Source organism: Pygocentrus nattereri, chromosome 22 (assembly GCF_015220715.1).
Source record: "Pygocentrus nattereri isolate fPygNat1 chromosome 22, fPygNat1.pri, whole genome shotgun sequence".
NCBI lineage: Eukaryota > Metazoa > Chordata > Actinopteri > Characiformes > Serrasalmidae > Pygocentrus > Pygocentrus nattereri.
In genome coordinates, this window is record NC_051232.1 from 20549536 (window position 1) to 20680879 (window position 131344).

Below are 131344 nucleotides of genomic sequence, written 5' to 3' on the forward strand. Positions count from 1 at the left end.
TTCCTAGGCCCTGTGTATTTATCTTATTTGCTAAACTTTATATGAAAACCTTCCATTTTTTACATATGAATTTTAAAAGATTGTCCCAGGAGGTTCTACATCATCCTGAAGGCACAGAACTGCATTGCTCCTTATTTTTCTATATTTTATACTGTCAGGAAGAAATGAGCTTGATTAGGGATTGACTGGGATTGATTAGGGCTTGCTGACCAGGGAAAGTCAGGGACTGCTCAAAAAGCAGGGGTCAAGTAATGCCCAGAGCAAGACTCAAACCACCAACCTCACTAATAATCAAACTCATCTTAAGAGCCCAGGAGTCAGGATGAGCTTCCCTCTATTAAGGGGAGGAACAGGTGCTGCTAATTACCCCAATCATGGCAGAGTAAAAGTAGTTCACAGGTCCGTCTCTATTAAAGATTCCTGAGAAGCTGGTCAAACACAATCATCCCAGAATCTTCACACTGTGTTACTGGAGTCGGATGATCCTCATTAAAAAACCAAAACACACACAAACTTGTAGCTTAGTAAAGGCTGCAGTTCTTACGCACATCTTCACATTCTAAGCAGTGAGATTCAGGAACTCTGACAACCACCATCTAGTTCTGAAAGTGCACCAGAATCTGATCATTTCACAGTTCAACTGGAAAACTCAGACACCACATGCTAAAAGACACAAAACCACAGAAAGTGGCTGTGATGTTACACTGATACCATCTAAACGTACACAACCTCATTAAAAATCATCTTCATGATCTTCTGAGTTGTGGGTTTTGCATCATGAGATTTGGAAATTCTACTTACTAAAAAACAAACAGACCACTGAGAGGAAAACAGTCGCTACGCCGAGCACAAACCACCAAAACAACATACGACACAGAAGCTGCAGCGTTTTAGTGATTATAGTTTAATATGCGAGAACAAGTTTTATATTTCTATGAGGTTTAAAGTCCAATAGTATCTTAATAATAATAACATTATCATGCATGAAGGACTCCATAATGAAGTGATTCATCTTTTAATACATTTTATACTTTGAGAGGTCAACTAACTAAAACATACAAGGCCAAACTTATAAAATGCAAGTTTTATTTATATGGTTTTATTTTATTTTATATATATTTATATTTAAAGCCAAATGGTCTTAATCACATTATCATGCATGACAGTTATCATCACATCGTTTACAGAGAACACAGTAAAATATAACATTTTATAGAAAATTTTAGTGCACAAGTTCTATTTATTTGCTGAGTTTAACATAATGGAGAAAAGTAACACAGTATAAAATGTGCTATGAGCTCTACACAGGGCTGATTTTAGGTCTTATGTTGTGCAGAAGTGCTGCCAGTGGACAGACAACTCATCATTAATGAAGCTTTTCTTAAAGGGCCATGACTGGCTTTGTTGTTTACTGTTACTAAGCTCAGAGTTATGTTTACTAACAGATTATCTGACATATTATATTATATTTCTTTAATAAGAAAATCATTTAATAAAGCAACAACTATCATGACGTAAAAACCTGCTAACAACCTGGCATAATGATGGAACGATGCTAGCTAAGCTAATGCCAATAACACCAAAAGTGACTAAAAACAAGGTAACCTGCATTATCTCCTCTGACCACTGAGACTGACCAACCCCTAACCCAGCGGCCGAGCTACACTAAACCACCCAACGGTGTCCAAATAACCCAACACAACTCCAATAGTCACCGAGTGCTTGGACAGAAAAAAATGACTCAGCAGTTTATGGAGTTTATTTGCTCTGAAATCCACCAAACAAACAGTTCAGAAAATAAGGATTGAGAAAGAAACTTCACCTGATTTCTAGATCAAATACAAACAGATCAGAAATGAATAAAACAGCCTGCAGTAGTGAAAATGAGCCGTGTGCAGGTCTCATACTGGCTTTTCCTGTTTGTGTGTTTGTGCTGATCTTGAGAGCAGATTCAGCTTTTATTCCGTTACTCAGATACTCTGTCCAGGTCAAACTGATTGTTGGTCAGTAAAGAGGGCAGTGTGTGTTTAGAGTATCTGAACCCCGACCTGCACACAGCGGAGAGGATTCAGAGACTGGTCTCTACTGACTCTTCATATGGATTAGAGAAGATAATAACAGTGAAAATCTCAACACTGAAAGAAAAATTAAGCTAAAAATCTCACAAGACACAAAGGAATGTAATGATTCTGGGTTTGTCCTCGGATTAAACTTTAGTCTAATAAAGACAGTCGAAAAGAATCTTTACCAACTTTATGCTCCATTTTCAATAAAATCCTAAAAATGTAATTTTAATAAATATTAGTTACACCTGTAATTCTATAGGTAATCAAGCCTGAATTGGTAGACGTGCTCCTCCTCTTTTATTTTCTCTCTGTTCTTCTCAGATTTTTCCAAACGCATTTCTAACAAAAATAATGACTGATTATCAAGTTTTAGGGGAAACAAATAAAAATAACCAGATGATGTTCAAACGTGGTCTGTATTTCTCTTCACTCTTATACTGATAAACTGATATCTGATTACTGAGAGCTGAGCACAAACAAACTACACTGACTGTTTAGCCTGAACGGATGACTGGTCAGTTTAGGGGTCTGTGTGTGTTGGAGTGATTGTCTCTCTGCAGACCAGCACACACAGCAGGGGGTCTATGATCAGCCTCAAACTCAGAAAACACACCACCCACTGGCTCCAACTACTCCGAGAAACATATGCAATGAGAAAAAGCAAATACAGGATCATAGTGAACAGTGCAAAAGTTAACACCACGTATTCACGCCTCTTGTTTCTATCAGCACTGTGGATTTTAATGGGTGACTTTCCACAGGTGACTGAACATGAGGAGACTGTCACAGCTAACGGTGGTAACAGACTGAAAAGGTGAAACGGTGGTGCTGCGGAAAAGATGGACAGACAAAACAACATGAATCCAACAGCAGAGATTATAACAGAGCAGGGAAAGAAAACATGAGCACAGCAGAGCACAGACCTTAGAGCAAGATCAGCCTCTAACACCAACATCTGCTGCAGGAAAACACCACAGACTCTTAACCCCCACCAGAAAGAGGACAATATCCTGCACATCGTGTCCTCACACCTGTCTCCTAGCAGTAGTTTTACTATAATATACGCACTCAGAAGTAGCTCCAGTAAATCATTGATGAGGAGGAGGAGGATGATAAAAGCTGAAGCCCTGAGTTTGTTTTTATGACAGTATTGTAGAAAAAAAAAAGCCCAAAAAAAAGCCGAAACACTACCACAGAGACTAAACAACATAAAGACGGACAGGATGCTGTTTGATCCAGGATGAAGGGGAAGCGTGAAGAACGGGACGTCTTCCATAGTGCGATCACTCTGTCCTATGATGGAGTGAAAATGATGAGTGAGACTCCATTTCTGCTGTAATAATAATGACTTTCCATCATAAAATCAACTGAGATTTAAGAACCTACTGAAGCTTCACACCAGATACAGAGATATGAACTGCGACCAGCACAAACCACCACCTGAACGCACTGAAAAAAGGATGGAAAAAATATAAACCAAACAGATTCATTAGAGTTCTACACCTTTACTACACCAGCTAAGACACACATCTCCCAAGCCGCTTTTCCTTCCGCGTCTGGGGTTAGACACTAAACTGAAATTGGAAAAATAAATAAATAATAAAACGGTAATAGTGACATACCAACTCCCATGTACTGTAACATATTTCTAATCATATTTAACAATATATTCAAAACTATAATAAAAACCCAAATCAGAATATAAATGCTCAGGAAAGCAGGATAAAATTAGGGTATTGTGATCTTACCTTGGCAGATGACAACGCTATTCTGAAAGAGTAAAATGCTGTTCTGACAGATCAGAAAATAAGACCACCTCCCCGCCCCCTTTATACTGAAAATATGCTATTCGCTTAAGTGAGACTTTCCTGATGAGAATACAATTGAACTAAAACACGCAGACGAGCTGAAACACTATGACGACTCATGGATGAAGAGAATAATGTTAACCGTCTCGTAACAACAGCGCATGACACTTCTCAACTCACAGATGCACTGATAGTCTATCCCCAGACTTCCATTACCACCTACATACCAGTCTATTCCCAGACTCCATTACCAGCTACTGTGCAATACTCTGCATACGGAAATGTGCAATCATACTGTACATGTATGTACATTATACTGGAATATGTGCAATACTTAGCAATGTGCAATATTTAGTGTACATACAATACAGCTGTAAATATCTCCATATTTATATCTTGTAAAAACATAGTTTTTTATTTTGTTTCTATATTTATTTCATATACATATATATACAAAACGCATAGAACTGTGCACAACCCCTCCCCATTCTATTCCGTGTCATTTGTTTACATTGTGTGTTTGCACTGAGATGGAGTTGCTCTTAATCTCATTGTACTGTGTATAGTGACAATAAAGGCATTCTATTCTATTCTATTCTATTCTATTCTATTCTATGTCAAGGTCTGGGAGACATTAGACGGTAAGTGAACAGTCTGTTCTTGTAGTTGACGTGTTGGATGCAGGAGAAATCGGCAGGTATGAAATCCTGAGTGAATCTCACTTTAATGCATCTCTCCAATCCTCAGTTGAAGTCAAGTAATGGTTAGAAAATGTAACCATCATTGAATGAGGAACAATAGGATACATGAGAACTACATGTGGTATCATGATCCAGAGCACAGAGCCTGTGGTGGATGCAGGAGCAGTAACACAACACAGAACCTGGAGAGGACCTGACTGGGATCAAAGTCAGGGAGAGTAACTCTACCAGGGTCAGGGAAAACAACAGACATGCAGTCTAATACTAGAGCAGGTGATGTGTCTGAAAATGAGGAAAGAGATGAAACTGATGCAGGGACAGGACACAAAGGCGAGTGTGAGTCCAGAAGCAGAACCAGGCAAGAATCTGGAATCTGTGAATGTACAAAGCAATGAACAGCTGGAGCAGATAAAAGATGATGTAATATAGCAGAGCTCTGTGATCATACTGTAATCATGTGATGCAGTGCTGTGAAAAAGTGATTTCTTCTTTTTTTCATAATTTGTTGCAATTTGTCTCGTTTCAGATCATCCAACTAATTTTAAGATAGACAACATGAGTACACACAGCAGCTTTTAAAGTACTAGTCCACTGAATAAAACCTCCTTGGCAGTAACAACTGCGCTCAAACATTTGCGATAACTTGTGATGCGTCTCATAGGAAAGTCCTTCAAGGCCTTTTTGGGCAACTCTTCTCATAGAACTGTTTTACTGGCTACATTGGAGAGTATTCGAGCATGAACTGCCCATTTCAGGTCCTGCCACAGCATCTCAAGGGGATTCAAGTCAGGACTTTTGACCACTTCAAAACCTTAATTTTGATTCTTTTGAGGCATTCACAGGTGAACTGTCCTGCTGTGTAACCCAACTGGACTTGAGCTTGAGGTCATGAACAGACATTCTCCTTCAGGATAGAATTCATGGTTCAATCCATTATGACAAGTCATCCATGTCCTACAGGAGCAAAGCAGCGCCAAACCATCACATTACCATCACTGTGATCCACCTTTGGATCATCAGTCCACAGAACATTATCGCAAGACCTTGGGGGTCATTTAGATGTGTTTTGGCGAATGCGAGGCAAGCCATTGTGTTCTATTTGGTCAAAAGTGGTTTGCACCTTGAAGCTCCTCCCATGGATACTGTTTTTGCCCAGTGTGTTTCTTATGGTGGAATCACATAAACTGACTTCATCTGAGGCAAATGCTGCCTGCAATTCTTTAGATGTTCATCTGGGTTCTGTGTTCTTGTAAAATTGTAGTATTTATGCACAAAAATGAGTGTTTGCAGTCATCTTGTAAACCATGCTTTGTGTCGGGGCTGAGAGTCCAGATCACGTTACCTTTGTTTCTGTTGAAATGCTCCAACACAGATGTACTTTGCTCTGCTTTAAGCTTTAGCTCAGCTATAGCCACTTTTCTCACATTTCTGGCAGGAAACTTTTCCTCCAAAATTGTATAGTTTCTTGTAAAATGTCTCTCAACACTAAATGTTTATGAAGCTGAAGTCGCCTTTTCATTCTCCAGCTTCTCATTTGAATTTTCCCATTCCACTTTAAATGGGGCCAAACACGCCAGAATGTAACTGCTGCACCACTTAAAGTAGAACAAGAACATTTAAAAGAGAAGCTGACTTCATCTTCATGTCTTCTTAGTGTTTAACAGTCACTTGTTGCAGATTAAACGTATCGGAACAGCTACAGCAATTCCGATTATCGGAGAAATGCTGAACTTTGGCTCTATCTATGTTGTTGGTCAGGCTAATCAGTTCATGTTTCCTGGGCATCAGGATTATACCTAGGTGGGGATTAACCACATAAAAACATGGATATAAATGTATTTATCACTTCAACAGCTTCAGGAGGTGATCTGAGCTGCATTCTGGGCAGATGTTATCCAGTGGAACTCAGTTATTCACCAGCTCTACAAGACATTATATTTCAGCACACGTGGCCCATGACTGCAGTGACTAAAGCCACGAGGCTAATTCTTCTAAACAGTCATCTTGTACATTTCTGTTTAAAGCTGGTGTGAGGAAATAATGACGGGGTAATGCCATGATTTTTGAGGTGCAAACCTTTTCTTAAAAATAGAGCAGGTAAAACAAGGAAGAACACTGGCGTTTGGTTGTTGTATATGAGCTGATTTGCATGTTGTGCACCACATAGCACCAAAGTCCCATTTTATTTTGAAAATGAATTGTAAAAAATCCAAAAATAACAAATGAATGAATGAACAACAATGAAAATGTACTAAATACAAAATACCAGTGTTCTTTAACTTGGTATGCAGTTTATAACATTATGATCTACTGATCCCCTGATATAAAGCATGAAATGTGTGACAAGATGCCCCCGGTCTCCCCTACAGCCCCTTCCAGCCAAGCTCTGAATGACTGTGCAGCTCATCCAGCCCAGAAGTACAAAATGAGGAGAAGAAAGAGTGTGTGTGTGTGTGTGTGTGTGTGTGTGTGTGTGTGTGGATTACTGACCTTCAGACTGAAGGCTTTTTGAAGCCGTGTTGAAACTGAGAGCAGCACTAACAGTAATAACTGCAGGATTGTGGGGAAACTAAATCCACACATGTGAGGTTAGAAATTAATGCTTAATGTGTGAACTTGTGTGTAATAATAACAATAATAATAATAGTAGTAATAATAATAATAATAATAATAATACACTGAAAGCACCTTTCATATATTTGGATATATGTGTGTCTAATTGGCCTGACTGCATGTCTGTGGACTGTGGGAGGAAACCCACGCAGGCCCGGGGAGGGCATGAGGGCTCCCCACAGGGGGAACGCTGGTCGCCAGGGTTCGAACTCAGGCCCTTCTCGCTGTGGGGCGACAGCACTACCCACTGCATCACCACCAATTCATAGAGTCCAAACTAGCCTTGAGCTCAGACTGTCAGAAACTAAAGCCAGAGCTGATTCCTGAAAAAGAAAGCTACAGAATTAAGACAGCGTAACTGCAGTACAGTGTATCTCAGTAAGGGCTAGATTAGTGCTCACTGAAGCGCTTCACAGAGATATGGACATTCAGTTTTCACTTGAAGACCATGAGGGTCTCTGCTGTTCAGACAGTCAGTGGAAGGTCATTTCACCACCTTCAGGTTCCAGGACAGAGAAAAGTCTCGATTCTTGTCTTCTGTGCGTCCTGAAGGATGGCAGGTCAAGCTGAGCTCTACTTAAAGCTCAAAGAGCTGAAGGTATGGAGTGAGTTTTGACCACTGCCGCATGTCAGAGGTCAATATCTGGCTTTGTAGACAAACATCAGGGTTTTAATCTGAGTGCAGCTATAGGAAGCCAGTGAAGTGGACGCAGCCATGGAGTGACATGAGTGGACTTAGCGAGATTGAAGAAAAGCGGTGCTGCTGTGTTCTGGATCAGCTGCAGTGGCCTGATGGCCTGTTTAGGAGGACCTTGATCTTATTTGACTCTCGTCATCGTGGCTCAGGTCTTCATTCCGGCCCATTTCTCCTGTGTCCAACAAGCCAACTGAACTGACTGTCCACTCACTGTCTAACATCCCAAACCTTCACATGCGCTACCGTTAACAAAATAATCAAGGTTTTTATCTGTAAGTGGTCAGAATGTTTTGACTCGTCTGTGTAGTTTAGTTATATTACATTCTCAGCCGGAAACTGTCACTTAAGCTAATGACATGTTTTCAGCATGAAGGGGGCGGGAGGTGGTCTTCTTTTATGATCTGACAGAACAACATTGTATTCTTTTAGAGCAGCATTGACGTCTGTGGAGGTAAGAGCACAGTTTATTTAACATAATGTAAATATATTGATTGAGGATTTATTTTGTCCTGCCTGAGTCTTTATTTCTCTAAGTGTTTATATTCCAGTGTTAAATCTAATTAACAGTATATTAGTTAGAGCATAGAGAGAGTCGGTGTGTCACCACTGTCTTTCTGTGTTTTTACTATCTATTTTCCAAATATTCACTTTTCACTTTTGCCCATCATTCCTTTTCTGAACACAGTGGTATTAAAACTCTTAGCTGGTGTAGTAAAGGTGTAGAACTCTAATGAATCTGTTTGGTTTATATTTTTTCAATCCTTTTTTCAGTGCGTTCAGGTGGTGGTTTGTGCTGGTTGCAGTTCATATCTCTGTATCTGGTGTGAAGCTTCAGTAGGTTCTTAAATCTCAGTTGATTTTATGATGGAAAGTCATTATTATTACAGCAGAAATGGAGTCTCACTCATCATTTTCACTCCATCATAGGACAGAGTGATCGCACTATGGAAGACGTCCCGTTCTTCACGCTTCCCCTTTATCCTGGAACAAACAACATCCTGCACATTTTTATGTTATTTAGTCTGTCAGCTTTTTTTGGGGATTTTTTTTTTCTACAATACTGTCATAAAAACAAACTCAGGACTTCAGCTTTTGTCATCCTCCTCCTCACCAATGATTTACTGGAGCTACTTCTGAATGTATATATTATAGTAAAACTACTGCCAGAAGACAGGTGTGAGGACACGACATGCAGGATATTGTCCTCTTTCTGGTGGGGGTTAAGAGTCTGTGGTGTTTTCCTGCAGCAGATGATGGTGTTAGAGGCTGATCTTGCTCTAAGGTCTGTGCTCTGCTGTGCTCATGTTTTCTTTCCCTGCTCTGTTATAATCTCTGCTGTTGGATTCATGTTGTTTTGTCTGTCCATCTTTTCCGCAGCACCACCGTTTCACCTTTTCAGTCTGTTACCACCGTTAGCTGTGACAGTCTCCTCATGTTCAGTCACCTGTGGAAAGTCACCCATTAAAATCCACAGTGCTGATAGAAACAAGAGGCGTGAATACGTGGTGTTAACTTTTGCACTGTTCACTATGATCCTGTATTTGCTTTTTCTCATTGCATATGTTTCTCAGAGTAGTTGGAGCCAGTGGGTGATGTGTTTTCTGAGTTTCAGGCTGATCATAGACCCCCTGTTGTGTGTGCTGGTCTGCAGAGGGAAAATCATTCAGACATGCACAAACCCTGAAACTGATCAACATCAGTTTGATGAGCCTGATTTATCTGTATTCAACCTTTAGTGATCATAAATCAGTTAATCAGTATAAACGTGAAGAGAAACAGAGAGAAGTTTGAACGTCAGTGTCAGTTCCTGTAATCTGAACTCAGGTCTAGCAGTGTTTAGACAGTGAGAATAGGGCTTTATTAACTGTGTTATTAACTTACATTAATAAAAAGAAGTTAAATATGTTTACGGTTTGTTTTGACAGACAGAGTATCTGAGTAACGGAATAAAAGCTGAATCTGCTCTCAAGATCAGCACAAACACACAAACAGGAAAAGCCAGTATGAGACCTGCACATGGCTCATTTTCACTACTGCAGGCTGTTTTATTCATTTCTGATTCTCTGTTTTATATTTGATCATCTATAAATCTGGTTTATTTAGTCTGTCTTAGTGTTTCGTCTTGTGACTCTGAAAGTCTGATATTTTAGAAATACGTCTTAATGTAAAATGGCTTTATGTTCCTCCATCAAAACATTTAACTCAGATTTACAGTCAGATCGTCTGATTCTCTGTCAGTAAACTGTGTTACATACAGAAAAAGTAGAAAGGCCTCTTTTTATGCCTCTAATCTCATCACCTCTCACAGTCCGGCACTCATGTTCAGTGCATCACTTTAATAAACATTTGAAAACATATTTTTAAACCGTTGAGTCATTATTTACACAGACATTTTACTTTCTTTAGTATTTTTCTCTATTGTCCTGTGCTTAATGGTGCTTAGCTGTATTTATTGTATATTGTACAGAAGAGTTTATTAAATAGTTCTTATGTTATTTTTAATGCTCTGTATTATATTTTAAGTCCTGTAGTTTTTCAGCCTTATCAGTACTAATAACATCATAAAGGGTTAATAAGTGACCTCAAATACAGGGACGTTACTGACCGTTTATATTTTAGGTGAGACTCTATGAATATTATTACAAGATCAAAAACTCTGTAAATGTGAAAAGCCTTTTTCATTAAATATGTTTCTCTGTGGTTCCAACAGTGTGTTGAATGGTCAAATATTAACATGGTCGAGCGTCACATGCAGGACATCCCGGTGTCCTCACTCCTCCCAGCCTCCCAGAGATCTTCACTACATATTATATTATCTTATTTATGTCTTTTGCTCCCTTGAGAGAAACATTTGTAAATCTACACATGATTGTGTGATTATGGCACCAACAGTTTAGAGACCATTAGGCTTTAAACTCCATGTAAATATTAAAGTCTCATTCTTTCACATTTTAAAGGGTGAAAACTGAACATGTTGCAGCTCCTCAAGGTTCTTGTATCGTGCATTTTGTGGTTTGTGCTCTCTTGCTGTCTCTCAGTGGTCTGTTTGTTTTTTCAGTAAACAAAGTTTAGAAAAACTTTCCAGACTTCATGCTACAAAACCACAACTCAGAAGATCATGAGGGTGATTTTAATCAAGTGATGCACGTTTAGATGGTGTCACTGTAACAGACACATTTTGTGGTGAGAATCTTTTAGCAGTCAAACTTCATGTGACGCATAACTGCAGTTTATTAGCTGATTAGTAACATCAGGCTTCTAAATTCTGCTACAGCTGAAACATCCTGGTCCACTTTCGGACACTGTGGTGTCCAGATATAAACATGTTTTCTCTTGGCTGACAATCCGACTGACCTTCACTGCTCAGAGTGTGAAGACGTGCACAGGAACTGCAGCATTTCTAGGTTACAGGTTTTTACACTGTTTGAACTGCAGCTAAAGTGACAGAAAGCAGCCATTAAGTTCTTATTGGGTTACATATATGACGCCTCAACAGAGCTGCATCTACATTTTATATTCATTCATTAAACACTTTCATGACTTTTGGTACATCTTACATTTACCATAAATATTTGCACGGTAAAATCAATGCAGGGTCTAAGACAGGAGCGTCAAACTCGACCATCAAAAGGGCCAAATTTAACTCTCAGTAACCAAGCTGAGCGTAGTTTATTCAAAATATGCCAAAACTGCATCAGAAAAACAGGCACTGAATACCTGAACCATCCAAAAATAATATTCAATACAAACAAACTGTTTTATATTAAACACAAGGCTCCACAATCTTCAGATGAGTGTTAAACCTCTTTAAATGTTCCTAATATGAAGGTTTATTAAACTGCCTGTTTACTTGATCGAGACACCAGGCATATTTTATTTTTGTGTAACTGACGGCCCATAAATAGTTGTAGCTGGGGTCTGAGTGCACGTTATGTCACACTGCATGCTGGGAACTGTAGTGCAGCTCACAGTGAAAAGGGCTAATAAATCATTTTGCAGGCAGAGCATTAGAGGCCTGACTCGGCCTGAGGGCCTTGTGTTTGACACATGGTGTCTAAGACCTCAAACCTTCTTCACTACAAAAAAGAAATCAGCTGCTGCAAAATGTGATCTTGAGCTGAAGCCTCAGTGAACTTCTACTCAATAGCCTGTTGCTGTAAAAGGGACAGGGCAGAAGGTCTACCACTAGGTGGCACCCTCTACTAGTTTAAAGGGGCAATCGTAGGAATGATGAGGTGGAAACTCTGTGGCTTAGAACTTGTTAAGAACTTTGGAGAGTTTGTGAATCTGGACAGGGACAGTGGCTGATTCCTCAGTGACGGGGCTTTCAGCTGAACTAGATTTAAAGACTAATAAGGAGCTCCAGGAAAGGATCCTTACAGAAACTGCTAAGGTTTTTTTGTGGATCCATTTGCAGATTCCAGAACAAAAAGGTTGATCTGTTCCACAAGAACTGAACAGTGAGAGAAGAGGGGTGGGTTTGGTGGTATGGGTAATGGTGCCTGTTCTCAACTCCTCATGAAGGTAGGAGTTCCACAGATACACTTAGAGCTGTTGTTGGTATTGGCCTACACGTCTGCCCTGGTCAGCTACTGCCTACAAATCCTCCAATCCAGCTCTCTCTGTGTGGTGGTAAAGTCTACTGTCAGGCTTGGTGAACGACACAGTGACGTATGCAGAGCTAAAAGGGTGAATTTGCCAGGTTTTATTTGGAGGTCATGTCTAAAAAGAGTCATTCAGAGGCACAGAGTCTAAACCAAAAACAGGCAAACTAGCAACGTAGACAAAACTGAGAATGGGAGACAAAAAGGGACACTAGGTAACCAAATAGTTCAAACCCATAGTAGACACAAGATACAAATGACTCAGAAACAGAGATAAACATACAGAACTTTCCAATGAATGAAAACCAGGAGTTTCTGTACTGTGAGTCCAAGTGTGACACCAACAAAGTGTGATGAGTCACATTTGTGATAAAATACTTCATTTTATTTTACTTTATTTTTTTAAGTTACTTGCTGAAACACAAGTCCTGTGGGTGGCTGTTACTGTGAGTGTCCAGTAGGCGGCGGTGCAGCGCTGAGCTCAGGTTGGTTCTGCAGCCTGTGGCTCTGCCCGTCAGGTTTGAGAGGCGTTAGTAAACTAAAGCAGTGACTCCTCTTTTCTCATCTATTTCCCCTGTTTACAGGCCAGAAATGTGATAAAAGAACACAGAACCTCCATCAGCCCCGCTGGTAAATTGTACGGGTCCTTGTTTTCTCCGGTTTGTTGAGGTTGAGGCGGAAGAAGTTTGTAATTACGGTTATAATTGAGTTTGTGCAGAACCGAAGTCGTAAAATGGCGGATATATTAACTCACAGCGCCACTGTTTTCGAGCTAAACCGAGTTTAGGGCTCTAAATATGTGTTTTAGCACTTTCTACATTTTAATTCTTGTAAAATCGGCACGTATTGTGTTGTTTTTTCCACCTGGTGACAGTTAAAGGGAGTATTAGCATCAGTTAGCGCTGTTAGCATTTTCGGCTGCCGGTCTAATGACGTCAGTTCCGGGCTCAATAACATTAAGTAGCTTACATGAGACAAAATTCACCTTTCAGCTGTTTAACGACCTCATAACTCAGAGGATCCAGTGATATTCGAGGGAAGATCATTCATAGAACAAAACACATCAGCTTTGGGACATTTGTGACTATCAGAGGACGTGACAGTCAGTTTTCAAAATCTCAGTTCATTCTTCTCCGAGAAATTTCTTTTAGACCCGGAGCTCCTTTTACATAATAAGAGGAGGACAAAATGACCACAGTGGTCTGTTGTGGTGGTAGAAACAGCAGAAACCAGAGGAGGGAAAAGTGAGACCCACAGAACAACGACAGAAAGTGTCTTGTTGTGTTGTTGAATGATTGAATAGGAAATGGACGAACAAATGACCTTCATTTTTATAGAAAACTGTCCTCAAAGACGCCCTTTGATGTGCTTGCTCTGTCTGTCCTTCCCGTCCTGACCATAGATGTACACACACAGATGCCGTACTGGGTTCAGCCGGACACGTCAGCATCACTGCTGGACTGATTAGCCATTACAGAGCGGCAGGTTAAGAAAGGTACTGTTGGAGTGATTGTTCCTCTGGTTTGATATTAAGCTCATTTCATTTAATTTCCTATACAGGATCTTAACTTGATGTGGTGTTTATGTTCATTTATTAACAGTGATTGTTAATTCTGAGTGAGACGTGTTGGTATCGGCGTTCCCTAATCCGTGTAGATCACAGTGGCTAAGCAGCTTCTTACAAGAAGCCGAGGTCAACTTCTTATTCTCCAGCTTCTTGTTCAGATTTTCCTGTTCCACCTTAAATGAAATGTAACTGATACAGCATTTAAGGAGGAACAGGAAAATATGAACAGGAGGCTGGCGAATAGGCCGACCTATATAATAAGCCAACTTTATCCAATTTCAATGAGCTGGTGTGAAGTGTGTGTGTGTGTGTGTGTGTGTGTGTGTGTGTGTGTGTGTGTATGTGTGTATATATATATATATATATATATATATATATATATATATATATATATATATATATATATTACATGCTGTAGCGCTGTGGTATGACACTACATGTCTTTAATGAAGTCCAACTTTGTGTCATTTATTTTTGTTTGTGCAGGACTGTGAAGTCCTATAGGCTGTGACTGAATACAACTGAATACAACAACAGAAATGCTGTGTGGTAAGACTGAGATCGCTGCGGAGGTTCTAATGTAACTAATGTAACTGCCCCAAACAAGCATCCTTTCATTAGAGATACAACATCAGCCAGTTATACATTTATATAATTCAGACAGCTTGTGTTAGTCAGTGTGTTTAGTTAGCCTCTAATTTTACAGTCAGAGCTAGCAAGATGAGGAGCCCCCAGAAAATCTTGCTTAGGGCCGCCAAATGGCTGGAGCTGGTTCTGGACTATGAGATCATGTGACGACCACCTCCTCCCTCCTTCCCAATTTTAAGGTAATATAATGTCAGGGCTTCCCCGGTGTTTATGATGACTCTGGTGTGTTTAGTTGCTGTATTAGAGCAGGTGTAAGAGAGCTTTCAGCATCTAGTCTTGATTCTAGGCCTTTGGTCACAGTCTGATTTTGCTGATTGTCAACATGTGGACCAGCGTTGGGCCAATAAAAGTCAAGGAAACATGTATAAGGCTGGGAAACAAGGCTATAACAGAAAAGAGATGTCAGTCAAACCTGAGCTGGTTTATGCTAGTCTAGTGCTGGTTTCCTTGATCACCCAGTGTGGTCCAGCAGAAATACAGAAGAGAAATACAGCTAAAATAGTTGGGTTATTATATAATAGCCAGACATAGTATGCACTGATGCAGATACTGGTATCGAATATTGGCCTGACGGTGTGTTCATTTAGTCACTTTAATAAAAATACACCAATACCAGAATTGGATGCCATGTGTCGTAAGCCCAGTGTACACTGCCGCACTAATGAACAAACGACTCCAGCTGGCAGTGGAAGAGAGTCTGCTCACACAGTGACGTGTTGCTGACATTATGGCAGTCAGACACAAATTTGGTCTCTTAAAACATGCTGCCTCTGCAGATTCCCACCATGCACTCACTATGATTTTAGCCTGTTTTAACACAAATTACGTCAGGGGATTGGGGGGTCTGACTCCCCTAGTTAAGACTTGGACTCCCCCAAAACAGGTTAAAACAACAGTTTTGGAGGGTTAAAACATTTATTTATCCTTGTTACCTGTAAATATTACAGTGTACTTCCCAGATTCATTCCGGGAATGCGTATCGTGATCTCAGTCGGCCCTACACTGGGCCTTCTTCTTAACCTTGACGTTAGTTTTACGTCTCGTCTGCACCATCTCCCAGTCTTGATACAGCACAGATTAAACCATTTTACCTGTAGTTTACCCACTTTTGAGTAGCTACAGATTACAGTGATATAATGAAACTCCATCTTATTTTACATAATGAGGGGAAACTCACAGTGATGTACTGAGAAAACCTCTACTGTGGTCAGAATTCTTGGAAAAGAAGCCATTTTCAAATTCTTCTTCAATTCAAAGGTTTTTCAGGGTGTAACTTCTTGAAAAGCATAAGTTGGCTTCGTATTTGCAAGTTCTTATTTTACTTTTCTGGTCCATCTCAAGTGATGCAGAAGGTACCTTAACGGTGCGCTGGTGCCAGAATGGAGCTGAACTGCTGTGCCATTTAAGGTAGAGCAGAAATTTGAATAAGGAACTGACAAAAATGGAGCAAATCTCAGCTTCATCCACAACATTGTGTGATGTTTTTGTTCCTTTACTGTTTATAATAATGGTTTATTGCATCCCAAATCATGAATAAAACAAAGAGTTGCGGTGCAAGACGTGTAGAACGTTTTTGTGAGTAGAGTCTGTGGTCACAGTGTCCGGTGAGCAGCACTGGCGTTGTTTTAGAGCTGGTAATTAAACAAACTCACACTAATCGAACTAAGACTCTTTACTGCTCTACACTCGCCTCCGTGAGAACAAAGACTCAACTCCAAGCATTTCCACTCTTAGAGCCACTGGCCAAGAATTGACTCCCCATCAGTACTGCAAGCCAGTAGAGACACTGTAGGTTAATGTAAGTAGCTACCAATCTAACTTGTTTTATAGACTTGGACTTTCTTACCTTTCTTACCAATGTTAGCTAGTAACTTTTGCCTGAATTTACAGTTTAGCTAAGGTTAGCTAGCTAAAGCTAAACTTTGGTTTACATACATTAGCTAAGTTATGGTAATGCGGCCTTTGTTTTTGTGGTTGTCTTGCAGATTTAATATTGAGCAGGACAGGATGGATGATGGTGTTTCTGTGATTGTGATGGTGAGTTTTACATTTATGTCCTGTTGCATTAAGGAAGCAAAGGGAGGTCAGAATGACAGTGAACAGGCAGGAGGAGATCAGGAGGACAGTCAGCAGGCAGGAGGAGATCAGGAGGACAGTGAACAGGCAGGAGGAGATCAGGAGGACAGTCAGCAGGCAGGAGGAGATCAGGAGGACAGTCAGCAGGCAGAACCTACTAGCAAAGAGGTGAGTTAGAAAGGACACTGCACTTAAAGATGTGTGTCATCATACCAGATATTTACGCACATTGTGCATCCCATCAATTTCTGAAAGTACAATCATACCCCACTGTTATTAAATATATGCTAGGACTTTTAATGAAGTGTTGGCTACTGATAGTAAAGAAAGCTCAAAAGCCTCAGCTTTACTGACTACAGTGACAATCTTCTCTATTAATTCAGAAGTGAGAAACAAATGGTTCTTGTGGAAAAAGGACATTTCATTTTAATGTTAGTCAAGCTCAGCCCTGTCTGCAACATGTGGTCCAGATACACCTTTAGGGGGGGTGTTGGCACTGAAAACCACAAAAAAAAATCAGTGAAAATGCTATTACAAGGTTATTACAAAGTTACAAATAAACAACTGGTGCCATTTGATTCAGTTCATTGAACTGAATAACTTTGTAATCGCATGTTATGTCAGAAATTGCACTTATTCTTTTGGTATTTTGGCATATTCTTTCAAAGACTACAGTTTATTATACACAGGTCAAAAGGTCAATCTGAACAAAACTCAGTAAACCTCTTCATTGATGGTCCATGATTAATAATCATATACTCCTTTATGTGAGGAACATTCTTATTGGTACATTAGGACTCATTATGGCAAGGCTTAAACTTTGGGAACAAAACTACTTTGCAAACTCAACTATGTCAGAAAATGTAACATGTCCCTATACAACTACACCAATTTCATAAAGCAGATCCACAGCTAAGTGCATTTTGCCTTGTAACTTCTAAACCAACATTTTTAAAGGCAAAGTCTTTAGTTCAAACTAGTGTGCAATTTGGACCATTTAGCTGTACCTTCTTGGATTTTTTTACTAATTTGCATCTCACAATTTGAAGCGGTCGTATGAATAGAGACTCTGTGTGTGAATTAAGGTCCAGATTAGTCTTATGGGGGAGCTACACTACTCAAAAACTATTATAAGTAATTATAAAAATCTATTACAATGATATTTTGAAGTCTATTGATAAAAAATTGGTGCCATTTGATTCAGTTCTTTGTTCTTAATACCTTTTTACTTATTATGTCAGAGACTGAACTCCGTGTTTGGCATTTTGACTTTATTCAAAGACTACAGCTTATTACGCCCAGGTGAAAATGGCAATCTGAATATAACTCGGTGGACATCTTTGCTGTCCTACCCACCAGGGCCATTTCAGCGTCTGAAGTGGACGCTGAGTCATGGTTTCTTTTGCATATGTGAACACGATTAATTTGTGCATTGTGAAAACAAAACGGCCCCAGTCCGCTTTAGCTTTGCCATGATGTACTTGAATATCAAAATCTTGCCCAAGACCTTATAAAACAAACAATCAACGTTGGTGCAAGTTTGTATTTCCGCAATTATAAAACTTACTTCACACTTTACTTAGGGTATTAATTTAAATGACTTACCTGAAGTTTTCCTGACGTTGTTCAGCCCAACAGGTGTACAGGTGTACGCCGCACGCTCAAACTGCCTGTGCTTATCAGCTGTGAAGACCACCCCTCGATGGTACTGATCCCTGCTCACTTGAAAGATGACATTGAAATACTTGTTGTTTCTTGCTGAGATTTTTACGGGGCTCACACTGTGGACGAAACCCTGCGGTTCTCCTGGACTGGAGCATCCACTCTAGGTATTTTGGACGGATTTGCCATGTTGCCGTTCACTTGCACTCTCTGGAGTTGCCTCAGTGCCTCGCCTGTAACGATAAGCCGCTTGAGTGTTTCTACAGGTCACCTCTGCTTCCCAACGTTCACCTCAGTTTCCCACTGTGATGTATTTCATAAGTCATTGACACTTTAATGGTATTGGCACTTTAAGAATGCACTGATTCGTGGGATATGCAGTGCTGTTTGTTGGTTCTAATAAAGAAGAAAGAGCGCTAGCCTCACACGAACGCGGAGGTCTGTTTCGGTCTCGTCATTAGGGGGTATCCCCTTATCCCCTAACCAGATACCCGGACCACCTCAACTGGCTCCTCTCGACGTAAAGAAGCAGTGGCTCTACTCCGAGTCCCTCCTGGATGACCGAACTTCTCACCCTGTCTCTAAGGGAGAGTCCAGACACCCTGCGGAGGAAACTCATTTCGGCCGCTTGTATTCGCGATCTTATTCTTTCGGCCATTACCCAAAGCTCATGACCATAGGTGAGGGTGGGAACGTAGATCAACCGGTAAATCGAGAGCTTTGCCTTGTGGCTCAGCTCTTTCTTTACCACAACAGACCGATAAAGAACCCACATCACTGCTGACCCAGCACCAATCCAGCTGTCAATCTCCCGCTCCCTTGTACCATCACTCGTGAACAAGACCCCGAGATACTTGAACTCCTCCACTTGAGGCAAGAGCTTTTTCCTGACCCAGAGAGGGCTCTCCACCCTTTTCTGCCTGAGAACCATCTTCTCGGATTTAGAGGTACTGATTCTCATCCCGGCCGCTTCACACTCTGCTGCAAAGTTTGATGATTTGAAACATTCACGTGTGACAAATATGAAAAAAAGGACATTGGGAAGGGGGCAAATACTTCTTCACAGTACTGTATTTAAAGCCTAATCAGTGCTGTGGCAAGGTTTTAATTTTGTTCATTAACTAATTTAATGATTTTTGTTACATTTGGAGCGAAATTATTTTGGTATACATCAGATGAAACTTCTGCCCACCTGGGACCCGTCTGGTCACATCAGGAAAAACATTCAAGCAAAATCTTGTGTTGAACTCATGCAGCCACAATTTCAAAGCTGTGCTCTAGTTTGTTGTTATGAAACCCAACAGGTTCTAAATTGCATCTAAATATTGAGTTTAACTGCTCACAGAATGACTGACCTCAGCTGAAGTATTACCTACATATCAATATAACACTGATAATAATGTTTCAGTGTAAAGCAGGTTTAATGTTAAATTTCCATAAGATGTTTTATTGAAGTAGTTTGTGTCAAATTTAATAGATATAACGTCAGTGCAGAATTGACGTTTAATGGTGCTTCAAGGGTTCTTTAGTAAAGAAAATGGTTCTATGTAGAACCATGAACATTAAAAGAATCCATTACATGATTGCATCATGTAAGAGTTGTAAGAGTTCTTTTGATCGAAGGAGAAAGAACCATCTAGAACACAATGTGGAAACTCTTTAACTTGTATGATGATTGATTTCTCACACAAATCTGGTGTTAAGTAGTGAGGAATTAACTGTGGTTTAGAACTTTAGAAGATTCCTCAGTGTCAGGACTTTCAGCTGAAATAGACGTAAAGGACAGTTTAGAACTCAGAACAAGTGAGTTTAGAGAGTCTTTCTTACAGAGTTCAGCTCATGCTGATAGATTCTCAGCTACTTAATGGTATTTGTGGTCAGAGGTTAACAATGTTAAAATATACTGCTTTAATATATTTAACTCTTCTCGTTTTCTTCACTCTGCCACTTCTTTTAATTATAACACTGACATCATGTATAGTCTCTTGTAGAGCTCCACCCCAAATCAGCGACTTCCCTTACAGAACCAAGAAGCCGAGTTAGTGTTGGCTTTAGTCACAACCACAATGATCCTGTATGGGACGTTTACCAGCACATGTGCCATCATGTATATTTCTTTTTCCCAGAGTCTTGAGAAGTTTTCCTGGCATGTGTTTGTGATGGATGTTTGTCTGATGAGTCTGAATGTAGCTGTAGACCCCCTGCTGTGTGTGATTGTCTGCAAAAGTCACACAGAGCTCAAGAAGTCTGAGGTGAATATCTAGTGTCACCCTCATGTCCACAGCAGTCTAGAAGAATCTGTACTCAGCATCTATATTTTAACGTGTGCAGTGTTTCTCTACGTTTCTCTGTTCTTCCTGATCAGCGCTGAATGTGTCCGTCTGAGAGATCAGAACAAATTCATGAGGCCAATTTTTAAAACCCAAATTATAACCTGCTTATGACGCCTCTCACTGTGTAAACATGTTTTAGATGTTTGTAAAATTAAAGGGAAAGTCACGTTTGGCTATTTTTGTGACCTCTTTAGCCGTGTTTGAGGACTTGGCTGAGGTGAGAGGAACATTTAGTAATGTTGTCATCTGAGCTCTGTTTCCAGCAGCTAAAGCAGCGTTAGCTTCATTATTACAGTCTGCTGACCTTAACTCAGGTCTTCTGCTTCTGCTGAGTGTCCACTGAAAGTCTGGATTTGATGCTGGTCAGAAGTCCAAACCTAAAATCTGTCACACTCAGTAGAAATGCAGTTTGTTTTATTCACAGCAGCAGCAACTTTTTAACTGTTATTTATGGCCACATCCACACAAGCTTCATAGGTTCTAGAACAAAAAGGCTTCACATTTTTTTAAAGAGACACAAAAAATCATGATTTTGTTCTGAATGTTAGACAGTTAGTAAATTGGTCAAGGCTGTTTGACAACGTCACTGTTCCTCTTTTAGCACCTGCTTTACAACGTCCAGCTCGTTCAACCACAGCCGTTTTATTTATTTGCAGCACGTGAAATAATAAAATGGTTGCGGAGTTCTTTAGCTCTCTTTTCACATGGGTAAGATCAGATTTTGGTGCGCAGGGGTCAGTTTATGGGCACACACCATATGTTCTGGTAGTCACCTGCTTCTGTGATTATTATGCCTGTAATGATTGTGTGTTTATACCCATATTAACTACGTGTCTTCAGCTCTTTGTATTTTGTGATATGAGCTGTAATGTGTGTGATGTCCTGCTGTTGGGAGGTCCTTTCTGGTTTTGAGAGTCATGAATTTTAAAATAAAATGGCTTTATACCCGAATAAACACCATAAAAATCGCCACTGTACCTTCTTGATGTTACATTTGTTTTTTGTTTGTCCAGAGCACCGCTTTGTCCAGCTCCCAGCCAGTCATGTGGGGTGGTCTAGTGACTGGGGTGGGAACTATTGATTGATGCTAACTTTTAGTAAGTTCCTTACATGGTAATGTGGGCATATGCTAATTTCCTGAGTTACCATAAACAAGATGTCTGGAGCCCCAAATGATTTTTAACCACCAGAAGTTTAACAGATTAACTAGGAGTTTAACCGTTTGAGTCACAGCCTGTGTTTCAGATTAAAGTGCCCCTCTGGCGCTGCTGCTGTCCTCTCAGGAGCTGCTGTCCGGCCTGTTTTTAGAGCGACCAGTTCCTGCTGCCGGATCCAAACACAAGTCAGAATAAATGAATCTATTTAGATCAGGACTTTGTGATTGAACTCAGTTATGAGAGCGAACGTTTATTTACGCAACATTTTCAATATCAACTTTATGACTCAAAGTCTTTAAAACTGCTACAGCGTTTACACCAAGATAACTGTTGACATTAATAATCACCAATCAGGCAGTGAAATGTTAGCTGATCAGCCAATGAGGTGTCGTGTTAGAAGGACAGTGACTCTAAATGAAGCAGAGCGGCTCCACAGTCAAGCAGGCTGATCAGACATGAATATGAACTGATGCTGTTGTTTTAGTGAACAGCAGGAAAACAGAAGCAAGACCAGCTCAGAGCTCTGTTTACAAACCTCAGGAGGGCCTAACTGTTAATGTTGTCAACGTTAAAGAGGAGAATAGTAACAAAGCACTCTCTAGCTGCTAGCTCACATGCTAACAGTGTTAGCGTCAGCCTTTGTGAAGTGTTTACAAAGTGCTAACTGTAGAAATGCCGATGGTGCCGTTCTAGTTTCCGTCCTGGTGCTCTTAGTGCTCTGTAATAGTGATCATAGTGAGTTTCTCCTCACCTGAGCGATAGTTTCTGACTGTTGGAGAGAGACTGAGATCCACACAGTGCACTCTGATCAAACAGAGAGATCAGAGATAAACTCCTGATCTGCAGTGGAAGAACTGAGCAGAAAATTAGCTTTTAAAAAGGATTTTCTAATGTTACGCTGTAATTTGTTTCTGAAATACTTGAACAGTAAAATTTAGTTGCATTTATAATAAAATATGTGTTTATGTTGGTGAGTGAGGGAGAGCACTTCATTACAGACCCGCAGCAGGGTTAGCAAGGCAGCTAGCTGTCAGTGTTTATCCCCAAAGCTACTAATCTGAGTCTTAACTGATCACTGAGTGTCTTAGGTCTTTCACCAGATCACAGTGAGTTAAATATAATACTGTTCAGTTCCTTTTTTGGAGCTTTAACCATTTTCTGACGTGTTTAAAATCTCAGCTGTTGTTTTTGGTTGACTGGTTTTGAGCAGCTCTGCTTTTCTTCATGGTACTAATGTAGCCTAGTGTGTTGGATGGTGTCAGTTTTTGGAGGGCGGCTCTTTGTCCTGTTTGTTCTGTCCTGATGTTTACCTGCTTAAGATGTTTGAGTGTCATAGTTTTCCTCTTTCTCAGACTTTGAGATCGTAATTCATGCATTTATTTCCACAGGGCTCGATTATTGTAATTCACTATACATTGGTGCTGGGCATTCTTTGGTTGCTAAGCTACAGTTGGTGCAAAATGCTGCAACGATGCTTTTAACACGTACATCCCGGAAAGAACATGTTACTCCGGTTTTGGCTTCACTCCATTGGCCCCCAGTTGTTTTTAGAATACAGTATAAACTTTTGCTTTTAGTGTAGAAGTCTCTGCATGGGTTAGCTCCCAGCTACTTGGCTGAATTGCTTGTGCCCTATGTTCCGGCACGGGCCCTAAGATCTGCCGATCAGCTTTGGCTGGTGGTCCCCAAGTCGAGGCTGAAACAGAGGGGGGGACCGAGCGTTTGCTGTGGCTGCCCCGAAACTGTGGAATGAGCTGCCGCTGCAGATTCGATTGGCACCCACTCTGTCACGTTTTAAATCTAGTCTTAAAGCTCATTACTGCTCCATGGCTCTTATGTAATTTGTTTTATCTCTTTTAAATTGTTTTTACTAGTACTGTAGTTTAAGGTTTGTATTTGTGCAGCACTTTGGTAAACTAACGTTGAGTAAAATGTGCTCTATAAATAAAGTGACATTGACATTGACAACACTTAAAGCTGTGTGTCGTGGCTTGACACTTGTTGGACCACCAAGCCTAAGTTCTATCTATGGTTTGTAAAATAAAACAAATTCAATTTGTTTGTTGGAAGAAAATAAAAAGAATCTAACAAACTAAGAAATACGAGAAGACTCTTCAGAATTCAGAAGTGCAGGTCCTTTATTTCTTGAGCATGGAGAATGTTTTCCAAAGGCCGTTGGATGACACTCCCGAATATACAGAGTTTGTACACATGTTTTATACCCTCTGTGAAGGTGGGATGACATCGCCCCACCTCTTTTTTTGTCATCTCCTGATTTCACAAAACCACCATTATATCCAAATTGACCTTCATATGTCTATCAAATAGGGTCTTGTGTGAACCATTATCTCCAAGTCTAGTCTGAATCCTTTTTTTTTAAAAATATTGTGCCAAGCGCATGCTGGTACTTTTCCGTCTCGGTTTTTGGCCTTGAAAGGTTCACAAGTTCACTCACTCCCTATAAAGTATCTGTCTTCTCTCTTACACCCTACTGAGGAAGCTTGATTTAGGGCACTTACTCCAAAGTGCTAGGCCTTCATTTATGGTTTATCCTGCATAATACATGGCATTTTAATTTTGAGAATCTTTAATTTACATCAGATGTTTGCAAGGAACTGGGTGAAAAATCCAGTTTGAGCTTCTGGATCTTCATTCCATCCTGAGAAGTTCCTGGTTCTTCTTCTGCTTCAGAGAACAAGTCCAGTGTAGAAGATCAGTGTGAAGCATCGTTTAACTGGATTTCCTGCACTGCAGTTACCCTTCCCACAATGCAGCACACTGCAAATCTCCTTAACTTCCTCATTCTCCATACAATTTTTGCATAAATTTGCATGTTAATGAGCAGCCAGCCAATCAGAAAGTTGAAAATGAGAGAATTAATAAAGCATAAAGCCAAAATGGAAATGTAGTGTAATAAAATGGTGAATTACAGTGAACAACTAGCTGGATTGCAGAATTCAGGTTTGACCCACAGACACAATAAACAACACTCCGAACAACTCGGAAACCAGGCTAACATACATACAGAGAGCAAAACAAGACAGAAACTCCCCTCTATCCACGATCACCACACACACACACACACACACACACACACACACACACGAGGGGAGTTTCTGTCTTGTTTTGCTCTCTGTATGTATGTTAGCCTGGTTTCCGAGTTGTTCGGAATGCACTGCCTGTCCAAACAATACTTGAAATTTTGAACTTAAAATTTCATTTAAAACACACACACACACACACACACACACACACACACACACACACACACATATATATATATATATATATATATATATATATATATATATATATATATATATATATATATAATCATCATCATTGTCATTAACCACTTAGTCCAGATACGGTTACAGTGTGTGTGTGTATATATACACACTGCTCAAAAAAATAAAGGGAACACTTAAACAACACAATATAACTCCAAGTAAATCAAACTTCTGTGAAATCAAACTGTCCACTTAGGAAGCAACACTGACTGACAATCAGTTTCACAGCTGTTGTGCAAATGGAATAGACAGCAGGTGGAAATCATTGGCAATTAGCAAGACACACTTATTTGGAAAGAAGAAGAGAATAAAGTCATATTACTTACTGCACGTTTTAAGTTTTTGTACACAGTCACTCCGAAACATGACAGAGGACACCAAGTACCAGCTCCTTAAGCCAGAGTGATGCACCGATAGACAGGTGTTGAAATCTTGATGATAAATTTCTTAAAGAGGAAAAAACAAACAAACATTCTTAACACACTGTACAAAATACCCACATGAGGTGTGTAGAGTAACCTGAACTCTTACTCATGTCAAAGTATTACTGTAGCGTACAAAGCTGCTTAAATGAAGTGATGACTCAGCAAAAAGCCCAGCATAGCAAATCATCCCCTGAATAGCAGGATACTCAATACAAGTACAGCTCAATACGAACCTCCAACAGTGTAATTCAGCGTTAACAGCATGGATCAGCTTGTGTATTACTTTTATTATATAGCAGATTTAAATAAACTAACTGGAAGATGTTTTTAAGATGAATGAATATGGTTAGAAAAATACTGATTCCATAGTTAATCACACTACAGGTGTTGGCTCTCTCTCTCTCTCTCTCTCTCTCTCTCTCTCTCTCTCTCTCTCTCTCTCTCTCTCTCTCTCTCTCTCTCTCTCTCTCTCTCTCTCTCTCTCTCTCTCTCTCCCTCCCTCCCCATGCAGGCTTCTTTTGTCCCAGAGTGCTGTGCTTCAACCAGGCCTCAGAAGCTCTAGGACTCTTGGCCTGCACACACACATACAGACCTAGTTTTGACTTTATATAACTTTATTTTTCATCCATTTCATTGACAAAGTAAATATTTATCACTTTCTTATTTAGTCACTATTACCAATAACATGTTTAGTCAAAATTAGGGATAATCAGTAGATTCTAACTGCTCTGTTGTAACGAAGTGACAGAAACCCAGACGCTCGCTGATGAGAGGTGTGAAGGTTTAATAGTAAACCAAGCAACCAAAGCCAAAAAGGGACAAAACACAAAAGAGCAGTCAGAGTTCAGGCCAAATGTCAAAACACGAGTCAAAACAACCAGCAGAAGTACCAAAAAGGGAAAGGCAAAAGACGCAGTCAAAACACAAAGTAAGAAGGTCACTAACACGGTCAAACATATAATCACAGGGAGAGACCGCTCAGTACATTCTGGAGAAACAACACCTCACACTGACCGTTTCTAAAGCCCGGGCGTTTGTACTCTGAGCTACAGCGAGACACAGGGGATAACAGTTAGAGTGCAAGCTGGAGTCCAGAGTCACATGATCTCCCAGCGCATTCTGGGAGTTGGAGTCCGATCGAGGAGGCCAATGCGTGACATCTGTACTCTCGTGTTGACTGAAGGAATGGAAAAGGGGGTGTTAATTGATGTGATATGATGTGACCAACAGCCCCATCTTCTTAAAGTGTGTTTAGGTTTGTGGGTAATAGTGTAATCAAATGCTTACAGCTTCTAAACACAGCTGGGCATCTTTGATTAGCACTTGTATTTGTTAAGTCTTAATCTTTAATGAAATATTGTACCTTTTCTGTTATTCTTGGTGTTAAACTGTTTTCTGTTCCATATTAGGTTTTATTTTTGAATTAGAAACATGGCATTTTTCATCATCTCAGACATACTGCCAAACTACGCCCTACACTCACTGCTCCAGATGCGGAAAAGCTGGTTCAGCCATTTGTTTCCTCCGGACTGGATTATTGCAAATGACTTTTTATTGGGATTCCTAACAAGAGTCTTCAAAACTACAGTACATTCAGAAGAGTGCTGCTCGGATCCTGATGAGAGTACAGAAACATGAACACATCACACCTATCCTTCACTCTCCACTGGCTTCCCATCTCTGTTAGGGTTGAATACAAGGTCTCCCTACTCACTTACCAGTGCATCCATGGAAATGCTCCTCCCTACCTGAAAGAACTTCTCACTCCACAAACCTCATCATGATCTCTCTGCTCTACAAACTCAAATCGCCTTCCTGTTCCAAGGACTAAGCTCAGCACCATGGGTGATCGGGCTTTTGCTGTGCCGCACCTCATTTATGGAACGCCCTACCTGACCATTTGAGGGCACCACAGACAATTGAGAGTTTTAAAAAAGGATTTAAAACGTTTCTTTTTAGCAGAACTAATGATTCTTAATTACTCTGATTGGTTTTATGCTGTTTTAAACTGGTGATTTTACTTTGTTGCACTTTGAGATTTGTTTCGAATGTGAAGTGCATTATAAATAAAATGTATTATTATTATTATTATTATTATTATTTTCCACGACCCCGTGTCTGACTTTGTGCTAGCCAGCTAACAAAATGAGCTTACTTTGAGCTGGGAGGTTTAAAAGCAGCTGTAAAAAAGCTTCAGCGTCTGCCCATTGACTTCTGCTACAGAGTTTCGTGCCAGTGGGTTCCTGTTCTTTTCTAGGTTCTAGCAATCTAACGGATCTTTCAGTGGGAAAAAGTCTTTAAAATAATCTACACTACGCAATAAATAATTCTACACTGTTTATTTTTAATGCTGCTAACAGACTTTTCTCCTGTAGTGTTTCTGGTGTAGTGATGCTGGAAAAGGCCACTGATCTCTGAGAGAGAACACAGAGTCCTGGGTTAATCCAGAAGGGTTCATTCACTCCATTACATTGTATTTTAACTGCTTTTATATATTATAATTATGATATGATGTGTTATACATGAAGTTTTGATGAATTGATCTCTTTATATTCTCACTCTGTTGTACAGACTGTAATGAGGGTTATAATGAGAAAATAGCAGAACAGAATCAGCAGCTTTCAGTGTTCTACAAAACCCAGAATTACTGGGTTACAATATTGAACATGTTATTTTTGTGTTATTATTGTTTTCACTGTTTCTGAAAGAAGTGGTTTCCTATGGGAGCTGGCTGGGAAAGTCAGGCCAACAGTAAATTAATGCACTATGACACTCAGTGTTCCGTTATGATGTCACGTGTGTTCTTTATGACATCATTTAGAACTGCAAGAAAACGGAGCGCCTCATTCTGAATGTGCGAGTCTCTTCAACAGGTGATGGTAAGTAAGTCTCTTGCTCCTGATTTCCTGCAGTATTATGAAAATATTTCAGTTAATAGGGATGTATTACGTACAATTAGTGAAATCTTTCATTTTTAAACAGATTTCAACTACATTTAAGTGGTCATGGAGAGCATTGCGTGTGTTTATTATTAATATTTTACTCCATCTTTGTTAGTTAGTTAAATCTTGTGTTACATTATGAGTTATTTTAATTGTATACAGTGTAAAGCATGTTGGAGCTGGAAAACATTGAACTGTACAGAAAAAAATAAACCGTTAGTGAAACACTGAAACAGCAAGACCATCAACGGTAAGTACAAATATAATTACAGTGGGGTTTAAATTACAGTTATTTACTTATTTTTACAAACACTTAGTAATACTAATTTTTATAACACGTCTATTGGCCTACAGCCCTCTAATGTACCGACTGATTAAAACCAAATGCAAGTTTATTAATATACTGCACAATTAAACTGGACAGTGAGCTCATTTAGGTAAGATAACTTTAGCTATAAATCATGTATTTAGATCTTTTTACTCCAGTCTCTAGACTTCAGATAAGAAAGCCTAACCAGAGGAAGCTGAAGCATTCCTGAGCAGGCCCTCCTTAGGCCAACTATCTACAACTGTATCAGAATCAATAGATACATCTACAGATACAAGAAATCACCAAAGCTGTGAATCATAAAACAACAGGACTAATAAATAAATACATACATACATAAAAGCAGAAAAACAAGAAAAAAGTGGATACAAATTTGGGCAGTGAGTGTTCTCTGGCAACATTCATGTGTCCAGTCATTTCATGTACCACTGTCACTGTAACAAGAAAAAGAAAAACCTTGAGAAATATAATGTCCTCAATACTGGGGCGGTGATGTGGCCAAGTCTATTGGCCTGGGATAATTAATATAAATAAACAAATAGTTAAATATCTAAGCTAAAAGGTCAGGAAATGAAGCACAGATAACACAAAACATTTATAAAAATATAAATTTATATATATATATATTATATAAAGTTCATATAACTAAGTAAATAAAGAAAAGAATAAATAAAAAAACAACAGAAAAACACAAGAAAAGCACTTGTAAAATTTAAGTGTCCTGTGATTTCGTTCACCACTGTCAATGAAACAAGACAAAAAAATAATAAATTCACTGTCCCTAAACTAAAACTAATGTCCCTAAAGGGGGGGTGGTGGAGTGGCCAAGTCACATGGCCCGGGATTTAAAAAAAGAAAGTAATTGAAAAAAGACAAAAAAAAGTGGATACAATGTTGGAAACTGAGTGTTTTCCTCTGACAACATTCAGCTGTCCAGCGATGTCATGTACCACTGTCATAGCAACAGGAAATGACAACAGTGGCTACAGTGTTGGGCAGTGAGTTTTTTCCTCTGACAACATTCAGCTGTCCAGCTATTTCACGTACCACAATCGCGTCAACAGGAAATGACAAAAGTGGATACAGAGGTGGGCAGTGAGTGTTTCCTGTGACACTTAGCTGTCCAGCCATTTCATGCACCACCGTCTCCTCAACAGGAAATGACAACAGTTGCTACAGTGCTGGGCAGTGAGTGTTTTCCTCTGACAACATTCAGCTATTCAGCAATTTCATGTACCACTGTCATTGCAAGAAGACAACAACAAAATAAGTAAAAAAACAAATTGTGTCCCCAATAGGGGGGGGTGGTGGAGTGGCCAAGTCACTTGGCCCGGGTCTTAAAAAAGAAAGTAATTGAAAAAAGAAAAAAAGTGGATACAATGTTGGAAACTGAGTGTTTTCCTCTGACAACATTCAGTTGTCCAGCTATTTCACGTACCACATTCGCGTCAACAGGAAATGACAAAAGTGGATACAGAGGTGGGCAGTGAGTGTTTTCCTCTGACAACATTCAGTTGTCCAGCGATGTCATGTACCACTGTCATTGCAAGAAGACAACAACAAAATAAGTAAAAAAACAAATTGTGTCCCCAATAGAGGGGGTGCGGGAGTGGCCATATCACTTGGCTCGGGTCTTAAAAAAAGAAAGTAATTAAAAAAAGAAAAAAACAGTGGATACAATGTTGGAAACTGAGTGTTTTCCTCTGACAACATTCAGCTGTCCAGCGATGTCATGTACCACTGTCATAGCAACGGGAAATGACAACAGTGGCTACAGTGTTGGGCAGTGAGTGTTTTCCTCTGACAACATTCAGCTGTTCAGCAATTTCATGTACCACTGTCATTGCAAGAAGACAACAACAAAATAAGTAAAAAAACAAATTGTGTCCCCAATAGGGGGGGGTGGTGGAGTGGCCAAGTCACTTGGCCCGGGTCTTAAAAAAGAAAGTAATTGAAAAAAGAAAAAAAAGTGGATACAATGTTGGAAACTGAGTGTTTTCCTCTGACAACATTCAGCTGTCCAGCTATTTCACGTACCACATTCTCGTCAACAGGAAATGACAACAGTGTCTACAGTGTTGGGCAGTGAGTGTTTTCCTCTGACAACATTCAGCTGTTCAGCGATTTCATGTACCACTGTCATTGCAAGAAGACAACAAAATAAGTAAAAAAAACTAATTGTGTTCCCAATAGGGGGGGGTGGTGGAGTGGCCATATCATTTGGCACGGGTCTTAAAAAAGAAAGTAATTAAAAAAAGAAAAAAAAGTGGATACAATGTTGGAAACTGAGTGTTTTCCTCGGACAACATTCAGCTGTCCAGCGATGTCATGTACCACTGTCATAGCAACAGGAAATCAACAGGAAATAACAACAGTGGCTACAGAGTTGGACAGTCAGTGTTTTCCTCTGACAACATTCAGCTATTCAGCAATTTCATGTACCACTGTCATTGCAAGAAGACAACAACAAAATAAGTAAAAAAACAAATTGTATCCCCAATAGGGGGGGGGTGGTGGAGTGGCCAAGTCACTTGGCCCGGGTCTTAAAAAAGAAAGTAATTAAAAAAAGAAAAAAAAAAGTGGATACAATGTTGGAAACTGAGTGTTTTCCTCTGACAACATTCAGTTGTCCAGCGATGTCATGTACCACTGTCATTGCAAGAAGACAACAACAAAATAAGTAAAAAAACAAATTGTGTCGCCAATAGGGGGGGTGCTGGAGTGGCCATATCACTTGGCTCGGGTCTTAAAAAAAGAAAGTCATTAAAAAAAGAAGAAAAAAAAGTGGATACAATGTTGGAAACTGAGTGTTTTCCTCGGACAACATTCAGCTGTCCAGCGATGTCATGTACCACTGTCATAGCAACAGGAAATCAACAGGAAATAACAACAGTGGCTACAGAGTTGGACAGTCAGTGTTTTCCTCTGACACCATTCAGTTGTCCAGCGATGTCATGTACCACTGTCATAGCAACAGGAAATGACAACAGTGGCTACAGTGTTGGGCAGTGAGTGTTTTCCTCTGACAACATTCAACTGTTCAGCAATTTCATGTAGCACTGTCATTGCAAGAAGGCAACAAAATAAGTAAAAAAACAAATTGTGTCCCCAATAGGGGGGGGTGGTGGAGTGGCCAAGTGATATGGCCCGGGTCTTAAAAAAGAAAGTAATTGAAAAAAGAAAAAAAAGTGGATACAATGTTGGAAACTGAGTGTTTTCCTCTGACAACATTCAGCTGTCCAGCTATTTCACGTACCACATTCGCGTCAACAGGAAATGACAAAAGTGGATACAGAGGTGGGCAGTGAGTGTTTCCTGTGACACTTAGCTGTCCAGCAATGTCATGTACCACTGTAACTGCAACAGGAAATGACAAAAGTGGAGACAGAATTGGGCAGAGAGTGTTTCCTGTGACACTTAGCTGTCCAGCCATTTCATGCACCAGCGTCTCCTCAACAGGAAATGACAACAGTGGATACAGTGTTGGGCAGTGAGTGTTTTCCTCTGACAACATTCAGCTGTTCAGCAATTTCATGTACCACTGTCATTGCAAGAAGACAACAACAAAATAAGTAAAAAAACAAATTGTGTCCCCAATAGGGGGGGGGGTGGTGGAGTGGCCAAGTCACTTGGCCCGGGTCTTAAAAAAGAAAGTAATTGAAAAAAGCAAAAAAAGTGGATACAATGTTGGAAACTGAGTGTTTTCCTCTGACAACTTTCAGCTGTCCAGCGATGTCATGTACCACTGTCATAGCAACGGGAAATGACAACAGTGGCTACAGTGTTGGGCAGTGAGTGTTTTCCTCTGACAACATTCAGCTTTTCAGCAATTTCATGTACCACTGTCATTGCAAGAAGACAACAACAAAATAAGTAAAAAAACTAATTGTGTCCCCAATAGGGGGGGGTGGTGGAGTGGCCAAGTCACTTGGCCCGGGTCTTAAAAAAGAAAGTAATTGAAAAAGAAAAAAAAGTGAATAAAATGTTGGAAACTGAGTGTTTTCCTCTGACAACATTCAGCTGTCCAGCTATTTCACGTACCACATTCGCGTCAACAGGAAATGACAAAAGTGGATACAGAGGTGGGCAGTGAGTGTTTCCTGTGACACTTAGCTGTCCAGCCATTTCATGCACCACCGTCTCCTCAACAGGAAATGACAACAGTTGCTACAGTGCTGGGCAGTGAGTGTTTTCCTCTGACAACATTCAGCTATTCAGCAATTTCATGTACCACTGTCATTGCAAGAAGACAACAACAAAATAAGTAAAAAAACAAATTGTATCCCCAATAGGGGGGGGGGTGGTGGAGTGGCCAAGTCACTTGGCCCGGGTCTTAAAAAAGAAAGTAATTGAAAAAAGAAAAAAAAGTGGATACAATGTTGGAAACTGAGTGTTTTCCTCTGACAACATTCAGTTGTCCAGCGATGTCATGTACCACTGTCATTGCAAGAAGACAACAACAAAATAAGTAAAAAAAACAAATTGTGTCGCCAATAGGGGGGGGTGGTGGAGTGGCCAAGTCACTTGGCTCGGGTCTTAAAAAAAGAAAGTAATTAAAAAAAGAAAAAAAAAGTGGATACAATGTTGGAAACTGAGTGTTTTCCTCTGACAACATTCAGCTGTCCAGCTATTTCACGTACCACATTCGCGTCAACAGGAAATGACAACAGTGGCTACAGTGTTGGGCAGCGAGTGTTTTCCTCTGACAACATTCAGCTGTCCAGCGATGTCATGTACCACTGTCACTGCAAGAAGACAACAACAAAATAAGTAAAAAAACAAATTGTGTCCCCAATAGGGGGGGTGGTGGAGTGGCCAATCACTTGGCCCGGGTCTTAAAAAAAGAAAGTAATTGAAAAAAGAAAAAAAAAGTGGATACAACGTTGGAAACTGAGTGTTTTCCTCGGACAACATTCAGCTGTCCAACGATGTCATGTACCACTGTCATAGCAACAGGAAATGACAACAGTGGCTACAGTGTTGGGCAGTGAGTGTTTTCCTCTGACAACATTCAGTTGTCCAGTGATGTCATGTACCACTGTCATTGCAAGAAGACAACAACAAAATAAGTAAAAAAACAAATTGTGTCCCCAATAGGGGGGGTGGTGGAGTGGCCAAGTCACTTGGCCCGGGTCTTAAAAAAGACAGTAATTGAAAAAAGAAAAAAAAAGTGGATACAATGTTGGAAACTGAGTGTTTTCCTCTGACAACATTCAGCTGTCCAGCGATGTCATGTACCACTGTCATTGCAAGAAGACAACAACAAAATAAGTAAAAAAAACAAATTATGTCCCCAATAGGGGGGGTGGTGGAGTGGCCAAGTCACTTGGCCCGGGTCTTAAAAAAGACAGTAATTGAAAAAAGAAAAAAAAAGTGGATACAGTGTTGGAAACTGAGTGTTTTCCTCTGACAACATTCAGCTGTCCAGCGATGTCATGTACCACTGTCATTGCAAGAAGACAACAACAAAATAAGTAAAAAAAACAAATTATGTCCCCAATAGGGGGGGTGGTGGAGTGGCCAAGTCACTTGGCCCGGGTCTTAAAAAAGACAGTAATTGAAAAAAGAAAAAAAAAGTGGATACAGTGTTGGAAACTGAATGTTTTCCTCTGACAACATTCAGCTGTCCAGCTATTTCACATACCACATTCGCGTCAACAGGAAATGACAAAGGTGGATACAGAGGTGGGCAGTGAGTGTTTCCTGTGACACTTAGCTTTCCAGCGATGTCATGTACCACTGTCACTGCAACATGAAATGACAAAAGTGGAGAAAGTATTGGGCAGAGAGTGTTTCCTGTGACACTTAGCTGTCCAGCCATTTCATGCACCACTGTCTCCTCAACAGGAAATGACAACAGTGGCTACAGTGTTGGGCAGCGAGTGTTTTCCTCTGACAACATTCAGCTGTCCAGCGATGTCATGTACCACTGTCATTGCAAGAAGACAACAACAAAATAAGTAAAAAAACAAATTGTGTCCCCAATAGGGGGGGTGGTGGAGTGGCCAATCACTTGGCCTGGGTCTTAAAAAAAGAAAGTAATTGAAAAAAGAAAAAAAAAGTGGATACAACGTTGGAAACTGAGTGTTTTCCTCGGACAACATTCAGCTGTCCAACGATGTCATGTACCACTGTCATAGCAACAGGAAATGACAACAGTGGCTACAGTGTTGGGCAGTGAGTGTTTTCCTCAATAGGGGGGGTGGTGGAGTGGCCAGGTCACTTGACTCGGGTCTTAAAAAAGACAGTGATTGAAAGAAGAAAAAAAAAGTGGATACAGTGTTGGAAACTGAGTGTTTTCCTCTGACAACATTCAGCTGTCCAGCGATGTCATGTACCACTGTCATTGCAAGAAGACAACAACAAAATAAGTAAAAAAACAAATTGTGTCCCCAATAGGAGGGGTGGTGGAGTGGCCAAGTCACTTGGCCCGGGTCTTAAAAAAGAAAGTAATTGAAAAAAGAAAAAAAAGTGGATACAATGTTGGAAACTGAATGTTTTCCTCTGACAACATTCAGCTGTCCTGCTATTTCACATACCACATTCGCGTCAACAGGAAATGACAAAGGTGGATACAGAGGTGGGCAGTGAGTGTTTCCTGTGACACTTAGCTTTCCAGCGATGTCATGTACCACTGTCACTGCAACATGAAATGACAAAAGTGGAGATAGAATTGGGCAGAGAGTGTTTCCTGTGACACTTAGCTGTACAGCCATTTGATGCACCACTGTCTCCTCAACAGGAAATGACAACAGTGGCTACAGTGTTGGGCAGCGAGTGTTTTCCTCTGACAACATTCAGCTGTCCAGCGATGTCATGTACCACTGTCATTGCAAGAAGACAACAACAAAATAAGTAAAAAAAACAAATTGTGTCCCCAATAGGGGGGGTGGTGGAGTGGCCAAGTCACTTGGCCCGGGTCTTAAAAAAGACAGTAATTGAAAAAAGCAAAAAAAGTGGATACAGTGTTGGAAACTGAGTGTTTTCCTCTGACAACATTCAGCTGTCCAGCGATGTCATGTACCACTGTCATTGCAAGAAGACAACAACAAAATAAGTAAAAAAACAAATTGTGTCCCCAATAGGGGGGGTGGTGGAGTGGCCAAGTCACTTGGCCCGGGTCTTAAAAAAGAAAGTAATTGAAAAAAGAAAAAAAAGTGGATACAACGTTGGAAACTGAGTGTTTTCCTCGGACAACATTCAGCTGTCCAACGATGTCATGTACCACTGTCATAGCAACAGGAAATGACAACAGTGGCTACAGTGTTGGGCAGTGAGTGTTTTCCTCTGACAACATTCAGTTGTCCAGTGATGTCATGTACCACTGTCATTGCAAGAAGACAACAACAAAATAAGTAAAAAAACAAATTGTGTCCCCAATAGGGGGGGTGGTGGAGTGGCCAAGTCACTTGGCCCGGGTCTTAAAAAAGACAGTAATTGAAAAAAGAAAAAAAATGTGGATACAATGTTGGAAACTGAGTGTTTTCCTCTGACAACATTCAGCTGTCCAGCGATGTCATGTACCACTGTCATTGCAAGAAGACAACAACAAAATAAGTAAAAAAACAAATTGTGTCCCCAATAGGGGGGGTGGTGGAGTGGCCAAGTCACTTGGCCCGGGTCTTAAAAAAGAAAGTAATTGAAAAAAGAAAAAAAAGTGGATACAATGTTGGAAACTGAATGTTTTCCTCTGACAACATTCAGCTGTCCAGCTATTTCACATACCACATTCGCGTCAACAGGAAATGACAAAGGTGGATACAGAGGTGGGCAGTGAGTGTTTCCTGTGACACTTAGCTTTCCAGCGATGTCATGTACCACTGTCACTGCAACATGAAATGACAAAAGTGGAGAAAGTATTGGGCAGAGAGTGTTTCCTGTGACACTTAGCTGTCCAGCCATTTCATGCACCACTGTCTCCTCAACAGGAAATGACAACAGTGGCTACAGTGTTGGGCAGCGAGTGTTTTCCTCTGACAACATTCAGCTGTCCAGCGATGTCATGTACCACTGTCATTGCAAGAAGACAACAACAAAATAAGTAAAAAAACAAATTGTGTCCCCAATAGGGGGGGTGGTGGAGTGGCCAATCACTTGGCCCGGGTCTTAAAAAAAGAAAGTAATTGAAAAAAGAAAAAAAAAGTGGATACAACGTTGGAAACTGAGTGTTTTCCTCGGACAACATTCAGCTGTCCAACAATGTCATGTACCACTGTCATAGCAACAGGAAATGACAACAGTGGCTACAGTGTTGGGCAGTGAGTGTTTTCCTCTGACAACATTCAGCTGTCCAGCGATGTCATGTACCACTGTCATTGCAAGAAGACAACAACAAAATAAGTAAAAAAACAAATTGTGTCCCCAATAGGGGGGGTGGTGGAGTGGCCAAGTCACTTGGCCCGGGTCTTAAAAAAGACAGTAATTGAAAAAAGAAAAAAAAAGTGGATACAATGTTGGAAACTGAGTGTTTTCCTCTGACAACATTCAGCTGTCCAGCTATTTCACATACCACATTCTCGTCAACAGCAAATGACACAAGTGGATACAGAGGTGGGCAGTGAGTGTTTCCTGTGACACTTAGCTGTCCAGCGATGTCATGTACCCCTGTCATAGCAACAGGAAATGACAAAAGTGGAGACAGAGTTGGGCAGAGAGTGTTTCCTGTGACACTTAGCTGTCCAGCCATTTCATGCACCACCCTCTCCTCAACAGGAAATGACAACAGTGGCTACAGTGTTGGGCAGCGAGTGTTTTCCTCTGACAACATTCAGCTGTCCAGCGATGTCATGTACCACTGTCATTGCAAGAAGACAACAACAAAATAAGTAAAAAAACAAATTGTGTCCCCAATAGGGGGGGGTGGTGGAGTGGCCAAGTCACTTGGCCCGGGTCTTAAAAAAGAAAGTAATTGAAAAAAGAAAAAAAAGTGGATACAATGTTGGAAACTGAATGTTTTCCTCTGACAACATTCAGCTGTCCAGCTATTTCACATACCACATTCGCGTCAACAGGAAATGACAAAGGTGGATACAGAGGTGGGCAGTGAGTGTTTCCTGTGACACTTAGCTTTCCAGCGATGTCATGTACCACTGTCACTGCAACATGAAATGACAAAAGTGGAGAAAGTATTGGGCAGAGAGTGTTTCCTGTGACACTTAGCTGTCCAGCCATTTCATGCACCACTGTCTCCTCAACAGGAAATGACAACAGTGGCTACAGTGTTGGGCAGCGAGTGTTTTCCTCTGACAACATTCAGCTGTCCAGCGATGTCATGTACCACTGTCATTGCAAGAAGACAACAACAAAATAAGTAAAAAAACAAATTGTGTCCCCAATAGGGGGGGTGGTGGAGTGGCCAATCACTTGGCCCGGGTCTTAAAAAAAGAAAGTAATTGAAAAAAGAAAAAAAAAGTGGATACAACGTTGGAAACTGAGTGTTTTCCTCGGACAACATTCAGCTGTCCAACAATGTCATGTACCACTGTCATAGCAACAGGAAATGACAACAGTGGCTACAGTGTTGGGCAGTGAGTGTTTTCCTCTGACAACATTCAGCTGTCCAGCGATGTCATGTACCACTGTCATTGCAAGAAGACAACAACAAAATAAGTAAAAAAACAAATTGTGTCCCCAATAGGGGGGGTGGTGGAGTGGCCAAGTCACTTGGCCCGGGTCTTAAAAAAGACAGTAATTGAAAAAAGAAAAAAAAAGTGGATACAATGTTGGAAACTGAGTGTTTTCCTCTGACAACATTCAGCTGTCCAGCTATTTCACATACCACATTCTCGTCAACAGCAAATGACACAAGTGGATACAGAGGTGGGCAGTGAGTGTTTCCTGTGACACTTAGCTGTCCAGCGATGTCATGTACCCCTGTCATAGCAACAGGAAATGACAAAAGTGGAGACAGAGTTGGGCAGAGAGTGTTTCCTGTGACACTTAGCTGTCCAGCCATTTCATGCACCAGCGTCTCCTCAACAGGAAATGACAACAGTGGCTACAGTGTTGGGCAGCGAGTGTTTTCCTCTGACAACATTCAGCTGTCCAGCGATGTCATGTACCACTGTCATTGCAAGAAGACAACAACAAAATAAGTAAAAAAACAAATTGTGTCCCCAATAGGGGGGGGTGGTGGAGTGGCCAAGTCACTTGGCCCGGGTCTTAAAAAAGAAAGTAATTGAAAAAAGAAAAAAAAGTGGATACAATGTTGGAAACTGAATGTTTTCCTCTGACAACATTCAGCTGTCCAGCTATTTCACATACCACATTCGCGTCAACAGGAAATGACAAAGGTGGATACAGAGGTGGGCAGTGAGTGTTTCCTGTGACACTTAGCTTTCCAGCGATGTCATGTACCACTGTCTCCTCAACAGGAAATGACAACAGTGGCTACAGTGTTGGGCAGCGAGTGTTTTCCTCTGACAACATTCAGCTGTTCAGCAATTTCATATACCACTGTCATTGCAAGAAGACAACAACAAAATAAGTAAAAAAACAAATTGTGTCCCCAATGGGGGGGGTGGTGGAGTGGCCAAGTCACTTGGCCCGGGTCTTAAAAAAGAAAGTCATTGAAAAAAGAAAAAAAAGTGGATACAATGTTGGAAACTGAGTGTTTTCCTCTGACAACATTCAACTGTCCAGCGATGTCATGTACCACTGTCATTGCAAGAAGACAACAACAAAATAAGTAAAAAAACAAATTGTGTCCCCAATAGGGGGGGTGGTGGAGTGGCCAATCACTTGGCCCAGGTCTTAAAAAAAGAAAGTAATTGAAAAAAGAAAAAAAAAGTGGATACAATGTTGGAAACTGAGTGTTTTCCTCGGACAACATTCAGCTGTCCAACGATGTCATGTACCACTGTCATAGCAACAGGAAATGACAACAGTGGCTACAGTGTTGGGCAGTGAGTGTTTTCCTCTGACAACATTCAGTTGTCCAGCTATTTCACATACCACATTCTCGTCAACAGGAAATGACACAAGTGGATACAGAGGTGGGCAGTGAGTGTTTCCTGTGACACTTTGCTTTCCAGCCATTTCATGCACCACTGTCTCCTCAACAGGAAATGACAACAGTGGCTACAGTGTTGGGCAGCGAGTGTTTTCCTCTGACAACATTCAGCTGTCCAGCGATGTCATGTACCACTGTCATTGCAAGAAGACAACAACAAAATAAGTAAAAAAACAAATTGTGTCCCCAATAGGGGGGGTGGTGGAGTGGCCAAGTCACTTGGCCCGGGTCTTAAAAAAGAAAGTCATTGAAAAAAGAAAAAAAAGTGGATACAATGTTGGAAACTGAGTGTTTTCCTCTGACAACATTCAGCTGTCCAGCTATTTCACGTACCACATTCTCCACTACATTTCAAAGTCATATATCTGACTTTTTCCTCCACTGCGTTCTGCGAACTCTGTTGTTCCTTTTGGGTTATGTGTGCATAAAAACGTAACATGTGAAAACGAAAGAAGTGTGAAGCAAAAACACCAATCAGTGCAAGCACGCGGTTCAGCATCACTGCAGCAGCATAACATTTTGGGAATTTGTGTAAATAGACAACATAGCAAAATGTCCACATATGCAGTCGTGACTGACGCGTCTTTTTTCTGAGTTTATACAAACACTATTTCATTTCATAGTAAATTAGTTTAGGCTAGTTTATGTTTCTAGACAAAGACCTACAGATCAATAGAGTAAAGGAAACTCATTTGTGATCCTGACTTTAAAGCAAGTTTTAATTAAACTTAAACTTGTAACTAAGTTGTAAATAAATCTTAAACGGAAACTTTGCTTGTCTGTAAAAGTGAATTCAGAGCCACTCGGTTCTCCCTGATGGAAACTGTTTGCCTTCAGTGTTTTGTTCTTATTATAAATTCAACCACAGCCAAATCACCACAGCGAGTCTTCTGCCAGTACTGAGGAGTGCCTACATAGTGCACTAGCTACATAGGAGCGTAAATACTGACTTGTGCACCCCAGCAATGCAAAATATCACTAACAATGGTAATTTGGGATTCATCCACTTTAATACTCAACAAGCAGTGCAGTATGTGACAGCAGAAGCTAAGAAATAATATTATTACACAGCACACTGTTTAGCTAACTAGGGAGTACGGAGCCGTATGGGATTCAGCCTGGGTTTGATGCTACTTCTGACTGAAACACAGACACTTAAAGCGCGTAAGCCGTTCAGGTGACATTCTTTAGACTGTTATACTGCCATTTTTCAGTTAATCATACATTTCACATACATAAAACATTTTAACGGGTTTAAAACATCACCTCATGTTCGTCATGACGTCAGTGAGCACGAATAGCCAATGAGCTACTCCGCTCGCCAATCGGCTTTCGCTAGCAGTAATGCTAACCAATCAGCACTCACTAGCAGTAATGTTAACCAATCTGCACTCAGTAGCAGTAATACTAACCAATCTGCACTCAGTAGCAGTAATACTAACCAATCAGCACTCACTAGCAGTAATGCTAACCAATCAGCACTCACTAGCAGTAATGCTAACCAATCAGCACTCAGTAGCAGTAATACTAACCAATCGGCACTCAGTAGCAGTAATACTAACCAATCAGTTCTCACTAGCAGTAATGCTAACCAATCTGCACTCACTAGCAGTAATACTAACCAATCAGCACTCAGTAGCAGTAATACTAACCAATCAGCACTCACTAGAAGTAATGCTAACCAATCAGCACTCACTAGCAGTAATGCTAACCAATCTGCACTCAGTAGCAGTAATGCTAACCAATCGGCTTTCGCTAGCAGTAATGCTAACCAATTGGCACTCACTAGCAGTAATACTAACCAATCGGCTTTCGCTAGCAGTAATGCTAACCAATCAGCACTCAGTAGCAGTAATACTAACCAATCGGCACTCACTAGCAGTAATACTAACCAATCGGCTTTTGCTAGCAGTAAAACTAACCAATCAGCACTCAGTAGCAGTAATACTAACCAATCAGCACTCACTAGCAGTAATGCTAACCAATCAGCACTCACTAGCAGTAATGCTAACCAATCAGCACTCACTAGCAGTAATGCTAACTAATCAGCTCTCACTAGCAGTAATGTTAACCAATCAGCACTCAGTAGCAGTAATGCTAACCAATCTGCACTCAGTAGCAGTAATACTAACCAATCAGCTCTCACTAGCAGTAATGTTAACCAATCAGCACTCAGTAGCAGTAATACTAACCAATCTGCACTCACTAACAGTAATGCTAACCAATCAGCACTCACTAGCAGTAATGCTAACCAATTAGCACTCACTAGCAGTAATGCTAACTAATCAGCTCTCACTAGCAGTAATGTTAACCAATCAGCACTCAGTAGCAGTAATGCTAACCAATCTGCACTCAGTAGCAGTAATACTAACCAATCAGCTCTCACTAGCAGTAATGTTAACCAATCAGCACTCAGTAGCAGTAATACTAACCAATCTGCACTCACTAACAGTAATGCTAACCAATCAGCACTCAGTAGCAGTAATACTAACCAATCAGCTCTCACTAGCAGTAATGTTAACCAATCAGCACTCACTAACAGTAATACTAACCAATCAACACTCAGTAGCAGTAATACTAACCAATCTGCACTCACTAACAGTAATGCTAACCAATCAACACTCAGTAGCAGTAATACTAACCAATCTGCACTCACTAGCAGTAATGCTAACCAATCAACACTCAGTAGCAGTAATACTAACCAATTGGCACTCACTACCAGTAATACTAACCAATCAACACTCAGTAGCAGTAATACTAACCAATCTGCACTCACTAACAGTAATGCTAACCAATCAACACTCAGTAGCAGTAATACTAACCAATCTGCACTCACTAACAGTAATGTTAACCAATCAACACTCAGTAGCAGTAATACTAACCAATTGGCACTCACTAACAGTAATGTTAACCAATCAACACTCAGTAGCAGTAATACTAACCAATTGGCACTCACTACCAGTAATACTAACCAATCAACACTCAGTAGCAGTAATGCTAACCAATCTGCACTCAGTAGCGGTAATGCCCGAGAACTTGAAGAGAGGATAATTACTCTGCAATGTCTGCAAGCGGCCAGGTTCCTCCTAAAGCGGCTCTGGCTTCTGTTTTCCACCAGTGGGGGGCGCTCTGACATCTAGCGTCATGAGTACGTGTAGAGAAGAAGAAAGTTAAACGGGAGAAGCAGGCAGTGTTTGGCAGCGCTGCTGCTCCTCGCTGTGAGGCCGGTGTCTGTAAAGCTGATGGAGGCGGAGTCGCAGTCGGAGTCGGAGCTTTAACTGGATGTTGCGTGTTTTTATGGCATGTATGTTCAGTTCGGTGATGTGTGTGTTTTGACTGTAGCACGTTAGCCTCAAGCTACTTTGCTGTGTTCCAGCCGTTAGCATGATGCTGTTGTTTACCTCTGTGGACCCTTGGCTTGTTTACTGTTTATTCACGTAGGAGCTCGTTTATTTAGTTGTTTACAGGATCACTCACCATGCAGGCTGTGCTGCTGTTTTTTGACAGTTTCGTTTTACGCTTCAACCTCCGTGTGGTGGGCTGCTAATTGTGTCGTTCCGAAGACTGATGCAGTGTTCCTGCTGTTTATATCCGGCGTTCAAAAATGGGCAGCTCTGTTTATTTATTCATCCACCAAGCAGCCTGGAAGCAGCATCAGAGACTGAATGACTGGAACAGTGTGTGTGGATTTTGTGTGATGTACTGCTGGGTCATTAGCTATATTTTCAGTTTTCTGTTGCTGGTCATTGGCTGCTGGATTAACAGACGACAGATTAAGCGTGAAGCTGCTCTTAGACACTAATGGTCCTTAATGGTCCTCTCTCTCTCTCTCTCTCTCTCTCTCTCTCTCTCTCTCTCTCTCTCTCTCTCTCTCTCTCTCTGAAATAATCCTGTTTTTTTCAGGTTGAAAATAAAAATAAAAGCAGTTGGGGTGGTGGCCTCCATTTGCAGGGCTGCTCCATGTGTTGATCTATGCATCTGTCTCAAATGCTGAGACACTGTCTCAATACAACTTGTGTCTTGTTTATGTATTACTTTCCAAGTTATGTATACGGTTCATTCATTTGTATCAGTCAAAAAGCTAGAACAGCAACAACAACCAGCTTTACTAAAGGAACTGAAAGTAAAACTGCTTAAACTTTAATGGGGCAAACACTACTGTCTCTTTCTTTTGTGTTGGTTAGTATTTTGCTTGGGTTAGTATTTTGTTGCATAAACCATCGTTTGGTTGGCAGCAGGAGGTGTTGTAGGCATGAAGTGCTTGAGTTTGTACGGCTGATGCTCAGCCAGGCTTGTTGTGTTTTCTCTTTCTACTGCTAAGTACATTTTTCATGGCTGACTTTGTTATTTGCAGTCTAACCGTCATCTTTCTCAGGGACATTTGGTAACCAAGAGACAATATTTTTTACCAGATTTGGATATTTGACAAGTGAACTGAATATATTATAGGTTTGATTATATTTTTATAAGTTTTTTCAAGCAGTGTGTTGGAGAATGATAATGAAGTCAGTTTGTTGGATGGCAGCTTTCTGGGAGAGCAGCGTTGGAGACCCCTGGTTTAAATGTGCATTTAGATTAGTGCCCCAGTATTTTTCTTTATTGTGCATTTATGAAATATGTTAAAGCACATTTTCTGTAATACAGTAACATCAAATAAATCTTAAAAAAAGTGATGATGGAAGTGTCGCAAGACTAAGTCTGTCTGTCTGTTAGTTGTCCATGTAAACCTTTCTACCTCTAAATGTATCTATCTAACTACCTACCTGCCTACAACTCTGTCTGTCTGTACCTTTCTACCTACAAGTATATCTATATCTATGTCTGTTTTAATGAAGTAAGTTTGTATCTTTAGACCAATGTGAGCATTATTTGTTAAAGATCACCACTTACTGAGTGTAATCCTAATTCTGTACATCTTCTTCTTCTTCTTCTTTTGGCTGCTCCCTTTAGGGGTCGCCACAGTGGATCATCAGCCTCCATCTTGCCCTATCCACTGCCTCCTCTACTTTTACACCAACCATCTCCATGTCCACCTTCACTACATCCATAAACCTTCTCTGAGGTCTACCTCTTCTCCTTCTACCCGGCAGCTCCATCTCCAACCTTCACTCTCCCTCTGATCTGCTCATTTCTAATCTTGTCCATCCTTGTCACTCCCAACGAAAATCTCAGCATCTTCATCTCCGCCACCTCCAGCTCAGCCTCCTGTCTTTTAGACAGAGCCACAGTCTCCAAACCATACATCATAGCAGGACACACTACTGTCTTGTAAACCTTCCCTTTCACTCTTGCTGCTATCCTTCTTCTGTACATAAATTTTTTTATTATTTTAATTGTCACTGCATTGGACAGGTGGTGTCTTCTCGGTCCATTCAGTAGTAACCGGGTGTGAATAATAATAATTTGATACCCATTAAAAATTGCATTTAACCCAGAGGACAAGAGCAGACCTGTGTTGTTTAATATTAGATCCTTTACCAGTAACCGTTGTAGGGTGAAAGTAATAGTCAGTTTTCAGAAATACTTTTCTGCAGATATGCAGCTTTGTTTAATCTGATTCTCTTAACAAATGTGAAAAGGTAATTGTGGCATGTGCAAAAGTTTGGACACCATTTCAGTTGTAAAGTCTCAGAACTTAATAAATGAAGGGACTCCTTAGGACTGCTGTGCCAGGACCTAAGTTGTCTTAGTCAGCAAATGACAATTCCAGAGTGTAATCAGTTTTCTGACTCTTAAAATCCTGAGCTAATGCTCAATATTAGGGATGCTTCCTCTGTTTTGTTTTTTTTCTGACCCATAGCCAACACTCATAAACTGATCATCAACTGTTAACTGTCAAGATTAAAATGTACGATTTTAGATTTGTTTGTTTTTTCTTGTTTCTTTATAAAATAGGTTTATTTTTACATATGCAAATAACAGCATCAACAACAACAGAACAAAACAAAACACACATTGAATCCAAAGACGCAGAGTGCACTGTGTAGGACCGGCGTAAATGCCTACATCTCCCATGTGGAAAGATATTTTATAACTTATTAAAATAAATAGATAGTAGACAGACGTTTTAATGTGTAAACAGATATGGGCAGGTGTGGCTGGTTGCATGCGTCGACATGTTCCCATGTAGTCATTTATCGTATAGGCTATTTTTCTTTTACCATGCAACCCCCTTTCCTTTTTCAACAAATTTGAATGTGTGACGTGGAGCGATGAGGTGGATGCGTGTGCTGAGATCAGCAAGATTTATTTTGGGCAAATGCAGGGTCATGGTCGAAACGGTCCAGGTTCAAATAGCCAACACGGAGATATGGAGAGTCAGACATAACTCAAATGTACACGGGAAGACACCAAACGCTTCAAACAAATCAAACAATACGTGCAACACAAACAGCACGTCAAAACAAGCATACAAACAATCAGCACAAGGACCAACACAGACCGGGGCAAACACGGGGCTTATGTAACATAAGGGATTACTGACACAGGTGGAAAACATGTGGAAACAATCAGGGGCGGAGTCACAAAACAAATGGGCAGGACGGTGAAAATCAAAACAAAGAAACACGTGGACGACCGGGAAGTAAACAGGGCACATGGGGAGTGGGAGGAACCAATCGTGACAGTATGTTTGTGACTGTTTAACTGAGAGTATTAATCAGTCAAAACCTTTATCAGTTAACACTGAAATGATTGTCTGCATCCCTTCTAAACATCTGAGGGCTTCAATAAGCAGCTGACTGAGAATCAGGACTTGTGATTCAAAGGCTGTGCTCTTGACGGAGTTTAAGGTTGAGTGGTTCTGTCTGACCAAATTAGTTTTCATATTACGATAAATTAAATGTGAAATAAGCATCTCAGCTTATTTAAGATTGCAAAATAATGTAATGATTTTATAATAACACGTTTAAATGCCATATTTCAATGAATCAGCTGCTCCTCCACTAGATTTGTTTTGTTTTTATTTTTTGAGCATTGTGAGTAGTTTAGAACAAAAGCACAGCGCAAGATGTCATATATGTCATGTATACATGGACTAGGTTCAACATTTATACTAATGTGCATGTAAAATAAGTGCATCCAGTGGTACAGAAATTATTGATATTACTGGGTGTCTTTCGCCAATATCTTCCTAAGACTTTGCTTACATTTATTTCGGAAAAAGTGTCAGATTCCTGACGTGTTCTTAAACCACAGGATTGTTGTGCTTTTGAGTGTGTGCAGATTCTGTTCTTACCTGAAAACAAAACCCCAATAAGAAAACACAGGTGAATGGCAGAGTCTTGGGGAAAATTGCATAATTGGATACTTCTTCTTCATAATGTTTGGTGAATGAGGCCTATTTAGGTCCTATTTAACTAGTTGTTAACAGTTTTGCCACTGTAAACAAAAGCGTTCCTCTATGTAATGAGGCATCAAAGGTTAGATATAAATGAGAACTCTCCAATTTTACATGAGTTTTGATAGTTTCACTGTTAAGGCCGTTGGTAAAGAATCTTGCTACTGTCCATTGACTTAGGCATCACTTACAAGACACACACTTAATGCATATCAGAATTTTCAATTACGGAATGTCACTTGTTTTACTGCACTGGATGTTTTTGCTAACCGCAGCAGCAAGAGTAACAAGAACAAAGAAGGCTGACCGTGATAGACCTGTTTTATCTACCCTGAACTGCTGTCTGGATATAATTTGTGTTTATTAAAGTTTCTGTTAACATATTGCTGCTGTCAGAAGAAAACCTTGTATCTCTAAAATGGTAACTTTACAGCAGAAGGAAAAAAACTGCTTTGTTTTTGATGTAAGTCAATGAAACCAGACAAACCAGGTCATTTCTTTTGGTCCATTCGTCATAAATTTACACACAATGTAAAGAGCAGCAGGTATTCAAATTGTCAAAAACTGAAAAACAGCAAAAATGGAGATAGGAGGTTTTGTTCCAACAGCAGCGATATAGAGAAATACAAAGCACTGTTTAAGTAAAGTAGCAAACAACATATTTGATAAATTAGTCTTCGTTGTGCATAAAACTACTTTTAAACTCAACAGCTGACACAGCTTTTGTCTTTTGTCTATTTATCCTTTGACAGATAATTTAACATTATTTTTTGCCTCTAACAGGAACGATATCCTGATGCAAGTCTCCTGCTCCTGGTGATGACAACCATAACCCTGTCAGGAGATGCTGCCAAGAGGAATATGTCAAGCTGCTGAGTCAGTAGAGATTAAGCATAAGAACATGGCCCCCAGAAGAAGCTGTGGTACTCAGCAGACATCTGATACTCTTCACACTAACCCATCTCACAGACAAACACAACAAAATTCAGACAATGAGAGAACCTACCACTGCTCCGAGTGTGGAAAGAGTTTTATTGACGGATATAGTCTCCGAAGACACCAGCGCACTCACAAGGGAAAGAAACCGTATCAGTGCTCCGAGTGTGGAAATAGCTTTATTGACAGATGTGGTCTGCAAAGACACGAGCGCATTCATACAGGAGAGAAACCGTATCAGTGTGCAGAGTGCGGAATGAATTTTAATCAAAAAAGTAATCTCCAGGCACACCAGCGGATTCACACAGGAGAGAAGCCGTATCAGTGCTCAGAGTGCGGGAAGAGCTTTACTGACAGGCGTAACCTCCAAAATCACCAACGAATTCACACCGGAGAAAAGCCCTACTACTGTTCAGAGTGTGGGAAAAGCTTTATAGCCAGATGCAATCTCCAAAATCACCAACGTATTCACACAGGAAAGAAACCGTATGAGTGCTCAGAGTGCGGGAAGAGCTTCATTGCCAGATGTAACTTTCAAAGACACCAGCGCATTCACACAGGAGAGAAACCGTATCGCTGCTTAGAGTGTGGAAAGAGTTTTACCGACAAGCGTAATCTCCAGCAGCACCAGCGCATTCACACAGGAGAGAAAAACTATCGCTGCATGAATTGCAGGAAGAGTTTTATTAACCGACGTAATCTCCAAAGACACCAGCGTGTTCACACAGGAGAGAAACCCTATTACTGTTCAGAGTGTGGAATGAATTTTGCTGTGCAGAGCAGCTTCCAAAGACACCAGCGTATTCACACAGGAGAGAAACCGTATCAGTGCTCAGAGTGTGGAAGGAGTTTTTCGCAAGGTGATGCCCTCAAAAAACACCAGCGTGTTCACACTGAAAAGAAAGCTGGACAGGGCTAGCAGGGGTTAGACATCTACGCTGGGTTTTAACTTCTTAAGCTCTCAACCCAATTTACTTGCTCTTTTGAAATGTCATGCCTTTTTAATGTTTCTTTTTTTGGAGTTTATGCTGTTTGTATTTGTTTTGTTTGTGCCTCTGTTTTCCAAGTCCAGGGAGTTCTCAGCATTATGCTTCGATCCTGTGTCTGTGTCGTGTCTTCACCTCATCCTCACTTTCTCTGGTCCATGATCCAGTCCTCGTTTTTAAGATCATCTGCTGTTGTGATGGAGAAGGAACCACAGAGGCCTCCTCTGATCCACTGGCTCGCTTCCTTCGGCTTGTTTGTTCCATTGACTATTCCATTTTGATTGCTCTCAGACTATTTAGTTTCTGACCCTGCTTTGTTACTTGACTTTGTGATTTAGCGTAGGCCCTTTTAAACCTGTTTTCTTTGCGATTGATTTTTTTTTCTGAATTCTATCAGTTGGCCAAACCTGAAATTAGTGTCTTTGCTTGTAAATTTGTACATGTTGTTGTTGTTATTGTTGTTGTTATTGCTATTATTATTGTAGTTGTTATTATTATACATTACATACACATGTAAAACGCACCACACCGTTCTTTTATAGCCTGACTTTAGACTGGTTGTAAGATTGGGGGCTTATTCATTTTTTCCCCCTTTTGTTTTGCTGGATGTTTGTCGAATTTTCGGGGTGTTGTCTCTTCAGGCTGGCAGTTTTCTATTTTCCAGAGGAACAGCTGTATTCTTTATTGATAATGGCTCAACTTCACTGTCTTTGTACAACATATTGAACAGCTTCATTTAGGTTGTAAAGCAGAACCACATTTGGTTGCTGACTTACTGGATATTGAAACTCCTTTAGAAACTGAGTTTCTTAATGAGGTGATTCTATCTGAGAGGGAGGGGTTCTCCAGCTGTTTCTTCAGGTCATGCTCTGGGTACAAATGCAGTGGAGGTTGTGGGTGACTCAGAGCATGGGACATGCATAGATCCCAGTGATTCCTGCTTTCTTGGATAGATCCGCTGTTGGATATTTGGCTAAAAGAGTTGGAAATCAAATATCAAGGGCATGAGACACTGCTTCTTTGTGCGCAGGCATGTTCAAATTGAAGTTAAGGAAGAAGTCGCTCTAAAGAGGTTGAGTTTAGAAAAGCCTGTACCTCTCCGTTGGACGTTTGGCTCTCCTGCGGCACTCTCTTCAGTGTTCAGGATGCTGCCTTGCTCGCTGTGCCAAGCCTCACTTTCTTCAGATTCCTGCCACTCCCAAGGATGTAAGTAGCACTTCCAGTTTAGATGCCAGTGGACATCTATCTTTAAGAGTCTCAAAGAGTCTTTGAGAGTATCCTACTTAAAAGGGGCCTAAGAGTTTGTTATTGTGGTGCACTTAGTTGAGAAAACTCAAGAACTTTGTTCTTCTCTCACTTTGGAGTAGGGTTTTGACACCAACATGCTTCTAGAGCTTAGAAAATAGTGCCTGAAGCCTATAGGCAGTATTTCAGACATTTGTCCAAAAAAACCCATCCAGATAGATCTAAATGCTTTTTGGAGTTTGCCTCATAGAATTTATTTTTTGACAAAAAACTTCCTCCTAGTCAACAACAGCTATTTCCTCTTTTAAGGTCGTGAATAATTTTTATTGTCATGAGCAAGGCCACGTGTGCTGTGGTTATTCTGCCGTCTAACAAAGTTTTGAACCTTCAGCCAACTTCTTTGTCTAGTGTTGAATATGTTTTTATTTTTGTTGTCCAAGGCTATAATTTATAGCATATATATTATAGCATAATTTATGTTGTCCAAGGCTACAATTTATAGAACACAGGTGCTGCCCATGTGTTTATTTTGAATAGTATGCATTCTGGTTGTGACATGTTTGTGCAAAGAACTTAAAATTTTTTAACATAATATGTTTCTTAGTACTGATGGTTTTGCTGTTAACATAGAAATTGAGACCTGTTCTAATTTATATTAGCAGGGTTTATTTTTTTCAGAGGAAACAACCTTGCTGTGTTCATGTTATCAGAAGTGGTTTGTGTACCTACCGGCAATTCTATTAAACCTGTATCTGAAGATTTACCTGGCAAATTTGCAAATACTCTTGACTTGTCTTTTAGAGCCCCTAACCAACCTGCAAAGAGTGCAAGAAAGAGTGTAAACCACCTAATTTAGATATTACCTCACCCACTGATTATAATCGCTTCATACTGTGACCAGGACCAGCTCAGAATGTTGAAACCTCAAACCTTGCCCATTGTTTTAATTCAGTGGTACTGATGAGAAAATGGGACACCTGGGATGGCATTAACCAAGTGGTTGTTCAGCAAATCCTAATAATTTTCTTGGTGCTGCATTTAGTTTGATATAGCCCACAACTGCCAATCCTGCCAGCTTGTTGGAAAGCCAAATCAGGTCATGTCTTCAGCTGATCTCCATCCCATACCTGCAATAATGAACCTTTTGTATAATGAAGGCTTTTAGTTGATTTATGTAGGTTCTTTGGGGGAACAGCAGCAATTTCACGTTGGATGTTTTCTTTCAAATCTTCCACAGTGCGAGGCTTGCTCCAATAGACAATAGACCCCAAAGGAAGAACTCTGGTTCTGTCAGATCCAGCGACCTTGGTGGCCAAAGCTCCTTTGAAATGAACCTGTTGCAGAAGAAGGACTCAATTTCTGCCATGCTCTTTGCTGATGTGTGATATGTTGCTCCATCTTGCTGGAAGTAACCTTCTGTTAATGCACAATCATCCAGTTGATTCACGAAACTGGTCAGAAATGTCCAGGTACACATTGGTGTTTACGGTGGTATCAAAAAAAATGGGGCCTATGAGACATCACGAGACATTGTGCATCATACACTGACTTTTTGATCATGGAGTGGTCTTTGGTGAGTGGCAAAGGGATTTTCAGTGGCCCACACAAGGGTGTTTTGTGTGTTAACCCGACAAATAAAACCACGCCTCATCCGAGAACCTTGTATTCCTTTGCTGTCCCTCACAAATGCCTGGAACTAATGACTGTATCTGACTCTTTTCTCCATATCACTTGCTTTTAAGCTCCTGAACGACGGTGATACGATACACGTTGCAGTTTTGCCCTTTTTGCAGTTCTCTGACATGTGGAATAAGACCTCTCAATCTCCTGTGCTGGGCGTCCCAAAGGTTTCATAGGTGATTGCTGCAAACAAAGTTCCGTGTCATCGATTGTGTCCTGCGACATTTTCTGACGACCTCTGCCATGAGAAGGACTCAATGACCATGTCGTTTCCAGTTTCCGTACCATCTTTTGAATAATATTTTTTGTGGGTACCCGTTAGGTTCACACTAGCCTCTGTTTACATGCACTTAATAGTCCAGTCATCACCAAATTTATTTGTTATCGGACCATTCATGAAACCAGCATAGTCTTTTTACTTTTATGGCATTTGGCTCACGCTCTTATCCAGAGCGACTTACAATTTGATCATTTTACACAGGCAGGCCAAGGCGGTGTTAGGAGTCTTGCCCAAGGACTCTTATTGGTATAGTGTAGGGTGTTTGCCCAGGTGGGGATTGAACCCCAGTCTACAGTGTAGAAGGCAGAGGTGTTAACCACTACACTATCCCAACCATAGTCCAATTTCTTATATCAGATTAAGGCCTAGAATGCTGGTTTTTAAGTGGGCAATGCCAATTTTCACTGACTGAGAGAAACTGGAAGCTGCTTTAAACTCTACACACCATATCCTACTGTTAATAAATTGCATGGATTTATAGAACGGTTTGTGATATTGTTAATAATTAATTGTTTATTTCAATATTTGTATTTTATTGTATTCCATTTATTCTGTGATTTTACGCATCGCTGCACAGCCAGCAGTTTGTTCTCCAGCTCCTTACACAGACCAACTAACAGATTGGGAATTTAGTGTAGTCTCATCTTCAGCATCTGACCAAATCAGCTGTCAGTCAAATGTGATCTTAACAGTGTCCATATTCTGTTTGTGGCAAAGTAAGAAGTAAAAACGTTCAAATGGCTTGAGCGTCTCCTACAGATGTCAGTCGTTGCTTAGCAATGGTGTCTCATCGGAGTGATGTAGTGTTTGTGAAGAACCTGTGACGTTATGGTGAAATAACACCACAGTTAGAATGCCTCTCAACCAATCAGCTTGCGTGGCCGGAACTAACTGTTGTATAAATTTTATCACTGCAGACCGTGACTGAGAATGCATATGTGAGAAAGCATGTGAACTTGAAAGAGGTGGATTAATTATCTGAACATCCAATGTCCCAAATGCCTTAGGAGGAAAAAACTACAAGTAAAAACACTTAGTAGTTTATTTATTAGTTTATTATTATGATTTGGGGCTTAAACTTGGATTTTCTGTAAAGCTGCTTTATGACAAAGCATGTTGTGTGTAAAAAAAATAAAAATAAATAAATAAAAAAGCACTTTATGCAAAATGACAAAAATAAATGCTTTGTTTTTAACCTCTGTTTTTACCTAGTGACAGTACATTTTCACCTGTCTAGGTGCTTCTACTATACTGTAAATGGAATATCACATAATAAACTGTGCTCACTTAAAACTTTACTGCATTGTTCTGTAATGATTTACAAGTGAAATAAATGATTTGAAATCCGATGAACCTTTTTAAATAATCAGGTAGAAGTCTGAAATGACGGCGAGAAAAAAAGAAGGAAACTTGGAGATCAGTAAAAAGATGGGACAGGATGAAAAAGCATGGAAGAATTCAGAGAGCAGACTAAATCAGGGAGAAAGGCTCATAGCACATTCCTTTCCTGACTACGGAATGGGCCAAGCCCAACTCTAATTTTTAAAATTAAAGCTAGTTCTGTTAATAGTTGTTAATCAGTCAACCCAATGTGATTAAATGTTGTGTTACTGTATGCAGGATTTAACTGTATTCAAACAGGATGTAGTCAAAACAGTTCCTAACTGTGCTCCAATGTCAAGACCAATGGGTTGGCAACATACAACCCCAATTCCAATGAAGTTGGGACGCTGTGTAGAACATAAATAAAAACAGAATACGATGATTTGCAAATCCTTTTCAACCTATATTCAATTGAATACACTACAAAGACAAGATATTTAATGTTCTTTATTGTTTTTTGCAAATCTTCACTCATTTTGAATTGCAGATGGGCTATTCCCATTCTCCTGGAAAAGAATACTGCTACCCCTGCACTACGATTGGACCCATGGCTGAGCACATACTTCCCATCTCGCCACATACCCTACTTCACCTCGTTCTCCCTATTGCTGTGAGTTTCTTGAAGAAAAAAGACATCAACATTTTTAGATTTAACAAACTCAGCTAACACAGCCCTTCTGCTCCCCTCTCTGCCCCATTGATATTTTAGGAGGCAATTCTTAATATATTCAAAGATAGAAAAGGACAGAAATGCAAAAGAAGGAAATCAGCCTCAGTGGCTTAGTCACTTCACTTTTGTTTAACAGGGGCTTTTCCCCTCTGCAGCTTCGACAGGATTTTCTTCAGACAGAATCTCTTTTGCTTGTGCAACTCAGCAAAGTGAGCAGTTCTATTAATTTTCGTCACAGAAGCTACAAACCTACACCAAGAAAGAAATCAGCAACCTTCACTACCTTTCCAAAAGAACACGTTTGTCTTGTACTGTATAAAGACAAGAAGGCACTAGGTCAGAAATGTCAGAAAAAGCATCCTCATTCTCCCCTTCCAGTGTCACTGGTATATTCAGTCGCCACAGACTCCCCAACAGCTCCTTCCCCACTTCTTACAGCTTCCACATGTGCAGATAAAGCATTATCACGTTCACCCTCTCCTACATGTTCCTCTAAAGAAGCCGGAGACCCATCATGATCTACAGCATCTGCCCATAAACAGGGGCACATTTAAAATTGTGACCTTAACTGTCGAAAAGACCAACAGAGCTACTGCGTAAAACTCTCCACTTGCCGTAATTCCAGGCTCGATTAATCGGTCAGCCAGTGTCTTCTTCTTAAACACCCCCATGGCCTTGCAAATGTTCTTGCATCATACTAAACATCCTACTGACAGCAAAACCTCCCCCACCACTACATCGGGCCTTGATTCGCTCTGCACCCTGTGACAGAGTGAGAGGGGCTGGGCACTACCGCTCAGGCCAGTCCCACACCCAGTCTAACTTTGAAGCCCCTGAAAAGTGGTCAGCATTGGTTTTGAGTTGTTCTGCATATTTGGAGTAAAAATAAAATTAAATGATGCAACCTGAGCTTATCAAGGTGCTGAGATGCTCCGATTGAGCTCCTGACCTGGAAAGACGATTCAGGCTGTAAGATATTTTCGGGCTTAAAATCAACAAATAATTATGTAGGCCCAGCCTTAGTGACTGCTTTGACATGACTGCTAAAAGTGAGCTCCATTGGTACACTAAGGGTATGAGCTTGTTCTTTTCAAATCCACAGCTACTCTGTGCCTCTCAGGGCTACTAAGCGTACCATAGCTGATAGATGATGGCCACTTCAGTTCAGTGCTTTGTCTTAAACCATTTTTGGTTGCTTTTTGGTGTATGCTTTGCATCACTGTCTGGTGAAAGACCCATGACCTCTGACAGAGACAGAACTGAATAGGCCCTACGCTGCACTTCAAAACCATATGGTAGTGTTTGGATTTCAAGATGCAATTAATATACTGAAGGCAGATGGTGCCAGAAGCAGCAAAAGAGCCCCAAGACATCTGTGAACCTCCTTCGTGTTTGATCACAGTGTCCTTTCATTTAAAGGTCTCATTTTGCTTTTTGGTCTTAACGGTCTGCCGAACATTCCCCCAGATTACCAAGATTTTATCCTTCTAAGGTTACATTTTGCAGATTGTTGTCTTTCTTTTTATGTCTCTGGCTGCATACAGAAACCCTGAAAGTTACAGCTTTTGTGACAGGTCAGTCTCTGTCTGCCACGGGCAGGGGCCCTGTCACCAATTCTGGGGTCAGACCCAATGCCACCACTAGATGGGAGCAGACAGCCACCTTTAGGTAATTAGAGACAACCGGTCACACCGGTGTTCAGCTCTACTTCAGAGTGGCTCTTCGTTTCAAGTCTCTCAGTTTAATCCTGATCCTTTTAAGTCTAAACGTTCAGTTTAGTTTTTAAGTGGTTGGGAAGTTGAGTTGGTTGTGCATGTGTCAGTTACCCTCTAGGCCATGGTTCAATCCCAGCATGGGGGTGTTTCTTTCTCTTCTTTCGAGTAGTTTTAATAAAGGTTTCTGCCTGGCACCTCGGGCCGGAATTTACAGGCTTTTAGGTAAACTCATTTTCCATTTATGGAACCATAGAAAAAAAATCTGTTTTGAATTTGGTGCTTCCGTGATGGCATGAAAACCAGTATTGTTACTGTATACATACATATCTGCCTGTTGATTCTACAGGCATTCAGCCACACCTATCCACACTGGAGTTACAAAGAATGTTTCAGCCTGGACTGAAACAGAAAACAAGGCAACCAATCAGAATACATTTACATTTACAGCATTTAGCAGACGCTCTTATCCAGAGCGACTTACAAGAAGTGCTTTGTCTATCTAGAGAAAGTATCTTTGCTAGTTATCAATAGGTTAGAGAAAAAGACAGTCCTGAGCTCAGATACTGCTAGAAACAAATGTCACTGCAGACACCAAGAGAAAAAGAAAGAGTTGAACGCAGAACTCTGTGCCATTCAATGCAATACAATAACAATAAGATACAATACAATACAATACAATAAACTACAATACATAAATAAAAATAAAATAAGTGCAGCTTATAATTCAGTGCTCATTTAAGTGCTGTGTGAAGAGATGAGTCTTCAGTCTACGTCTGAAGACAGCAAGAGACTCTGCTGTTCGGACAGCCAGTGGGAGTTCATTCCACCACCTGGGTGCCAGTACAGAGAACATTCTCGACGCTTGTAGAGCTCATGTACACATCTCTCTTAAAGACAGTAACAAATGCAGCCTGTTTGACCTCTAGAATTAAAGAGAGGGTGGAAAATTATCATGTAAAAAAAAGAAATAAGACCATTTTGGTACTTGACTCATTTTATGGAAACAATCCATTTTATTGACCCTAGTGTTTACAGATATATTACACTGAAAAGCATGTTAGGGTTACAGTTCATATCTCAAAATAAAACAATACGTTACTTTAATAATGGCACTTTCTTGAGTGTCAATTTAACAATACTGGTTTTCAAATCAATTATATAGAATTCCAAGCACCACAGAAGTGTTTCCTCACAGTTGTGTGTAAAGGGTGAGGCCTTGTGAGGGTTTGTCTGCAATTTTAACTGCAATAATCTATACAAGACTATGAAACATATGATATAAATGACAAGGAAAACAAATGCCAAATATTACGAAATATAAAATTAAAGTTGTGGAGTCATGTTACTGCATAACAAAAAATCTCTTATTTTGATTTCTCTAGCCAAATTTCCCTCCCCCCCACTGTAAATGGATAAGCCACTTGGGAGTCCAGAATCTAATTCAAAAATGTGTCCAGGGGTTTTCATATCTGTATTTTCCCTAATGCCCCAGAATCACTAAATTCATACACAAACCAAAAGAATAAGCAAGAAAAAATACATGCAAATATAAAAATATGATTATTAAAAAATGGTCAAACACCAGGTAGAACAGCTAACGTCATCATCGTTAACCGCAGGTCCAGATGGGGTCGCAGTAGCAGTTGAAAGAGCAGAGAATCCCAGGCGACCCTGTCCCCTACAACTTCCTCCAGCTCGTTCCTGGGGACCCCAAGCCGCTCCCAGGCCAACTTGGAGATATAATCCCTCCAGCGGGTCCTAGGACGACCCCGGGGTCTTGTCCCGGTAGGCCGTGCCTGGTACACCCCCACAGGGAGGTGTCCAGGCAGCATCCGAATCAGATGCCCAAACCACCTCAGCTGGCTCCTCTCAATGAGAAGGAGTAGCGGTTCTACTCTGAGCTCCTCCCGGATGGCCGAGTTCCTCACCCTATCAAATAGTGTAGCCCGCCACCCTGCGAAGAAAGCTCATTTCTGCCGCTTGTATTCGGAATCTTGTTCTTTCAGTCATTACCCACAGCTCATGACCATAGGTGAGGGTCGGGATGTAGACTAACTGGTAAACAAAGAGCCTCTTCGCCACTGCAGTCCGGTACAGTGACCACATTACCGCTGCCGCCTGTCCCAGCCTGCGGCCGATCTCACGATCCCTTGTCCCATCACTCGTGAACAAGACCCCAAGATACTTAAACTCCTCCACCAGGGGCAGGTCCTTTCCCCTTACCTGGAGTGGGCATGCCATAACATAACATTTGATACAATTCAAACAGATTTTGTTAACATGACATCTGTAGTATAGTTTTGGCTGAGCTTCTGAATAAAAAGTCTGGAAAAATGCAGCTGCTGTTGTTTACGTTGGGTGGCTTAGTAACAACATATTAAAACCAAGCCCAGCATGGTTTCTCAAAAGTATCTAAACACAAAGATGTTTCTTAAATGGCAAAAAATTGCTGTTGGGAAATTAGGCCCCTGCTGTGGACATAGTGTATTTTTACTTGACCCGCCCTCACGGTGAGCTGTTTATATGCTTCTAAACAGTGCTGTATTACAGCTGCTAAGAGGGTGATTACAATAAGATCGTGTTTTACCCACCCAGCCAACATCAATTTAACATCTTACATCAAGTAATACTCTTACAAATCAACAACTTATTAACAAATGGAAAAATATCTGTTATAAATCCCTGACACTGAACTGTCATGGTCAGATTCATCCAAAACAAAAAATGGCTGGCAGGGTTTTAAAATGGTCCACACGAAAACAATGCCATTAACCTCTACTGCGGTTTGACTCCGTCTATGCCTCTTCAGTTTTCTTTCTTCTGTGAACACGCTGGTGTTTTTTGAGGGAACCACTGTGTGAAAAACTCTTCCCACACTCTGAGCACTGATACGGTTTCTCTCCTGTGTGAATGCGCTCATGTTTTTGGAGACTGCTCTGCAGAGTGAAACTCATTCCACACTCCGAACAGTAATACGGTTTTTCCCCTGTGTGAATGCGTTGGTGTCCTTGGAGAACACTCTTCTGATTAAAACTCCTTCCGCACTCTGAACAGTAATACGGCTTCTCTCCTGTGTGAATGCGCTGGTGTGTTTGGAGATAAGTCTGTGCAGTGAAACTCTTCCCACACTCTGAACACTGGTAGGGTTTCTCTCCTGTGTGGATGCGCTGGTGCACTTGGAAACTGCTCTGTGCAGTAAAGCATTTCCCACACACTAAGCACCGATACGGCTTCTGTCCCGTGTGAATGCGCTGGTGAACTTGGAGATGACACTTTTGATTAAAATTCCTTCCGCACTCTGAACAGCGATATGGTTTCACTCCTGTGTGAATGCGCTGGTGTGTTTGGAGATTACTTTGTACAGTAAAGCATTTCCCGCACTCTAAGCATTGATACGGCTTCTCTCCTGTATGAGTGTGCTGGTGTCTTCTAAGATGACTCTGTACAGCAAAACTTCTGCCACAAACCAAACACTGATATGGTTTCTCTCCTGTATGAATGTGTTGGTGTCTTTGAAGATGGCTCTGTATAGTAAAACATTTCCCACATTCTAAGCATTGAAACGGCTTCTGTCCTGTATGGATGTGCAAGTGTCTCTGGAGATGACTCTGTAGAGTAAAAAACTTCCCGCACTCTAAACACTGATGCGGTTTCTCTCCCGTGTGAATGCGCTGGTGTCTTTGGAGATTACTCTGTGCAGTAAAACTCCTGCCACACTCTAAGCATTGATACGGCTTCTCTCCTGTGTGAACACGCTGGTGTCTTTGGAGATGACTTCTGTCGATAAAACTCTTTCCACACTCCAAGCAGTGGTGATTCCTCTCTTTGCTGGAATTTTTCTGCATTTGTACTGAGAGATGTGTTAGTTTGGAGAGAATCAGATGACGTTTGCTGAGCACCAGAGCTTCTTCTCGATACTACACTCGCATTAAATCTCTCCCAGTTTTAGAAGTATTTCTCGCACCCTAAAAAAAAAGAGAAAAAACTTTAAGAAATGTCTGACAAACACGGATTCATCAGGGACTAAAATAGTCAAGTGGAAAACATCTGTATCAGGTGCTGACAGTTTTGCAAATGATGACTTTTAATATACAAGATATATTAGAAAAGCTTATTTCTTTTAAACTGCTTAAGCAGCCAAACCTGCCAGTAACGTTTAGCCAAGTTCTTGCCAGGACACAACCCTCGTTACAAGCGCCCACAGCTTACAGCACAGGAGGGGCTGAATCATTCACAGCTTTACTGCACACAGTAAAGGACTGGACACCCACCAGAACTGTAGTTCACCTCATATCTCCGATGACTTATGGCAGACACTTAATGGAATAATTCAAAACTTCTACTTACCTGAGGTCCAGGGGTATCCAGGTGAGCTGGGATCCAGGCTGCAGGCACCTGTAAAAGAGAAAACAGAAAAAATAAAAAAGGCTAGCTTATCAGTACAGTTTATATGTTGAATGTGCACATGTGTATGGAGAGAAATTGCCATAGTATGTATGTATGTATGTATGTATGTATGTATGTATGTAATACATTCACAGCCTCAGATCTATCAGAGCAGCACTGCACTAGAAATGACTTCTGGATGCGGACTGAGGCACATCTTCACTGGTGGTTTTGGATAGTAAATTAAAACGGCTATATTTATGTTGTAGTCATTCATCTACAATGAACCATTTCACATCAAACCACGCTGAATGACTCTTTACATCTCAAGGAGTGATGTTGAAACTTGGAAAATTGGTGGAATTCCCCTTTAGTGTAAAAGGTAAAAGACTACCGCTGCAGGTTCAAGTGCCTTTGCAATATTTACAAACGACTAATCAAAAATAATTAATGAAGCACTTCAAAATAAACCCAAAGCGGTATCACTGGCGTCCCAAACTCACTCAATACGATCACTAGCGTTATACACACAGCTCAGTCTGTAATAGGCAGTTATTCACCCCGAGTTCAGCCTCGTCTTAGTAACAGACTTTACAATAACATCCCTGAGCTCGGACCTGCCTGGCAGCTGACGCACCTTATAAAGCTCAGTTTAAACAGCCCTGCAGTTACACCATGTTCGCTCCAGCGGCTCGGCTTTGCTCTCCAACAGCCCCGGTGTCCTCCTTTTAGCGCTCAGCTTCAGCAAAAAGAGAGAAATCTGTAAAATCCAACTTCTACAGCGAACTGCCGGCAGGCACCAACGAGACCAACCGAGACGTCAACAACCCAAGCCTGTGTCCCCTTAATGGCTGCCTTCAAATTAAAAGTCCCCTACCTGCACTCTTCAACCCCGCCGGCTACACCACGAAAAGAGCAAAATGGTGACTAACTACACTTTTGTACGATCTTCGTTCTGTGTTACTCTATATAAGGACTCGTTCTGCTCATAGAAGCTGCCCGAGAACCCAAATAACACAGTACATAGTGAAGAGCGCTAGTACTGTTGTTCAGTTAGTTAATTAGCTTCGTGATATTAATCTGTGAAAATTCCGATAATGTGCAACACATTTTACGTTTAAACTCCCACAATATACAGATCAAATCTTTGGTTATTGCTAGCTGAGTTCAAGGCCCTAGATCAACCGCTTAAGTAGTTTATTCGAAAACATTAAAGAATATTTCAACAAAAAAATAGTGTTGATTACCTAAAATGTAAAGTATTATATGCACTATTATTTAAAAAAAATGATATTAGAAAATGTGTTAATGTACTCTTCATCTGTGTAAACATCCCATTTAAAGAAATAATCTGAGGCACATAATAGACTTTTAACTAAACTTTTTTTCTGGTCATTAATTATTTAGAGAGGATTTGTTAATGAAAAGCAAAATAAAATTGTGACAGGTCAGTCACCCCGACGCCCATCCTGGGGTCAGATCCAGTGCCACCAATAGACGGCAGCAGAGAGCAGAGCATGCTTGTGTAGCTGAGTTAGCTGCACACGTGCCAGTTACCCCCTAGGCCTCGTAAATCAAACACAAGGCCCGCAAATTATTTTTGCTTTTTACTAATATAAGCCCGTTTCCCAATGCGCTGCACTACAATCCCCAGCATGCACTGCATAGTAATGTGCTAAATACTTCACTAGCTAGTGAACAGTGAACGCAATATACTTCGCTTCAAGACTGCTGGGAGCTCGAATACTTTTTTAATTCCAGTAATGATAAACCTGTCTGCCTTGTTTGTGGAGATAATGTGGCCGTAATAATGAAAGGACACAACATTAGGTGCCAATATGAGGCAGAGAACACCTTGATAAATATGGATGAAGGAGGGCCTTGAAGCACAGCGGGCTATGATTACAAGGGCTGAATCTGAAAGTGGTGATGCAGTAACACCGTTTCATTGTGGCAGAAGAAATAGCTAACTCAGCCTAACTTATTGGTTTAATATGTGTATATATATATATATATATATATATATATATATATATACATACACACACACACACACACACACACACACACACACACACACAAGGTTACCAATACTGGATATTATATATTAATGTGGATAATATTTTCCTTCAATGCATTTTTAACAAATTTTTTAGCAAATGGTCCCACATGGAGTCCTATGTAACACTGAACACAAAATCCAACAAATACCAGTGCAGCCCTGTTGTAAGCCTTTATTTAGCATTATTCATGTGAAGTATATAAGATCCAGAGATTTATGACACTGAGTGGTGGAATATCAAACATGACTACAAGACATATATACAAATGTTACATTTATAATAACAATGTGATAAAAATACTAATAGGTACCATGTACAATATTTACATGGGTTAAATGTACTTCATAAATCAGTGTCACTTTTAGAAGTAATAAAGTTTTGTTTGTGCAGTGTAATGTAGCTAATTTGTTTTAAGCTAAAACAAACTAAGTTGTCTCTTTAAAGATGAACTGTAAAATGCTTTCATAAAATTGTTGACAGACTTATGGACATCTCCAAAAACTGTTGCATTTAAGGTCATAAAATGTTTGGAGTGAATATATGGCTTAAGCAGTGGGTCACAAATGTGCATGCACCCATTACTATGAAATGAAGTGATTATCTGAACTGTACAGAGTTTCTGCTGCTGTGGACTTTCTGCTTTCCTCAAAGTGATGTAACTAGGTGTTCTAGGAAAACTGCTAATTGGTTGTTTTGTCATCTGATGGGTTGTCCAGTGATTTGTCTATGACGTTAAATGGACAATGATTTAACATACACTGTTAAAAAAAGTGGCTGCTGGGATATTTTTTTTATTAGATAAAGCCATTTTTACAGTGTATATACTATTGATGACAGACATTATTAGATCACCTCTATCAAAGACCCCAATGTTGTAAGAGTCTTGCTGTTTGTGTGGGTAATTTGAATGGATGTCAACTGGATTTGGGCTCATTCCGTTCTTTTCAGTTCTTTTGTTAAGAAATTGGATGAATTTGCTGTTAAATATATATAAACACACACATATACACACACACACACACACACACACACACACACACACACACACAAAGATATTGTAATCAATATCTTATTGTAGCCTGTATACACACAAATTCTAAATGTCCTATTCTTTAATGTGTATTACTCAGAAATTAGCATGAAATTGACAGACTTTATATACATAAAAAACGTAGCTTATGACCAATGTACTTCTGTCGTGATGTAGCCGGCAAGATTGAAGAGGTTCGGTGGGGACTTTTAATTTGAAATACTGCAGCCATTATAAATATACATACTCTCGCGATGTGTTGTTGACGCCTCAGTTGGTCTCGTCTGCCGGGAGCTCAGTGTAGAAGTTCTGCACTACAGATTTCTCTCTTTTTGCTGAAGCCGAGCTCTAAAAGGAGGACGGAGCGACTGTCGGAGAGCGAAGCCGAGCTCTAAAAGGAGGACGGAGCGACTGTCGGAGAGCGAAGCCGAGCTCTATAAGGAGGACGGAGCGACTGTCTGAGAGCGAAGCCGAGCTCTATAAGGAGGACGGAGCGACTGTCTGAGAGCGAAGCCGAGCTCTAAAAGGAGGACGGAGCGACTGTCGGAGAGCGAAGCCGAGCTCTAAAAGGAGGACGGAGCGACTGTCTGAGAGCGAAGCCGAGCTCTATAAGGAGGACGGAGCGACTGTCGGAGAGCGAAGCCGAGCTCTAAAAGGAGGACGGAGCGACTGTCTGAGAGCGAAGCCGAGCTCTATAAGGAGGACGGAGCGACTGTCGGAGAGCGAAGCCGAGCTCTATAAGGAGGACGGAGCGACTGTCTGAGAGCGAAGCCGAGCTCTATAAGGAGGACGGAGCGACTGTCTGAGAGCGAAGCCGAGCTCTATAAGGAGGACGGAGCGACTGTCTGAGAGCGAAGCCGAGCTCTATAAGGAGGACGGAGCGACTGTCGGAGAGCGAAGCCGAGCTCTATAAGGAGGACGGAGCGACTGTCTGAGAGCGAAGCCGAGCTCTATAAGGAGGACGGAGCGACTGTCGGAGAGCGAAGCCGAGCTCTATAAGGAGGACGGAGCGACTGTCGGAGAGCGAAGCCGAGCTCTATAAGGAGGACGGAGCGACTGTCTGAGAGCGAAGCCGAGCTCTAAAAGGAGGACGGAGCGACTGTCGGAGAGCGAAGCCGAGCTCTATAAGGAGGACGGAGCGACTGTCGGAGAGCGAAGCCGAGCTCTAAAAGGAGGACGGAGCGACTGTCGGAGAGCGAAGCCGAGCTCTATAAGGAGGACGGAGCGACTGTCGGAGAGCGAAGCCGAGCTCTATAAGGAGGACGGAGCGACTGTCGGAGAGCGAAGCCGAGCTCTATAAGGAGGACGGAGCGACTGTCGGAGAGCGAAGCCGAGCTCTATAAGGAGGACGGAGCGACTGTCTGAGAGCGAAGCCGAGCTCTATAAGGAGGACGGAGCGACTGTCGGAGAGCGAAGCCGAGCTCTATAAGGAGGACGGAGCGACTGTCGGAGAGCGAAGCCGAGCTCTATAAGGAGGACGGAGCGACTGTCTGAGAGCGAAGCCGAGCTCTATAAGGAGGACGGAGCGACTGTCGGAGAGCGAAGCCGAGCTCTAAAAGGAGGACGGAGCGACTGTTGGAGAGTGAACATGGTGTGACTGCAGGGCTGTTTAAACTCCCCTCCTGTTTAAGGACCGAGGTTCCCGAGCAGAGCTGCGGTGTCTGTTTTCGGGATCTACCTGCTGTACAGGTGTGTTAAACTCACCGTGTATATAGTGATGATCTGGTTGAGTTATCACTGCAGCTGTTGCTGCACAGCTACAAGATCTCTGAAGTGCTTCATTAATGTAAGACTGAGCTCTTTTGAATCACCCTGTGTTTGTATATATTGCAGACACAGTTGTATCTGTAGTGGTTGTACCCGCTGATTTGCCTTCTACTCTTTTCAGAAGTATATCGCTGCTGTCGGAAGAAAACTTTGTATCTCCAAGATGTCAACTTTACAGGAGAAGGAAAAATCATACTTTACTTTTAATGTAAGTCAGTGGAACCGGACTTGTCCAAGTCATTTTGGGTCATTTCTCTTAGTCCATTCGTCATGAAATTTACACATAATGTAAGCGGCAACAGGCATTTTCAAAATACCTCAAACTGAAAAATGAATGGAGATTTTTTCTTCCGACAGCGGTGATATGCTGGTTGTGTGTTACATTGGATGTTTGTGAGCACTTTTTTAGGAACACCTCCTTGTATCTGCATTTATTGTCCATTTTATCAGCTCCACTTACAAGATAGAAGCACTTTGTAGTTCTACGGTTATAGACTGTAGTCCATCTGTTTCTCTGATACTTTGCTAACCCCCTTTTACCCTGTTCTTCAGTGCTCAGGACCCCCATGGACCCTCACAGAACAGGTACTATTTGGGTGGTGGATCATTCTCAGAACTGCAGTAACACTGACGTGGTGGTGGTGGTGTGTTAGTGTGTGTTGCGCTGGCACAAGTGGATCAGACACAGCAGTGCTGCTGGAGTTTTTAAACACCATATCCACTCACTGTCCACTCTGTTAGACACTCCTACCTTGTTGATCCACATTGAAGATTAAAGTCCAGCTTATTGCCTCCACAAATATTGGTGACCTTGTTAAACATGAGCAAGGGGAAAAAAAATCTAATGCAGGCGCTAAAATTATGAAGTAATTCTACAGTTAAAATTCAGTTGTAAATTATGCTAACAGCAACTGAAAATTATTGGATTTGTAATTGAGACATACACTATGTGGACAATTGTTTTGGTACATAACACTTAATAATTGACTTCATGTGTTTCATTCAGTCACATTGCCACAGGTGTACAAAATCAAGCACCTAGCTATGCAGTCTGCCTTTACACACATTTGGTAAAGAATGGGTCGTTTTAAAGAGCTCACTGAATTTGAGCGTGGTGCTGTAATAGGTTGCCAATGTTACAAGTCAGTTTGCAAAATTTCTTCCCTCTTAGACATTCCACAATCAACTGTGAGTGGTCTTATTGAAAAGTAGAAGCCTTTAGGAACCACAGCAACTCAGCCATGAAGTGTCAGACCACGTAAAGTTACAGAGTGAGGCGCATAGTGCATAAAAGTCACCAAAGCTCTGCTGACTTAATAACTGCAGAGTATCAAAACTCCTATGGCTTTAACATCTGCAAAAAAACTGTGCCAGGAGCTTCACGGCATGGGTTTTCATGGCCGAGCAGCTGCATGCAAGCCTTACATCACCAAGCACAATGCCAAGCAATGGATTGAGTGGAGTAAAGCGCCACCACTGAACTCTAGAGCAGTGGAAATGTATTCCATGAGGTGACCGATCACATTTCTCTCTCTGTCAGTCTGATGGATGAGTCTGCCTGCATTGTGCCAGCTGTAAAGTGTGGTGGTGGAGGGATAATGCTATGTGGTTGTTTTTCATGGGTTGGCCTAGACCCCATAGTTCCAGGGACCAACTCTGTGTTAAAGCCTATGCATTTAGAATAGAATGTCATAAAAGCTCCAGTAGGTGTCCCAATACTTTTGTCCATAAAGATTTTCAGTAATTTAAAGTCATCTTTTATAATACTGCCAGCAGCTGAAACAGACTTTTCCTACTTGACTGCTATAATCACTGACCAGCTTGTGTTTGCCAAACTTTTGTTGCATTTAATATTAAATGTTCCTTTTTTTTGTTTTTCAGGACATGTTACAGATATACTTCTAAAATTGTGGGAGATTTGTGTGTTTTATGGTATCCAGAAGCAGCCCTCCTACTCAGCAAACACTATCTGACTCTCCATACCAACACATCAGATAAAACAGAAAAATGCAGATAAATTCCAGCAAAAAAAGAACTCACCACTGCTCTGAGTGTGGAAAGAGTTTTACTGACCGATGTCATCTCCAAAGACACCAGCGCATTCACACAGGAGAGAAACCGTATCACTGCTCAGAGTGTGGAAAATGCTTTACTCTACAGAGTAATCTCAGAGTTCACCAGCGCATTCACACCGGAGTGAAACCATATCACTGTTCAGAGTGTGGAATGAATTTCAATCAAAAGAGTCATCTTCAAGTACACCAACGCATTCACTCAGGAGAGAAACCCTATCACTGTTCAGTTTGTGGAATGAATTTCAATCGAAGTGGTCATCTTCAAGTGCACCAGCGCATTCACACAGCAGAGAAGCCATACCGGTGCTTAGAGTGTGGGAAATGTTTTACTGCACAGAGCAGTTTCCAAGCGCACCAGCGCATCCACACAGGAGAGAGGCCTCATCAGTGTCCAGAGTGTGGAAAGAGTTTTACTGTGAAGAGCGATCTCAGAAGACACCAGCGTGTTCACACAGGAGAGAAGCCCTATCAGTGCTCAGAGTGTGGAAAGAGTTTTAACACAAATGGTGACCTTAAAAGACACCAGCGTATTCACACAGGAGAGAAACCCTACCAATGCTCAGAGTGTGGAAAGAGTTTTAATCAAAAGACTGTTCTCCAAGGACACCAGCGCATTCACACAGGGTTAAAGCCTTACTACTGTTCAGAGTGTGGAATGGGTTTCATTCAGCTGAGTAGTCTCCAGAAGCACCAGCACATTCATGCAGGAAGGAAACCGCGTCAGTGAACAGAATGTGGGAACGGGTTTTTCCACACAGTGGTTCCTTCAAAAAAAGCATCAGTGCTTTTATACAAGAAAGAAAGCTGGCAAGGATAGGAGTCAAACATCTAGACCGTACTTCAACCTCCTAAACCCCACAGTAGCAGATCAGCCAGCAAGGTGGAAAATACAGTAATTCTTAAAGATTCGTCTGATTTAAAAATGATTTATTACACTTGTAAACCATTACAGAATAATGCAGTAAGTTGTAAATGGTTTGTGAGCATAAAGTTTATGTAATTTTACATAAGTGCTCGATATGACATATCAACGCTATAGTCAAGATTGAGCATGTCAGGTGTCACTGTACACATGGCTCTTTCAAAGGGTTTGCAGAGATCATCCAGTGTTGTGGAACCAATGACGAATGCTGTTGGATGTTCACTCATGTCAAAAATCACATTGCACAATTATGACATTCACTCTTATTGACATCTTCTCACAGACTGAAAGGAGCGATCTTCCACGGACAGTCAGAAACTATGACCCTGTCTTTCAATGGGTGTGTGATTGGTTCCTAGGTGCCTCACGGTTGTGAAAATATAGGACTTTGAAATCAGATTAATCTTTTTGAATCATCTGGTACTTGCTGAGTGTGGACATTGGGCATTGGGCCAGTATTGTGCTCACTCACTCATACTGAGGGAAGGCAAGTATACAGTGCTGCGCTAATGAACAAATGTGGTGAAGGAGGCTCTGTTCACACAGATGAGGCTTACTAACTGTGACTGTACTAGCCGTCGGACACAAAGTCGTCGGGCCACTTTAAACATTCCGCCTTGGTAGATTTCCACTAGGAATACATTGAGTAATTTTAGCCCATCAGTCAGTTCCCCAATATGGGTGGAGGCATGTAGGCTGGGTCAACAAAGGTGGAAAAGGTGATGTTTGCTACCAAAGTCCTTGTATGTAATTTTACTCTGACCTAAGTGAACTGCAAGGTATAAACATTAATAAGGTGATAATAAGGAATAATGTTTTTTTTTTTTTTTTGGGAAAATAGGCTGTACAGAGACTGTGTCTTACCATGCACATCACTGCCTACTTATAGCTTCAGTGCACTGTGTGGCACAAGTTAGCAAAGCTGTTGTAGCTTTGTTTCTCAGCAATGTTTGCTCAGACTTGGTGCACAGTGTTGTTTTAAATGAAAAGGCTTTATTTGAAAATGTCTGCATTTCATTTAAAATTAGCTGGATTTTAATAACTAATCTGTTAGTGTAATGCAGTCATCTACAATAATTTAGAGTAACAACCACTTAATTCTAAATAGGTTATTCAGTATGGTATGGACTCTGTATGGTCAAGTACTATAAATATGTACTCCTTCGGTCTGAAAAAAATGGTATTGATGCATCCCTAGTTGTAAGCATGATGCAGCCCTCCCACACATGTTTTTAATTGGCTAAATCTGACTGACAATTTGGTGTTGAACAAGGACTATTTGGGTGTTATTATTGAAGTACTCTTATACTGCAAGTTGTTGATTTATAACCGTATTACTAGCTGTAAAATATTAAAATCATGTTGGCTGGATGGGTAAAGTATTATTTGAATCATCCTCTTAGCAGCTGTAATACATCACCATTTTGAAGCCTATAAACTACGAGAGCTGATCAAGCAAAAGTACAACCTCTACATGACTGAGACCCAGTTTCCTACAAGCATCTTAGTGTTACGATCCTCATAACTGGTATAGTGTTCAGTGTGATGCTCACCGTACCATTGAAGGCTCAATCTTCATGCGAAGAAGCTTTTGGGGAAACCCACCTGGGCTTAGTTGTACCACATTGGGCCGCATTCTCCGCCAATATTCCAAATAAGAAAACATTGGTGAATGCCAGAATCTTTATGAAAGCTGAGTTTTAAGACTTTTAAGTGAGTTTTAAGATGAAACTTCTTAAGAGCAGTCAGTAAATCAGGCCCAATTAATCTTTCTTTATAAGTTGTTCTTGAGAAAGGTCCTAAGAAAAAGTCTGTCAGATTCATGACGTGTTGTTAAACCGCAGAATTGTTCACACCTTTTATGTTCTTAAGTGTGCTTTGATTCTAATTCTTAATGAAATAGTAAGTGGGTTTTAAGAAGAAATTTCTTCCTAAGAATGATTGGTGAATGGGGCCCCATGTAAATGAGTGCATATATAATTCAGAAATAATAATAAGTTCAGAAATAATTGTACTGCAGATGTGATGTAAATAATATCTATTTAACGTTTACCATGCTCATGTTTGCTAGTCTCTTTTTTACTAATCATTTTTATTTTGCTGCTTAAAGGTTTGTGAACCATCATTTCATGATTTTTTTTTATCAAATTCAGATCACAGATCTTGGTCAGATCTTCATTTCTCATAATAGATAGAGTCGGGGGCCTAAAGCAATTGGATGACAGCCAGGTGTTGAGTATGGCTGATCTCTCCTTATTTAAAACACATTCGTTAGAGCATGCTATGCCTCAGTTGAAGAAGAATTTTGCAAACCTCAGAAAAAATATTTTCCAATGATTTTTAAGATGGAAAACTATTCGTATTGGGTTTGGACTTCACCAATTCACTGTCAGGCAGATAGTATGCAAACGGAGGAAAATCAACACCACCATTACCTGGAGTAGTCATCCAAAAAAAAATTCTCCAAGATTAATGTACAGAATATTCTGGAAGATCACAAAAAACCCCTGGATAACATCTGCAGGCCTCTCTTACATGGGCAAATGTCAGTGTCCGCAAGTCTGTCATCAGGCAAACACTGAATAAGAATACTATGCATGAAATGATAGCATGGAGGAATCTACTACTCTTGAGGAAGAACATTTCTGCCGGGTAAAAGTTTCCTAAAGACCACCTGGATGAGTCAGAAAACTACTGTAATAATGTAGTGTTGACATATAAGGCAAAATGGATAATTATGGCTTAAAGGCATAAGAACCTCATCTTAACTTTGAAACATGGTGGTGGCAGTATCACAGTATGGGTAGCCTGTGATGTTCCTTGTAATGAATCATCTCTCTTGTACTTGAAAGTAGAGGGTCAGTGCCCTGTTTTGTTTGCTGCTGTTTTCTCCTGGTTTGGTTCAGGGAGACGGTAGTGATTGCATTTTTCTTTCATCGAAGGTAAGTTCTAGTTGGTTTTGAGCAGTAGCTCTTATCTGAAGTCTGAAGCCGTTTTTTTTTCTTATTATTATATCTTACTATATTGCAGCTAAACAGTAGTGGGCTATCAACTTTCCCCTTTCCTGCTGTATCTTACTATCTTGCATTAAATGAATGGTGGTTTAAGTCTGATTAACGAAATAACTCTTAATTGGGTTCATGGTATTTTAGTCTGGCAGTTGGTTTGGCGTTTGCCTTTTTTTTTTATCTACAACTTCTTTTTAAACCCCAAGTCTCATGAGGTCACAACACTTTGGAGTGTGTTAATCAATGTAGTTATTTACAGAGGTCTGTTTTACCATGTTTTGATCTCAAGATTCCTTCCATAAATTGACAGCTGTCCTTGTTCCAGGGCCATAAGAACTTATCTTTGGCAGCTGTGCTGAGCCTATAATACTAGTGATGCACCCTGATGCCACAGCCAAGGAAAACAGCAAGGCCATCCATTTCACTATCCTTTAAGTTTGACATAGTGGCCATGTGCTTGTGGGGCCCCACCACTTCAAGAAATCTAACAAATAATGTCTGATCTTCTGGAGTGACTGAGAGCTTGTGGTCTCCCAAACATTAACTGACTCTCATCACGCACATCATTCCAGTGAGTCTAGACAAATAACTCCATCAATGCCAGCATATCAGATGTGAAGACAACGGGCACCTTTTGTCCACATTTGCCTTTCACAGAGCTTCTTCTCAAAGTCAGATAACGCATGCTGGTGTACTGGATGAGACATCATGGTCTCTCCTAATGTAACCATATTAAGGGACATCGTGGATTCTACTCTGTGAATCAGGAAGTCACACATTTGCATTTTTCTTGAGGTTGTGGCCTAACTTCAATGGTGGTGTTTATTAACTGCTTCTATAACACGAGGGAAATTACATGGTACACAGAAACTTGACACCATCTCTGACTTGCCATTTTTCTTTCCTTGGAGAACTAATCACCGTGTTTGACTGTCTAACATGTTCATGTTTTTATGACATCAGGCCTGTGCTTATTGTAGAGGTGTTCCCCTCATTTCAGTATGCTTATCGCTCTGCTGACATCTGTTACCTCGTTTTCATACATGTCAAGCAAGAGTTTCCAAAATTGTGCATTTGCATTGTCTGGAACTGGCTGAGCAAATACACAAAGGGCCTGGACTCTAGTTTTCCCTGGCTTTTTTTTACTGTGTGCCTCCATAGTGATCTTTTTAAGGTAAACCTCACAGTTAACACAGTGCTTGTAATCACTGGGTTTTACAGGTACACTGGACCGGTAACATTTCCTTTGGAAATGTAATTGCTCTTTCCTCCTCTGGTTTATCTTTGTGTTTTAATTCCAAGTGCTGTGCCATTTTGCTGAAAGCGCTCAGAACAAAACCCACAGTAGAACTTTTTGTTGCACGGTCTGCTGCGTTTTCTTTTCCCTTAGTTCTGATCTGACAGTCATGACACTTATCAGATGAAGAGCATTCGCTGGTGTCATTTGCAGCCAGAGAACCAGAAGGTGTCCGACGGATTCTCTTCTTCCTCATCAGCTGAAGCTGTTTTCTGTATCTTTCTCTTCTTTCCCTTGTGCTGCTTGACATCTACCCTCAGTTCTACCCCCATCTGATTGGCTACAGATAATTAATGAGGTAGATGAACTGAATAGCTGGCAACCCAGTATTTAGTGTACTTAATGTTACACTGATATTTACAAATATTATACTGGTAAAAATATAAAAGTAAATGAAAAATGGTGTTTGTGAAGGAAGGGGTAGATGTTAAACGCCAACAGCCACTGGACACATTTCTCCAGACAGTCCCACAGAGCGAGGGCCAGAGATCAGGAATCCATATGAACATGCTCCTCTTCACGAAAGATGTCCTTCAACAGGAGCATTGCCTCATCCTGAGAGAGACAACAAGTGTTATGTTATTATGTTAACTCCCTTAGAGTCCATTGAAACAGTAAGAAAATAATTCTACTCATGTTTACTACTCATGTTTACTTATTGATGCTGTTGATGTGCTATTTACCTGGAGCAGGTACAAGTACTGTTCAGCCCTCGGTCTGACAGGACTGAAAGAAATAAAACATCTCCATGAGGTGCCCAAGGAGCCCTCCTTGCGTCTAGAACAGGGAACAAAAATGTGAGTCAGTAATTTGTAAGTCATTTTGGGTTCATAAGTGTATAAAACAAGAGTCAGAAAAAAAGTCTTTATCCAGGATCAAGGGCCACATTTCACATTCTACTGAACGTGACTATATCTACAAAAAATAAAATAGTACAAAGACAACAAATCAAATGTTGAAACTGAGAAATTGAATTGTTTTTGAAAAATATATGCCCATTTGGAATTTAATGCCAACTACACCTTCCAATAAAATTGTGATGGGGCATGTTTACCTCCGAGTTTCACCACCTCTTCTTTTAACACTCTGTAAGCGTTTGGGAACTAAGGAGACCAATTGCTGTAGTTCTGAAAGTGAAATGGTTTTCCCATTCTTGCTTAACATAGGATTCAGCTGCTGAACAGTTCAGAGTCTCTGCTGTTGTATTTTTCATTTTATAATGTGTCAACTGTTATTAGTGGTGCAGGCAGGTCAGTTTAGCACCCAGAGCAATGCTGCTGTAATACATGCAGAATGTGGTTTGACATTGGCTCGCTCAAATAAGCAAAGCCTTCCCTGAAAAAGATGTCATCTGGATGGCAGCATATCTTGCCAAAGTATTTATATATTGTTCAGCGTTAATGGCGCCTTCACAGATGTGCCAGTCACCCATGCCATGTGCACTAATCTTGTTTGTATTTGGTTTCTTCTTTGCGTTTAAGAGTTTTAATTAGCATGTGTGGATGCAGCGCCAAACTGTTTTCATAGACAGTGTTGTAACTTTTTTGGAATGTGTTGTTGGCATCAAAATCAAAATGGTAAAATATTTTTCAAAACAATAAAAATTCTCAGTTTCAACATTTGATATGTTGTCTTTGAAGCATGTTCAAGGAAATGCAGGGATTAAATGGTTTGCACATCATTGCAGTTTGTTTACATTTTTCTACAGCATCCCAACTTTTTTATTTTGGAAATAGGGTTGTATATAGAGAGCAGGTCACTACAGCTCTGAGATGCTTCATAATATCTAATGCAGGACACAAAGTCAGACTCGATTCTAAGAAAGCGTGAAGTCCCTTACTGGACAGATCAGAGGCCTCGCTCCCTGCAGCATTCCCAGCAGCACCAACTCATAGACAACATCCATGAAGCTGAAGTGGTGGATCTAAGAGGATAAGAAACGTTAGTGTCACAGCCCGGCTCGCTGTAGAAAAACAATGACCATGTTGTGGACCAAGGCCAAGACAGCATGAACTTGCCCCAATCTGCGCCAGGTCAGAGCAAAGACTACCAGGCGAGCATGCGCCTCATGGAAGACCTCAAGATCCTGCAGAAGAAAGAGATACGCTTGTTGTTTATTCCTGAGATCATTGAGATTACAGCTCAGATTTGCTTTAGACAAACGCTCTGTGTTGCCCCAGCATTTCGGACAGCCAGTCCACCAAGGAGGGCCCTGCCTGCTATGACGGCTACGGACACTTCATAGGAATCACTGCTCAATCTATAGATGAACACTAGATGGCAGCATTTCAAACAAAATAGAGCACAACCTTCCCACAGCGCTTCAGTCATCTCTACGGCACCAATGCGCTGCAACGTGTGAATGAACGACTAAAAAACAAATTACATTTTAACTTTTTATAAGTGTGTGTAGAGAAATAAAGACGCTATATGACAAACATTCTAAACGATCTGAAATATAAAAAGTACGGCTTCACCTTAGTCATTAATAATATACTTTCCACACAAAGTAAGTTCATTGGTAAATATGTCTTACAAAATATCAACAATCATGCTTCATAAATATCACTTGCCATGAAAATGAATAAAAGCAGTTAAATCAACCGCCAGCTCGGGTTTTCCGCTCGCTGAACTATGAAACTGTGACGTTCTGCGCAGTTTAGCGCAGCGTTGATCCGGATGATGCTGCCCGGTTGTCCTGCCCTGCTGCTGTTAGCGGTCTTCCACAGAAAGCCGGACGAGAATTTCACACAGAACGCAAATTAACAACATTATTTACGGGTAAGTATTCATTTAAACATTGCATTATCTTCGGCGGGGAGCAAAAACAACATTTACTGGGAATAAATCATGAAGTCCTAGCATAGCCGGCTCGTTTGGTGCTAGCTCTCCGACAGTAGCTAACGTTAGCATAGCTGCTTATCACAGCTGCTGTTAACATAAAGAATAAAACGCTATAAACTGATAAACTTCAGCTGTGAGAAAATATTCATATAGACTCCACACTTCGCTGGTTTAAGCTGTTGTCGAGGTTAAAAACGCTGTCAGTGTTTATTAAAGCTAAGCTAGCTGGGTTTAGCGGGTTGAGTTAGCATTAGCCTCCCTCGGAATCGCACTTGGAAACGGAATTAATAAATAACGGAATTTATTAACGCTGTATAGAAATGACAGAAATTTAAGGCATTTTCGGTCATTAAACATCAAGCTGGCAGCAACAGCAGCGCAACACGAGCCTCTCCTTATGGTTTCTCCCTCAGTTTGAGGTCGAAGCTCAATAGGGTGGCTAAACGTGTCAACAATATCCTGCATGACGGCTCCGCTCCGTTCACTGACGCTGTTCCCAAAAGGGGGATACAATAAGAAACCTGCAGTAATGTCGGCTAATAAGGTGTGATTTTCGGCTTTTTACATTACTACTGTTCCGTTTAGTTGTCCAGCTGCAGTAAACGAGGTTGCAGCAGACATGTCTAACGTTATGTCTGTGTTTATGGAAACATGACCACCTCGTCATCTTCTTCCTAACTTTCCTATTTCATAAGCTCCATTCAGAAGGTGGGCGTCGTAAGAGGCTGTAACTGTCTTCTTTCCAGTCAGATAGACGGGTAATGTAAATTGAAATCCTTATAATAAAGGAAGCTGAGTTGTTTGCTGAAAGTCGACCCCTTTTTTCCGGAAATCTGGGCTATAAACTATAAACTGATGGCCTCTCTTCAGTAAAAATGATTTTTATAAAAACATATTAAGAGCGTCTAAGATTTCTGGCTTTCAGCTGTAAATTGTAAGCGTATAGTAACGTGTAGATCATAAAACACATGTTCGGTTCGTCTGAGGGGAGCTTTTACAATAAATAAATAAATAAAAATGTACATTTATTTCATGCAGTTACTGAATAATTTGCCTTACCATTTGGTCATATTAATTCAGATGGACCAACCAACATGTACCCTGGAGAATAAGAGGTTAAGGAGCCTATATGACCTATTACAGCGCTGATTATTCAACCTTTCTGCATAATTCTGTGGTTGAGATGTAAACAGTCACTCAAGTGGTTCGATGTAAAGGGTTGGATTTCTCCACAGTGGTGGTGATAGGAACCAGGGGTCACGATGTTCACAACAGAAATATAGGCATTTTATAAATTGTGTTTAAATGCAATGTTGATGAGGTAAAAGTGTTTTTGGGTGCTGTTTTATCTTACAGCACCGTGCATGTTCCTGTGTGCCATGAATGGATTAAAAAAAATACAGTAGCACCAATGTTAGCAATTCTAGAGCGAAGTATTTCACATCTGAATGACTTTGTTAAATGTCATAACCATTTAATTATAGAGAAAATCAGAAAAAATGACGTTTAAATTGTCCTTTTGGATCATAAATATTTTCCAAGAACAAATTTTACAAAGTTTTTGTAAAATTACAAAAAATGAAACCGTGTGGCTTAAAAGTGAGCTTTTGTAATTAAACTCTTTAATACATTCAGTCTGTTGGTCACATGAGGCTTCTTATTTTCAGCAAATCAACAAACATGCCAAATTTGCAAACAAATTGTTGCCTGTGCAGAAGTTAAATGGCCCAGATGATGTGTGTGAAAGAGCTGGTTCTCACGACACAAGAAAAACCACAAATTTAAAACAACCTGTTTTCGCGCTGTAGTTTCCATACATTGAATGTATGGAATAAAGTCTGAAAGGTACATTTTGAGACTTTTTTTATTTACACACCACAGCAAACTCTGTTTTTTTAAAGAACGCGATAATTACTCAGTTTTCATTGATATGAGCCCTTAATTTGTTTTTACTTATAAATTAAACAGAACACATAATTTGATGGAAGATATTCAAACTTTTGCATACGACTCTAGATGCTCCCAGCTCTGCATGCTCACATACACATCCTGCTGACACTGTTAGAGCTGCAGTCCAGCCCAATACAACCTAAACAGTACTGACTCGGATAGAGGGATGTGACTAGTCATAAATAGGAGACGTCCTCCTCCCTCTTTGTCAAGCAGTTATTTAAGAGGAGAGGGACTATTTTGTTATTGCAGTTTATAAATCAGTAGCACAACAGCATCATAACAACACAAAGCAACATGTCTATGGCCAGGAGGAATTCATGTACACCCAGAGTAAGTGCATTTTTATGTTCAGTTTAGGTCCCTTTTTTGTCATTCTACAAAATACAAAGACTTATTCTATAACGTTAATGATGCACAATGCTCTTGTTATTGCAATGATGGATACTTGCTAAACGTACAGTTTTCACAACTGGACAGATGTTTAGATTTGCTGATATTCGATTTGTCACCCTACCCAAATAAATTCTGTTTTATTTTATATTTCTCCGTAATGCAAATATAGGTGGGTGTTGCCAAAATTTCTACATAGTAAATGCATATATGCCTGCATTGTCCCATAATTATACACCTATAAAATATAAAATGGGTACATATTGTTAGTATGGTTGCAGTAAGGTTGACGTTTGACAAGAGTAAACAAAGTTATGTCTGTTTTAGTGAAGCGAGCAGTGCTTTTCTTATAGATTTGTCTGCCTTTCGCTGAAGAAAAATGCCTTTCTGTAGAGAAAGTAAATGCTAACTCACCTTTAGTAGTACAGCAGGCTGTCAGGTTCCCTCAGCTTGCAGAAATTACAGCGTTGTTGTGTCTGGATGAAGACAGAATTGTTTTGGCTGCAACTCAAAAGGTTTAGCACAGGACATTCAATTCACATCCCTTTAGAAACAGCAGAGAACAGTGTGTTTTAATTACACCCATTCTGGTCATGCATAGATGGCATGTGATGTTCAGTAGACTGTGTGTCTGTGCCTCAGGGACGGAGCATCTGTGTTGTGGTGGAGCGATATTGGGAAGTTGGTCCTATCTCGCTCACATCAACACCCAAACTGTTGTAAAGTTTTAAAATGGTTCTCATCAGTTTTCTCATCCGTATGACTGAGAACAGCCTTAGCCTGAAGGTCTTTTTTTTCTTTCGCTGTTTTTCAGTCTCGTCTCAGTTGTAAGCGCTTTTTATTCCTGTTTGCCAGAACAGTTAAACAGTGATCTACAAAAGTAGTTTTATTTTCTGCAGCTTATAATAGTAATGATTATGCATGTAACAACAATTAATTTAAAGGAATATGTGCACAGTTCCCCGTCTTTTACCCTAAATGTGTAAATCGAAACATATGTGGTGTCTGAAGTTTGCTTCTTCAGATTTTTGCACAGGAGCTAATGTAATAGAAAGATTACTTAAACTTTCACGAAACATGTTTTGGCTTATAGGCTGCTTATGACAAGACGGAAAACTGGGTGCATTTTGATTTCGCTGATGTGGGAATTGTGTGCCGATATCTGATATTTTTCAAGTGCAGATGTGGATGCATAAACATTGATAAAATAGAGAAATTGAGACTACATCTACCTGTATTAGTTTTGCAGAGAAATACAAAATGTAGTTGTTTTAGTTTAGTAACCCACCAGTGCCTGTACATTTAACACATCCGACATCAAGTATTAGTTAAAAACATCAGTCATTCTAAACATATGTCCAGCACAGATTATTAAAAAAAGGTAATCATTTGCAAATAGCCACCAAGATTATTATTGTCCATCACTATTACTGAATAAGGAATTGCATCAGTATTTTACTGTTACAAGGCCTCATCCATGCATGTCCAGGTATTTTTAAAAATGCCCCCAGTCTCTAGACCACAAAACCATCTTAAAAATGCTTGCATGAGCGTGCCAGCTCAGTAGGAGGTGATTCTACCTTTTAGAATTTGATGTTATATACCTGTAGAAGAACCTTGTGCACCTACTGTGCAAAATAAAGGACAAATTTGAAGTATAAGACTTTCAAACATTGCAACATCTGACATTGCAAGCATAGGCAGGCCTTATGTAGTTTAATATTTCTTACAGATTCAAAGTCCGATTTCTGCCAGAAAATAAAAGCTTGTAAAAGCAAAAGAGAGCCTGCCGCTTGCTGTGGATATGTGTACGTCTCTGAAACCCTCACAAAGCCCAGTCAGAGATTTAGCCAGTTTTTCTAAATTTTCCCCCAATCTGAATCATGGAGTTAGGATTTTTTTTTTAATCGGATTTAGGATTATAAATCATTAAGGTATTTTTATTAATTGTAGTTGAGGTGCTGTCCCATTCAAAAGTCTGAGCACGATACTTTTTAATGCTTCAACTCTGCGATGTCTGAAAAATTAAAATTAATTATTTGATTATAAACAAAAACTCCCAAATCACCTCCAAATTGCTGAGCACACAGAAAAAAACAGTTGTCAGTCATATTTTAGACATTTTAGACAGGTACGCGCACCTTGACTGTGTGATGTTTTTAATGTGAATGGCGAGCCAAAATGCAGAAATACATCTACACAGTCACTGATGCAATTAGATAATTTTTACCATCTAATTAATAATAATTAATAATAACAATAAGAATAATTCTTTATTTTTATATAGCACTTTATCAAGGACCCAAAGACGCTTACAATTCAGAGTACATAGATAACACACTTAACACAGACAGCGAGAGCACAATAATACAAACAAAAAGACAAGGCAGTATATGGGAGGTCACATGAAGAAGCATAACCGACTGAGGGCAGGTTATGAGTATGGTGAGGCAGACCAGTTTAGATAAATGCTGTATAATGGCAGGGTCAGACATTGAATCACAATATTATATTTTATTGTCCTAATGACCCACACAGGCTTTTAGCTTTGTATGATAATTTTCTTTTTTCTCTTTTAACCCTCATCATCAGTGCTGTTCTGAGACTGCCATGTGTTGGAAGTTAATTGCTGTCAGCACCAACTGACAGAGAAATGGCATTAAGGCCAAACCATTCCTTGAGGGCTTTTCTCTCTTTATTCTGTCCAAGCACTGTTGTAGCCAAAAGCTGTAAGCATTTTCTAAGGTTGGTCAGAGTAGAAGAGCAGAAACCAGTGGAGGAAAAAATGTGTTTTTATAGATTTTTTTTTTTGATAAATTATGCATCAAATAACATGAAACGCAAGCCTCTGCTTATATATTTGTTTTGGGGAGATTAAAGGACCTTTTTTCAAGTCAGGTCTCAGCTCTGGAAGCAACACTAACTTAAAAAAAAAATCTGAAAAATATAGTAAAAATAAACACTAATTCCAAATTCGTTGTGCTGTTGTTTTGTAAACGCAGCTGTTGAGCTGTGCTGGTTGAACATGCTCTGTGCCACAGACACCATACTTTTACAAAAAGCCACCTGTGTTATGGTGTTCATCACAGTACATGACAACAACAGCTGTTACTGAACAGTGCTTAAGTTCTTTTTGCTGTCCCACAAAAGTTCAGCTCTCACGCTATCACTGCGTGGTCCTGCGTCCACGTAAGTGTTAAGAAAAATCTGAAGACAGACCTCCTTGTTTCTACTCTTGTCCATTTCATAAGGTCACTGGCCGTATAACCATTTTGTAGTTCTATAGTTAAAGATTCTACAAATACATTCAATGTATGGAAACAGATGTTTTCTATCTGTTTCTCCACATAGTTTATTAGGCCATTTCTGCCTGTTCTTCAACACCCAGGAACTCCACAGAGCGGGTATTATTCAGCTGGTGGATCTTTCTCAACACTGACGTGATGATGGCGGGTCAGGCTGTGTTGCGCTGGTATGAGAGGATCAGACACAGCAATGCTGCTGGAATTTTGAATCCGTGTCATTGCTGCACTGAGAATAGACCACCAACCAAAAAAATCCAGCCAACAGCGTCCTGTGACTACTGATGCAAGACTAAGACTAGAGACCACCTCAACAGATGAGACCGCAGCAACAGATGAGCCACCTCAATAATACCTGCTCTGTGGTGGTCCTGTGGAAATCGTTACCATTGACCAACAGAGTAAAAGGGTCCGTACAAAATACAACGACAAACTGCACCTATATACATGTAATACACACAGTGAGTGGCTTAAGAAGAATCACAGTTTGCTTCTATACTTACAGGTCATCTCTCTCTCACTCTCTCTCCCCATCTCTCTCTCTCTCTCTCTCTCTCTCTCTCTCTCTCTCTCTCTCTCTCTCTCTCTCTCTCTCTCTCTCTCTCTCTCTCTCTCTCATGCAGCTGTCAAGCGCACTGTTAATCAAGATGAGTGCGGATGGAGCTGGTAGGCCGGCAAAGGTGGGCTCACTGGTGGAGGTGATTGGTAAAGGTCAACGGGGGACGGTGGCGTATGTGGGGGCCACACTGTTTGCCTCGGGGAAATGGGTGGGAGTCATCCTGGACGAGCCGAAGGGCAAAAATGATGGCACAGTGCAGGGCAAGACATACTTCACCTGCAAAGAGAATCATGGGATATTTGTACGGCAGTCTCAGGTGAGTCCCAGGAGTCACGTTATATACCATGATGCTTAAATAGAAGGGGTCATATCATATTGTTTTGTGTCATAACATGCTGTATTGTATTGTCATTGTACCATAGCTGGGTTTTACCTCAGGGCTAACATATTAGCTTAAGAGACATTGCTCAGGAAATTGTATGGCAGTAAGCTTTAATGGAAATGCTAGCTGTCCTTTACATTGTATGGGCATTTTATGATGAATGGACCAAAAGATATTTCATTTTGTTTTTGTTACATTTTTCTACATTAAATTATACAAGTATACCGAATCCAGTACATATTTACATGTTTAAATGACCCATTTTGGTGCTGTATATTAAAAGATTCTTTAAAAAAACTTTAAAAAAAAAGAAAAGTTCTTGAACCATGCAAAGAACCACTTATGCATCCAGATGGTTCTTTAAGCTGTCACAGTTCTGTGAAACAATTTTTTTAAGAACCCTTGAAGAACCTCATTTGGCAAGAAGGAAAAGGCACATAAAAGGCCTACCTTGAAGGGATACAGTACTGGTTAAACAATCGTAAATGTTGTTTGTTCAATTTAGAGTAGTTGCACATTACAGTGATGGCGATCACAGGGGTCGCCACTGGCCAAAGGTTGACCCCAGCTCTATTAGAAGCATGTAACGCAGCCCTATTCTGTAACCATGCCACGTTGTTGAGTCACCAGTGTGTTTTCAGCATGTGAACAGCATATCTCTCATTCACAGTACTGGATATTTCGCCCATATCTTGTGGTTCTAGCACGCATTTACCAGCCTCAGATAATCCACAATTCCTTGCTATCTCTCTTTTATGCACAAAAACGCTCCATTTTAATGTGGCCTTAACTTTTGTTCATCTTTTGTTTTTCCAGATTCAGCTGATTGAAGAAAGTGGAAGTGCCGCTACATCCCCAGACACACCTGAGTCAGGTGCTTCCAGACTGCCTCGGAAAGGTATCAGCTCGGCCTTACAGACTACTGATCGAAAGATTGCAAAACTACTACTCAACAAACAGGACTGCATATTAATAAATGATAGACTAAAATAATAGCACTACCAGCTGGTCCAGGCTTTAGGTCCTTACTACTGTAACATAAAAATAACTCTACTAGTTTGCATTGTTTTTCATGAAGTTTCTGGATAATAAGCCTGAGAATTTGCAGGGTTAAAGAGTTCCCACATATATGAATAGATAGATTGATTGATTAATTAATTTGACAATTATTTTAGAAATAGCCTTACAGTTCTTAGTTGTTAGGGGAATTCCATTGATTTTTCAGGATTTCTGCACAGTTCAATGGTTCAAATGTAAATAGAATCACTGAGAGTGGTTTGATGTGAAACTTTTCACTGTAGAGGTTTCTTTACAGTGGCGGTGATAGGAATGGGGGGATGACAATGTCTACAACCATTTTATCTTCTATACAAAACTACCAGTGGAATGACGCGTGTCTTCTGAGTTTATATATGTAATGCTGATGGTAAATTTAAATGAATAAGTTTTCTTTGGGGAATGTATTGCACCTCAGCAACCTGCATGTACCCTTCCACCATGAGTGAATTTTAATTGTCTTAGATTAAAACAGTCATAAAACAATGAGTTACATGCACTTAATAATCTGATCATAATCAGATTTTTGCAGTTATTGGATTATTCAAGTGGTCATGTAAGCACCGCACTCAATCTAGCTAGATTTTAGCTCCGTAATCATCTGGATTTGTCAGTTTGAGCAGGCGTGACAACACACGCCGTTACTACAAATAAGCAAATTGTGTTGCCGTGACATGGCAGCAAAAGACTTTTGGAGCAGTGCTGAAACCAAACATTTAAATATTCATCATCATCTAGATGTTTTATGTTCATATTTTCAGCTAAAGTGGTAATGTTTTTTCTAAAAAGCCACGGTATGAAGTTTGACTTTTACGTTACGTTTCACGTGTGTGTTTATTGACTGGTTGCAAACCATAAATCTGATTACTGTTTGACTTGTGTAGACCCAGAGTTTCCTGTTATCTGATTACTCAAGAGCATGTAAATGTGTTGATTCTATTACTGACAAAATGTGGTTTCTGCAGTTATTGGATTATTAAGTGATTTTAAACGCACTCAATGTCTCAGACATCAGGCAGTGTTTTCATAACAATTTCATGTGATAACTTTCTGTTGGGGAGCTTTTAGAGATGGACATCTGGTTCCTTTTACCACCACTGTGAATAGTTCTGACACAGCAAGTTTCTCTAGAACAGAGCCTTTTGCACCAAACCACTCTGAGTGACTTTGTTAACCTATGTTAAGCAGCCCAATACATTCTACCTGGGGCTTCAGTGTTTATCTGCAAAAATCATAAGATTTGTTTTTTTCTTGTTTTCAATGTTGCAGAAATTGCAGAAACACCAGGGAAAGGAGTAAAGCAGGTACATTCACCTTTTCACTCTTACTTTTTTCTTTATTTCTTCTCCACCCACTGTTTGTCTTTTTTTCATTTGTTAGTGAATTATTATTATTATAGATGAGAGAACATGATCTTGCACACCCATTCATAGCAGCCATTTTGACAATGACAGGAGAAGAAAGGTAAGATACTTTTTCAGGATTTACTGGCAATTTGTTAGTAATGATGGTTTAAAAAAGAAAAATGTTCTGACTCTTCTGACCGCATGACCATGAGTCTAATTTTTGTCTAGTCTAGGAGCTAAGGAGATAAGTGTCTCAGATCTGTGTGTCCCCAGAGCTCTCAAATCAATAACAACAAAAAAAAGATTAGTGCCATTTTAATATGAATGTGAACATGTAAGGAATGTAATGTGAAATGTAAGACAATTTTGTGTATAATTTGATCTCTTCTTTGTGTCTTTTTAACATCTTTTTTGGGAACATTTAATTCTTATAATTATAGAATTAGTATTATAATACTTAAAGATTTTGCTCATATTTTTGTATTTAAGTGATTCTGCAATACGTTAAATGGCTCATATCTTACATTTTGCTGGTTGACCACATTGCTGAAGCTGGTCGTGCTGGTTGACCATTTTGGTGAAGCTGGTCACACTGGTATACCTGTTTGGTTATGCTCTTCATATGGGTTGACCTACCTGGTCACGCTATTCTTGCTTTTGACCAGTTAAGCCACCAAACAAAAATGTTCCCTTTGCTGGTCTATCGGCCTTACCAGTTTTTTCAGCAGGGTAAACATCTGTGTGGTACTGAGAATGGTGTGTTTTTTTTTATTTTATTTTTTTTAATATGATTATCTGTCAATACTGATTTCATTTCGCTGTAGTTGTGCATCTTGACTCATTTACACTGTTTAAAATCTCTATTTTGCGCAAGGATGTGGTAAGCCAGGCATACACTGTGCAATTTTAGCCAGATTTTAAGCCCCATTTGCTCAGAGCCGACTGAATTTCATGATCGGGCTGAATTTCCGTTTCCGAAAGGGGAAACGATGCCCGATTAACTGCCTAAACGAGGTCCAATTGAGCAGTCGGATGATCAGATAAATTTATGACATTTCAGAAATCTTGGTCACTTGTTTGACAGTGTGAGCAACCTTACAAACCAATTTCTCCATGTTGCACCCAAAAGCACACACCGCTCCTGCACAGAGACAAAAAAATCCACGTCTGCGGTGGATATATATATATATATGTGTGGGTGTGTGTGTGTGTGTGTGTGTGTGTGTGTGTGTGTGTGTGTGTGTGTGTGTGTGTATATATATATATATATATATATATATGAGATACAGCCAATGAAGTCACAGCTTGTTTTGAATGAAACAGCTTTACTGAAGACGCAGTGTGAGCACCCATGTCGCGTTGCGTCTCGTCAGATGGACAGTGTGTTTTTGTACAGTGTGAGCATGTAAATCGCAGGCTTTTGCAGTACAAGATGGGCGATTCAAACGTACAATGTGAGCTGTCACCAAAGAACAAGATTTCTAAAATTGCACAGTGTATGCCTGGCTTCACAGTCTGAGACAATCTGTTTAAAATAGAATCGGAGCTCTGTAGGATCAAGAGATTTTTATTGCAGAAAATCTAAAAAAAAAAAAAAAAAAAAAAAAAAATCAAATCAAATCTAGTCTTCCCATCAGAATTGAAAACCATATTAAACCTAAAAAATGCAATTACTTAAGACTGATTGAGACTCTCTTCTCTTGTATGTCTCTGTACTCTTGTGTTGTTTTTGCTAACTCGATGTAAAAGACTCCAACGTCGAAGAAGGTACAGCCTTGTGATTTTGTGGTCACTCAGTTTTTGTCAGTCTTTCACCTGCTCTCATTTCCTGTGGTTTGGTTTGAAAAGGCTTCAGTACCTTCACTCCTTCTTTCCTTTGTAAAATCCATCTATATCTATGACTGAAACATTCCTGCTTTTCCACACATCACAGATCCTTATATTTGTCACACTTTATTCTTGTTTTGATGGTTTTGGTCACGATCACATTTGTTGTTTCACTTTTTTATCTCCTGTGTACTGTTGATACCTTGTTTCTGTGACAACAAGCTGCTGAAGAGTTTCCTACATTAGTATTGGTATAAGCAGAGGAAGTTTCATTGCATGGTTCTGATCTTGTTTGTTTGTGTTGATGCTGACATAGAATCAGACATTAAAAGCATATATATACATATATATATATATATATATATATATATATATATATATATATATATACATACATATATAAGCACAACTTAGAAGTTATTTTTAGCCAGAAATGGGGTTGAAACTGTAAATAATAAATAAACTGTAAAGAATTTATACCAATTAAAAAGAAATCCCACAGATTTTTCAACATGCATAGTTCAGTGGTCATCAGCGGTCATTTACTGTGGTTTGGTGTGAATTTACTTCATTGTAGAGAAACTTAGCAACTCAGCTTTTTTTTTTACAGTGGTGGTGATAAGAACCAGGGGACAAGATGTATATAACACAGACATTTTATTTGCTCTCCAAAACCACCAGTAAACCTACGTGTGTCTTCTGAGTTTTTGTCTGCAATGTTGATAATAGTAAACTTGTGGTAGATCTGAAGAAATGTTTTCTTTGGAGACTGTTTTGCCTTACATGTACGTTTCTGCGATGATTAGATATTAAAATATGTTTTAGGATATAACATGGGCTAGTCTAGGCTAGGTTTAATATATTAAATTATTGTTCAGTAGTTTAACCAACACAGTGGTTTAAAGTAACACAGATGGGTTTAACAGTACGTAATCACCTTAGTTACATGTTACGGTTGAGTGAGTAGTACGGTACTGTACAAAAGATATTGTAAACATGATGAATACCACATTGAGAATACTTCATGAGAATACTGCATGATTAATGTCTCAAATTTGTAGATAGAGTGAGAGAAAGTGCGTGAGCGAGGACCACTGTTGTTGTATAAACCAAGAGCGTGCCCATTGCGACCAATAAAAGACAAAGGAAACATCCCCAGGCCTGAATCAGAGCCAGCAGGACTCTTAAATGTAGATGCTAATAAGAAATTTCCATTTGGGGGGAGGTAGAGCAGCTGCTTCCCAAGCGTGACACGGTTTGATTAGAAAGAGAGCATAATTTGTGATGTGTATTTGGATGTATAAAATGTTGAATAAAAATAATTGTGTTTTGTAGCTTATATTTTTTTTGTAGTGTAGCGGAGTGGCATTACTGGTTCTGTTTGCTTTATTCCAACATGTGTGTCCTCAGAAAAACGATATATTGTGATGTCTATCTTGCATTGAGAAGATATCTTAAATGTTGTGATGTGTTTTTGCCATATCGTAGACCCCCTACTTGCTAAGATTTTCTAGAATGGAGCATTTCACATCAAACCACTCTGAATGACTTTGTTTACAAACAATTATGCAGAATTTTTAAAGGAATTGGTGTAATAAAGGAATTATGTATTTTGTATTAAGTGTCTATTTAGGACACTCTTTTAAGAGCATGAGTTTAGCATATGGTAATCCACTTTTGATCAGTTATATCATGTTCCCTGTAGTTGTGGCATCCTTAGTAACCTGTTTGTACTAACCTCTAATATTGTGACTATGATTATTCTGCTTTTGAAATGCCTGGCTTCTCTCTCTCTCTCTCTCTCTCTCTCTCTCTCTCTCTCTCTCTCTCTCTCTCTCTCTCTCTCTCTCTCTCTCTCTCTCTCTCTCTCTCTCTCTCTCTCTCTCTCTTTCTCTTTGTTTCTTGCTTTTGCTCTCTTTCTGTCTCACTCCATCTAACGTATTTCTTGCTTCTCTCTTTCATTCTTTTGCTCCTTCTGTCTTGCTTGCTCTATCTCTTTTATTCTTCTGGTTTTTCCCTTTTCCCTGCCTCCCACCCCCAACTCTCTTCCCTGAGTGTCCTTTTGTCTTCTCTCCGCAACCCCCCCATCCTCCTTCAGTCCACTGTGCGCCGTAGTACCAAGGTGAGCCTAAATGCAGCAGCTGAGAATGCTGAGAAATGCAGTTCAAAGCAAAAGAAAACCCAGTAAACTGCAAAAACTTGATATTTTCGATCTAATCTTAAGTCTAATCATCATATCAGATTTCTCATTTTGAGATTGTTGTAGTATAAGATTAGTATGGAATAGTATAAGATTTAACTTATTGGCAGATAATTTTGCTTGTTTCTGGCATATTTCTTAAAACCAGCAATATTATCTGCCAGTATAGTTTCACCTAACAAAATTGCTTGACTAAAACATCTAAAATATTCATATTTTATGAATTTTTACAGCAGTCTCAAAATGAGATATATTACGTACTTTGAGTTTATGATTTTACTTGCTAAGAGATCATTTTTGCAGGGTAATTCACAAATGCTTGTGAATTACTCTGTTCACTTTTGTAACAGTTACAACACATACATAGAAATGTTACATAGATTATTAAGTGGCTACATTACTGTGACAATCATGTACCATCTGAAAAAGTACCTGTAAAGACATTTGGGCAGTAAATGTGTTTATTAAAAAAGTTAACATTTGAACAGATACAAATGTTAATGTAAAGTATTTATATATCCCATTGTGATTGTCCAGCATTTACAGTTTCCCTCCAAGACATAGTTAATCTGATCAGTTTGTTGTATTACTGCTGATGGAATTGAACTAATCCCTAACCTTATAACTGAAAACAGCACAGTCGTCCTATGTTTTACTTATTAATGTTTATTTGTATTTATTCTAATGTTTTATAGTGGTTAATGTTATAGGTGGTAACTACTACATAGTTAAAAAGAACTTTTATTGCTGCTTAATGCTTTTGCACAGAACTGTAAATACTTTCTTTTTATTGGTATCTACATAAGCGAGATGTACTGTGAGTCAAGAACAGCTGTTTATTTAGTTTATTTCAGCAGCTGAGATTATTAGCAGGTGGATATGAGTAGATAGTGTTTAAATATGTACATAGATGGACACATGTTCAGGCTAAGCTAATGAGGTCTTCATTTGTGGACAGTGGAGTAATCTTGGTCGGCTCTCTTACTCTTCCTCCTTCCCCTCCCTCGTTATGGTATGTTCCAAAACCCCTCCAACCCCTAATGTGGTGAAAACACTGTGGTGGTACAGCGCAGTCCTGTAGGGGCTGGAAAAAACACTCAAAATCCCTGATAACGATCATACAAAGGGTGGATGGTATACGATAGTTTACAGTTTGCTTGTCTGAGCAAATGATTGGTTTCAGCAGTGCTGGCAGAACGCTGACTTATTAAATGCTTCACAAATATAGATGTAGAGCAGTGGTTGAGTCTGTAAGCAACAAGTAGTTATGTGCTAGCCCAATATTTCATGATCTTATTTGCTTTTTACCACTGATGTTTATTTGTTTCTTGTAGTGTTAAATAAAAGTAGAAGTGTCTGTTCTTTAGGGCTGGCCTGAATAATAAGCTTTGTCTTTTTTGTAAGAACATTCACATAACAACATTCTAGCCTTAAATAAATGATCAGCAAGGGCCTTTAGTAGAGGTATTGTTAACGCATGTATAATGATCAGTGCAAAATTTGCAAGAGCCCCGCACAAGTGTGATGATTAATCTCATATTTGTAAGCACAGTGGTACTTACCTTGATCAGTAGGCTACCTAATTCTAACTTTAGTGCGAATGTAGAGGGAACCTGCTTAGACACTACTAAGGTGGTCTTCCTCATGTTCTGATGAGCCTGTAGCTCCAAAAACTCTTGCCTGTGAGTAATTGGTACTTTCCATGATAGAAAAAAAATGCAAGCTAGCCTAGTAAAATAACTCTTTATAACAAATAAATACTATAACAGACTATAACTAAATAAAGTGGTAATTGTAATTTCTTACACTCAGCATTTAGATTAGCATTTTGATGCTCAGAAATACAAGTGATGTAACTCAAAGTTGTTTTTCTAAAAGGCTACAGTCACAGATTTTAACATAGTAACATACAGCTTGCTGCAGCTGGGCTTCAGCCTGACTGTCAGTACTTTGTTGCGGCATGCTAGATCAGTTTTAAAGCTGCAGTATCAAACATTCTGAGTATTTTAAGCCTATAATGCTGTTCTGTGTTGGTGGAGCATTTTCTCCATTCAAAGTTTCTCACAAACTTCAGAAAACTAAGTACGCATAGGTATATATCAAGTGTCACATATATTGTGTTATGTGTCGCAGTACTGCTTTTTTGCCCTGTCATCCACCCTTACACCAGAATTCTGTTACTGATCACTGACCCAGCAATCACAATATTAACTTTATTCTTACAAGTACAGAACTAGAACTGGTAGTCGATCAGCCTTGCACAGCCCTCATATGACTTAACTGGACTGACACTTTTGGTGTCAGTGAAAAGTTCCCAACTACACTGCACTTTGACCGAGTCAGAACGGTTGGCACCTGGGCTTTTGGTTGCACCTTTTAGGTTAGAGGAATAGAAATATTATCACATCGGGATGCAACACACTGGGAAGTAGGGCTGGGACAATAAGGAAAAAAGATCAAGACAATTATTGTATGTATCTATATAAATGTCCTTGTTAGACTTTTCCAGTATTTAAAATCACAGGTATGTAACAGTTACATTTTTATCATCTAAGATGACAAAATATTAAGGCCATTGTGACAGTTTAAAAAAAAAAGAAAAAGTTCTGCTCACAAATTTGATGGCTGTTCTCTATCTCTCTGTCCGCTATAGACTGGTCGTCCCTCGGCCATTGGCTCTATACCTGATCTGACAGAGAATGAACCTTCCACGCCTTCCCAGACTGCACTGGGAGCTCCCATGATGCCTCAGCCTGGTGGAACCCCTGGAGGCCCCACCCTCACCACCTCCAGCAAGGTGAGCTAGCTTGATAAAAACAGCAAGCTAACAAACAAATTGTACATCAGTTTCACTGCATTCTTCTGTTTCACAATCCTAAAATCAGATAGAACTGTAACATAGCTTCCTTTTTATATGCATTTGCCCAACTTCAGGACTTCACATGTAATTACAATTAAGATTATTATCATTTGGTTTATTGACTTACAGGCAATTCTGTCACCTTCTGTTCCTCTAAAGTGATAGAAGTCGTATTACACTCTGACTGAATCATATTACTGTTATAAAACATAGAGCACTTTTAAAATTAAACAATAGAAACCTTAACACTCCTACACTCCCTGTAGAGTATTAAAAGCTGTCAGAATGGCTGCTTGAATCATATTATATTACATATATTATTTTAGAGCACTTTTTGTTGACAGTTGTAAAATGTTGGCTCAGGAACTAAAACCAACAGAAGTATTTCTTAGAAGTGCTTTAAAGCCGACACTACACCTATTCATTCTCCCATTTCACATGCCTCATCCCTCCTTCCTCATCCATCTCATCTTTCTGTTCCACAGGCTGAGCCTGGCATGTCCAGACAGGTGAGTTTAGCCATAATAGGGCTGTAAATCTGTACTTTACAGCTTGGATTGAATTATATTTGGTAAAATGGAATGATGCTGAATTTACTAAATTACAAGTAATGATGATGATGGTGGTAACTCGGGATTTCTCCTCACTCTCTTACATCGCTTGCTACTATAAGCATGTTCTGTCTCTTTGATAAATATGCCTGTGGTGCACATGATAATCAGCCTGGGCGCTTAACAACTGGTGATATGTTTTGTTTGCACCAAGGGAACGATTCTCACTCATTTCCTTTAATATTCACTTTTTCTTTAATTCTCTTTTTCATTGATTAATTCATGAACCTCATTTCTCACTCTTTCAGGAAGAGGAGGCTCTGAGGGCACAGGTGAAAGATTTAGAAGAGAAGCTGGAGACTCTGAAGATGAAGCGAGCAGAAGACAAGGCCAAGCTAAAGGAGCTGGAAAAACACAAGATCCAACTGGAGCAACTGCAGGAGTGGAAGAGCAAGATGCAGGAGCAGCAGAATGAGCTGCAGAAACAGCTTAAAGAGGCCAAGAAGGTATGACATACACACAGCAAAACAAGATATTGCCTGCAGAAGACAGATATCAACAGCACACTGTACCTTATTCGCCTTGTTCATCTTTACGCTGATCACTATTAGAAAACATTGTGTATAAACCAAGGAGGGAAATAACAACCAAATCCAAAAAATCTAATGACTAAGTAGTCTGATATGACTACAAAGTTGTTTTCATTGCTGTTTTAAAGCCAAAGTTATTTTACTTATTATACAGCCTCTTCAGCAACTGCGAAGGTGGTGGTGTTTCTATTTCATGAGCCAACAGCAGAGAAAAACAGTTAACATTATCGATAACGATAATAAAAAATTTTGGAAACGGGTCAAGTTATCAATTAGTTGGTGTGTCCCATTTACATCACTTAAACAGAGAGAGTACAGAGTTGTGCTGAAAAGGCAGCTTCCTGTACGATGTGTAAAACTTAGATCAGCTGGCAGCGCAACGCTCAGGCGAGCATAGTGCTGCATTCATATGGCAAAGCATATTCCTCAATATGTCCGGATCGGAACCATGAGGAACCCACCTGTGACAGCTTTTGTTTAGCAAAGAAGGAGAGGAGCAGATCTTTATGGGCAGAGTTATGGGCTGAAATGATGAACTAAAGAAACATATTGTGCTGTCAGCAGGTTTAATTCTTCCTAATTAGCCCATGTAAACATTAGCAACATCAGCAAGTGTGTTGAACACCACAACCAGCAGAAGCCTTGTTCAGGCTGCTAGCAAATCCATATTGTATATGAAAACATCAATGACGGCTGTCATTAGGCGGAAGGCAGGAAACACCCTGGACAGGTAATTGTCAGTTGTCTTAAAATGAGTCCAATTTGCCTGCAGTCTCAACATGGCCAAAGAGACATGGCATCATATTTCTGTACGTTTCTACTCATTGAGCTATGATGGTGAGGGGCATTCATCGCCTATTAAGTGTTTGTTTGTTTGTTTGTTTGTTTGTTTGTTTGTTTGTTTATGTATGTATGTATGTATGTATGTATGTATGTATGTCAAGTTCAGTGATCACAGTGTGCAGGATGGTACATATGCCAGTGTATTAATCTTCAGCTGAATATTTTTCAAATTGCAAATGCAAACAAAACTGTCCCACTGAACAGCCCTTCTTTTGCTTCTTGTTTACATTTATAAGATTTAGCAGATGCTCTTATCCATAGTGACTTATGAAAGTGCTTTATTGTCTACTCAGAGAATGTATCCTAGCTAGCACAAATAGGTTGGAGTCCCAACCACCCTTAAGGTCGTTAGAATATACAGAATTAATATATCATAAGTGCAATAAAATGCATGTACCTTGGCAGAATGAGTACAGCCTGCACAGTTTGCATCCTGCTATGGGATATGGTACACTACCAATGCATCCGGGGCAGACACTCAGCACAGTGAGATGCTTATGTTTATAATACTTAAACTGTGCATCATTGTCTGCTTTTGAGCTCATTTTGTTTTAGTTTAGCCAAGCATTGTAGGCTAAAACTGCATTTTGAAACTGCGTTTTGGAAATGCTTTTTTTATTATTTGAATGTGGACTGATACAAACAAAACCACACACAAAAAAATCTGCTCATAATAAAAGCCCTGTTTTTGAGAGAAAAAAAATTGCATTAGGAAAATGGGTCAGTTGTGTTTGTGTTCTTATAAAGGAATTTTTAAATTTTACACTTTGAATCAAACATTCTTGTCTGATTTCTGCAGGTTTTTGGTTCTCTAATCGATTCATCAAAGTCATAATGGGCCAACGAAGACTTTTTTTTTTTTTTTTTTTTTTTTTTAGTAAATTTATGTAAATGAAAGCTATGGAATAAAGCTAGGTAACTAAGTAAGTGGGAGAAATTACACTGCTTCAATGTCTTTACCTAGAGGAGGAGGTGATCCAGAGAAAGAAGAGAGTATATAGCTGTAGTAGCACTTATTTGTAGGTGTGGATTACAAATGGGGGCCCTTACTAGGCTTGATGCAACCTAAAGTGCCCTAAAAATAATCATTAAATTGTACCTAATAAATAAAGCCATTTAATTATTTCCTTTTTCTTAGTTTGAAAGAGTCTAAATATTAAGGGTCTAACAGTAAGTACAGAAAGAGTAGCAAAATAAGACGAATCAACACAATCAGTATGTATAAACTTCTCTTCAGCAATACTCCCTTCGCTGAATAAGTCTGCATGCCTAAATCATCAAACATTTGCCTCAAACTGCTAATATGGGTACACCCCCTTTATACCCCACCCACAAATTTCTCTAGTCTGCACTCTTTCAACACCAAGAGTACAAACAGTAACACAAGCAGAACAAGCTAGCTAATGAAAAGCTGTCATTAGCTAACAAACATTCTTCAAAATTAATATTCAGTTTAGTTTCGTCAGTCATGTACTTGGAAATTGAATCCATGTCTTTTCTCATATCTTGCAAATTTAAAGTCTGGTCTGATTTTATGGAATGCAACTAATGCACATGCTTAAATTACATTTGTTTGGGTTATTTTCAGCCATGAAAAGTTACACACATAATGACAGACATGTTATGCGGTGCACAGCATTGACGAGCACATCATCGCCCCCTCCTTTGGGCTCCACCTTTCAGGTGAACCTGAAAAGTTCCCACCGACATTTAGCACTAAATTTAATGTGGTTGTCCCCAGACTTTCATTATGTCATTATGTGATCATGCGAGACTACAAATGCAGAAGGTGAATTCATAGTAAAAACAGACTTTTGCCCATTTTTATTTTGTATTTATGATGATCTAGGCATGTAGTTAGCACCATGCTAGTAACTTCACAGCTTGCTGCTATGTGATTATGTATGGTGTGGACTGTTTAAATTTGTTTTTTGATCAAACTATTTTAATAACATTATCGTAGAAGCTAATCAAAAATTCTTGCTAGCAGCTAAAAATCTTAGTTGCTGTATCTCAAACCTTTAGATTACTCTGAAATACATAATTGTTTTTATTTCAGGACAAGAACAAAAAAAGGTCTTACTTTTGTGTCTGCATTTGTAGGAAGCGCGCGAGGCTCTGGAGGCGAAGGACCGTTATATGGAGGAAATGGCAGACACATCGGACGCCATTGAAATGGCCACGCTGGATAAGGAGATGGCTGAGGAGAGGGCAGAATCTCTGCAGCAGGAGGTCGAGAGTTTAAAGGAGAAAGTGGAAGAGTTAACCATGGACCTTGAGATACTCAAACACGAGATAGAGGAAAAAGGTAGAAAACACCTACGCATAGAATTCTTCAGCATTATTAAGGGTGTAAATCTCTGACCTCCAAGAATTTAATTTCAGTTGTGATTCTTTAGGAAATGATTAGCTGTGTTGTAAAATCTCACATTTCACCACAATTCGGTACATTCGCTTGGTTCGATCAATTATTGTTAAAAATACACTTGAATACACAGCTGTATCTGGAGCTATTCATACAGCAATAGAATATATACTTTTACTTTATTGATTATAGTCATTTTAATTATTTGTCATAAATCACAACAGTTTAGTTTGTTTGCTCATTTTAATGCTTGGAACACAGCTTCTCAATTGTTTGCCAGACTTCATTAGCAGAATGGGCTGTTACAGAGTGTCTGTGCATTTAGGTGGAAATGAAAGAAGAATTGTAACTTTTCCTCTGATGCAACTCGACAAAGCCATATCAGTGTGACGTTCCCTCGCTGCTGCTTGCTTAAATGATAAAAGCCAGGGACCTTATTTTTAAAATGTACTTACATTACATTCTCAATTTGTTCTGAAGATAAGTTCATAGAAATTGCACATGAATTATTTCTATAAACAGTCTTCAGGAATTGCACACTAATGCCTGGTGCACACTGACTCTGCCTCTGTGAAACTGTACAGTACATTGTACATTAGATTGAAAGCTATTGCTGGTCTAGGCACATTTTCGCATTAACTTCATGTCTTATAAATCATTACTTAAACTTAAGTTTGAATGTATGGTTGCTTTAAGTATCTTGTCACTGATTGGTGCACAGAATACTCATCAAATCAAAATAACAGTTCTTTTATGAATTCTTAGCAATTATCACTGTTGCAATGATTGACAAATTGATACATGGTCCCAGATTTTGTCTGTCATGTTCTCTCTCAATAGGCTCAGATGGTGCAGCCTCCAGTTATCATGTTAAGCAGTTGGAGGAACAGAATGGTCGGCTGAAAGAGGCACTAGTCAGGTGAGCCCTTTTCCTATCTTCTGTCAGAATCTCCTTGGAGATACATGTCCAGTATCAGAGGAGCAAAAGCGCTGAGTTTAGTAACAAAGTCATTACTGTCAGATACTTCCTGTAATGTTAACATAGCTCTAAAAAGAAGCAGAAACCGTGGCAAAGTAGTAAACAGCAGTAGTTTTAATATTGCAGTCACAGTGTATAGCAATATAATTACTACATATTTATCTACACCTGTTATTACTGGTATTTTGCCCTGGTGTCAAGTGTTAACATTAAGATGAGCTGTTGGCTCTTGTGTACACATTATCACAACCCCATTGTCCCAGCTGCTGTCCACTGGCTGTGTTTTTTCCAGGATGCGTGACCTGTCTGCATCAGAGAAACAGGAGCATGTGAAACTGCAGAAACAGATGGAGAAGAAAAACTCTGAGTTAGAGACTCTGAGAGGGCAGAAGGAAAAACTGCAGGAGGAGATGAAACAGGCTGAAGCCACAATAGATGAACTCAAAGAGCAGGTCTGAATCTGTATGAGAATACAAAACAAACACACACATGCCTCAGCTACACCACAGCACACACTGAAACATTCAAATCAGACTTTGGCACCACAAAAAAAAAATCTGTTCATCCACACGAGAAAAAAAAAGCCAGCCCAGCTCCTAAAATGTCAAGTGAACTGCCTCAAGAAGAGTACTGTGAGCATGCATATTGTGTAAAATGGAATTTAACCAGAGATTTTCTAACATCAAGACTGTGACATGTAGCAGACTTAACACAGACAGGCAGACCTCTGTGGTTAACACATGTTCAAGTTTTAATATCTTGCATAAAATTTGATTGTTGCCAGAAAACAAAAACAAAATAAAAAACAAAAAAAATCTACAATGTACTGCCATTGGGTTGTTTGTTACCTTGGTTACATCACTGTTTCTGAAATGCTCATACAGTCCTGTTGAGGCAAAGAAACTTTTCTAATATTTCAAACCTCCATATAAATTATGTAGTCACATATCTTTAGAATCATTGTGGTATTTTTTATGTTTGCAATCAAATCGGCACTCTAAAAGAACAGAGCGCAGTAATTTGTTCACCACAAACACACATAGATTAAGATCCACATCACCTAGACTGCTTTACATCTCCACACATTGGTAAATGGTCTGTATGGTATGCTGTAGGTGGATGCTGCGCTGGGAGCAGAAGAGATGGTGGAAACACTGACTGGGAGGAATCTGGATCTGGAAGAGAAAGTGAGAGAACTGAGAGAGACGGTCAGCGACTTGGTAAGAGATATGTGCTTAACATTTTATGCTCATTTCGAAACAAGCATTCTATAAAATTAAATGTACATACGTCCATTCATTTTTCACATTTTTAAAAAATGAAGCTATGGTAATAATTATGGTAACAATAGTGATTATTGTATTTATAAAGAATTCTTTATATATACAAAATGCAGTTGATTGACCTAGTATACTTGTGTGTAGGAGGAAATTAACATGCAACATGTGGCAAAAAGTAATGTAAAATTAAAAGAAAAAGTAATGTGTGGATATGATGACTTGTAAAGTTATAATTGTAGGTTCAAAACTCAGATTGTGTTTTATAATAAAAGCTCACCAATTAGACCTCTTTGACTCCCTTTTTACTGTTTCTGTGCTGACTTGGAACTGTTGCCCCACAGGAAGCCATAAATGAGATGAATGATGAGCTGCAGGAGAACGCGAGGGAGACAGAGCTGGAGCTGAGGGAGCAGCTAGACCTGGCAGGAGCTCGCGTCCGAGAGGCTAACAAACGAGTAGAGGCAGCGCAGGAGACAGTGGCAGATTATCAACAGACCATCAACAAATACAGAGAGCTCACCGCACACCTACAGGTCAGTGGGAGGAGAAAGAGGAGCACATGCATTATGTTTCTAAAAGTGTCTAGACGTAACTTCTAATGATTGAGTTTAATTTATAAGAAAAGCCCTTTCTTTGTGCTTTTGGTTTTTGGTGGAATATGTCCTGGATTTTGGTTTCGGTCAAGAATTTTCTTTTCAGTGCTTCACGGTTTTGAATGGTACTGTAAATTTTAGCACCCCTAGATAGAATAAAAACAAATTAATATTTCTTGTCAAGTTTAGCACCTCATATTCTAAAAAAAAAAGAAGAAAAAAATAACACAGGAAAAGAAAAACCAAAGTATCATCATGTGGTTGTAGGACTGTGAGTCACTGCAGTAGGCTTTGTTAGTTAAAGCAGAGGTTTGCTCTAAACTTTAGCAGTCGTGTCAAAGCAGTTACTAAATCAGCTTTCTATTACCTTAAGAACATCAACAAGATTAGACATTTTCTGATGAAAACAGACCTGGAGAAACTCATCCATGCCTTTATTTCTAGCAGGATTGATCACTATAATGGTCTTCTAACTGGATTCCCAGAACAGACAATCAGACAGGTTCAGATGATTTGAAATGCGGCTGCCAGGCTCACACATCAGCCCTTTTTCAAATCCTTATACTGGCTACCAGTCTGTTACAAATAGACCTTCAGATACTACTATTGGTCTATAAATCGCTGAATGGTGCAGGACCCACATATTTAGTTCACGTGTTGCAGCGACATGAGCCGAGCAGAACTCTCAGATCCTTTGGAACTAGTCAGTCCTGCTGAAGGTGAAGACTAAACATGGAGAAGCAGCGTTTAGCTACTATGCTACTCTTAAATGGAACCAGTTGACAGAGAGCATCAGAAGAGCCGCTACGATGGACAACTTTAAATCCAGGCTCAAAACATTCCTGTTTGAGCAGCTTTCAGCTCAGTTTGAACACTGTTAGTGTTTCTAGCCCCTTTTTCCTCTGTAACGGCACTTTTTTTTTATCCTAATCTAACTTTGAGTTTTTATTTTGATTATTTAACTGTCCTTATTTCATTTCTAATTACATTTTTCATTTAACAATTTTAACGACTTTTAAATGTATTGTTTTAATCATGTTTTAAATAGTTTTTCTCTTCGTGCTTACTTTACTTTTTAAAAACATCTTTGACTTTGACTGCATTTTCACTGTTCACTTCTACTGATGAACTTCCTGTGTGCAGTAATTTTTCTCACTTTGCCGTTTTGTCCTCTCACCCTCTGTGCCGTAAACAGGAAGTGAACCGTGAGCTGACCAATCAGCAGAGTGCTACAGCTGAGCAGCTCCAGCAGCCTCCCACCGAGCTCTTTGACTTCAAGATCAAATTTGCTGAGACCAAAGCTTACGCCAAGGTACTGGTGCCTCCACAGAGCTTACCACCAACTGAAGCTGCACCATATGAACAAAATATTAGTTTTGCAGTTTTAGTGGTACAGTCGTAGGCAAAAGTTTGAGCACCCCTGGTGAAATGACACATTTTGTTGATTTTCCAAGTGACCATAAGTTCACACATCCTCTGCAGAGAACACATTTCTGCACATTTGAGTGCACTATTAATGTTTACTTGCTGAATTTTAATTTGGGCACAAATTGTGCACATTTTGTGTTTTTGTGCACTGAAATTTGCAGTGAAATGTCATATTTAAGTTTGTTCCTTAAATATTTAAAGTTTTAGGGGATGCATTAACTTTTTTTCCCATTAAAAAATCAACACAGTCTAATTTGACCAGGCCTATTCAGTTTATACACTGCTCAAAAAAATAAAGGGAACACTCAAATAACACATCCTAGATCTGAATGAATGAAATATTCTCATTGAATACTTTGTTCTGTACAAAGTTGAATGTGCTGACAACAAAATCACACAAAAATCATCAATGGAAATCAAATGTATTAACCAATGGAGGCCTGGATTTCGAGTCACACACAAAATTAAAGTGGAAAAACACACTACAGGCTGATCCAACTTTGATGTAATGTCCTTAAAACAAGTCAAAATGAGGCTCAGTATTGTGTGTGGCCTCCATGTGCCTGTATGACCTCCCTACAACGCCTGGGCATGTTCCTGATGAGGTGGCGGATGGTCTCCTGAGGGATCTCCTGCCAGACCTGGCGTCCGCCAGCATCCGCCAAATCCTGGACAGTCTGTGGTGCAACGTGCCGTTGGTGGAGCGAGACATGATGTCCCAGATGTGCTCAATCGGATTCAGGTCTGGGGAACGGGTGGGCCTGTCCATAGCTTCAATGCCTTCATCTTGCAGGAGCTGCTGACACACTTCAGCCACATGAGGTCTAGCATTGTCCTGCATTAGGAGGAACCCAGGGCCAACCGCACCAGCATATGGTCTCACAAGGGGTCTGAGGATCTCATCTTGGTACCTAATGGCAGTCAGGCTACCTCTGGCGAGCACATGGAGGGCTGTGCGGCCCTCCAAAGAAGTGCCACCCCACACCATTACTGACCCACTGCCAAACCGGTCATGCTGAAGGATGTTGCAGGCAGCAGATTGCTCTCCACTGCGTCTCCAGACTCTGTCACGTCTGTCACATGTGCTCAGTGTGAACCTGCTTTCATCTGTGAAGACCACAGGGCGCCAGTGGCGAATTTGCCAATCCTGGTGTTCTCTGGCAAATGCCAAGCGTCCTTCATGTTGTTGGGCTGTGAGCACAACCCCCATCTGTGGACGCTGGGCTCTCATACCATCCTCATGCTGTCGGTTTCTAACCGTTTGTGCAGACACATGCACATTTGTGGCCTGCTGGAGGTCATTTTGCAGGGCTCTGGCAGTGCTCCTCCTGTTCCTCCTTGCACAAAGGTGGAGGTAGCGGTCCTGCTGCTGGGTTGTTGCCCTCCTATGGCCTCCTCCACGTCTCCTGGTGTACTGGCCTGTCTCCTGGTAGCGCCTCCAGCATCTGGACACTGCTGACAGACACAGCAAACCTTCTTGCCACAGCTCGCATTGATGTGCCATCCTGGATGAGCTGCACTACCTGAGCCACTTGTGTGGGTTGTAGAGTCCGTCTCATGCTACCACGAGTGTGAAAGCACCACCAACATTCAAAAGTGACCAAAACATCAGCCAGAAAGCAGAAAGGTACTGAGAAGTGGTCTGTGGTGCCCACCTGCAGAACCACTCCTTTATTGAGTGTGTCTTGCTAATTGCAAATAATTTCCACTTGTCTGTTCTATTTGCACAACAGCTGTGAAATTGATTGTCAATCAGTGATGCTTCCTAAGTGGACAGTTTGATTTCACAGAAGTTTGATTTACTTGGAGTTATATTGTGTTGTTTAAGTGTTCCCTTTATTTTTTTGAGCAGTGTATGTGTGTGTGTGTGTGTGTGTGTGTGTGTGTGTGTGTGTGTGTGTATATATATATGTATATATATATATATATATATATATATATATATATATATAGGGAGGGAGACTTTTTTTATTTGCTTTTGCCACTTGTTATTTCTGATGTTTTACTCATGTGATGTGTGTGCATGTCTGTCTATACATGAAGGCCATAGAGATGGAGCTGCGCAAGATGGAGGTGGCTCAGGCGAACAGGCAGGTTTCTCTGCTCACCTCCTTCATGCCGGAATCGTTCTTGCGGCACGGAGGAGATCATGACTGCATCCTGGTTCTGCTGCTCATCCCCAGACTGATCTGCAAGGTAGTGCAACATCACTATCTTTTAAAATTTACAGGTGTCACCACAGTACTATCACATACTCAGAAATCTTTCATACGTATCCACAAATCTAATTGCATCACTTTGGTATTATTTTGGTATAATCTGTTCTATTATTGCAGATTTTAATAATGTGTATTGCTTAAAATTATATTGTTGTAGTAATAAAATTACTGTCTAATATGCAGTATAGTATACTATAATAATATGCAATGTTAGATAAAACAATAAGATTTTATAGGATATCTCTGAAAATAAATGCTGCCCAGAGTAGCCAGCAATGCCATCCAGCAATGCTTGTGAGATGTAAGTTGGTCTTAATTGTAATAGTGGTTTGATAGTCATGTTAAAGAGTAATTCTTATTAAAGTATGATTGTCATTAATAGTGTTTCCCCACTGCTTGCAGGCTGAGCTGATCAGTAAGCAGGCCCAGGAGAAGTTTGATCTGAACGGAAACGCTGTGGAGCGCACTGGCCTGCGGGGGCCAGCTGGAGAGCAGCTAAGCTTCGCCTCTGGGCTGGTCTACTCTCTCACCCTACTGCAGGCAACACTGCACAAATACGAACAGTACGTACCAAAAAAAAGCAGAGTTAGCAAAGCAACACTTCAGCATTAGGGCTTTAACCTGCAGAGCCAGTATAAATATAATTGGGTGAATATTAGTTTAGTATTTTTTAGCATAAAGATTTTATAAAATGAAACCTTGTTACTTTGCTTCATTTTTCATTTTATTCATATTTGTATTTACCCTGAATGCATGCAATGCATGATATATTTTCTCCTTATAGTTAATTTGGTTAAAGGGGAATTTCACTGATTCAGTAGTTGAGATGTAAGTTGTTCTGTTGTGGTTTGCTCTTGAAACCTCTGAAACATTGTCTGAGGTCACAATGTCTGCAACACAAATATAACCATTGCAGTAAATGCAAAACTGCTATAACTATTTCTTATGATTTTAGTGAGCTTTTACTGGAAGATGTCTGGTTCCTATCACCACTAACCATTGTGAAGAGTTCTGACTTTGTAACTTTCTCTATAATGGAGAAATTTGTATCAAACCACTCTGAGTGTCTTAACCTTTTAATTATGCAGAAATGTGGAACAGTCTCAGGAATTCCCCCTTAAAGTGCATAAGGAGTACCAACTCCAGGAGCTTTATGATAACAGCAGCATCTAGAAAGTGAATGAGTGCAACCCGCTGGTTTCTCATTCCTCCTGGGCTTTAATACAACCTCCTAGTCTCTCTGAGCGAATTAGGAAAGGGTCTGCAGGCTGCAAGTAACAAGCTGTTTCCTCTTCCTCTGCTGAGGGTTGGTATCTGAGGAGAGGAGGGTGATGCTACGTTGTCTGTATGTGTGTAATTGTTTTCGCAGGTTGCACAGTCGTGAAAATGTGGTTTGACAGAACAAAGTGGTTTCGACTGACTGTCAGGAAACAGACTGGTATTAATGTCATAACGCTGCGTGATTTACATTGAGAAATACTGTATTTCTTCATTGTTTTTTAAGTGGCACTTAAACTTGTAGGAGTGGGCAAATAAGATCTCCATATTTCAATCACGATATTTTCTCGATATGTAACATGCATCACGATATTTTGTTTCGAGGTTAGATATGTTGAAACAGTGAATAAAGATCCAGTAGTGCCACATTAAAAAAAAAAAAAGTGAATTTAAAAGAGTGAATTTAAGCAACATCTCACATGCTGCCATGCACTGAATCAGGCCTAATTATATTGTGGCACAATTCTTTATGCTAATGATAAATATCGACATATTACTCACTACTTTTTAATCACTTCCTACAGCAGTGCTGTGTAGAGTAAAAAGTTAGTCATGGAAACCCCCTTCTGATGACTCCTTTTGAGGTGGGGGGGGGGGGGCTTTTTGAAAAACTGCAAGCACTGTGAGGTGGATTTTTAAGCGTGGGTTGGTTGGTTGGTTGGTTGTTTCCCGCTAGTTGGCTGATGCAGAAGTCAGATAGCTAACGTTACTGCTATAAAGCTGAAGATCAAGTCTGTATTTGTTAGCCTCAACATGATTTCTTACAGTTTCTTACAGAAGTACTGATAATCCAATTTTTTAAGCTTTTCTCTTTGTTCTTACCAAAATAAAGGTGTTAATGATGTGACTGTCTGAGTGCTGATGAGTGCTGTCTGCTTATATTTAGTTTGGTAATCTTAAGTTTAACTTGATTCATCGCCATGTATAATTTCAGTTTAAAAAATAATTTGAGTAAACAGAACTTATCAGGGTATACAATCTATCATATGGTGTCAGAAACCATATAATCAAGTCTAAGTTATTACTTAACAACTCCATGCAGGTAAAGGCAAGTGCAGTTAGCACTGTGCTAATTGGTGGGGTATAAGCTTCTATTATTTGCATGTTCGATTGTTCCAGGGACAAAATTAGCTAGATTAAGACATTTGAGTTAAAGGTGGTAAGTTGTGATTTAACCAGTGCTTTAATGGTGGAACCCAGCTAGTTGAGCAGTATTAATTTATAATTTTTGTATTTCTCTCTCTCCCTCAGGGCTCTGAATCAGTGCAGTGTGGAAGTGTATAAGCGGATGGGGACTCTGTACTCGGAGATGTGTGTGCATGAGCGTTGTCTGGACTACTTCATTGATCTCCTGCACAAAGACCAGCTTGATGAAACTGTCCAAGTGGAGCCGCTCACCAAAGCCATCAAATACTATCAGGTAATATATACACAACATAGATGTACCAACTTAAGCAGTGTTGAAAAATTAGAATTAGAAGACACACACACTAGGAGACAGTGAGCACACTTGCCCGGAGATGTGGGCAGTCCTATCCACGGTGCCCGGGGAGCAATTGGGGGTTGGGTGCCTTGCTCAGGGGCACTTCGGTTATGGACTGTCAGCCGAGGGGATCAAACCAGCGACCTTCTGGTCAGGGCTGGTTCCCTAACCTCCAACCCACGACTGCCCCTTGAATTGAATTGAAACAGTGCATGGAAATCTACATTACCGGCTCTCTCCTCGGGCTCTTCAGCATTTCTCTCGTTTACTCTTGATCAAGGAAAACAGTGTTAATGATCACAACTAGACATCTGGTTGTAGCCTATCGCAGTAACTTTTTTTTCTCTTCAGAAAATGTTTATTTTTTTCTGAAGAGCTTATGAATTGTAGGATTTCTGATTTTTGAGGTTTATTTTGTTAGAGCGCATTGCAGCAAATGCTGAAAAAGATTTATTGGAGAGCCTTTTAATCTGTGTAGAATGTAATTAGAGCTCTGGAGAAGTTCAACACATACAATATTGAAAAATTTATCAAATCTAGTTAAGATTGGCCTGCTTTGTGACCAATAAAATATCTGGAAACTATAATTCATAAATTCATAAAAGCACATGAACTGCTTAAAAAGGAATTCCACCAGTTTTTCAAATGTTCTGTATAGTTACATGCTCAAGATGTAAACAAAGTGATTTGGAGTGCTCTGATGTCAAACGCTCCATTGCAGAGAGACTTAGCAAGTCAGAATTGTTCAGTGCTTGTAGTAGGACCCAGATGTCTGAAGAGTTTAATGCCTTTAAAAGCTACATTTCAGACAGTTAATGCATGAAATGGTTATGACTCCACTGCCTGATGCCTGAGACATTGTTTTACAATAGTAAACATTAAAAATGGCTGTAATTGTGTTGGAGGCATTGCTACACCACCACTGTAAAGAAAGTCTCTACAATAAAAAATTTCACACCAAACCACTTTGAATGACTTACAACTCCCCCATTTTAATTATGAATTATCATGCAAACCCATGCAATTCTCCTTTATGCGCGACACAAACAATGTCTTATTTTTGCTGTTTAATCTGCGCCTCTGTTTATTACTTGATTTCTCAGTGATCAATAGCAAACTCATGGGGTTTAGTATGTCAGGATACGTGTATCATACAGTAATCAACACTGTAATTGGTTAGAGACTCATATATGGTCTTTCTGTATTGCACAGGTTGAGATTATGATAAAAACGAACTAATTATATATTTCAGCAGGCTAAGTTAAAGTGATATTGTCATATTGAATAGTACAAGGCCAGTGAGCTCACACACTCATTTTATTGGTCAAATGTATAATAAACACATTTTATTCAAATAAAATGTTTTTAGTGTTTAAGTGTGCAGTGCAGATTTTGAGTGTAGACCCAGGTAAAAAAAAAAATTTGTGTTTTTCTCCTGCTCTAGCAACTGTACAGCATCCACTTGGCTGAGCAGACTGAAGACTGCACTGTGCAGCTGGCCGACCATATCAAGGTACCATATGCTCGCGTCACAAACGCCTGTACAGCGCTTTGGGTTAATTACGTGAAACTTTTCATCTGGATCAGAATTGCTGGATAATCCAATCCCCCTTTGTCCCTTCAAGGATAAAATGATCTCACAGGTTTGGTCACAGTTTTTTAAAACACAGTTTTTTAAAACATTTTTGAACTGGGTGAAGCTGATCCAGACATAACAGGACAAGGATTTCTGGATTTGGTTTTCTGTGCTTTTAATCATTTTTTTTCTGGACAAATGAGATTATAGCATTTTTGTTAATAAAAAATAAATATCATTAACTTAAGGGCACTTTCACACTTACCTTGTTTAGTGTGGACTTATCGAATGTTTTTTTTTTTTTTTCTTCTTCTTCCCCCACTTCGTCTTGACAGCACTCCGCCTGTACTTGGTTGTGCACTAAAGGACTGAACCGTGGGAGTTTTTACTCAGATGGTGGCGAATATGAGAGAGTAACAGTGCTATCCCTGCTAAATTTCTAAACAATAAACAAGTGCTCACATATGTAATTTTGTGCACTGTAGCAGTTGCAGTATGAATTTTAATGGAGACATATAAAAAGGAAACAGTCATCTCAGCCCGAGCTTCCCCTCTCAAGGCAGGATAAAAAATGATCCTGTTTTTTTGGTATTACATTTATCCAGATTTTTGCTTCAAATCTTGGAAAACCCAGTTGCAGCTTTTAATTCTGTATAAACGTTCGACTGCCAAATCCAAGTCAATCTAAGATCAGAAAACCCAATTTTTAGGTTTAATCTAACTATATTACTTGTCATTTCATCTAGTGTTTAAACCTGGCCCCTGAACATGGGGGCATGTGGATGGTTGTCAGTGTGTTATTGTTATCATGAATAATTCTGTCCAAAGAAAGAATAAATAAAATTTTAAAGAGCCTGCAAATCAACAGCTAGTGTACAGTAACTGCATAAACTGTATTATAACATTATTATTTTGTAGTTGTTTGTTCTTAAGTAGTTAACTTTTGAGACCACTGAATTTAAGAAATTATTAGCAATCCCAGCAAGCATATTTTTCTTGTGTTCATTGTGTATTTCTTGATTTTAAGTCTATTTATAATATTTATGTGGTTTTGCACACAGATGTTTTGGACATGGCCCTTTTTCAGGTTCTCTTAATATTTATTAGAAATAAACATGTTTTTGTACTGTAACATTGAGACTGGTATATGTAAAGGTGCTTTACTCTGCAATTTGATTTGTCTTGTTCAAAAAGCAGTCCTGGCAGGAGCACTCCGCATAACTTAGGCGTGAGTGGGTGGGACTAAACACCGCTTAAAATATAATTATACTTTGTAGATCTGCAATTTATTTTTTTCCCCTCAGTTCACCCAGAGTGCTCTGGACTGCATGGGAGCAGAGGTGGGTCGTCTGCGTGCCTTCCTGCAGGCAGGACAGGAAGGGGCAGGGCTTACTCTGCTGCTGAAGGATCTGGACACTTCCTGCGGAGACATACGGCAGTTCTGTAAGAAAATCCGCCGGAGGATGCCCGGCACTGATGCACCAGGAATACCTGCAGCCCTCTCTTACCTTCCTGAGGTGAGTGATTTAAAGTGATGTTCAGACCTCCAAGGAGATAAAGATTTATAGTTGAATATTTAGGTTGTATTGTTTCAAGTGTTATTTAAAATATTTTTGTAAATACAGCACTACAGTTTACACACAATAGTTTAAGACTTAATTCTATTTGTATATGATATTATTATTTATCAAACAGTGAACTTGGGTAATAATCACACAGTAACGTTATAAAGGATGCAGAGTTTCTACATCTTCATTGTGTACATTTTTGTTTGCACAACAGTTATTCATTTATAATATTTAAATCTACATTCTAACATATTATTGTTTATAAAAACACTCTTAATTTGTAATATTGCTATTAATATTATTTTTTTACACTAATTTTTTTTTACACATTTTCTTATTAGTTGATGGTGATTAAAATTACATTATATAGGTCTATACATTGTATAGGTGTTGTTTGTGCAACACTAATAATTTAATTAGGTTTACATCTACATTTTGTAAATCATTTTTGTTTATACAGCAGTTATTATTTTAATCCATGCACTTTAAGGTATCCTTTATACAACATTCATTAATTTATATGATTTTTTATGAACCTTGATTACGTAATGTTGGTTTACACAAGACTTTTGGGTTTTATTAGTTGATTGTATTGACATTATATTAGATGCTGTTTGTTTGTTCATTATATTTTAATCTGCATTCTCTACATTAATCTACATTCTATGTTAGTGTACATGATAAGTGATTGAATGCTTATGACTGGGAGTAGATATACAAACACAATAATATCTGTCTGTCTTTGTAGGTAAGTGAGGTGCTGGTGGACTGCAGGAAGCAGATGGCCCGTGTGGTTGCTGTTCTGCAGGAGATGGCAGCAGCTGGAGCTCAGATGATAGCTCCACTAGCTGAACAGGAGGGTCTGTCTGCTCTCAAACTGGAAGATGTGGCCTTTAAAGCATTGGAACAGGTACACACATATGCACACGGCCTGTAAAAGAGCATGTACAGCTTTTCAGCTGGAAATCTACCTCACTGTAGAATTCAGTTAGCATTTTTTTGTACAATTAGAATTCATGATGGTGGTAATGAAATAATTAGTAGTAAATACTGAATAAGTTATAGGAGATGCTATATAACTAATAGTAGTTACTGAGTAGTTCACAGTAGATAATGAATATTTTGTAGTTACAGAACAATTCACAGCAAATACTGATCAACTCACTTAACACAATGAACTTAATTTATAGTAATTGGAATAGTAATTGAGTCATTTTGTCTGCAGGTTTACGGTTCTCACGGTCTGAACCCTCACGAGTGTCTGCGTCAGTCATGCAGCGCCGTCATAGCAACCATGAACAAGATGGCCACTGCCATGCAAGAGGGAGAGTACGATGCAGAGAAACCTCAGCGTGTGGTGAGATGTACATTCACACATACATGTATAGATACACACTCAAATATATGTATAAGTATATGTATTGATAACATCTCATGTTTTCTGGGTGGGGAAAAAACATCCCATGCAGAGAACAACTTCTGCACATTAAACATAAAAACAAAACTTTATTAAATATAAATGATATAAAAAAAAGTATTTGAAATTTAGTAAATGCTATATTTAAGTGTCTTCTCTGTTCTCAGAGTTATTTTCTCTTAGAAATTCAATAAAAGATGTAATTTGACCAGGAGATAAAACAACAAAACAGTTGTATATAAATTTATAAAATATGCTTGTCCTAATTAAAATATTTTAGATAATCAGCAGAACTATGTTGGGAATAAATTTGTTAAAGGGGAATTATTTGTATTATTTTTGCATAATTAAATAATTAAGATGTAAAAAGACATTCAGAGTGGTTTGGTGGGAAATGCTCCGTTCTCGAGAAACTTACAGAGTCAAGAATTGTTTACAATGGTCGTGCTAGGAAAGAGACATCCACCTCTGAAAGCTCCCTCACAGAAAGTCACAGAAGATTCGTCATAATTTTACTATCAACATTTACATATAAAAACTCAAAAGCCTTGTGTAGGTTCACTGGTGGTTTTGGATAGTAAATAAAATGGCTATATTTGTGTCGTAGATATTGTGACCCCTGGTTATCACCACCACTGTAAAATCTCCACAATAAACCATTTCACGTCAAGCCACACTGATTAACTTTGTTTACATCTAAACCACTGAATTACACAGAAATGTGGACAAATCATCTGAATTCGCAATTTGGCATGTTTGAGTGATAGAGTATGAGAATTCATATGCTTACATGTGCGCATACACACTTGTATTATTAAAGTTGTGGTGACCTGAATCTTCGTGGACATTAATCTGTCTAATCCTAAACCTAAGACTGATCCCACCCTGACCTTGACCCAAAACCTAACCACACTCAAGACTCTGAACTCTAAACTGTTTTCTTGCTTTGTTTGTGTGTGTCTGTCTCTAGTCTCCTCCTGTAGAAGCTCGTGCAGCTGCTCTGAGAGCTGAAATCACTGATGCTGAGGGACTGGGTCTGAAGCTGGAGGACAGAGAGACCGTCATTAAGGAGCTTAAAAAGTCCCTCAAAATTAAGGTCAGGTTAATCAACCACACATCATTCTTAAAAATCAACTACTGTAATTTGCAGTACTGTGCAAAAGTACCTGTTTATCTGGGCAGTAAGTGTATATTTGCTTAAAAAAGCACTAATATTTTAGTAAATACAGATACATGAATTTAATTAGTTGTGCTTTTATGTATGTCTGTGTTTAAGACTGCCACAATGCGTGGACTAAAGTTATCCAGCACTGCACCGGAGTTCCTGCGTGAGTTTGGGCTCTTTTGGATTTAAAAATAGATAAAGTTGTTCCAGTCCTGAAATCGAATTGGCTGAGCTTTATTCACCAACCACATCAGTTGTTCTGTTTTACTACGGCACATCACGAAAAATCATTGTGCTGTTAGTGGAATAGTCTGACTCTAATGCTGCTTGCATGGATAACTGAGTGTACCGATAAAGTAAAAACTTTTTGTTTAAACTGAAGTGCTGACAACTTATTTTCTTAGCTAGCAGACCAGCCTAGTTCTGGTTAACAGGCTATACAATTCCTTCATTAACATCGCAGGCGTGAGGTAAAGTGCTTGAGACACTATATTTCCAAAAGTATTTGCTTGTCTCCCTTCACACGCATATGAACTTGAGTGACATCCCATTCTTAATCCATAGGGTTTAATATGATGTTGGCCCACCCTTTGCAGCTATAACAGCTTCGGCTCTTCTGGGAAGGCTTTCCACAAGGTTTAGGAGCGTGTTTATGGGAATTTTTGACCATTCTTCCAGAAGTATATTTGTAATGTTGGACGAGAAGGCCTGGCTCACAGTCTCCACTCTAATTCATCCCAGAGGTGTTCTGTTGGGTTGAGGTCAGGACTCTGTGCAGGCCAGTCAAGTTCTTCCACACCAAACTTGCTCATCCTTTGCTTTGTGCAGTGGTGCACGGTCATGTTAGAACAGGAAGGGGCCGTCCCCAAACTGTTACCACAAAGTTGGGAGCATGAAATTGTAAAATCTCTTGGTTTGCTGAAGCATTAAGAGTTCCTTTCACTGGAACTAAGGGGCCGAGCCCAGCTCCTGAGAAATAACCTCACACCATAATCCCCCCGTATACCAAACTTCACACTTGGCACAATGCAGTCAGACAAGCACTGTCCGTCCATCAAACTGCCAACTGGAGAAGTGTGATTCATCACTCCAGAGAACACGTCTCCACTGTGGTCTTCAGTGCAGTGGCGGCGCTTTACACCACTTTTACACCGCTTTGTGATGTAAGGCTTGGATGCAGCTGCTTGGCCATGGAAACCCATTCCATGAAGCTCTCCTTACACACTGTTCTTGAGCTAATCTGAAGGCCACATGAAGTTTGGAGGTCTGTAGCATTTGACTCTGCAGAAAGTTGGTGACCTCTGCGCACTATTAAGATTAAGTGACCCTTATTAGTCCCACAATGGGGAAATTTCATCTCCGCATTTAACCCATGCATGAAGTGAAACACCACATACACTGTAGTGAGCACACTAGGGGGCGGTGAGCACACTTGCCCAATCTGCAGCACCCGGGGAGCAGTTGGGGGTTAGGTGTCTTGCTCACGGACACCTCAGTCATGTGCTGTCGACTCTGGGGATTGAACCGGCGACCTTCCGGTCACAACGCTGGTCCTCTATCCTCCGGCCCACGACTGCCCCCAATGTGCCTCGGCATCCGCTGATCCCGCTCTGTAATTTTACGTGGCTGACCACTTTGTCGCTGAGTTGCTGTTGTTCCCAATCGTTCCCACTTTGTTATAATACCACTGACAGTTGACTGTGGAATATTTAGTAGCAAGGAAATTTCGCAACTGGACTATCACAGTACCACGCTGGAATTCACTGAGCTCCTGAGAGCGACCCATTCTTTCACTAATGTTTGTAGAAGCAGTCTGCAGGGCTAGGTGCTTGGTTTTATACATCCGTGGCCATGGAAATGATTGGAACACCTGAATTCGATGATTTGGATGAGTAAGTGTATACTTTTGGCAATGTAGTGTATAACTCGCTGGAAAATGGCGATATAAAAGTTTAAAGAATGACACTTGAACGGCTTTCAGTCAGATCTGTCTGAAGTAGCAACAAATCTAGGCTGCATCTTAAACGACCTTGTGATCCCTACTAGTGAGCTAGAGATGTTTTGAAATTCTGCCTTCTACAGCCAAATAGTGCATTGGTTGTCAAGTATTGAGGTGACTGAATCCCAAATTTTGTATTATGCACTGTTGGGTTGCCGAAGCCAATATTTAAAGTCCTACACTGTGCACTATGCACTAGTGATCAGCACGCTGTTTGGAGGAATGAGCAATCTAGTCATTGAAGGATAGGCCTATTGCATTTTCTTTAAAGCATTGAAAGTTGTACTTGGATTTTGATACAGTTACCATACGTTGTGCACAGTTTGAAAATTTCAGGTTACTAATTGCAAATTGTTTAGTTGAAGGAAAAAAAAGTTTTTATTCAATGAAATAATTTGTTCATTTCATGAACCTCTTCATTCCATTTTTCTCTCTCTCTCTCCTAAGACCTGATCACCTTTTAGGCACAGAAATTCCCTTGCATTAAACCATGGCAATATTATTTCCATGTAATTTGACTGTTTATTTGAAGCAATTTACAATCAAAGTTGCACAAAACTTTTATTAAGTTGGTCCACTAGATGGTCTAATTAGCAGTAGCGCGTTCTCACTATAATGTCGTTCAAGAAGTGTCTTCCATGTCGTTATATGAAGCTTGCTCCACAAAGTTGAGACGCTTAGTGCAATTTAGTTTCATGTAGGTTTCAAGCTACTTAAGTTGCATGAGTGTTTCACCTTGTAAAGCCTACCTTAATTAAACCAATTCCAACCCTCTCCTCAAAGAAGCCCAGTATTAAACATTATCAACTGGTTTAACTATTTATTACTTCATTATGTAAAATTGATAGATGATAGAATTTAAATCTGTGTGATTGCTGGGTGTGTCCAGGAAAAACCTGGAAGCAAACTTTGTTCTTTGAACTGGCTGATAACATCTCAACAACTTTTTTAAAAATAAGAATTTCTTTTTATTGTATTGTATGTTTCTTATTCATTACAGAAAAAACACATATTGCCCAGAAATAACATGCACAGTACTATATATATATATGTGTGTGTGTGTGTGTGTGTGTGTGTGTGTGTGTGTGTGTGTGTGTGTATAAATAAATAAATAAATAAATAAATAACCCAGATAATTCTGGATTTGCAGTCTAAAATTCCTTTGTATATATCAGGGAGAGGAGCTGAGTGAAGCGAACGTGCGTCTGAGTTTGCTGGAGAAGAAGTTGGACACGTCCACCAAAGACGCAGACGAACGAGTGGAGAAGATCCAGACCAAACTGGATGAGGTGTTAACTCTGCTGAAGAAGAAAGAGAAGTGAGTAGACTGTATATATGTATATCCTTGAGTCTGTGTCTATTTGACAATTCTGTGCTTCAGTGAAGTAGACTTGTTGGTTGTTGTCATCCTCACTATAGTGTTCTGCCAGGGATGCTTCTTAGCTTGCCCCCCAACTTTATAACCAGGCCATAAATTCAAATTCTGGGTATGCCAGTTGGATATACCAACCTTTTTTTTTTCATTTTTTATGCATTAGCGAAGTGAAAATCGAATGAAAATAGACTAAAGATTTTATATTGGCAAAAGATTGATCACATACACTATTGAGTATTACATGCCTTACAATATAACATTGCATGAATGTTTATATACGACATAACTCATGTTAGATTTTAAAGATAGTCCATATTAGTGGTAGTTCTATGCAGATTTGGAATGCACTGAAATTTCAGCCACTTAAATAATTTCTTATGAAAATGGTAAAAAAAAAAAAATAGGCACTTAGATAGATCTTGTCTGCAAGAGGGGAAAAAAATGCAAAAAAATACAATAAATTGAATTTCTGTTCAATGAAGTGTCAGAAAAAGCCATGTAATTAACACAGATTTTTAGAAATCACCATGAAAATTAGAAATCTAAAACAATTTTCCAATTTTCTTCACGACTTTGACTTTGCATTGACTGATTTAAAGAATTTAATCAAAGGAAATCCCATAAATCACTTAAAAGTAACTTAAAACGTTTTGCTAATATTTTTTTTTCCCCCAGGTTTTGAAAGTTGTTACTGTAACCATGTACATTGGTTAGTCTGAGTTCGTGGCTGTTTTTTTGTGTTTGTTTTTGTTTTGTTTTTTGTTTTTGTTGTTGTTGTTGTTGTTGTTGTTGTTGTTGTTGTTGTTGTTGTTGTTGTTGTTGTTGTTGTTGTTGTTTCTTCTCTAAATGACAAATACGAAAGAGACCTGCATGCCAATAACGTCCCCTGCTGGAGAACCTTCAGACCCCTAGGCAGGAATACCAAAGCCATCTCCGCATGCTTTACAATGTAGAAAATTAGGTGCTGTTAGAGCAGAGGCACTGTGGAATTCAAATTAAAGTGACTCTGGAAAACCATGAAGTATTATCTTTTCACAGTGAAACATTTTTTTACAGTTAACATTATTTAGCAGGCTGTTTAAAATAAATGTAATCCTCTCTCAGTTCCCAACTTGGAGTCATCGGCAGCCCCGTATTATGCTAATACAAAATCTTAAATTATATGCGTGTGTGTGTGTGTGTGTGTGTGTGTGTGTGTGTGTGTGTGTGTGTGTGTGTACACAAGAAATTTCTTTCTATTTCGGTATTTGGTTGAATGTGTTCTGAATTTCATTTTTGGTCATTAATTTTCATTTTGGGGCATCAGTAATTTAAGTGTTATCGTTCTCAGAACTTATAGTCATGTTCTCTCTGTGCGTGTAGGGAGTTTGAAGAGACAATGGATGCTCTGCAGGCTGATATTGATCAACTGGAGGCAGAAAAGGCGGAGCTTAAGCAGAGACTCAACAACCAATCACGCATGACCATTGAGGGGCTCCGTGGACCACCAGCATCCGGCATCGCCTCTATTGTCACAGGAACAGCCTCAGGTAATATATATAACAGAGTTGAAGTTGTTCCGTACGGAGGAATGGGCTGAAATTCCTCCAAGCCGGTGTGCAGGACTGATCAACAGTTACCGGAAACGTTTAGTTGCAGTTATTGCTGCACAGGGGGGTCACACCAGATACTGAAAGTAAAGGTTCACATACTTTTGGCACTCACAAATATGTAATATTGGATCCTTTTCCTCATAAACAAATGACCAAGTGTAATATTTTTGTGTCATTTGTTTAACTGAGTTTGTCTTTGTCTTTGTGTGTGTGTGTGTGTGTGTGTGTGTGTGTGTGTGTGTGTGTGTGTGTGTGTGTTTAGGTGGTATCGTGTCTGGTATGGGGGGTGTGTCCGGTGCTGTGCAGGTGGTGGATTCTCCTCTCTTGAGGCAGCAGATTGACGTTCAGAGACTTGCCATCAAACACTTGAAGAATGAAAACTACAGACTCAAAGTGAACATTACACTTGTGCACTCTCACTCTCAGAACAGTGTCAGTAAATTTGGGGTGAAAAAGTGGCATTTTATGACATACATATATATGACATACATACTCAGTCTGAACTACATTTAAAGGGCAGTTCAATGTAGCATGTTAACAGTGTTAAAATTTTAAAGCTTACCATTTGCTCCTCAGTCCATATTTGGACTAAACTGCAAAAACAGGCCTTATTTACATACATCCACCTTTTTCACTTATAGCAATTTAGCCCCACCCATTCACACTGAAGTTATAAGGAATGTTTCAGCTCTGATTGCTTTTATTAAAAATTCAAATTAATAGAATTGTAGCACATTGATGTAAATGATAATCTAACTTGCATGTCACTGTGATGCTGACATTTGCCCCCTAGGCGGAAAAGATGAAAGCGCAGCTGGCCTCTCTGCCTCCCCTCAGTGTCCCCAACATGGCAGGGGGGATGAAGGAAGGAGCTCTGACTGAAGGAACCTCAGGAACTCTGTACCGCAAAACTGACCTGCTGCTCAACAACCTGCTGAAGATGAGCGCTGGAGTCAGAGTGGTGGACATCTCTGGAAAAACCCCTGGTATGATGGGTCAATCGGCAAACATGAGCAAACCTGGACGCAGCAGCTTTTAGAGTAACCCTCCTAGGTCCCCTGTGCTGCAGTCTGCAGAAGTTTGAACACCCACAGTTATGTTTTGTGGATTTTCTAGTGAAAATACATCAACATGTCCTTTGTGTGACACAAACTGAGTGCAAGACTATTTTGGACTTGTTATTGAAAATAAATGCAGCATCAGCACTGAGAAATCAGTGTTAAAGGACATGATAGAGGTTTTTCTTAGCCTTAAGGGCATAAGGGAGGTTTTAAGATATGAAAGTAATATATGAGAGAGTGGCTAATAACTAATTGCTTTTTTTCTCCTCTGTAGTAAGTGCGAGTGCTCAGCTTTTGGAGCAGACAGCCAGACTCCAGTCTCTCAGTGACGCTCTGGACAAACTGAAGGTGAGGAACAGGACATCCACATGCACTTAATTAGGCAATCATTTTAAGCAGATTTTTTAAAATTGTGTCTGTCATGTTATTGTGTATTTTTGTATGTATTCTCTCTCTCGCTCTCTCTCACTCTCATTTTCTTTTTCTATCGCTCACTCTCTCTTGCTTGCTCTGTCTCTTCCTCTTTCTCTCTTACTCCCATATTTTGTCACTGTTGCTCTCTCACTTGCAATCTCTCTCCACTTCAATCAGAATGATGTTTCGGAGCACATAGTAAAGGAGCAGGCAGGAGCTCGAGTCCGTTCAGATTTTGCCACGTTCCCGTCTTCACCCTTTGTCAAGGTAAGGCAACACTTACACAGACACACATATTGTTTGGGCACCCCTGGTCAAATATTCAATAGTCAATATTTTATTGATTTTCTAAGTGAAAAGTTAACACATCCTCTACAGCACGTGTCTGGCTCCAGTCCTCATGGACCACAACACTGCAGACTTAAGTACCTCATTAAACACACCTTATTCAGCTCATCAGATAATTAGCAAGGCCTTCATGAACTGAATTCACGTTTTGATAACTATGTAGTGTCTCAGCAAATAATTAGAGATTATGCAGTAAAATGTGCAGAAAATGGCATATTTAAATGTTTGCTGTGTAAGGAAGGTGGTAACTTATTTTCATTTTAAATCAGCTAAACAGAATTTGACCAGGTTGCCCAAACCGCGAAGTTGAGTATCCACTTTATTAGAAACTCCTACCTTATTTTCAAATGGAGTTTGTGTTCTTTAAACAGTTGAAGGTTTTAAACTGCAGGGAAGGGAAGCAAACAACAAGAAAAAAATTCAATGGCAGTCACTGTGTTGGAGTAATGAGATAAAAATGCTACATTTTGCAGAACATTGTTTTAATAATGATCTTTTTTAATCATTTAAACATGATCAAGGGAAACATTATTTTCAAATTTATCCTCAGACATTATTGTGTTACAGTAATGAGAATTTGGTCACTTAAAATGGAAAATGTTGCTACTAGTACATTTAATATGAATTAAATTCATAATTTTTGTTTGTATATCCCAAAAAAAAGCATTAGGTTTAGCTGTAAACAGGTTTACAAATTCCAGTTTTGCATAGAAGCTCCACAGGAACCTATTCTTCTTTTTTTTACTCTTTATTAGCAGCACCTTCTACCGTCTCCCATAAACACCTGTCCAGACTCACTACACAGCTGTCTGCCACCTAAATAATGGTCACCAGCAGTCCTGTTGTCAGAAACGGTCTGACTAGTGAGAAGTGGTTTAGGGATGCGCTGATAAACTATGCAGCAAAATATAGTAATTTTACACCTATATAGTTTATTGATAAGGTGGGTGTTTGTAATAAAGTGCCCGGTGAGTAGAAGTACAAGGTGGGTGTTTCTAAGAAAGTGGCCAGTGAGTAAAAGTACAAGGTAGGTGTTTCTAATAAAGTGGCCAGTGATTTTCAGCCCCCCTTCTCTTTTTCTCTCAGGCCGAGGAGGAGAAGAAGAGGTGTGGAACGGTTTTGGTGGGTAAAGTGATGATCCCATGCACTCGCGGTAAAGAACAAGCGCACTCCCTCGTCCTCTCACAGCATCAGTTTCAGCGTGTGAACCGCCTCCTCATGACCTAAACACCTGCTTGTTGTTCGCCCTGGATAAGGAACAGGCTGCTCCACCAAACAATCACCCATCCACAGTTACACTTCCTCTTCTCTGTCACTCAGGAACAGGCTAATCCACTTCTTCCATGCCAAAGACCATCACTTCCAGAGAGCAGCTGCGTATATTTCTACAATCAGCACTCATATCATCAGATATTCAGATTAAAAGCAAAAGCAGTCAGCGTGTATACCTCAAAATATGACGATTTGATGGAAGTTGTGGCAAAAAAATCACTAATATTTATTACTTTGTACCTGTTTCTGATGACTGGATGTTGGTTCCATGAAAAAAAATGAGGATTCAAGATGATTTACAGATTCTTATGCAATTTTTAAAGCAACATTTTTGCTATTTTGGAAGCGGTTATTCAGAACATCACTCTTTTTGATGTCTTTGCTAGACTTTTTCACATGGATTAACACATTCAGAGAGAATGAGGGGAACACTACATGCGTAGTTCAGGGTATTGATGGTTACTTATAGACTGAAATAGATGTTAACTGTAGCTTGCACTAACGTTCACTCTGTTCTCTTTAAGCTTGCACTTAGACGCAGCTGTTGAAGCACAAACAGGACCAAACCAATACCAATGTTCAGTAAATTCAGTGATTTTTGTCTTCTGTTTAAAATGACAGGCAACCCTGCCTCCAAATTATCTGACACATTATGTTCTTAAATTTGCCAGCATGTTAAAAATAATAAGAATAGTAATAATAAACCAATTGTTATTATTATAGTTTGTAATGCAGCGCATTCCAACCACTCAGTACACCCCAAGTTAATATATATGTGTAATTTTTCCACATGTTCAAGTTTAAATGTATAACATTTCTCCTGTTAAAGAATTCTGCCCTTTTACAGACACTTTGATGCACATTTTGTGTCCCTTTTTTAATACAACGATATTCAGTTTTGGTACATTTAATAATATTTAATTGGTTCTGCTTGTTGAACAGATATAGGAACATGTAGTGTTGATCCATGTAATACAATATTTAATGGCTTTTGCATTTACACTTCAATAAAGATGAAAAAATTATTTGAAAATGGATCATTTTGATCTTTGGCATCGGTTCCAGTTGTGTTTCAGTAGTTCCGGTTTATGAATATTCTAACATGACAACATATATAGTTTTACAGTACTGTGCAAAGGTCAGAGACCACCCTTCATTTATTTCCTTTCCAATTATAGCACCCCTTAAGTAGAATAACAGATAAAGCAGAAAACAATCTTTTTTTAGTATTATTCATTGTGTCTACTCTTTACGTTTATTATACCTTCCATTCCCCTCCTTTCAGGAGACTCACTTTCAGTTTTTCAAAAAACTGGGGATATTTTTTACACCTCCAAAGTTCAGTCTTAAAAGTTGGTTTTACGTTTTCTGCTTCTCATAATTCAAGTGGTCACAAACGTACTCAGTGATGTTTCAGTCTGAGGTGGTGAGTCCATTGTTCTGAGAGCAGCAGCAGCTTCTTTGGTTTGTCTTAACAGTTACACATCCATTCAGACTCATAGCACTGAGTCGTCTCATCACAGTGGAAGGATGGACAGAAACACCTGTGGAAGTTTTGAGATCTGAATCAAGAGTGGAGCTTGATTTTTCTCCTCTGTTTATCTGATGGGGGGTTTGCTGGTCCTATAGGTAGTTGTTAGGAGTCTCATTTTCTCTGTAGCTTTTATGTAGTGTTTTCTCCAGTTTTGGGTACTTTTTTGTATATTATATTATATTACATATACTGACAATTTGGCCAGCTTTGACCGTTTTACAGTGGTATGGAAAAAGTTTGGGCACCCCTGATAATTTTCATGATTTGCCTGTAACCAATGAACCAAGCAACCAATGATTTATAAAGGCAAATCATGAAAATTATCAGGGGTGCCCAAACTTTTACATACCTCTGTATTTTATATTCAAAATAATCCATAATCCCAAATTGTGATTTTGACCAATCTACTCAGCAATTTGTATTTTTTTCTTCTTATAACGTTCCTTAAGTGTTTAGTTCAACAATGTATTTTGAAGGGAATTCTCATTTTTCAGAATTAAATGGTTAAGGTGTAAATAAAGCCATTCAGGGTGGTTTGGTGTGAAATGCTCTGTTCTAGAGTCAGAATTGTTCAGTGGTGGTGACAGGAACCAGATACCCACTTCTAAAAGCTCCCTCACAGAAAGTTACTACATGAAATGGTTATGAATTCACTGCCTGATGCCTGAGATGCTGTTTTATGATAGTTTTAAGAAGGTTTCAGTCTTTCATTCATTGTGGAGGTGTTGTGAGGCAGAGTTTCAGATTTTCTATTTTACCATCAACATTACATGAAGTCAGAAGACACGTGTAGGTTCACTGCTGGTTCTGGATAGTAAATAAAATGGCTGTATTTGTGTTGTAAACATTGTTACCCCCTGGTTCCTATCACCACCACTGTAAAGACATCTCTACAATGAACCATTTCTGAATGACTTGCATCTCAACTACTGAACTATGAACCACTATGCTATACTCATTCCCATCCAAATGTGTTTAAAAACAACCCAAAACTTCTCCCAAAGCCTTCCTTTAAAACAGAGAACACCACTCCTTATGCAGCTTTTATTAAAATGTTAGTTCATCACTTGTTATAATTAGCTCATGTGAGTGAAGTCATGTAATATGTTTCTAAGATATTCAGTGCAAACTAAGTTTATGAATCTGTAACTATATCCTCTGTATGAGTAACAAAAACAGAACAGTGTGAAGTGTTGCAAAATTGCTGCCACCCCTGGTCAAATGCTGTTTGTTTTCTAAGTGAAAATAAGTGAACACTGTCTCAACAAACTTGCTTTCAACAAATCAGCTGAAGTCTATAAAAGTACACTGAGTACAATGTATAGGGAGGCTATCCAGTAACAGAGCAGTGTGATGTGTTTTCCTATAATGACCTTCAGAAGGAAATCGGTCAGTTCAGCAGTTCTAAGCTGATGTAGGTTAGTTCATTGCGTTCATTAATGTGTTAAATGTGGAAAATGAGTTATAGTAAGCCATTGTGGTCTCTCAGAAGAGAGCGTCGAAGAAGTTCCCATTCTCTCCTCTCTCTATAGTGGCGTTCTTGCAGAACGGAGGAGGAGTTAATGGGCTTGGGTCCTTGATTCCCAAGATGATGTCAAAGTAGCTGAAACACAGAAAAAGGTGTCAGAAATGCCAAAATGTCTCTAAAATTAAGAACAAATCTGCAGAAAATGACTCTATTAAAAATTACTGCTCTGCATGTACACTGCTCCAGCTCCTCATCACAACACAGTGTATCCCATTTGCTTTCATTGGGAGGTGTTGGTTCTGTCAGGTGTGGCTGCATGGGGCATGATGGGTGCCAGGTTGGGGGGGGGGTTGAGGAAAGCTGAACATATGCAAATGAATCCGACCAACGCAATGCGTCTACCCAATCAGGAAGCTAACATGATTGAACACAACTGTTTACCTCCTAAAGCTTAACAAGAACGTAAATACTGATCTTTCCAAGTTCAACCTTATTTATGTTTTGGAAAATTATTAGTTTAATGATGTACACTATGTTGAAATTTTGGTTATATATAAAATAAAAGCATGATGTAAATATCAGCATAGCTAGACTACATTTCAATTGGATTTCACAGGGAATGCCCTCGTAACATCCACCTGTGGCCAGCTGAGTGGGGAGGGATGCGTTCACGGGTGTTGATATGTCAGAGCAATGTAAACGCAGTGCTAGTCTGCTAGTCAACTAACAATTTCTGCAGCTGGATTCCTGCAGGTGTTAAAAATACTTACTAAGGGATCTTAAGACAAACGCTAAGAAGTTCATAACATTGGGCCTCATTTTCCAATATCTTCCTAATTTTTTTCTGAAATGTGTGCTTGAGAAAGGTCCTAAGGAAAAGTCTACATCAGATTTATGACGTCTTCTTAAACCACTCCTTTGCACGCTAGAGGGTGTTTAGATTCAGTTCAGAGCAAATTCCAACTAACACTGGTGAATGTGAGAATCATCGTGAAAACGGTGTAAGTGGGAAAATTTCTTCTTAAGAACGGTTGTTTAAGAGGCCCGTCGTTCTAAAAGCAGTTTTAAAAAGTTTGAAAGGATTTTCTTAAAGTCTTTTATTTCTTTAAGGAAATTTTCATTGTGTATGTAATATTTTTCAATGTGATAAACTGAGCAAAAACATCATATTGTACACTAAATGCATATAGTTTAACCAGAGGTGTTCAAATTTTTGCACACAAGTGTATACGTACTTCATAATCAGACAAAAACAAAAAAACCCCACAAAAATAATGATACAAAATCCTGTCCTGACATTGATGACGTGTAGGCCGTATACAGGCCATTTTACAAACCGAGGCAAGTCACATTCACACAAATTATACAGCAGAAATACATTAAGTGATGTATAGTTTTTTCCCCTTTGTTTTAAGGTTTCCTTTGCTTTAAGGCTACTTGTGGAAGAATTAGTCCAGAATAAAAATTAAATGCTAAATTTCTCTTTATCTCTGGCAGGTTGTTACCTGGTGATTATCCAGCCAGCCTGTGACGACTGGTAGACGGAGGAGGTGGGAAGGCAGCCAAATTGAGTAAATGACAGGAAGTACCTAGCTACAGAGAGAGAAAAACATTTAAAATATATGTACAAAATATGTATATTTAAATATTTGTTTTGGAGATAAATTCCCATTTGGAAACTTCGCTATTTTTGTCTTGTAGACAAATTTCAAGCATTTCAGCCTAAGCTTGATGATGAAAAATGCTGTTAAAAATGAGCTAAAGTGAATTATGTTTGGCAAATTTAACTGGTTTCTGACTCTGTATGACACACTGTCATCTGTAAACATGGGCTAAAGTTCATCAGCATGGCTAAAACAGGAGCAGCCTGAATGTAGTCCATGTTTACAGATAGCAGTGTGTCATGCAGTGTTAGAAACTACATAATCAGGTTTATTAACAATTACTGAACAACTCCACCCCATTTGAGAGAAAGGACAGTTTATGCCTACAGTTAGCACCATGCTAACTGGTGAGCTTCTATTAGCTACATTAGCCTCATAGCTTCAGCGCTGAAACTGCAGAAGCAAATGTGAACCTAAGTTAAGCTTGTCTTATTACTACATTTGTGGTAGATGGCAAGAAGGAGAGGGGGTCCGACTATTGCTTTAATGGTGACCCCTGCAGGTGTATGTGTACCATCAGATGCAGGTGCTAGTCCAGTCCAGGAGTTGACCAGCAAGCCTTGATGGTGTTCAGCGAAACTGCCCAAAGTGATCTGCCCCAGCAGAGTGGCGTTAGCTGGGATCTCCATCAGATGGAAGGTGTCGGTCAGCTCTTTCTTGATGCATGACTGGTCCTTCTTGTTGATCTTGTACATCACACCCTGAAGAGAGAAATGCAGAGTGAGTGAATTGAAATCTTCACCTGGAGAGGTAACACTCTGCAGATACAGGACCATATTTGAAAGGCCTCGTTCTATTTTTCTCATGTAATTTATTTATTCCACTCTGCTCCACTTCTCACTTTGGTGTGGTTTTATGTACCAGAAACAGTCATAATTGACCTTAATATGAGCCATTTAAGCAGCCTGTTAAATAGTTTTCAAAAAGGAAGTATACTCTAAAGCACATCAGAGGTCAGATAGAAATGAAAACTCCGCCATGGCAGTTCACCTTCGCTAGGGTGCTTGAGGCTTTGGGATTTTAGATTCGCTGCTTCTCTGTATGTCGCTTTCAACCATTGAATTTTATGTCGCCTTCTTTGGGATAAACGTGCTTGTGAAGAGTGGACAGATACTTTATAGCATCGCTGTGTCTGATCCACTTAAAATGGTGCTCTGTGGGGGTCCTGACCATTGAAGAACGTATGCAAAGTATGCAGAGAAACAGATGGACTACAGTCTGTAATTGTAGAACTACAAAGTGCACCTATAGAGTAAGTGGAGCTGATTAACTGGACAGTGAGTGTAGATACAGTGAAATGGCTGATCTGTGTATGTCTGGCTGTAATTAAGGATGAAAAGTCAAATATCCAACAAATGCAATTTACTGTGTTTATGTGGTGAAGTACAATCATACAGCTGAAAGCGGTCATTGCTTTGCAAGTAGTTCTCAGCAGAATGATTCAGTTGTGAAAAAGCCTAGAGCGCTTCTCAACCAGTCAGACTGTATCAGAGCAAACTGCAGGCTGAATAGGTAGCTTTATGTAAATGACTTGGTTTTAATGACATCACAAAAACACTGGACTCAAAATGGGCTGTTTTTGCACCTTAGTTGCTATATATATACTGGATGGACTGGAAAGTGGATGTTTTGAAACTTTTACAGCATTTACATACATCATACAATTACATTTTTTTTTTTTTACATGATATGGGCCCTTTAATTTGATGACTTCAGCATCCCATGCTGTACTCTTTTAGTTCTTCCTCTGTCAGTCTCATTTTGACCTCATTCATTGTGGGACATGTTCATATGCATAACAGCCCACAGCATGTTTATGTACCTGTGAGAGTGACAGCAGCCAAACAGTTAACAGAGGAAGTGAAATCTCTTTATGTTCCCTAAACTTTTTCTCAAACTTCCTCCAACAGCTGACATCTATCTGTAAGGCATGTGCTTGTTTATGTGTAGTTCTTTTGTACTTTTCCTCTTATTGGTTTCGTACTATTCAGCAGCTCTGCATCTGGGTTACCTCTTTATAAAGTAGCAGAATATCGTCATGTAAGGTTGCGTTCGGGAATTGGCCGAAATCTCCAAAGCGGATCCGCTGACCAATTGCATCATACATGTACTTCCCTAACAAAAGGGAACCACCATTTGCAGCCATCTGAGAGAGAGAGAGAGAGATGTATATACACACACATGATGGTTTTGAGAGATAAAATAATGTGAAGGGATGAAAATCCTGTGTAACTCACCACACTGAGACTTCCCTCAAGCTCTGGAGGAGACTCTGCAAAACAACACATTTGTCATGTACACTAACTGCACTGTGTAGATATTTATGCCCACAGTGGAATGTCTTTATTGCTAGTGACTAGACTGAGGTTAGCTACAGCCCCTGCACTGATTAATCTCACTACTGCTACTAACGCATTCACTTCTTGTGGTCAAAAGATCTCATAACATTACAGTACAGTTCTCCATTCTTCAATACTACTGGCTCTGGTTTTGCTTGATTTCTTTATCTTATCAGAATCAGCTGATTTTATTGGCCAAGTAAGAAAGTATTTTGTCTTCTAAAATTTCTCTTATCATTTACTCACATTAGGACACAGGAAACACAGGAAATTAGGAGCTGGCAGTACAGCTCGAGATACAGGTCTTCCCTCTTTATGTCCTTTATGTTGAGCTGGTAGTAAATCAACATGTATTGTCATCATGATAAATTACATCACTATATCCAATAGAGGGGGAGCTGAAACTGTATATATTAAAGGCGACGAGTGGACACACTCAATAGTGGGAAAATTTGATACAAAATTTGTCATTTGTTTGATTTTTCCAATAAATGTATGTTTCCTGATGCTGAAAATAGAATAAATGAATGGCTGTTTGGCCTCCAAACAAAATAAATGAGACTTATGCACAGAACTGTATATCAAACAAAACAAGTTTCCATAAAAACACAAGCAACAAAAGATGCAGAAATGATCATTTACACTAATTTAAACCTCAATATATATCTCATGCGTACACACTCAAATGTTTTAATCTTGTTCATCACTTACTGCAGGGATGAGGAGGGTGAGGATGAGGGTGAGGGTGAGGATGAGGGTGAGGGTGAGGGTGAGGATGAGGGTGAGGATGAGGGTGAGGGTGAGGGTGAGGGTGAGGATGAGAACTTTCTCCTGAGCAGCTTTCAGCCAACAGCCCCACCAGAGCGACCCACAGCAGGTAATGCATGATTTCAGCTGGAGAGTTCGTCTGTCTTTCTTTCCCTCGGTCCTCAGCGATAGAAGTCTTCTCTTCTTTCTCTCCTTATATAACACCCCAGTGGCCTGTTTTGTAACCTCACACTGTAAACACACTTTCACTTCCTTGTTTCTCATCTCCACACGAGTCCATTCCATGCTCCGGATTAAGGCTTTCCGCTGTTTCCAGTCACTGAGCTGCTGTTGTGTTTGCTGATTAAGTTATTTAACTTTTATTGAACTCTTTCTCTCCATGCTTGGTATGAGGTGACATGACTGTGTAACCGCTTTACCTTTCTTTATATTACTACAGTATTTGAGGTGTTTTTTGTGCATAAGTGTGTGTGTAAGATGAGGCTGTGTTTGGTAAGTGCTGTGTCATTCTCTATCGCATAATACACCCTCACCTTGCTAGTCGAGAATCTGTGAATTTTTTCCATTCCTGTTTGTCACTGCAGCAACTGTGTCAAAATTCGCCTTAAAAATGTCCCCACAGTTGGTTTAAATATACGATGAAAAAGGAATATCATTAATCCATTAACTTTGTGATGTAATGTACGAATATAAATTAACCTCTAAATGTAATAAATTAATATGAACAAACTTCTAACGCGAAAAAAAATATGTACATACTTGGAAAATGTAATAATGTGAACTTTTAAATATAAATGTATTTGTTTTCAGAAAAAACACTTAATATAATACCAAATGTTTCAGTATTTAATGTGCCCACTCTTTTATCTTTTATTAGAGCTTCCATTCTTTTCAGGAGACTCTTAGTTGATCAGTGAAATCCGCATGGATATTTTCCACACCTCCAAAGTTCAGTGTTATATACAGTGCTTTGCAAAACCCCCTTTAAAGATTGAAGTATCAGGTTTGTCTGGATTCCAAATCACATTGATATTTTGTGCGGTCATATTTTATTAAAAACTGGCTTTCAAATTTAGTTAATTTAAAGTGATATTAGATTTATATACAAAAATATTGTGTGACTAAAAAAAATAGTAACTGAAAAATGCTGTTTGCATAAGTATTCAGTCCCTGTGCTGTGAAAGCTCCAAGTTTACATGTCTAACCGTTGGCTCAGAATTGGCCTCTACACACTCAGAAATGAAGGTATGAAATTGTCACTGGGGTGGGACGCTCAAGGTTATATCTCAGGACCTTTAGTAAAAGTAAACTCTTGTATGTAGTGAATCAACATGACTGAACGTCTAAAGTAGTGAATAATGATCTGTCAGCTTCACCTTGCTCACCTGTAGATAAAATGAACTGCTATGTTATGCAAGCCGTCGTGTCTCTACATTGGGGGCCTCAATAATTCAGTATAACATCTCATATATATTGGGCCCGATGGCATTCGTCTGACCAAGTGTCTTTCATTTGGCCAAACTTGTCAAAAACTTTTCTCTCAAAGTCCAGCGATCTATGAATGAATTCACGTCTTTTCGTCACGAGCGGTGAATGTCACTGGTGAGTCATTCTGCATTCTTACAAACGTGTTTCTGTGCTCTGATATATCACTTTACTGCTAGGCGGTGTTGGGAACGTTACTTTAAAAAAGTAATTAGTTATAGTTACTCACTACTTGTTCAAAAAAGTAACTGAGTTAGTAACTGAATTACTCTATAATAAAAGTAACTCGTTACCAGGGAAAGTAACTATTTGCATTACAGTTAAAAAAAAGTTATATGCCAAAGAATAAGGATTTTTTGAAAAAGCAGTTTGCACAGTCAGTTGAAATGAGTAGATCAGAAAGGTGTTTGTACATAACTTTTGATATTTATTGCACATCAACAGACCAGTGCAGGATAAAATCCCAAATCTTAAAAAAAAAAAAAAAAAAGCAAAAGTAAACAGTTACACTATATAAAGTGCCTTTACATCTATCAAATTAAATTAAATTCTCTCAACCTGAGACAACTGGTTTGTTCACAACTGAAGTAAACTTAACAACAACAACCTCTATAGTCTTATTCTTAATTAAATAAATCAAATACCCAGTCTGGCAGACATTCAGGAACTTTTAAATAATATAATGTATGTTTACAGTAACTGTAGAAAATTTAACAAAATGTAGCAGTTTAACAAAATGGACGTTTTTATATGTTGGACATCAGCTCCTAGATATTCCCCTACCCTTCAAACCATTTATTATATCTAAGAAGCAGCAGCATTTCAAATCTCTTGTCTGTCAACCTGTTTCTCTTTGGGGTGAAGACGAGCTTCCCCAGGCTAAATAGTCTAAATACTGGGGCACTGGATGGAGTGGCTGCATTGTATTTCAGTGAAACTTTCTTTACTAGAGGGAATCCGTTAAGCATGTCCATCCCTTGTGCTCCTGATTTTAAATAGTCACCAATTTGGCTTTCCAATCATCCTCTGTGGCTGAGTTGGTGCTGAGGTGGTGTGTTGGTGCATTGGTACCTGTTGCTTGGTCTTCATTTTTGGTAATTCTACGGCACTCTGCCAGCAGACTTGCTTTGGCATTGTCCTTCCTTTCCTGTGTCCGCAGCCAGCGTAGCTTAAATCTAGGCAGTGTCACCGCAGCCAAGACAGCAGTCTCACTTTGCAGCACCTCTGCAAATCTGGCTTTGATTGCCTGAAATGAAACACACAGCAAAACACATTATAAGCAAATAGTAGTAGTAGTAGTAGTAGTAGTTGTAGTTGTAGTTGTAGTTGTAGTTGTAGTTGTTGTTGTTGTTGTTGTTGTTGTTGTTGTTGTTGTTGTTACAACAATATTATACATTTAATTTTACTTTTATTTCATATTTAATAATTAATACATATTTCATGTATGGGACTACACATTCAATGTATCTGAAGAAACACTAGCTTTTACCTTGACCACAGCCTCTGGAAGGTCACCAAGGATTTGGAGGCCAGTCTTCAAGTCCAGGGTCTTGGTGATCAATGTCTCCAGTGTGGGGAGTAGGGTGCCATAGAAACAGTTGTCTTCGCCCTGAAGAATGTCAAGGGCTACTGTTAGTGGCTTCATCACCATGCAATATTCTCGGAGGAACTGGTACTCACGATCTGTGATGGCCTTCAACCCAAAATTGTATGAAATGGTGTTCAGCTCGGTGATTGGGAATTCACAGACACGAGCAATGGCATCATCTGGTTGTACATGGGACAAGGAGCTTCCTCTCACGGACTTCATCCACAATCTCTGCACCCACTGTGGAACGGCTGGCCTTGTTCCACTAAGCTGTGCACTTTGAGTTGGAACTTCTGTACACAGCTTTTATGCCCGGTATTGAAAGTAGCCACTTCTCCACATCAGAGCATGAAATAATGTTTGCTGTGTGCGATGCCCATCTGTGGTGTGGTGGCAAAGTCACAACATCCGCCTCCACACCCTCTTCCACATTCATGTCTTGCAAGATGTCATCAAGGTCGACAAAAGTCACTTCATCATTATTCTCCTCCTCAACAGAGTCATCATCCTTAAGGGGCTGGTTAACTTTAAAGGCTTTCACAAAATTTGAACCATGTTCTGTGACAGTAGCAGTGATTTTGTGAGAAATACTGAAGGATGAGTGGATATTGTCCAACTCAGTAGCAATGCTGTCATACGTATGACGGCCCTTAAAACGTCTACGTGACCAGGCTGCTTTCTTTCGCTCTAGGTTGTGTGGATCTAACCAGTGGGCAGTCACCCCGAGGTAACTGCAGTTGTGCGTGGTCCAAATATCTGCAGTTGTTGACAAAAAATCCAACTCTTCAAAACTCTTTTTAGGCTCGGTGTTCATTTTGGCATACTCAGCATCCAGGAATTTTTTTTTTGATCAAAGTCTTTTTATTGGAGTTTTACAATAGGCAAAATACAAACAATCCCACTCCCAAGTTCCACCCACATCCGCCCCGCCCTCAGACCTGTAACAAAATCTTGTACGCTGTGCAATATTTATATAAAACTAAGACACACAGCATTTCCAGATAAAAAAATAAAAAATATTTAAAAAATAAAGATGTGCAAATAAAAAGAAAATGACTTATTATGGGTTCAGATTCTCAACTTCCATATTCTCCAGAAAAACTAAGAAGGGCTGCCAGATTGCATAAAATCTCTGTACAGACCCTTGAAGAACATATCTTCTCAAGCTTGAGATATTGCGTAATCTCTTTGATCCATTTAGAGTAAGTGGGGGGATGAGGATCTTTCCACCTAAACAGTATCAGTCGCCTGGCTAATAAAGTGCAGAAGGCTAACATATTGCCTTTATATGTACTCAGATGAGAGTCTAATGGTAAGACACCAAATAATGCAGTATAAGGGGAATAGTCTATTGGGGTTTCTAAAATTCTTGAAAGAGTATTGAAAATAGACTGCCAGAATTGATATAGTTTTGGACATGTCCAAAACGTGTAATATATTAGCAGTATCTTGTTTGCACCTATCACATGTTGTATCCAGATTTGGTTTAAACTTAGCCAGTTTTACTTTACTCCAATAAAGTGGATGAACTATCTTAAACTGTATTACAGAATGTCGTTGACAAATAGAGGATGAGTGTATTCTTCGAATAATTCTATGCCACATATCTTCTGGGATTTGGTCATTCAGATCTTCTTCCCACCTGCTTTTGAGATCATTTAAAATTGTCTGGT

The 131344-nt window shown here is 39.7% G+C and overlaps 3 protein-coding genes and 1 long non-coding RNA gene across 11 annotated transcripts; 2 read left to right on the plus strand and 2 right to left on the minus strand.

The window, feature by feature from the left end:
• The first annotated feature begins 43086 nt into the window (after window positions 1-43086).
• On the plus strand, window positions 43087-70432 carry LOC108440417 (gastrula zinc finger protein XlCGF26.1-like). The gene is made up of 4 exons (XM_017719272.2): window positions 43087-43232; window positions 48051-49107; window positions 55465-55469; window positions 67433-70432. The coding sequence occupies exons 2-4, from the start codon at window positions 48112-48114 to the stop codon at window positions 68208-68210; spliced, it is 1779 nt and encodes a 592-aa protein (XP_017574761.2). The 5' UTR covers window positions 43087-43232; window positions 48051-48111; the 3' UTR covers window positions 68211-70432.
• LOC108440416 (zinc finger protein 239-like) lies at window positions 58096-61386 on the minus strand. The gene is made up of 3 exons (XM_017719271.2): window positions 61186-61386; window positions 60510-60557; window positions 58096-60127 (listed from the first exon to the last, which is right to left on the minus strand). Exon 3 carries the CDS (start codon window positions 60005-60007, stop codon window positions 58958-58960), a length of 1050 nt encoding a protein of 349 aa, XP_017574760.1. The 5' UTR covers window positions 60008-60127; window positions 60510-60557; window positions 61186-61386; the 3' UTR covers window positions 58096-58957.
• A 1187-nt stretch (window positions 70433-71619) lies between the features above and the next one.
• LOC108440428 lies at window positions 71620-74791 on the minus strand. The gene is made up of 3 exons (XR_001858844.2): window positions 74551-74791; window positions 73394-73487; window positions 71620-73265 (listed from the first exon to the last, which is right to left on the minus strand). It is a non-coding gene; the product is annotated as an uncharacterized LOC108440428 (long non-coding RNA).
• A 564-nt stretch (window positions 74792-75355) lies between these two features.
• Window positions 75356-119862, plus strand: dctn1a (dynactin 1a). Of its 8 annotated transcripts, none has more exons than XM_017719290.2 (31): window positions 75356-75491; window positions 81823-82074; window positions 82957-83038; window positions 84466-84500; window positions 86292-86309; window positions 88468-88491; window positions 89528-89581; window positions 91223-91366; window positions 91915-91938; window positions 92289-92486; window positions 95517-95721; window positions 96619-96697; window positions 97050-97209; window positions 97873-97977; window positions 98379-98570; window positions 99826-99942; window positions 102102-102254; window positions 102680-102840; window positions 104807-104975; window positions 106483-106551; window positions 107919-108131; window positions 108931-109092; window positions 109408-109539; window positions 110570-110695; window positions 113939-114081; window positions 115501-115667; window positions 115993-116123; window positions 116524-116716; window positions 117066-117139; window positions 117383-117472; window positions 118640-119862. In XM_017719290.2, the coding sequence occupies exons 2-31, from the start codon at window positions 81847-81849 to the stop codon at window positions 118778-118780; spliced, it is 3789 nt and encodes a 1262-aa protein (XP_017574779.2). In that variant the 5' UTR covers window positions 75356-75491; window positions 81823-81846; the 3' UTR covers window positions 118781-119862. The 8 variants fall into 8 exon arrangements, with proteins under 8 accessions (XP_017574779.2, XP_037388853.1, XP_037388854.1 ...); XM_037532955.1 differs by lacking the exon at window positions 75356-75491 and adding an exon at window positions 81359-81608; XM_037532956.1 differs by lacking the exon at window positions 91915-91938.
• Window positions 119863-131344: the final 11482 nt, after the last annotated feature.

What these genes read in the sequence shown, in the direction of transcription:
- LOC108440416 (XM_017719271.2), bottom strand. Translation starts at nt 60,007, where the DNA reads ATGCAGAAAAATTCCAGCAAAGAGAGGAATCACCACTGCTTGGAGTGT.
- LOC108440417 (XM_017719272.2), top strand. Translation starts at nt 48,112, where the DNA reads ATGCTGCCAAGAGGAATATGTCAAGCTGCTGAGTCAGTAGAGATTAAG.
- dctn1a (XM_017719290.2), top strand. Translation starts at nt 81,847, where the DNA reads ATGAGTGCGGATGGAGCTGGTAGGCCGGCAAAGGTGGGCTCACTGGTG. An exon ending in GAGAGACGGTCAGCGACTTG is followed by an intron (nt 97,978 to 98,378) that starts GTAAGAGATATG and finishes GTTGCCCCACAG; the next exon opens with GAAGCCATAAATGAGATGAA. An exon ending in TCCCCAGACTGATCTGCAAG is followed by an intron (nt 102,255 to 102,679) that starts GTAGTGCAACAT and finishes CACTGCTTGCAG; the next exon opens with GCTGAGCTGATCAGTAAGCA.